We start from the raw sequence: 144,179 nt of genomic DNA on the forward strand, positions 1-144,179 counted from the left end.
GATAATTAAGTCGAATCGCTTCTCCTATATCCTCTAATGAACGCTCATGTTGTCCCATGTGATAAAGTGCTGCCGAACGATTTGCAAGGATAACTGAGAGATCTGAAAAAAAAGGATTATATCGATGTCGAAATCGATTGGAATCGATTTGGATGCAGAATGATAATGGAATCAGCAAGGAGTTTTCAATATGAAGTACACAAAAAAAGAAAGTTGTAATAATGATTAATATCGCGGATTCATATTCATTTAAAAATTGTCTATCGTTGATGAGATCGTTAATGATTATCTATAATGGAATATATTTGAAACGATGAACAATGAAATATATATATGTTGTCTCTGTTAAAGAAAATCAATTTTGATATAGACTTCCCGTTCTTATCTCTTGTCGTGAATTTTTAATTAAAATTTACGAACGATTTCTAACCATTTTCTGGTGCAAAAAGGACAGCGTTCGAGTATGCCTCCAAAGCTTTTGGATATTCTCCTTGTCCAAAGAACTTGTTACCGATGTCCTTAAACTTCAAAGCCTTTTCGTTGTTCTTCATTTCACGATTTTCAACTTCTAAGGACAAACGATGAGCTTCGGGATAACTCAATATAAAAGCGACTCTATCGGCGTTCGATCGAAGACCGTCAAATTTTTTAAAATCCTCTTGGGATATCGCGTTTCTTACAGCCAATAAATTCGATCGAAAATAATTACCGATATCGTGTTCAGAATCGTTCGCCATTTTGAATGTTCCCAGAAGACGGATTTTCATGTAATGTAATTCTTACAAATGACGACACGGTGTCGGTCGACGACACTGAATGCTACTGGCATAGCGAAGCCAAAAAGTTTCTTACAGCGGCACTATTTCCGTACGTGCTATTTTCAGTTGTATAGTGGACGGGGGGATGCTATGTCTCTAGATATTATTCGATAGTAAATATCTAGATACTATTTCGATAGTAATTTCATCCTTAACACGATGACAATTGAAATATAAAGATCAAGAAAAATAATTGAATTATTATAACTATAGATTTTTTTATTTAGACGTAAAAATAAGACTTTCGGTTTTCTTTTAACACGCTTATGTACATGGTTTGTTATTAAAAAACGATTGCATTAGATGTTAGATTCAATAGCGGTGTTATATCGTAGTCTGATAATACTGTACGTAATTAAAATTTATAGATTTAGATAAATTATAAATTTGTTATAGCACGATTTTTTTGACCTAGCTATAATCAGAAGTAAGCTTTTTTTAACTTTTAATATTATTATTATTATTAATTATACTTATGTATTTTATTATAAAAAGTGATTGTATTAAGTACTGCTATCTCGATTAAAAATAAATTTCATCACTTTGGAATTTTGATTTCGATATCGTTGACCTCGTGTAATATCAACACATTCGGTCTTATAATTAACTGTGAGGATTGTCGGTACAGTTATTGTTTGTACTCCGACGAATACACATCGAAGCTCTCTCTTTTTGTAAGCGTGAAAATTTATAAATTAATACTTTCGATAATATTTTAATTATTTAAACAATATTTTATGTATAAGGAGATCACATAGATAGAGTAGATTAATATTTAAATAATAGTATATTTATTTAACATGAAAAAGTTCGCGAGGAACAAAATAATTTCAGTTTAAGATATCAATACTTCAAAATTTTCATCTCGGGATACTCAAATACGTGTGACGTCAATAAAACTAACGTTTGATTGACTTTGACAATTACTTTGACGATTACTAGTCTTCTACAGTACTCCAGCGAGTGAATATCGATTTCCATAGGATGACGAGTAAACAAAGACGCCCAAGGTAATTTTCGTGCTAGGAACAACGTAAGTGTATTTCTATAAACCACATTTCTTGAATAATTTATAGTTTTTTATTCTAAGAATGATACTAACTATTTTGTTCGTATTTCTCTGTTTCAGAACTTCATTGTTATCGTACGCGAAGCAATGATGTAATCGAGTATTTGTAATTCGATGAGGGAACTTAGAAATTTTCGCAGGGTGTCATTCGTGCAAGTATTCACGAAGAATTAATGCAAGTACACTTACATATCACTCATTTCTCCAAAATTCTATAATATTTCTTTTATTTTAGATTTCAATTGTAAAGTGGGGGTATTCGGTTAAGGTAAGTACATAATTTTATCACTCATTCTTCCAATATTCTATATAATTTGTTTTATTTTAGAATTAAATGGTGTAGTGGGGATACTCTGCCACCCGTGAAGCTATATAAGGCGACCGACTTTGACAGTGCGTCCAGTCTCGCTACGAATTTCCACCATTCATATCGCAATACTTCTAGTACGCATGCTCCGTAAATAAAAGAGAAGAGTTAGTGTAAGTACTTTATTTTATTACTCATTCTTTCAATATATTATACGATTTGTTTTGTTGTAGAATTAAATGGTGTAGTGGGGATACTCTGCCACCCGTGAAGCTATATAAGGCGACCGACTTTGACAGTGGGTCCAGTCTCGCTACGAATTTCCATCATTCATATCGCAATACTTCTAGTACGCATGCTCCGCAAATAAAAGAGAAGAGTTAGCGTAAGTACTTTATTTTATTACTCATTCTTTCAATATATTATACGATTTGTTTTGTTGTAGAATTAAATGATGTAGTGGGGATACTCTGCCACCCGTGAAGCTATATAAGGCGACCGACTTTGACAGTGGGTCCAGTCTCGCTACGAATTTCCACCATTCATATCGCAATACTTTTAGTACGCATGCTCCGCAAATAAAAGAGAAAAGTTAGCGTAAGTACTTTATTTTATTACTCATTCTTTCAATATATTATACGATTTGTTTTGTTGTAGAATTAAATGGTGTAGTGGGGATACTCTGCCACCCGTGAAGCTATATAAGGCGACCGACTTTGACAGTGGGTCCAGTCTCGCTACGAATTTCCACCATTCATATCGCAATACTTCTAGTACGCATGCTCCGTAAATAAAAGAGAAGAGTTAGTGTAAGTACTTTATTTTATTACTCATTCTTTCAATATATTATACGATTTGTTTTGTTGTAGAATTAAATGGTGTAGTGGGGATACTCTGCCACCCGTGAAGCTATATAAGGCGACCGACTTTGACAGTGGGTCCAGTCTCGCTACGAATTTCCACCATTCATATCGCAATACTTTTAGTACGCATGCTCCGCAAGTAAAAGAGAAGAGTTAGCGTAAGTACTTTATTTTATTACTCATTCTCTCAATATATTATACGATTTGTTTTGTTGTAGAATTAGATGGTGTAGTGGGGATACTCACGCACTCGTGATGTCCATTAGTTGATCTTAGACCCAAATGCGAAGTGGGGATACTCAGTTTCGAGACACGACAATAAAGTCGGGTCTTTCTCCGACTATTACAGTTACTAGTTTAGTTGTGTTTTGGACTTCGACGAGAGAACTTAGAAATTTTCACGGGATGCCATAGGGGCGAGAATTAACGAAGATTTAACGTAAGTACAATCGTAATAAAATATAAATACGTAATAAAATTATATCACTCATATTTTCAAAATTCTATACTTTCTCTTTTGTTTCAGACTTCGATTTCGCACTTTATGGAGACAATTTATCTTCACGTGTGGTCTTAGAAATTTTCATTGGATTAGTACAAGTTTCAACGAAGAAATTCAAATAGAAATTTAAAGTAAGTATATTTCTCTGTCACATATTTCTTTAATGATTTATACAGTTTTGCATTATAACAGTGATACTTATCATTTCGTTTGTATTTTTGTTTCAGAACCTCATTGCAATCGCGCGCGTAGCAATGAAGTAATCGAGGATTTGTATCGCTAAAATAAAAATATTTCGCGAAGTAGAAGCAGTGTTTGTTCGTTCGCGTTTCGCGATTTAAACCATAAGTGTTTTTGCATAGACTGCGTGCAATGCAGTCTTTAGAGTCAGTGTTTGTTCGTAAAGTATTTTATATTTTTAACAGTCGCACAGACTGTACTTATAAAAGATAGAGTTTCGCGAAATAAATTCAGTGTCCGTTCGTTAATAAATAACTACCGCGAATTAGAGTCAGTGCATCACTGAAGAGGATCTCGACCAACTTCGGTGTCAACCTACCTCATTTTCAACCAACTACAAATCATCCACCCTCAATTTCGACCTAAATCGCGGTCCAGTGTTTTGGAGCCATCGCAGAACTTCTTAAGTAGTAAGTTAATCTTTTAGTCCCTCCGATCACTCAATCATGTCGAGGACGAAAGGTCCGAGTCGGCACGGGTGATCGGTTGTAATTAATTAGTAGAAGAGCATTGAGTGACCACGAATAAATTTCTTTGGAGATTTATTCGTGAATGGTTCGTTATTTTTTGATTTATTTATTAGATCAGGATAGTGTCTTCTTGTTTAAACGCGTTAATTATAATTATTTGAAGTTTTGAATAATTAGATGCATTTTTAAATAATCTTCTCTCGTGAAAATAGTAAAGGATTTCGATATTTGCGAATTTTAATAATGAATAAGCAAGAAGACATTCGCGGTGGACAGTCTCTGGATTACAAGCGAAATTGTATAATTTATTTTCTATTAATTAGAATAATTGCTTGTAAGAAGGAGCGTCCAATGATTTTCCATTACATTGTTAGATAAAGATTAATCAATTTTATTAATAAAAGAAAAGTCTCAATAGAGTCATTGCTTTTGAAAGAATAAAGTAGAGTAGAGTCGTTGATAAAAGATAAAGAGACTTGTAGAATCACAACGCGTAGAACATAGAATAAGTTAATCAATTTTTAGCTTAGGATTTTCAGCAATTAATATATTAATTCTCGTTTCTCTTCCGATGCTTGCTCGATTTTTCGTTTCAGGTTTGATTTGGAGTTACGTTAGATTTATTAGTTTTCTTGCACGTCTTAGAATAAGGGTCGGTTTTAGTTCTTTATTTGTTCTCTATTGACGATAGTTATCAAATTTATTCTGTAGTTGTGGTTAGGGCACGAAGCAAAGAAGAGGCTATATGTCGAAGAGGCCCCCACAAAATGTGGCTCAAGAGGGCAACTATAACACTATTGAGTTATATTCGAAGGTTCCACAGAACTCTTCGAAAATGGCTCTTAGTTATATTTTAATTTTACCATGTTGTCACTCAAAATGCTCTTATATAGTAGTAATGTAGATTTGAGAAACGACGTAACATTCCGTCCTCTATTCTACTTTGCCACGCGTACGCGAATAGAACTTTTACAATATTTTATTCATTTTTATTATTAAAGTCAAGTATCGCGTTTTTCTTTTTCAATTTTTAATTAAAATCATAATTTTATTTTAATAGAATCAAGTCTTTCATTGAAATAGAGTCTAAAATTTTTCGGTCGTCACGTACGTGAGTGTTCGCGATCGCGAGATTAAGTCCTGCCGAGGACTATGTTTTGATTATTGAAATCGAAATATAGACACGACCGGTTGTGTCTCGAGATGTCTGAAGCCGACGGTGTAGACGGTGGAGCTTTCCGTAAGCAGGGTTTCATCCATCTCCATTTTTCTGAAAAGCCTGAAACTCCCGAAGGGGAAAGGCATCTCGAACGCGAATTTTAGAGTAGAGTCCTCGTTAGTCCGTGGGTCTCCAGCTGCAGCAACCTCCAAGCGGTGGGACCCGGGTCGGTAATACTTGCGAAATATTGAAATCTATGTCTAAATTATATTTACAATCTATAACTAAATTATATATGTATATATATATAATTATATAGCGCAAACATTACCGGGCGAATGGCTGCATATTATAGTTTACACAAATTGTGTTAAATTATTGATTAAATTGTTGATTAATTACTCTGTCTTCTTTCGGGCAAATTTTGTTAAATTGTTGATTAGTTACTCTGTCTTCTTTCGGGTGGGACCCTTGGGAGGGGCCCTCGGGTGTGGGCCTTAGGCGGGTTTGGTTCTTTCACTAAGGAAAAATCAAACTCAATTATGGTACTCTGATTTTCCTCGAATAAAACGATCTTCGAGATGCATATCAATGGGTTCAGAATTCTATTTTTCTCACGCGAACATACGCAAATACTCTTTTTCACTTCTTCTCTTCTTCATTTCTTCTTTTCTTTTACTCTTTTCCGTTTATCCTTTTCTAATCATTTTTTAACTCTTTTTCTGTTTCAGGTTAGATCATCGAGGGAGCGATCATCGAGCGAGGGATCATCCAGGGATCGATCATCATGGAATTAAATTTTTACAGAGAAATTTTTGAATTTAATGTCTTTTTGCATATAATTTTTACTCTTATATTTAAATTTTCTAATCTTTTTAATTTTTGCTTTTATATTTAATTTTTGCTTTTATATTTAGTTTATGTTACCTGTTTAATTTTTGCTTTTATATTTAGTTTATATTACCTGTTTAATTTTTGCTTTTATAATTAATTTTTGTTATATTTAATTTTTGCTTTTGTATTTAGTTTATGTTACCTGTTTAATTTTTGCTTTTATATTTAATTTTTGTTATATTTAATTTTTGCTTTTATATTTACTTTATGTTACCTGTTTAATCTTTGCTTTTATATTCATCTCTTGTTTTATTCTTTGTCTGTTTCAGATTAGGTAATCGAGGGACCAATCATCGTGGGATTTTTACACGGAAGTTAATGGAACCTCTCTGCATATAATTTTTGTTATATGCAGGAAGGGTATGTCTCCTTGCTTCCGTACGCGAATGATAGGGAAAACACTCACGCGCGTGACGGCCGGCACGCGCGTGGGTGTTCGCGATCGCGAGATTTAGTCCTACCGAGGACTACGTTTTGATTTTGAAATCGAAATATAGACACGACCGGTCGTGTCTCGAGATGTCTGAAGCCGACGGTGTGGACGGTGGAGCATTCTGTAAGCGGGGTTTTATACATCTCCAGTTTGCTGAGAAGCTCGAAGCTCCCGAAGCGGAAAGGCATCTCGGATCGTGGATTTTAGAGTAGAGTCCCCGTTAGACCGTGGGTCTCCAAGTGCAGCAACCTCCACGTGGTGGGACCTGGGTCGGAATTACTTGTGTTATTTCAGAAACCTATGAAATGCAAGTATCACCGAGCGAATGGCTGCATTTTCGAAGAGTTCTTTTTCCAAAATATTTTCTTTGTAATTTCAAATTAAACATCGAAGTACGTACATTTTGCATCGGTTCTTACATTTTCCGTATATTCGGCAATAAGCACACGGTCATTTCTTTTCATTAAAACGCATAGATACGTAATAATTGAACAATTATTCTCTCGGGAGGGTCCCATGGGTGGGGCTCATGGGCGTGGGCTTCTGTGCGAATCTCCTTCTTTCAGTATCGAAAAATCCAACTCGATTATGGTACTCTGGTTTTGGTTCGGACCATCTTTTCTAATTCAATTTTATCGTTTTCACAGGTGTAGGTGTTTCATTATAACTTCCGGATATCCTTTCTTTCTATTCTTCTGAGTTTTATCGGATTCACGTGCGCGCATGTTCCGGCTCTCTTTCTCTTCTTCTTTTCCTCTTCTTCGCGGATTTCGATACATCGGCGAGGTTCCGATATATCGTTCAAAGGTCCGTTTCATAATCGATTGCTAGACGCGAATACGGGTAAGATAGGAAGAACATTAACGCCTGTGTCGGCGGGCACAGACGTGGTGTTCTCGGGCGCGATTAAAAGTCCTACGGTAATGGACTTCGTTTGATTGCTAAAACGAATAATGACCGGTCGTGTGTCGGTTCGTGTACTGCCGAGTACTATGGTGTTGCTATCCGTAAGCGTGGACTGACCCTCCTCCAGTTAGCCGCCTGGATTCTCGGTTGGTACGTGGACGCCGCGAACGCGAATTTAGAGTAGAGTCACCGTTATTGTAACACTCCCGGGAGTGTCGGGCGCGAATAAAAGTCCTACCGGGGACTTCGTTTTATAGAACGCCGATTATTTGATCACGCCGGTCACGCGAATTTTAGAGTAGAGTCCCCGTTAGCTCGTGGGTCCCCAAATGCAGCAACCTCCACGTGGTGGGACCTGGGTCGGTAGTACTTGCAACATATCGAAATTCGTATTTGATGCAATTTACTACCGGGCGAATTGCTGCATATCTCGGTTAAATTTCAATATTTCTTAACTCTGATTGTGACTAAATGTTAAAGTAATTACATTTTTCATATCTGACAATACTTCAATACGATAGGCGGAGCAAATATAGTTATTATGTATCATTTATCCTGTATAATTTATTTTATAAATCTTCAGATGCAACAATCTCTACGTGATGTAGTTTAGCTCGGTACTATTCGCGATATAGTGAAGTAATTTTCCATCAAAATAATTTGAATCTTTTTGTTTTATTCTGCATTTCGTCCGTCGTCAAATGTGATACATTTAAATAGGAACAAACTGATATCTGATATTGAAAATCGTTTAAAAAGCAAAAGTTTTGTTTCTGCTTAGAAACAAGCAGCTAAATTTAATAGGCATAGTAAATGCGGAAGTATTATTTTGAATTTTTCTTATATATGTATTTGCATACATGCAAATTAATGTGTATATGTATGCACGTATCATGTCGTATGACGTTGTTAGTTAAATTATGTTACACCTTTCACAGATCTTTTTTATTATTTATATTACAAACATATATAATCTTTTCTCTTTCTCTCTCTCTTTCTCTCTCTTTATTTCTCTCTTTTTCCCTTTATCGAATGTTCACTTCTTAATTAAAATTTATTGAATCTGTTAAAGTACAGTGCCGTCATCTTATTATAATTATGATTACAACGAATAAATAGTTTTAATAATAGCAACGCGTAGAGAACGATTAATGCAAGAAGAGTTTGTATTAATTAGATTTTGAATTATGTTTTTAATTTTAATAACTCACAAAAAGGATTCTTATGACGTACGAAAAAAAATTATTGTGTTATATAAAAAAAGAAATGGAATACAATTTAAAAAATATATATATATATATATGGAAATTTTCGAGAATTCTATGATTACGATTGACGTGATTATAAAGACGATGAAAACGTACGATTGATTTGACTAGATGGAAAAGTTATACTGATCGTGTATATGCGAACGCTCTGAAATCGAGGATCGATAATGCCTTTGGTCTTCCATGTTCAGATTCGAACTAACGGGTGTCTGACAATGAGTGGCAGCATGTATGCAATAACATTAATAATGACAAAAAGTTACAATATGATCTTACATTTATCTAAAAACACCTATATGTGTGTGTGTGTGTGTATGTGCGTGTGTCGGAGTACGAAGGTCAGCAAAATTATAAACTAAAGTAAATCCACGCTCGATAATAAAAATTTTTAATTTATAACTTGAAACGCGTTGAAATGATCAAAATGAACGATTTGAAAGATCGCGCAGAATAATGCGTTTCGCAAGCAGAGGAATATTTTTTTTGTTTTATTATTATTATTATTATTATTATTATTATTATTATTATTATTTCTAGTATTATATTTTTTGCTGTTTTTATTTTTCGTTTTTTTTTTTTTTGTAATTTTCTCTTTTCCTCCTTATTCTCGAGTAGTAATAATTCGTTAAAAATCGTAAGAAGCCTCGTCGCTTTCCTTCGTACTCCTAAAGCCCATTTTATAAAGACCACCTGCGACAGCACCTCCGACTATTGGACCAACCCAATAAACCCAGTGATTCGACCAATATGTCAGGATAACGGCAGGACCCAATGATCTTGCTGGATTCATGCTACTACCGGTGAATGGTACAGCGGCCATGTGTGACACGGAAATGGCTAAACCTATGGCTAAAGGTGCCCATCCTTTTGTGTCGCTTCTCTTTGGGTCTGTAACAGCATGTACCACCAGGACCAGAAGAAAAGTGATAATAGCCTCCATAACGATACCTTGACCGGCCTCAACACCTTGAGCCAAATCGGTTGCACCTAATCCTTGATTCACTTGCTGGGCTGGTGTTAACATCTGTAATATCGAAGTATTTATATATTGTATAATAATATATGTAGATATATTATATATATATATATGTAAAGTTCAAGCAATATTTTACTTAAATAGAGATTTTAATCGTTATAATTTCATTTAATAATTATATTTGTATATAATTAATTTTATTTTTATATTATTGATTATATATAATACGAATATAGTAAATTATAATTGATTCAATAATTATCAATTTTATAATTACATATAAATATTAATTGATATGGTAAAACGAATGGAATTTTTTTATCAAAGATAAAAATGTTATAGCTCGTAAGGAATACTTTTTGCATATTAAATAGTAGTAAAGAGAAAAAGAAAAATGATAAAAGTGTGCTTGAAGTATACCTTCAAAACGACGGCACCAGCTATTGCCCCGCAACTTTGACAAACGATATAACAAAGTGTTTTCAGGAAAGAACAATTACCGCTGACGAAAAGACCGACCGTTACCGCAGGATTTACGTGACAACCAGAGATAGGACCTAAAAACTGTGAAAAGGAAGAAACGAATATAATATTAGTACGTAGGAATTTATAACATTTTATAACAATTTAAATTTATATTTCTTTCGATCGCGATTTAAAAGTATTTGAATTTCGTGCGAAATAGGCGAACACGTTGTGCTGCCATCTTGCATCAACTTTGTGAAACGTTGATATCAATAGTTGTAGAAAAACGTCGATAAATGTTAAACGTCACAGATGTCGCTTCTATTTAAAGCTCACAATTCTAATATCTATCGGTAAATGATACATTTATTGTTATTTTGATATTTATTAAACTATAATTCTTGATATCTTCGATATATGCGACGATTTAAACGTAACAAAAGAAAAAGTAGTTTCTAACAAATCACTTAGCAATTTTTTTTTACACATTTTTAATCAGTATTTTAAATAAACGATCAATATGAATAATAAAACATCAGTAATCGATATAAGTGATCAGTATTGCATCGATTTATAAAATCAACAAAATTATTTTAATTAAAGCATTCGTAGATATAACAATCTATCAATACTTTACATAAGAAGTGATCAGCATTTATAATAAAACCAGAGACAATCTTAACATTTAATTATTTACATTAATTATATTACCTACTTATATTTTATTATAATTATTGATCGAAACATTCATACATCGATCATTTATATTACAAAATATATTTCATCATATATTTCATAAAATATTCTAATATATATCATATATATATCATTGATTAATAAAAATATATTGATCGAATGAATAGAAATCATTGATACTTTCGTATCAGCGTATACGCGTACGAATGTTTAAATTAAAAAAAAAAAAAAAAAAACGAGAAACAATGAAAAAAAAAGGAAAGAAAAGAAAAGGAAAAAGATAAAAAAGAAAACCATTCGAGTCGCATTTAAAAGCGCAAGAACACGTGGACGAACTCGTTCGCCGTAGACTCCTCGGCGTCGTTCGAAAGGATAAGAAGGAGGAGTGTATCGGAGGGATACAAAGCGTCTCACCGTAAGTAACCGATTTGGTTTCGGTCGACTCATAAGAGGGTCTGCGACGGCCCAGTTCTCATGTATAACAGCAAGGTCTCGGTTTGCTGCGGGCGATCGAGCGCACGTCCGAGATTTGCCATGATTGCGCAACGAGTCTCTTTTCTGGCTTTGCGTTCGTTTGCGTTTCTCTCTCTTTCTTTCTCTTTGTGTAACTATCTCTAATTTCTCTCTCTCTCTCTGCTTCTATTTTTTCTCTTCTCTCTCTCTCTCTTTTTTCTGTCTTTTCTTTCTCTTTTTTTTACTCTCTTTTTTCTTTCTCTTTTTTCTTTCTCTTTTTTCTTTTTCTTTTTTTTTTCACTTTCTTTTTTATACTTTCCTTTTTTTACTCTCTTTTTTCTCAATCCCCTGAATCGATTTTGGACTCTGTTAACTTTTTGTCGTCTCCATTTTCACGTAACCATTACGCTAATCGTTTTCGAATCTTTCGAGGACGAGATCGTCGTTCGGTTCTCCATGAATTCGACCAGTTTTATACTCAACTCGAATTATGAATGGACGTTTAAAGCACTATCGGGGTCATTCATTAAAAGCGAATACGCGAGCGCGGCTCGAACGAATAATAAACGAATATCTTTTAATACGATAGAAAAAGGTATACATTCGTTTCAATAAATTCATTATTAAGAAGGAATTATGCTTAGATCTAAGATCTCGTACAAAAAACAGCAATTTTTATGTTTAATTATGTTACGATTAATTATATTAATGTATCAATTATATTTCTTGTCTTTTTTCTTTTTTTTTTTTGTATGCAATTCGTTTCGTCTGATATAAAGGATCATCGTACGGTATTTACGAAAAATGAAAAAAATATATTTACCATACGATTTTCAATAAAATGTTTCAGTACTTTTTTCAATGATTTAACAAAAGAAAATTACGGATATAAAAAGTAAAGATCAGACAGTGATATGATATATAATCGTGTCTAATATCATTCAAATCTATTTTTTTTTTTTATCGAGATAACACTGTTTAAAGTTTAAAATGTATTTAAGTTATAACACCGACTTTGAACGATCGTTATTCCGTCAAAATTTTTTCATAATTTCAAGAAAATTTTCTAACGATATCCTTCAAGGATAACATTTAATCGAATAAAGAAAATATTATCGAGAAGTCGAATTGTTTTTCTTAATTATCCCATTACATGTATTTAACAATTTAACGTATACAAATCGATCGATGTTTTTAATCGAAAGAATAAAAAGAAATATAATCGTAATGATCCATAATAGAATTTATTTTATATCATTTGACAAAACGATTTACTTAACGATTGTTATATATTCGATTGATATCGATTAAAATCGTACACCCTGTATATCGTAAACACTGGACTCGATGGGATATCATTTTTTTTTCTTTGTTCAAAGGATTAACAATTATCTCACTTTTTTTCTTACTTCATCCACTCCGGTAGTCTACGTATTACAGATAAGATTTATTAGTGCCGTGCATTCGATAAGATTTTATTTGACATTTTTACGTTTAAAGATTGGAAAGATATTCAAAGAGGAAAAAAAAACGAAATACAAGAAAAAAACAACATATTATCTGTTTTCTTTCTTTTTTTTTTTCCTTTCTTCTTTAAACCTTATTCCACGAAAGTGGAAATAAGTGAAGATAATTATGTACCTATAATAAATTACGTAGTTTCATCAATTTTAATTGATATATAGAAATAATATTACAGTGAAAAACATAACGTTAGATGACTGATATATCAATGAAAATCATCGAGGTGATCGGAAAACTAACAGAATTCGAATATTTCGTTCTTATGTAAGAAGTCAATATTTACATGAATCGAAACGTCATGATAAGAACGTCCTGTTTATGAAGATATTACTAACGTAAAATGATCTCAACGTATGTCTCTGCATATTTATGCTTATATACATAGGTGTGTGTAAGCGCATGCGTGCGTGCAGTTATGCTATCAAAAATTTTATACGAATCGATTCGTATTGGGTTGATTGGCGGCCATCGACCTTAAAAATGTGTGTGTGTGTATATATATATATACATATATGGTGACGCATATCGAATAATAATAAATCGTGTAAGATCTAGAATTACTTAATAGATTCGTAAGCCTCGAGGGCTCGTAACCTATAGCCTCCGGTCATATGGAGACCGATTTATAAGCGACTTTATTTATCTCGAGAATCTCGAGAAACTCATTTCAGATCCTTCGAAGAAGCAAGAAGCGCAAAAAGGATTCGAGATTTGTTCCTTGTTATTCTTTTCTCGTAAAAGTCATCGTAAACGTTTACAAAATGTCATCCACTTATGGTTAGTAGGTACGTTTAAGAACGTTCTCGCGGTATGTAATTCGAGTCGATGTAAAAGAGAGAAAAAAAGAGACAGACCGATGGTACTATCTTTTTCTAATTATCGATCATTAGTTCAATCCATTTAATCCCTTATTTCGTTAACCCGAGATATAAAATAGTTTCATTTTTTAAATAATTTTATGAATGATTAATAATTATAATATACTAGTTAATTGATTATTAGTGTATTTTATTAGTATATTTGATTAGAATATATTAATAGATATATTATAATCAAATATTAATCTGTAGTGTTTAAATGTTAGACAATATTTTAAAAAGAGACTTTGAGAAGAAATAGTAAAAGTAAAGAAAAAAAAAAAAACAAAACAAAAAAAATAGGGCAGAATATGTAACGCCTGCGTAAGTCGAAGACAACTGACATTAGAGTGACGTTTCTCCATCTTTCAACGTGTATATATATATATCTATACAAATATATAGACCTATATGTACGTAGATAAATAGTAGTAGAGAAGTATCATACCGTATGTTTCGTCTCTAGTATTCTTACGTAATTATACGAAACCTTCTGAAAGGTTGAGAGAGCCTGCATAGTATTATCGCGAAGTGCCATTTGTCACCTTTTAGATTGGACGTGCATCGACGATATGATATTTGTCTTATGAACACGTGTACGTTTTATTAGTTTTTTTCGACTGGTCTTTGCACGTGCCGAACTCTTTCATCTCCACAATACACGAAGGTCTCTCTCTCTTTCTCTCTTTTTCTTTCTCTCTATAACTCTATCTCTCTCTCTATCTGGCTCTGTGTCTCTTTTACGTACATCTTTTTTACCTCGAGGTCGAATAGTAAAAGGGTAAAACAATTAGAAAATGTGATCGTACTAAGTAATTGGTTTTTATCGATTTACTTTAATAATTAATACTGATAGAAATCTTTTCCGATCTTGGGATCATTTTTGAGATTAATTAATAATTACGAATGATATATATATATATATACAAATTTTTTTTCTTTTTTTTTTCAAGAAATTCATTAATTAATCCAATAAATTACGATCGATATACGTTGATAAGGATTTTGAATAAATTAATTATTAATCGAAAGGATACTTCACGTTTTACAATTTACAATTTACAACGTATGACTGTCAATTATATATATTTCAATTCTACAATTTCACAATTATATCGGAATATGGTCGATGGTTCTTCCGTTCGTTCGTTACTCTGATCACACGTGTAGGAATCGGTTCTCTCGAATAAGAAAAAAAAAAAGAAAAAAAAAAACGAAAAAAGAAAGAAAGAGAGAAAAGAAAGAAAAGAGAGAGACAGCAAGAAACGTCGTCGATATACATACATACATACATACTTATATTTCATTGGTTAAGAGAGAAGTACGGGGGAGAGGAAAGTTTGCGTTTTGTTGAGACTCGTGCGCGTTCCGCGAGTTAAAAAGGCCGAGAGCAGAACTCTGCGTAAGGTATAAAGGGAGATGGTAGGGGGATAAGTGGGGTGAGAGGGAGATGGAGGGGGTAGGCATAAGGCAAATAAGGCCGCTTATTCGCCCCAGGGGGGGTCTAACCGGCAAGAATATGGTGCAATTTTGCCCTGGAGCATCTGACAACCTACTCAAGTAGCCACCAACACCAACATCAATACCATCGACTTTACCATCACCATGAAACGCAATCTGACGAACATCTCGGACCTCTCGCGAGCACGCACGATCTCTGACACTCTTCTTTTTCTCTCCCTTTTGATATTGTGAACAGAGGTTTCCGAACAACCCGCAGGACCTACTGTTCCGGAGGTTCCTACAGATGGTATTGTTTAAACGTTCACGGTTAGGACATTAAACATTTCTAACTTAATAGTTAAGGAGAGTTTTATACGATCGATTATAATAATATGTTATAATAATGTAATACTGTAGGGATTTATGTACCTGGTTATTACACGTATGTAGTTATTACATATATGATAGTTTAGAATTTTTTTTCTATGGTAATAAATAATGTTAACGATGTTTCAATTAAATCGTTACGTAATATTGCGAACATATGGTTTCTGTGTGTTTTTTATAGTAATTGATTATTCTTAGGTTAGTTAATATATATATGTAGGTATGTATGTATGTATATAGTATGGTGTCTATATATAAGAAAAGAAAAAAGAAAACTAATATTTCATATGAATATTATACAACATTGTGAACAAATGACTTAACAAATTGAACAAATTGCATAAATGTTTGTATTTCATACATTAATTATTACTCTTCGGTTACTCATATATATATATACAGATATGTTTTAGAAAGAAAAGAAACTAATATTTCATATGAATGTTATACAACATTGTGAAGAAATAACTCTTACATATTTCATAAATTTCATAAATTTATTATTGCTGTTAGATTATTCAGATATGTATGTTTTGCGTTTAGAAAAACGAAAATGCTTTGAAAATTTCGTACATTAAATTTGAGTCGTAGTGTTGAAGAATTGAAGAGTGAAAAAGATCCAGATGAACGAATAACAAACGTAGAAAATAGATAGATGCATAATTATTTTCAACGATCCATTTTCACGTTCTCATACTTCAGACGATGTTCAATATGTACACACACACACACATATATATATATATATATATATACACAACTACGTGTATACAATTTCAAGTATCCAGAAGGGTCGATCGTTACGTACACGATAAGTGTAGAGTACTCTTTCTTTTTCTCTTTCTCTCTCTCTCTTTTAAATTTGGCGCACGAGTGATCGATAATACGTCAATGATGCAATTGGTAATTCTCTCAGTTCACGTGCATGCTATTGAGAATTAACGAGATATTAAATACGTTTTAGAATGTTATATATATATATATATATATATATATATATATATATATATATATATATATTTGAGTAATTTAATAGTAATATTAAATTTATAGAACACATATAGAATTATATAGGATATTTATTAATATATATATATATGAGTGATCTAAAAATAATAATAAATTTATGGAATACGTATATAGAAGTTTATATATATATACACACATACACACACACACACATATATATATATGAGTAATCTAAGAGTAATTCCAAAATCATGGAATAAGTATATAGAAATGTATATATACACTTTTACGTATGTTTATTGTGACGTCTAAAAGTCCAAGAGAAGGATATCTCTCGAAAAACGTTTACGTGGTACGAAATGGTAAGTCAAAAACGTAGAAATAGGAAGAAATAGTCGATGTGGATTGTGTGTTAAGTAACTTTTCATCTCTTTTACTTTCAAATAAAGCTATAGGTCGAGGTCGATGTTATATCGTCGGAAGTGCCGTTGGTCGTCTTATGCGAATGATGTTTCTTTTTTTTTTCTTATTTCTTTTTTTTTTCCTTCATTTTTTTCCCAGAGAAATTGCGCGTCCCAATGTGCCTACGCACCTATCTACAAAACGTAAACCGTGGTGTCTAGCTATTTATATTTTTTTTCTTTATTTTTAAGGATCGTTGATCGTTAAATTTTATTACGAAAATGTCTCCTTGTTGTTAATTGGCCCTGTTATTTTTTTTCTTTAGGAACAGCCGAATTCTGTATCGTTCCTTTATGATATCGCGTTTGATAATTTTATTTCTGTTTTTATAAATGTAATGTTTTATATCTGTAGAAAAGAAGATTAGAATGGATTAAAATCATTTCTTTTTTCTTCTTCAAAATTGCCAGTCGATCCTATAATCTCTATTTTTATTAATCTAAATGTTACACATACATATATATATATATATATATCTTTTTTTAAAGAAAGAATATATTCTTATAAAAAAATATATATATATTCTTTTTTAATATTATCAAAAATTAAAACGCATTCATTTCACTTTTTATATTGATAATTAAGAATAATAAAAACCTCGATAGCAATTTCTAGATATAAATCCTTCTAATATGTATATATATAAACGTGTATATTTATATGCATATTTATATACATATATAAGTATGAATCATTGAATAATAAACGCGTTAAAGTACGATAAAATGAAGAGACTCGCCTGTGCTAAAGCCGCGACTGCAAGGCCAAAGGTAAATGCTATGTGAAGTACAGTAGGTGATTGCCCTTCGACCCATGTTATACACGAGGCGCAACCAATCAGGACCAAGAGGAACGTTCCAAGAGCCTCGGCAAAAAGTGGCAGCAAAAATTCGATTTTTGCTACTTCTTCCAGACCGACTATGTCTTTAACACCTGAGAACAAAAAAAAAGAGAGAAAAGAGAAATAAAAAAAGAAAAAGAAAAACAGGAAAAAACCAGAAACAGAAATTACGTTTTCGAACGATGGACGTTGTTTAGTTAGCTCATTCGATTAGCTCGTGAACATTCATACATTCGAATTATCGAAACGAACGAGTGCATAGGAAATGAGCGTGTGCATGCATAGGAAATGAGACAATTAAAAAAAATTATAAATGATAAGGTAACCACAATGATATCAAATCTTTTGGAAATAGATGATAAAGCAATTCAACTTATTAGTTAACTGATAAATATACAACCAACGATATAAAATAAATAAATATATATATATATATATGTATATTTTATATAAAAAATATTATTATATTAATTACAAAATATTAATTCGTATATATATATATGAGTTTTGAAATATCATTAAAAAACAAATACATTATCACATTAAAAAGAATTATTTAAATGGAATAGAGTTTTCAGGATAAAAAATTATAAAAGAAAAAAAAATACGAGAGAAAAGAAAAAAAAGAATTATATGAAGAAGAAGAAGAAGAAGAAGAAGAATCGAAAAAAGAAAAATCAAAAATAATTTGTATAAAAAATTATTTTTTTATACAATTTGTATAAAGAGAAAACACATCTTGTTCTTAACAATTGTTTTTTTCTCATCGTGCAACACGAATGGTCCCTCGTTTGGAATTATTCTATCATTGTTAATCGGATTATCGTGTTACTCCTGTTTGCTTACACACGACGGAAAATCTTCCGCAAAGGTCACTTGGAATTTATTCGAAATATCTTTCGACTATCAAAGTGTAGCTTTCGTTTGAGTATATTATAGTTATTCGTTGGCTTAACATTTTATTCGAGAAAAAGACTAACAAAAATAAATACTGAGAAGGAGATATAAAAACAGAGATAGAGACAGATATTGAAAGAAAAAGAGAGAGAGAGAGAGAAAGAGAGATATGATATCTTAATCCATCGGCAAAGTACCTCGATTATAGTCGCATCGTTTGAGTTTACGTTGGACCATACCTAACAGCAATAAAACTAATGAAAACTATGGCATAATATCCAAGATAAAAATCGTGAAAGCGGTAGTATGGTTACATTAACAAACTGGAAACACCGATAACAACTCTCCTTATCTCTATATTTGCATCTCAAGACTTACTTACTTACTTACTTACTTACTTACTTACTTACTTACTTACTTACTTACTTACTTACTTACTTACTTACTTACTTACATACATACACACATACACTCACAGATACACACAGAGACACACGACACGGATACAGGGCATACACAAAAATTCTCATAGTTTGCTTCGATGAAAAGAAAAACAAAGGAATAAATCGATCGAGAAGAAAAAGAAATTTACCTTTCCATGTTTTGCTCATGATTCCGCGATGACAAATTTACAAGAAGAAGAAAATATAGAAGAAGACACTGTCCAATCAAAACTCTTATGATCTTTTTTTTCTTGTACGTTCTCACCCTTAACGTTCTTTAATCGATTTATCGATTAAAAAAAAAAGGTACACGACCGATCAATCAGATTCAAACGTCGAGACGGTTCACTTGTTCCTTCACAGATTGTACATACATATATATACATATATACATATATATGTACATATGTATATATCGAGTGGTACTCTATATTGACAACTTGCACAAAAATATATATTATATAAATATATATATATATACACACACGTTTTATATTATATATATATAATTTTGTGATACATATATATATATATATATATATATATATATATTTGCTGTGATATTGGAGTACGTTCGCACGTGAGTTTCTGGACTATTGAATCGACGGAGTCCGAGTTTCGCCTTCATATATCGTTCTTCTCTACCACGGTCTGCCCCTCCACTATTTCTCTCTCTCTCTCATACACACACACACATTCTCTCTCTCTCTCTTTCTCTCTCTCTGCTTCTCTCTCTCAGTCTGTCTGTTCGTCGTCATCAGCGTCAGTTCCCTCGTCTTGCCACCACCACCAACATCACCACCACCATCACCATCACCATACCATCATAACCACGCGTTTGATTGAACTCGAAAAATCTCAATGAGTTTCCATTTTATTCATATTAACTGAAATAACAGAGTGAATCAATCGACGTGATTTCAAATGAGATATGTGAAAGTAAAAGGAAAGGAATGATATTGAAAAAAGAAAAAAGAAATTTCAATCGAACGCCATTTTAATGGAACATCCCTTTACGGTGTCACGATACCTTCCTTGTGAATTTCTCGTATAACTAAACGTGATACCAACGTTTACTGACGACGAAGCTACCGAAGACGATCTAATGTGTAAGATGATATCGATAAGAAACAAGTGTTAAGTTTAATGAAAACGACGACAATACAATAGTATGAATATGGTATATATATATATATATATATATATATATATATATATATATATATATATATATATCGTATAAGGTGATACGAAAGGTACAAGAAAATTATAATATACGATGAACATTCATGTACATAATAGATAAAACGTTATGCATGTGCTAATAAACTCTTAAGATAGAACGTACAACGCAATATGAACGAATAGAAGAATAACAGCATGATATTGTACATAAATGTAATTAATTAATTACGTGTAATATGTACAATTTACACGTAACCGTAAAAATAATTAATCCTTTGTGATCGGTAGACACGCTTAGTAATAAATGTATCGTTTCCGTCGCTAATTATTTCTATTTTCGGATTTACCTTCAGTTCATTTTTGTTAGGGAAAAGAAAAGAAAAACAATATATAAAATCAAAAGAAAATTCTTTATGCCGAATTAGATTAATGATTCGCAGTTTATTTTCGCTCTAGAAAAAAAAAGGAAAAAACAACAGATAAAAAATAAAAAATAATCAACAATAAAAATTCTTATAAATTGACGAATTATTTTAACATCTATATTTTAATTGCTGAAGAAAAATCGTAACGCTAGACTCTACTTGAATAGAAATATAAAACGTCATTCATAGACACGAGAAGAGAACGTTTATAGAGTTATCACGAATTTGTTACGTAAGATTGAACGAGAATAATGTAAATGAATTATTGTTATTAGTACAAATAGATATCCAAAGTATCACACGTTATCAGTCGTTATCAGAGACAAGACTTTTCCATCGGCATAAAAAATTATATTCAGTTTATGGTAAAATTTCTGATTAAGTTGTATTAATTTTCGAATGAAACCTCGATAAACTTTGAAAATTAACTTTCTTAAAGATCGATTTTCGATCGAACGATCAGTATACGATGTAACTACTAGTCGTTATAAATATAGAAATTTCGATAATAAATCTGTCTTGAAAAATTATCTCGTTCTCATTTCTAATGAAGTTTACGTCTAAAACGATCGATCAAGGTGAAAACATCAGCGAGAGAGACAGAGATAAAAAGGAAGAAGTAGAAGAGAGAAATGACGTAGCATGAAAGAGGATATGACGTAGCGAATCCAAACGTTTATAAGACATTATTTTTCCCTCTCTCCAGCAGTTTTACGATCATTCGCATTAGTTTTACGTAATATTTTTAAAACTAATGCGAAACTAGTCGAGCACGTTACTTTCCATGGGAATCTTATGAGATACGTATCATTCGAGTATTATGTACATCTATATGTGTATGTATGTATGTATGTATCTATGTATGTATGTATGTATGTACTTACACACGTGTTTTTATAAGAGATGATATCTTCTTTTTTTCTCTTCTTATTCTTCTTATTTTTCTTCAACTTCCTTTTGTATCTTATGTTTTAGAGATAGATAGATAGATAGTAATAACAAATATCGAGATCGACTTAGTTTTTTTTTGCGGGACTTTAAATAGAAATAAAAAACTTGTCGATAATCTCTTTCTCTCGTAAGAATGAGAACGTTAAACTATCTTTCATATACACTTTTATATATATATATATTGTACAGTTTACGTATTTTTACGAAAGATGATATCTTCATTTTCTTCTTATTCCTATTCTTCTTATACTTCTTCTTTTTCTATCTTACGCTTTCGACAAAGAGATAGATAGATATAACGAATACGTGTTCGACTTAGATTCTTTGAGAAACATTAGATAGAAGTAAAAAATTTGACGATTATCTGCTTCTTTTGTACGAATGATAACGTTGACATATCCTTTATATACATACATACATATATACATACATACATAGATATGTATGTATGTATGTACACATAAGTTTTAAGTTATGAATTTAGTTTCGAAGCACGTACACTTTTTCTTGGCTATCGTTTTATGTTTCTTTCGTGTCATATGGTAGTTCGAGTGATCTCTGTGAGAAAAAAAAAAGAGAGAAAGAGAGAATAAAAATAAGAGTTTTACTATCTGAACAGTAACAGACAGTAAATCTTATTATTTTTTCTCTCTATCTCTCTCTTACTCTTTTCCTGTTTCTCTTTCCTGCTCGTTATTCTATAAAAATATTTTTGAGCAAATATTTTTTAAGCAAATTTGGCTATACTGTTAGCAGATACGTACGATGTATTTTTAGTTCGAACTTATTTGATCAATACTCTATAATACAATCATCTGTTGTACAACGAATTGAATATAGTCGTCTGAAAAAAAAAATATTGATGAAGATATTTTCTTTTGTTTTTTTTTTTTGTAAATCGTACAGACTTTTACGATAGAATAGAAATTAGTATTAGTATTGCAAAGTGAGTTAGTTAATAAAGTTCTTTGAAATTGACGCTAAGCGTGAACACTGCGTATCTCCCCGATGGTAATTAAGAGCCATTAATTAGGTCACTACGTTGGCAATGTTGTCTTCCGTAAATAGTTCTCTCTCTCGTACACCTGCTCTTTTATTATGATAACATTAACGATGACGTATATGAAAAGCAACGAATAACACGATAGTTACGAGCATCTCTTCGTTTAATTAAATATTAAAATACTCAGTATTATGTAAAATTAGTAAGATGTATATATTATATGTTAATATTAAATTTAAATTTAAATATATTTCAAAATAAATTTTTAATATATTACCAAATAAAAAATATTCTATTTAAAAATCTTTACGAATATCTCTTAATAATCTGTCGAAACATAATAATAAAAATAATAAAGTTTAATCCACACACGGTTTGCTCTAGTTCTTAAAATAATATATGTTAAAATATAAACATAATTTATATTATAAAATAAAAAGAAATATTGAATGAAAACATCGCTACGAATATCTCTTAACAATCTGATAATTTATATTAAAAAAAAATACACACACACACACACACACACACATATATATATATATATATATATATTTGAAAATAAAAACTCATTATTTTTATTCAAATAATTTGTTCCGGTTGTTATCACTTGAGGTTAAGGTTTTTCCAACAGCAAACACAACGCGACCGATCATGAAATATCACGTGTCATTTTTATATGTAATTTAAACGATATTCACGGGTGCCATTAAAACCTTTATCTTAGATATTTCACTTGTCGTTATATCTATATCGTTTTGATCCGTTAATGCCTTTTATCTATTTTAGTTTTACCACAAAAATCATTTAACTATTGCTCGTATGACAAAATACATTACGTACCTTGTATATAATATACTCTTAATTGCATTATCTTATCTGATAATAATGAGGAATGTCCGTAGTATATTATATTGACAATCGATATCGATCCGAGTAATTTCTTTCATTCCAATATAATGCGAAGCCGATGTAAATGATTCATTTTTATAATATCGGCATCGCGACAAATAAAAATATCTAAGGTCGTCACTAGAAATCTTATATATTTTACATTGATTTTGTGCGATAACAGAGTATTTTTCTTTTTTTTTTTCTTTTTTTTTCACGCCTAACAAAATATTTATCTCCTCCGCTTCCTCCTCTCACCTCATTTTTTCCTTTATTCGTCATAAAAAAATGACGGGCCATATTTACGAAACGGTTTCTTTCTTAAAAAAAAAAAGAAAAAGAAAAAGAATGAAACAAAGAAAGAAAGAAAGAAAGAAAAAACAGCAAAAGAATTATTATATTAGAATTTTTGTTAATTAGTTAGTTTTTAATTAGTTTTTTAATTTATTATATTAGAAAATTATTATATTATATTAGGATTAAAAAAAAAAATGAAGAAAAAAGAACACATTAAATATTTTTATCGATCCGCGGTGTCAGATAGATATATATGTACTTACGTGTAACACGGGATTGCACGTATCGATAAACATTAAAAGTCGAGATACATTTAATCAATGATTCCTTGTCTCCTCTTCGTGTTTTATCAGTCCGTTTAACGAATAAGACGAATAAAAAGTTAACTAATTGAATGTCAATCTCGTTCAAACAGATTTTAAAAGGATCGATGGATCTTTCGCATTTCGTATTACGGTAAGATCGAGACGGGAAGTAAATATGTCGTCGTATATGCTCTCATCGATTCGTTTACCAAACATAATAATATATGATTTATCGTCCCCGTTATTATACTCTTGTGTTAATGACAAAAATGACAAACATATTCTTACTCGTACACGCATTTATCGTTTTCATTCGGTCATTCATTTAATATTTGCGAAAACAATAGAAAGAAGAATAGAAAAAGAAAAGAAAAGAAAAAAAAAATGGGAAAAAGAAAAAAGAAAATTTTCTACGAATCGATCGAATATAATAAATAATCTACTATCTCATAGTTCATTCATTAACTTCGATACTATAATAAAAATGAGTCTTTTAACTTAATGATCCGTTTTATCTTTTTACGATACTCAAGAGAATTGTTCGTTTCAATTTCTTCTCTCTTTCTCTCTCTCTCTCTCTCTCTCTCTCTTTTCCTTTATCTCTCTCTTTCTCTCTCTCTCTCTCTCATTCTTTTTCTCTACATTACTTTCAAAAAAAGTCATAATACAACAAGCGTATAAGATACGCTCGTATTAATTATCTTTTACCTTCCAGTACTCTTGTGTCGTAATTGTTATTTCTTTTCTTTTTTTTCTTTTTATTAGACGTAATCACTATTGGTGTGAAGATCATAATGGATCAGAAATATTACGTGACGATTATTACGGATACTTTATCATACTCACACCATGTATATATATATATATATATATATATATATATATATATATATATATATATAGATAGATAGTTGAGAGTTAGGAGATATTTAAAAGAAAAAAGAAAAAGAAAAAAATTCCAAATCGCAGGAAGTTGAAATTATCATAGCCGTACCGTTTCGTTACATCGTCGTACTAATCAGAGAAACAAATTTGGTTCCACATTAACGTGATGACGTGAAGATATAAAGAAAAATAAAAAGAAAAAAAAAACGCAATAGACAGCAATCATCGTCTTTACTCTTCAACATAGCTGACGAATTTTCTTAAAAGGAAAAAAAAAAGATAAAAAGAAAAAATTCTCATTCGTTTACTCAATTGTTTTACACGTTGATCCGATAAGTAATTAAAAGTATCTTGGCTCGTAATTGCAATCAAAGTCATTACTGTTTTATTTAGTTAATGATCTACCAATGAAATATATCAAATATCGTTCGTTGATCAGAGGAAATCATTTTTTTTTCTTTCTCTTCTTTTTTCTTTCTTTTTCTTTTTGATTTTTTTTTTTTTCCTTTCGGTTTCTAAGTTGTAAGAAAGCAGTTCTTTTTGCGACTGCGTACTAAACACGTGCAGCAACTTCTCCGAGAATGTTCGTAACGTCAAGGTTATAGAGCTCGTTAAATGAAATTCTACGTCAAATGGATTATTCGGTAAAATGGAACGACGATTTAGTAACATATCCGTTTGAAAGTACTACAAATTTATAACATCGATAAATTTGTACGATTGATAAAGGAAAAATGAAAGATATCAGATTGGACGAATAAGCAATGTCGGAATTTTCGATATCGAAGGATACTGGTATTGTTTGTTCAGATATGAAATGCTTAAAAATTTCCATGAAAAAGAGAAAGAATAATTAATACAGTGTTATTTCTTTCGATATGAAATTTATTTTTATTTCAATATTTAGATATGAGATTTTTAGATATCTTCAGATATAAGAAATATAAATTTCTTTTTTCAATTAAACAATGTCAACGATGGAATATAAAAAGAGACAACAAATTTTCCATTAACGTAACTAATGTAAAGAAGAGAGAGATAGAAATAAAGATAGAGATAGAGATAGAAATAGAGAGAGAGAGAGAGAGAGAGAGAGATTTCTTTTTTCAATTCTTTAGTTGTAGACAATACCGATCGCGGAATCATTGATTCTGATCATTATTTAATCGTTAGCATTTAAATTAGTATTCGCGGATGGGTGAACACCGTACGAGGAAAACATTCAAACGAATGGAAAACTTCATTCTCGATACTTTTTCTACGTAATACATACATACACATATAAATACGTACATACTAACATTTTACAGAATGCGTCAGCTAATTTTATGGTAATTGTATGGTACATACGTGTAAATATTCGTTAGCTAGCCGATTTCAGCGAATTCACGAACGATAGGATAGATAATTATTGTGTACCTGTCAGCGATTATGATACAATTTTTTTTTGGTTTCTTTTTTCTTTTTTTCGTACGGAAACGTCCACGTAGTTTTCGATAGGATCGATAACAATCGGTCGGATAAAATCGGTCGATACGCGGAAACTTGTTTCATTTTATTTACGTGTATTAAATAAGTCTCGATTCCTTTCGAACGTGCGTTGATTCTACTTGTTGTTTAATAAAGGAAAAAATACCGTACGCGTATCATGTGAAAACCACAGAATAGTATATTCAAATGTTACGATATGAATGAGAAAATAGAATGGCCGTGAAAATAAATACTATATATATATTATATATTATATATATGATACCTATACACACACGATTATAATAATTAATATCATGTATATGTATGTGTATGTGATATTAATATATCTAATTAATATGGAATATGTTAATAAAGAAATTAAAGTTACATTAACATTACGTTAAAGGTCATACTATGAATAAATACTATGAGATATTTGATCTAATTAATGTCTGTTACTAGAATGCAAACATTGACAATAATTAGACCGATGGAGGTTCAATTGAATCGACAAACAGACGGTATGTAACACCGTTTATGTAGATACATACATGAATGTAAGTAGTGAATACGTTGATATAATAACAGTGAACTCACGACAGCATAATTCCCTCGTCTGATCTTCATCTTCTTTCGAAGTGTAGGAGTTTTTACGACGTGTTTCCTGTCCATTCCCAGTGTGTCCCTCGGGAAATACCGTTGATACGTTCATAGTAACATTCGGCTTCTGTATAAACGAACGAATGTCATTAATTAATAAATCTTGATTAATATCTCTTTTGGAATCGTGTAAAATGATATAATCAATATTAAGAAAATTAATACTAGATGTAATACAAATTGTTTAAGTAATATTATCATCAAGAAATTGTCTCTGTACGATTAATAATAATAATATTATCATTTAAAAAATTGTCTCGGTAAAATTATAACGATCATACATAAGGCATACATAAGCCATTTAAATCATTTTTTCGTTTCAACAAATTTCTCTTTATTATCAATTATTATCTTTGGTTCTCGATTTTTATATCAAATCTGACGATGCTAAGAGAAAAATAATATTACTAAATATTATTATTATTATTATTAAAATTATCATTGTCAAACATTATTATACTAAATTATCGTTATACCAGTTATTGATCAATTTTATATACATTAATGTATATTACATATTTATAGGAAATATCGTATTGTCATTGAGATATACGATTTCCCGTCATTTTGAATAATTCAAGGTATATCCGGCAAGACCTTGGCAAAGATCTTGAAAAACGATCGGATACGTTTGTTCCAACGAGACTTATGATTTCATGGAGAACGATAGTTCCATTGGACGGCGCATTAAGCGTAACTCGTTGACGGATTCATTAGATTCTAGCGTTGCCAAGACTCCGCGAAAATAATAGCTGTGATCCATAGACAAAGAGAAAAGAAGATAAAGAGAGAAAGACAGACAGAGAGATAGAGAAAAAACAGAGAGATAGAGAGAGAGACAGAGATAGATAGATAGATAGATAGATAGAGAGAGAGAGAGAGAGAGAGAGAGAGAGATTGAGGGAGGGAGAGAGAGAGAGAGACAGACAGAAAGAGAAAGAAGGAGAGGGAAAAATGAACGGAAGAAATACACAAAGGACCGAAGAGAAACGATGATCGCGTGGTATGGTGCACGCTCGATCACGTAACTGCCGCGTTAAGGTTTGTCTTTGCGTCATTTACGAGTCACGTCAAACGACACACATCGATAATCCGGTAAAAATAAAAAATAATAATAAAAAAATAAAAAAAAAATAAAAATAAAAATCTTTACTTTGATACGAACGAACGATGAAATGTATTAAACAAAAATATGTTTTATATGTTCATATGAAATTAGATCAATGATCTATCATCTCTCTATATTAAATAATAATAATAATAATAATAATAATAATAATCATGTGATACAAGTATAAATATAATAATAGCACTAATAGTATCAGTTACAGGAATCATCCCAACATCCACATTCACACACAGAGACATATACACAAGCACACGTACGTACGTATATAATTCAGAAGGTAGTTATATTAAAAGCACACGCCATAGTACGTAGCGTTTTTAAATAGAAAAAAAAAGATTAGATTTGGTATAGGCCGGTTTAATTAACCTAATAACTCGATAAATGACACAGGGAAAGAAAAGTAATAATAATAATAATAATAATAATAATAATAATAATAATAATAATAATAATAATAATAAAATATATAATAATGTAGTATATAAGGTTTTATATCGATAATCTTGAATGAAAATGAATACAAAAATATAAAAATGTATGTTAATTGTAATCATCGATCGAATTTAGATGACCTTAATTCGATTGCGAATTCAAGAATAATTCGATAACAATTAATTTTTAATAAAAGGAAACGATTGTAGAGTGGTCCCACAAAACGAAACGAAACAAAAGAAAAAAAGAAAAAAAAAAGAGAGAACAGAAAAAGCTAAAGTTCCTCGTGAATATTATTCCACCTTTCTTTTTTACAAACGACGAACATTTTGACACGACGAACACAACGAAGATGCTAATCGTTGTTATTAACAAAGAATGAATAAAAAGAAAAGACAGACAAAGATGGAGAAAGAAAGAAAAAGAAAAAAGAAAAGAGAAAGAAAGAAAAAAGATCAACGTGAAACTCACTTGGCCTCTGGCCAGGGCCAACCTCTTAGCCGTCTTGTTGACGCTCGAATGGAAGACCAAAAACTCCCTCCAAAGATTAACGTAGGTGTCGCGTTTCGTTTCTGAACGATGCACCACTCTTCGATTAGCTTTTCTTCGTACTACCACCATAGTATTCACCAGGGAAATACTCGCCCCTCTTTCTTTTCTCACCCCTCCCAACCACTCTCAGACACTATCAACAACCGCAAGTAGTCTTCTTTAACCGGACATGTTTTCGTAGTATATATAATATCTTAAAACTTGTGAAATATATGTTGAAATTTGATGTAACCTGTGTCGATCACCTGTTTCTATTCGTTTGACGAGAAGCCAGTAAACTCAAAGTGCAACAATGCTTGCTTGTTTGCTTGCTTGCTTGCTTGATTGGTTAGATTGTTCGCTGCACGAACGATATCACGATACGAAGGGATAAGAAAGAGAGAGACAGAGAGAGAAAGAGAGAGAGAAGAATGATTAGAGAGATAGAGTGCGACAATCGACCTTGACATCGACTATGCCGTTCTCGCGTGACGATGATGGGGGATGGTCAGAGAGTTTGCCGGTGGTAACATACTGTCTTTACGATCAATCAACCAACGACAATGAGAGAGACCTCACTTTTATGCTTTAACCAAAATAAAAATAATTTATATATGCAGTTTATAAACGCATATGAAGGTTGATCATAAATTAAGGATATTCATTTGAATGAATAACTCGTTTGTTAGGGATTGTAAAGACAGAAAAATAATAAAGAAAATTTGCGAACATTGAATATTCGATGTATAGTATTTGTTTTATAAAAATTAAAATATACGTCGAGGTTGATTATAAATTATTTTTAATCCGGTTGAATATCTATTTATTTCATGAAACTTCAATCGTTAATGTCAGATTAATTATGAAATCAATTTTATGATGTAAAACATCTTTGAGATGTACAATGCTTTGCTAATAAGATTTAAACAATAATCACGTTTATAATAGAATAAATGATTATTAATAAAAGTTAATAATTTGGACAAACGTTGATTAAAACTTTCTCTATAAAAGACAATTAAATCTTTTATGAATGAAACTTTATTTATGATTTATGATTTATAATAAAATAACAAGATAAACAAATCGACGTACATACAGGTTTTTTATTTCACGAAAATCCTAATACAGTGATATCTTAGATATGTGTAAGATCTTCTTGCAGTGACCTCGACCTTTTCCGAACTCCTTTAAATCCAAAATGAATAACATCAGGTACGAAGGACGATGAGATAAGAGCTCTGTCGAGGTGGATAATCGTTCCGCTACCCTCAACTTCCGGTCATACCTTATAACAAACGATCTACGTACATATGTACGTACCATATGTGTATATATATATATATATATATATATATATATATATGCACACACACATATACATACGTATATATTTATTTACACACGTACGTACATATGTATTGTTACTTCGTTATATAAGAGGTCACTTGGTATAGTCGTTTGTAAATTCGGTGTAATGGTTGATGGTGTTGGTGTTGGTGTAGATTAGGTCGATCGACGTTTTTTTTTCTTTTTTATTTTTTTTTTCTTTCTTTTCACGATGCACTTGAAAAATATAACGAACGAGTATTACAGTTTTATTTTAACATATCTATGTATGTATATCAGATTTATGCTAATGATCTCGTTTGTGATATTAATGTTTATTCGTAGATCGAAGTTCGTTAATAACGTTACGCTAGTACTTACGCGTTAACATCGTTCAAAACATGGACTGCGGCCAGCGGCTCGCGTGTTAAAATATCACGATAATTAGCATACGTCGGGTCACTCGATAGATAGAACCAATGGGAACGCGTAACAACGTTTCTAACTTCTAAACGTATAACTAGGTTCTTCTATTGACGGTACGGTCCAAAGTATTATCGATAAATCGATTTATTTATTAGAAATTTTTTTTGTCCTTTTTTTTTCTTTTTTTTTCTAAATGTTCGGATTACAATTAAAAATTATTCAAACGATTTGATCGAATAAAGTTGATAACATTGAGCTAGTTATTTATTCGGAAAAAAATAAGAGAAAAAAAAAAGAAAGAAAAATAACAATCATGTGCAAGGCCGTATTTGTAATTTTGAAGGTCCTAAACGCAACATCGTTATGACGCGTCTAAAGAACGAGTTTATTTCGGTTAATCGAATTCATTCGGCTTTTTCTTCGTTCTTCTTTCTCCTTTTTTTTCTATTTTTATTTCTTTTTAATTTATCGAAAATAAAATATCCACATTTTCTCCCACGATGATAATGTAACGATTTATTTTAATGAATATAAAAATAATACAACGTCGCGTGTGGTATACGTATATTCACATTAAAAAGAAATAAGAAAAGGAAAAAGAAAATAAAAAAAAATTATTAAATACTTATATTAAAATTATTATAATATTAATATTACAATATTTTTTTTTACTTTATTTTTAGCAAATATATATATATATATATATATATATATATATATATATATACATACATACATACTAGAGTGGTTTTCTTATATTGTCGTTTGCAAGTAGTAAAGTTTTAATACGTGATTCCATAGAGACTGAATCCCCTGAGCTAACTACGCCTAATTCAATTTATGGTAAATTCGATCCTAAGTATATGACTTGTATAACTTTTCTAATTATCTAGAAATACTATAAATTATACTGATGTATAATAAATTACACTAAATAATAATTTTTATTTTCTTTTTCTCTCTCTCACTCTTATTCGCACTCTCACTTATAAATAGAAAGGCGTTATACTCGATTTTATCAGTCTAATAATTCTAGCATATTTTAAAAAATTGATTTTAACCGAACTGTTTCTATTGCATACATTTCAAATAAACATCGATGTTCTTCAGATAAAATGGTTGACTTTAAAAAGGCAAACCTAACATTTGAGTATTTACACATACCCATTGCGTTATGTTATTTCTACCTACAAATGAATATTTTAAAGGACTTGACCATTCGTGCATTCCGCAAATGGATAACTGTACCAATACGGACATGCGATTATTTCATTCGATATTTTTCCTCGATTTGCACGACATCAAGTTTTTCTACGATTAGCTGCCATTGAAGTAACGTGTTATAATCAAATGAATAAATAAAATTATCATGTGAAGAAAAAAGTACAATTATTATTATATTATACTATTATGATGAAATGAAGTAATAATTGCTATTTAGTTTTAAACATTTTCAGTTACATCAGTATTTTTTCAAACTTTTAATCGATATTTTAATAAAATAATGATCAGTGTCTCAAATAAAATATATCAATATGTAATATCAATGGTAAATATCATATTGATTAATAAAAAAAAAGAAAAACAATTTTATTTAAAACATTTGTAAATATAATAATTTGTAAATACTTTAAATACTTAATGATTAATATTTATTATAAACCCAGGTGTAACCCAAATGCAATCCAAATGCAATTCGAATGCATTTCAGATGCAAACCAAATTCGATCCAGACACTATCGTAACACGTATTATTTATTGTCAAATATATATATATATTTATTTATTTATTTTATAAAAAATATTATCCTTAACTTTTAATCAATAAAAATACCAATCAAATGAATAAAAACAAGCAAAACAAATAATTGTTGATACGAAAGATCTCTCTTTCTCTCTCTCTCTCTCGTCGTTTGTTAATGGACGCGTGCCTGTGGTTAGAATAAAACCTAGCCAAGTGATAAAGTAGTTTAACGTTTCAGGTTTAATTATAGTGATCGTGACGTTTCTTCCTAGATGCAGGTATGTACGTAATAAATCTCAATATAGAAACGTACGGGATGCAATAATCAATGTTAGCCGTCTGGTTATCCTCGTCTATTGGCTTTGCAATCATTCGTAGCTTCTTGATAGAAAACAGCTATCTACTATAAAATTTAACCATCGATTTATCGTGGTTAAACGCAATACCCTTCTTATCCCTCCATTTTTCTATTTTTCAATTTGTTTTTCTTTTCTTCCTTTTTTATTTTTCCTAGTACGATTAAAATCACCGACAAACCTCAAAGTACTTTTTGGAAAATAATAAACGTAATAAACGTTATTTATTATCTCTGCAAGAACACAATTTTTTATCGAACGTGATAGATCAATATTCCCATAATCATTACGTTCGTTTCTAATTTGTTTTGTCTTCCTTTCTGTTCCTTCCTTTTTTTTTCTTTTATTTTTTTTTACTTCCTTTCTTTGGCCGATTCCGCGTGTGATTTTATTCGTATGTACGTTAGTAGTGTTTACACGTATATGGATTGAAGAGAACACTGGTTCGACCGGTGTATCTTATGTATTTACATACATATATGTATATATATGTGTATATATATATATATAAAGAGAGAGAAAGAGAAAGAAAAAAAGATGGTCACGTCGAAAGAGTAATGCAGCCGGAATTATAGCTAGGTCATGATCCTTAAACGACTGTTTCTGGGAAAAAAAAGAAAAAGAAAAAAAATATACATTAAAAGCCATGTGGTTAACTCGTAAAGATGCCATATACGAAATGTCAGGTTTTACAGGACTAACTGGATTCAGGTCGATTCGAGACGCCAACGTCGATGGTCATCGTTCATCGTTCACCTCGATTAATACGTTAGAAAAAGATGAAATTACGATTGTTAAGTATATATATGTATGTACAAGGTTTCTCTTTCTCTATCTCTCTCTGTCTCTCTCTCTTTTTCTCTATCTATCTATCTATCTATATCTCACGCGTTCTATATCTCATCGTATTGTTACGAACCAATAAAAGGTTTAAACCATCGATATTTATAAAATCATTATCCATAAAATTTGTACTTATTTTATATTTTTTACAAACATTTTTTATGTATATAATCAAGATAGTATATACCTTCTTGCGGGGCCCAAGTGAAATATTATTATGAAAATTTTAAATAACAAGTTTCTTCTGTTTATCAAATTAATAAAAGAAAAAATTAAATAAACATCTTTTTTATAATTTTAATCTCAACAAATATATATATATATATATATATATATATATTTGTTAAGATATACTTTTCTAATCAAACGAATATATATCTCAAGAACAAAAAAACTAATGCAACTCTATATAATTCTTGCATTAAAAAGTCGATAATACATTAGCGATGTTTACTGCCGACGTAAATATATATACACACATACAAATATACATGCGCACACAATGCAAACGTATCTATCGGCCTACATTCAATATGGATACATACTTACATATCTATGTACGTACGTACTTACGTATCTACGCACGTACATAAATGGATATTTACAATTGTGCACACGATCGTACACTTAAGAATGTAAAATAGTCAATTCGATCAATTTGTAACCTGACACGTTTCATCCCACTTATTTGACAATTATTTCTTCCTACACTGTACGGTGTAAATCACTATGCTCGTGTGAACACCGACGAAATATTAATAATAAAGATTTTTAATTGAACAAAAGAACATTAAACGAATATATTTTTCGGACATTGTTTAAGAATGAAATAAATATTTTTTCTTTTAGACCTTTTATTTCCTTTTTTCCTGTAAATTAATTTTAAACGAATCGGTTTGAAATTTACGAAGAAATTATTTTAGTTTGTTTGTAGACGATCGAAGAAAAAAAAATAAAATAAAAATAATAAAAGAATATATATATATAAAGTGTTTCATTGCACTATTTATATTTGTTTACATGAAAATATATTATACGATCCATCTTACCGATGCAAACAGAAAATTTTCTTTCTCTCTCTCTCTCTCTCTCTCTCTCTTTTCCTCTCGCATTCACTGAAATATTTAGATCTTATATAAATTCATTGTATAATCTGTAGGTTGTCCAAAAATTGCAGCCAAGATCAACAGTAAATATAACAATATAAATAAAATAAAATAACCTTTGTCTGTCTAATATCGTAAATTATTGAAATTTTTGGCGTCGAGTCCATCATCATTGCGTGTTATCCAAGGATAAACTAAACGACTTTTTGTCCATTCGCATGACTCCAAACGTCGTAAGTATTGTACATATGCACATACGTGCTTTAACGATGAGCGCGTCAAAAGAATATGATCTCAGTTTATTCAAAAGCTAGAAAAAGAAAGATAGCAGTAAAGATAAGGAGAGAAAGAGAGAAAGAGTAAAACGAAATAAAAACGGGAAGGACTGTTATATATTTATTCGGTCAGTATTTTTAAACATGTTTAATTAACGTTTTAAATAATAAATCAGTATTTATAATAAAATATTAATAGAGTAATATATCAATATTATACAGACTTAATAGAAAAATTATGAGTATATTAATTAAAATATTTTATCAGGATATTTTCGAGTGAAAATATTTAACTCGTAAGTATCTTTGAACGAAAATATGACAATTCATAATAATGTTAAATAAGCGATCGATACCTATAAAAAACCGAAATGCAATTAAGATAATACCCATGATTCCCATTTAATTATTTTTACCTTTCATTGATATTACAAAATATATACATACAACATATATATTTCAAACTTATATTAAAAAACACATACATATACACGTATACTCTAAACTTAAAATACATACTATAAAATATTTCACTATATATTATAAACTATATACATACACACATATATATATATATTATTTAAAAATACTAACAAATATATATATCCGTACACACACACACGCACACACTCATGCGATCTCTTACTCTAAGTACTACAATTGTTAACTTATTTGTTAACTAATTAAATCGATCGAAAAATAAATACAAATGGACGAAAGTCAGGACATTAACTGTTAGATCTAGGATAGTTTTAACATCGTGAACGTATATATCCCCCTACTCTTCGTCAATAGACGCAGAGAGACGAGAACGGCGCTTAGAGATATACTCTCACACGTCACTCGGGAACGGTATCTCTATGGTCGAAAGAGAACCGACAGTCGTCTCTTGGAAACTCCTACGGTCTGCACGCGACTCCTCCGCGATCATCATCCTCTCTGTGATCCCTTCCCTCGATCGTATTTTTTCCTCTTATCTATCGTTCTACCGTATTCTATCGGACTGATAGAGGATCTTAGTCACGTGTTGTTATTCAGTTCGTTCAAAGGATCGAAGGATCTCTCTGTCTCCGTCTCTCTTTTTTCTTTCTCTATCTCTCTCTTGTCTCTTTTTCTTTTTCTTTTTCTCTGTCACTCAGTTATAACAGTTACTCGAGGTACGTATGTAAATTATCTTATCTTACATTACGCGATAAGATCTTTCCCAAATAATATTTAATGTTCGATTGTTTGCTAAAATATAATAATAATAATAATAATAATAATAATAATAATAAGGGTGATGACGAGGATTGCAATTTTTTCTTATTTTTTTCTTTTCTCTCTTTTCTGTTTTTTTTTTTCGTCTTTTTTCCTTAAATTAATAATGTCGCTTATGATTAATTAATTTACAATTTTGTTGTATTACTGATATTTTTATAATATATTTTACTTAATAACTATGTTATAAAATCTTTTTTTCGTGACAATAATTATTGACACAATGGATATTTATAATATAATATATATATATATATATCATATTTATTATATATATTCGTAAATCTATGTATGTAACTTTTTGTTTCATATTAATCGTTCTCTCCCTCTCTCTTTCTCTCTCTCTTTGTTTCTGTTTTACTTTCTATCATGTATTAATACATTTTTATCGCACGTGTATCACAGTTATTAAATCAGAACAAAGTTCTATTTCTGTATTATTAATAACGCATAGTGCAGTCTTATCGTTAAAAAAATATAAAGGGGAGTTGTACAAAACCGAACGGGACATCCAACGGAAAAAAAAGGAAAAAAGGAAGAAGAAGAAGAAGAAAAAAAAATGAAAAAGAATTAAACGCGAGTCAAGACAATCGCGAGAAAACGAAAGAAGCGCGGTTGGATTGTTTACATTTATGTGGTAGACGACGCACATGCGTCATACATAAGTAGTGCCAATGCATTTCACATGCACACGACGCGTTAAACACATTTCAAGACGTTTCTTCTTATCTTCTCTTTCTTTCTCTTTCTCTCTTGCTCTCTCTCTTTCTTTCTCTCTTTCTCTTTCACGAATTGTATCGTTCAGTAAAAAAAAATATTCGAATAATCTGTACATTCGCATAAATATTTGCATATGCAAATATTTTCTTTTTTTTTTCTTTTTTTAAATAGTCTCACGTCTTCTATTTTTTTCTTTCGCTTTTTTATTTTTCCATTATCGTCGATTTCCAATTTGAAAGAATATTATTTATATCTTTGATTAAAAACAGAAAAAGAATAAGTAAGATAGGAAGAAAGAAATAACGTGAAAGAAGAATTCTCGTTTCTTTTTCAAAGTTTACTTTTGTTCGATCATAGTATTTGTTATTAATTAACGATAAGTAATTTTGCAAAATAAATAATCAATTTTTTGTTCAATATTTATAATAAAACAATGATACGTGTTATAAACGATCAGTATGATTAATTAACTGTCAGGATTTATTGAAAACACTGATCATTCGTTTATAAAATACTGACAAATTATTTTATTTACAAAACATCTTAATCAGCTGACAATTTTTTTTTATATCAATCGATGTAACACTAATCGCGTATCGATTCGTTCGAAGTATCGATCAAAAATGTTTTGAAGTATTGATAGCCAATAGAGTAGAAAGATCATAGAAAGAGGTAGGGAAAAAAGATATAGGAATAAAAAAAAAATATGTAGAAAAAAAAAGAAAAACGAGAAAAAAAGAGAGAGGAAAAGAGAGATAGATAGAACAAGAACGAGAGTCAGAAGTAACCATAGAAGGACAACGACCGTATAAGAACAAAGCGGTACCATATATACTCGATAAATCTACGAGGACGTAACCCGGGTAATTTGTGTCAAATCAACCGGTTTATTTCTGCTTTCACGTAGAAATCAACCGGTTAAGATTCAAAATCTGAGTAAGAGAACCCTTTTGGGTTTTTACATCAAAGAATCATCGTCTCATCGAATCAACGTAGAAGCACGGGAATCGATAGAAATAGTTTCCACGTGTTCCACGAACGAATTAATATGCGTGTCACCTATGTTCTGTAGAAAAACCCACCCATTCGAGAATTACGATATATTTCTAGTGATTCTATTAGATATCCAAGTATTTCTCAATCTTTTTTTTTTTTTTATATTTTTTATATCCGTATAACGCACCGAAAAGTTATCGATAGGGTAATACGTTTTTATCTGTAAAAACTTAAAGAAAAAGAAAGAAAAAAATAAATGTAGAATTTTTTAAAAATATTTCCAATTCATATATATCTGTATATTATACATATATATATATTATAAATACACACACATATATATATATATATCATATATAACATCAAATATTATTTATATTACATATAAACACACACGCAGAGATTTCTTTTAAATAACATTATAGAATTAAATAATGTTATTAAATTAATGTAATTATTATTATCATTATCATTATTTTCTTTTTCTTTTTTAATTAACGCATCAAAGACGTAATAATATCTCCAAATAAAAAGATTAAGATGATCGTTTGTGTTATACGTTTTTATTCCTTAAGAATTACTAACTATAAAGACTTTGAATATTAAACGAGCACAGCTTCCCAACTCGGTCCACTGTAAAATGGCTGGTATCGCGTTCACGAGATTTCGTAATGATTAGCGCACGGCGAATTGACTCTGTAAACCGTACATATGAGTTTATGGTAACACAACGAACGTATCGTTACCGTGAATTACTTACGGTGGAAGTAACGATCTCATAACATCGACATATAAGTACATATATATATGTATGTATATATATATATATGGTTATGTGTATATGTATGTGACATCATCGTGAAATCAAGCAACCACCTCCACGATATTCGTTAAGACACGATTTAGAGACACATCTCGGTGATGATATTATCCGTTTGCGTAATCATACCTAAACGAATGATCACCGAATCGAATGAAGAAGGAAAAGAGAGAGAGAGAGAGAGAGAGAGAGAGAGAGAAAGAGAAAAAGAATTCGAATCGATCCGTTTAAATATGATTATATTAATGGAATTATATATCTGGGTCCAGATCCAGGTTAATTCTATTCGAGCTTTAGATAAGATTAATCTTTCTATTTGCACGATAAGAATCTTTAATTTATATTGTTTGTACATATATACCTACTTACGTTAAAAGGATTAACCAGTTTTCAGAACGCACTGTTTGATCATCGATCATTTGTGGTTAATTAACGAAGAAAGAAAGATGAAAAAAAAATATATATATATGTGCGTGTCTGCATATTAAATCATATTTACGAGGTTCGTTGTTCGAGTTGTTAAAAGGAATAAAAAGCAAAATAAAATAAAACAAAGTAAAAAATTAATACGACTGTTTGTTAATAACACGAGTGACCGATTAATTATTAGCTTCAGTTATTATTGTGGTTAATTACAAAAGGAAAATGTATATATATATAATGTATATACACATATAATTCATTGTCTTTCGAAGAATCCTTGTTCAAATTGTCGAAAGAAGAAAAGAAAAAGAAAAAGGAAATAACACGTTGGTTTGTTAATAATTCGAGTGACCAGTTAATCAACTTCAATTACCATTGCGATTAATTAAAAAAAAGAAGAAAAAGAAATATATATATATATACACACATACTTTCTCGAAGTTCAAATTGTTGTTCAAATTGAAAGAAAAAAAAACATGAAAAGATAAAAAAAAAAGGTTAAAATAACACGTCGGTTTGTTAATAATAAAACGAGTGTTAATAACGCGAGTGACCGATTAATCGACTTCACTTGCCAGAAACGATTAACTAATTCGAGTCTATCGAAAATTGCCAAGTTGCCAACACCGGTAGATTCTTGTCAACCCTGGAGGATGTGCCGATCTGCATGCGTAATGTTAACCTGGATATCTGATGACTCGTTAAAATCGTAAAATAAGCTTTCGTATCGTTTCTATCGACGAACGTTTTTTCCCCTCTTACTGTCTAACCGTCCTCGATCTAAATTCGTAGAACGAGTCGATGGTGAATCGGTGAATATATTCGAAACGTCACACTATCGCTATCTATCATCCCATCTCATTTGTATTTTTTATTATCTTTACTATTTTTTTACATCTTATACGTATTTCATTAAATTTCATACGTCGCAGCATCGTTACAATTTTTTAATTGTATTTTTGACGATTTCATTGTTCAGTCGATTAACACTATTTGCATTTATCATTGCAATATCTTTAATTTGTACATTTTTATTGTCTGACATCGTACGTATGTATTTATTAAATTTCATATGTCGCAGCATCGTTACAATTTTTTATTCTATTTTTGACGATTTTATTGTTCAGTCGATCTTACAATGCTTAACACTATTTGCATCTATCATTGGAATATCTTTAACTTGCGCTCTTTATTGTCTGACTTTTTTAATGTATGTTCATTCATTAAACTTCATTATAATATTATTTCTATTCGATCGACTGTTATCTCTTATTACATTTATGTATGTATATTTGTGAGATCGACTTTGAACAATTTTTTTATTATTTCATTTTTGATTATTTTGTTGTTCTTGGTCGATCTTGCATTTAACACTATTTACATTTGTCATTGGAATATCTTTAACTCGCATACTTATGATATTGTAATACAGATAAGTCTCTCTCTCTCTCTCTCTCTCTCTCTCTCTCTCTCTCTCTCTCTCTCTCTATTTCTTTTTGTCTTTTTCTAAAAAAAAAGTTAATACTTTTCATCGATCATACTATTATTCTCTACCTGCATATTTTACCACATATTACTACGGTCGATGAACAAAGTAGAAAAGTGAACGACACTTTAGAAATATATTCAATCTTTTTTGTGATTAACGGTAAAAGAAACGGTACCATTGAATGAGAGAGATAGAAATAGAGATAGAAATAGAGATAGAAATAGAGATCGAGAGAGAAAGAGGAGAAGAGGGGAGGAGAAAGAGTTCAGGAGATAAAAACTTTCATACGTTGCCCTTTGTACGATATTAAGTTGGAAAAATTTATCGATCATGACTCAGGGATTGTGTCAGATTCAGAATCCAGGAAAGTCGTAACCAATGCCACAAAGCCGATAGAGAAAAAACACCCGTTGCTTTTAATACCTGTTTATGCGTCATTATCGTGTCTCGATCGCTGTTACGTTTTATCTGGAACAACAGTGCAATATGAGAGAGATTAAACGATGTTTTTTTCTTTTTCTTCTAAACAGTAAGACAGAGAGAGAAAGAGGAAAAAAACAACTGTGGAGTTATTTCCACAGTTTCGTTTAAAACATGATTACATCGAAAGTATTATGATTTTTAATTTATCTCTTAGGACACACCTAACTTCTATGTTTTTAATTAATTGTATTAAAAAAATATATATATATTATTATATATATATATTTTTTACTCTTCCTACAAGAAACAAAATATTCGATTGAATTCAAATCAGTTTATAATCAACTTTTAGATATATAATACATTTCTATATATAAAACATACAATTTTATTTTTTATTTTTATGAAATAAATTTGAATGAATAAATGCGATACAATATTACGTTGATGTTTGCAGATGGTGAATTTAAAAGGAGCGATCGGGGCGAACGAGTTAACCGACAAACAGTCCGGTCTTTACCGAGCTTTACTTGCAGAATTTCTTGGTACAATGCTGTTAAATTTCTTCGGTTGTGGATCGGTCGTAACGAAAAATGTTGTGGCGATAAGTCTTGCATTTGGTTTGACCGTGGCTGCAGCAATACAATCGATAGGGCACGTTTCCGGTGGTCACGTCAATCCTGCTGTTACGTTTGGTTTAATGATCATCGGAAAGGTATAAATCTATTATTTATATCAATAAATATATTAATTTTCCTAATTTATACAAATTTATCGAATACTTTTTCCTTTTCTTTTTTGTGTAATTTTTATTTCTTTTTTTTTCTTTTTTTTTTGGAAAATAAATTAATTAAAACTTTTCACTGTCTGTCTCTATCATCTTCGACATTCAATATTAAACATGATAATCATTCATCATTGATTAGTCATTTACAATTATCCAAAAATGTATCCTAACGGCTTGTGGCATGATTTATCACGTTTACTCAAACGTTATTATCAATTAATGAAGTAAGAGAAATCCAATGATATATCACGATTGAATAAATTATCACATACTTTGCGGCGTAATGGTTAACACGTAATAGCTCGTTGATAGATATATAATTACGTGTAACTATATAAAGACAACGGATTAAGCTAGCATAAGCAAAACATATTCCTTTACGTTCTTCCGATATACCTATCTATTTATCAGATTTATTTTTATACTTTCTCTATATATCTCGAATAATTAAAACGATTAATCGGTAATGATCTTATGTGACAGAAAAGAAAAATAAAACTAAAGAGAAAATGCAGAAAAGAAAATAAGACAGGATTTTTTAAGTGTCATTTTCCTTCTTTTTTCCAAAGAAATATTTCAAATTAAAAAAAAATTATTTTACACACACACACACACACACACACACACACTTAGAGATGATATAGATTTTAATTTTAATTTCGTCGTTTCATTTTAATCGCGTATGTAAATGTTATAAATAAATACGTCATACATCGTTACTAATATTTTTCTTTTTTTAGGTACCGATAGTTCGTGGAATCCTTTACGTTTTAGCTCAAAGTGCAGGTGCTATTGCTGGCTCAGCCGTATTAAGGGCACTTTCAGCTGAAAGTATGGAAGTCAGTCTCGGCGTGGTATCCCTTGCAGATGGGGTTACACCAGTTCAAGGTCTGGGAATTGAATTTTTTCTGGCATTGATACTGGTTATGGTAGTCTGCGGTGCTTGCGACGGTGCGAAACCTGACAGTAAAGGAATAGCACCATTGCTGATTGGACTTTCTGTTACCGTCGGACATTTAGTTGGTGTAAGAGATAGTTCTAATTTTCCTTTTCTTTTTTTGTCTTTTTATTTTTATAGAAATAGTACAATAATATGATAAGTAATAGAATGTAATAATCGGTATTTGGTATTTGATGGTAATGATATTTGATAATTTCTTCTCTCTCTTTTCTTTAATTTTCTTTAATATTAAAAAGTGACAAATATGCAGCTGAAAAATCATTGCATTAGCAAAATGTCTAATAAAAATCTCAATTTTTAGAGATAAATTCGAATAGAGTTGAATGAAAAAATTAAATCTAATAAATATTCAATATCATTATTATATAAAACAGAAAAAATAATATGACTAATCATTATATTTTTTTACCAGATGTAAATGCAATCATCATCATCATCATCATCATCATCACTGCGTTTACAAAAATTTCATAAAAATAAAAAATAAATCAATGACAACACCAATTTATACATTCGAATAGAATCAAATGAATGCAAATGATAAAAAATAAAATGTAATATATTCTGTAGTATCATTACTATCTTGAGAAAAGAAGAAATAATTTAACTAATAACTAGTTTATCCCATTTAATGTATGTTGTGAAATATATTACGTGGAAAAATATTAAACAAAATTAAAATAGAAAAACTATCGAAATATTAATCATGTCTGACGATGTTTTAGGTTCCACGAACAGGTGCTGGAATGAATCCAGCTCGATCATTAGGAAGTTCTGTTGTTATGGGTGCATTCGATGATCATTGGTTATATTGGGTTGGTCCTATTCTGGGTGGACTTGCTGGGGGTTTGATTTATACTCATGCTGTTGGTCCAGCAAAGAAAGAAGATATATCTACGAGGCAATATGCGACCGTAGCCATGGAAGAGAAAGAGGTATGATATTAAGAAAGATTTATACAATAATACCGTAATAAAGTACACGTTAATATTATATATCCCACTTTAAACATATACAGTGTTTTTTTTAAAATATATCCGAACATATTTTTAAACCGAATAACTTTATCGATTGATTAATCTGGATGATTAAGTAATCAATTAAAAAAAAAAAAATTAATTAGACAAATTAAACAAATTAATTAGAGATACAGCAACGATGAAGAAAGAAAAAAGACAAATAAAACAAAATAAATGAATAAAATTCGAATCGATGTTTTAAAATAAATTATCATAGATAAATAATAATCAAAATTATTCATATATATTGAACATTTAATTTTCATGAAAACTAACATGATTAATTAATTAAATATCGATCGAGTGAAACATCCAATGTTAAAAAAAAAAAAAACGATAATAAAATGATAGATAATAATTCCATTACATACGATACTTTCTTTTAATCGACTTAGTTCAGTCGAGTTAATTAGTCGATTAAAAAGTTAAGTTATTCAGTTTAAAAGATGCTTCGACGATTTGTAAAATGGGTAGGATGCATTGATCTGATCCATATTTAAAAACGCATACACGTTGATAAGAGAAAATCGATTATGTATCATCGTTCGGCGTTAAATAATTTTTATATAGTTTTTATCATCGTCTCTATCTCGCAGAGGTTCGAGTACATAGACAGCGGAAGAGGAGGACTCTAAACAACAAATCGAGAGAGAACAGAAAAAAAGAAACAGAAAAAAAAAATAGAAAAAAGCGATACGTCAAAAAAGAAAAAAAAATATACACAAAAGATAATGAATATAACAAAAAATAAATAAATAAATAAATAAACAAATGAATAATGATAAGAAAAAAAGAAATGAAAACAAAAAAAGAAGATAATCGAGATCAATGATAAAAATACGAAAAACATTGTTTTACAGCTCCAGAATCTTACCGGAAGGAAGAACGTCCATCCCGCTTGAGCATCACTAATTTAATCAACTACTCTCATGCCAATTTACTAAACTCTTCCTTCTTTTTGTTTTTTTATTATTTAATTTTTTTTTTTTTTATACTCGCTGCCTTGAAAAACTATCGACACGAACAAATGAAGATATTGGGTTAACTGGTTAACTGCATGTAATAATAATCGTACGGAATGACTCATTGTGTATGTGTATGTATATATATATATATATATATATATATATATATATATATATATATATATATATATTATACATATATATAATCCTTCGAAACTTACGAATTAATCGTATCTATTTCTTATCTGACATTTTGGGAAAATTGATAACAATCGAGAGTTTACTAATATAATAATTTTGTAGGAAAAGAAGAAATAAAAAATCTAAAAAAAAGAGAACACTTAGACAGGCCAAAGACGATTAACTATATAATTATGAAATGCATATTGACACACTTGCGACAATTTAGTTTTCACGAATTATAATTTCGTTAATTGTTAATTAATAATCTCGAATTATCGTATTACGGTTCTGTCCGCACACTCAACGCATATCCCATGCCACGACTTATCTAACGGCATTGACGACAATCAAAGAAAAACGAAAATTAAAAAAAAAGAATAAAAAAATTAAAAAAAAAAAGAAAAATAAGAAAAAGAAAAGAGAGAAAAAAAAAACGATTTCGCCAAACCATCTAACACAATTATATTGTTTATCCGCTTATCTTTTTTTACATTATTAAAGTAACGTCTCGTATTTGATCGCTTACATTAGGGGAAAATAAAAAAATCAAATACAATAAAAAATGATCAAAATCCTGATACGTCGATTATTGAAGAAAAAGGAAAAAAAGAAAAAAAGAAAAGAGATATATTTATAAAGTATATATAATTCCACATAGTTATGGTAACAACTAATTAATTTCTCATTATGTTTTTCGTTATTATTCACAATAAATGAAAAGATTTGTTTTCATAATATAATATTATATATATATATATATTATTTAATCTATCGACCATACACGTTTTTCTTTCTTCTTCATTATTAATATTATTATTATTATTATTATTATCATTATTATCATTATCATTATTACTTTTCCTTTCTTTTTTTTTCGTAAATTCAGATGTCGAAATATTTTTTGAAAATATTTATATAAACCGAGATGATGTATACATGATTAATGTTAATACGACGACAATTAAAATGTACATTTTAATATATGCAAGCTACCATCTGCCATAGAAAATAAAGTATATATATGTATATATACATATATATATATATGTATATATATATATATATATTGTATAAAACTGTACAATCGATGTTTATCTTATTTTCCAGGGTGGGATGTCTGAAAAAAAAAACGAAACTATAAAAAAAAAGAAAAAAAAAACAAACAAAATTGAATAATAAGACCAATGACATTTAGCATATACAACATGTTTACTAATACGTATATGTCATAATATATATATTTTTTCTTTTTTTTTATCTGATAGAGATAATTTCAAATACTCTTAAAACAATTCGTAATATGTATATATGCACCACCATTCCTTAATTTCGCATAATTCTTAACTGCACACTAGAAGTTACGTATGTATACATACATACATACATATACATATATATATATATATACACATATATATATATATATATATATATATATATATACATATATATATAACTTCACATCTTATTAAAATGACGTATCCCTTGGACACTCAAAACTAATTAATTATAATTTTGCATTCGGCGCATATATTTAAACATGTTTGACGAAACATGTTTAATAAATCGCTAAAATGTGTATTACTACTAAAAAAAAAAGATGAATTACTTTCAAATGAATCCTTACTTCTTTTTTCTTCTTTCTTTCTTTCTTTTTGTCCCCCCGTCCTATCTTTTTTCTTTTCTTTTATTTCTTTCCTTCCCTTTTCTTTTCCTTTTTCCCTGATCGAAATAGACTGTTTAAAATAATAACGCATACGTAATAAAAGAAAATGTGAATATCATCATCTAATCCGTACGACGATCGTTAAACAATTGTTTCATCAAAGAAAAAAGTGCACGTATGTGTATGTGTATGTGTGATTATAGTTGTAAAGAACGAATGCACATATGGATAAAATGTACATGTATATGTATATGTATATGTGACAATGCAATAACGTTTATTCGGGAATATTAATTTTGAAAAGTCGGTCGTGGGTCTTACTGTCCTTGAAAAAAAAGAGAAAAAAAAAAAAAGAAATTTATACCTAAAAAAAAAAAGAAGTAGAAGAAGAAATAGATCGTTTAAAGATGTTTTAAAAAGTTTAGTAGTCGCAGTAGTAATAGTAGTGATAGTAGTAGTAATAGTAGTAGTAATAGTAGTAGTATCGTGGATCCATTTTGGGAGACACTTTAATATAATAAAATAGTTCTGTTCAACCCTCCATTTGGGAGAGCTTATCCTCGAGACTGTCTTGACTGTCATTGGTGTCGTTCAAATTAATCGTATCGTTCTCGTGATGCAACTCGATGACCGAATCCTCCAAAGTATTATCGTTTTTCTGTACATCGAGAACATTGTCCGATGGTTCGAAGATATCAGTGGATTCCGATAGATCTTGAGTGTCCAAGGTCAAAGTCGATTCTTGATTATCGTCCTGTTCGACGATCTGTTCGGTGGCCTGTTCTAACTCGGGCTTGAATTCGATAACTTGGGTGTTCAATACGTCCATTGTTACGACCCTTTGAAGCTTCAAATTCTCTTCTTGTTCCTTATCGTTGATAGTTTCTTGCTCAGCGATCGTTGTCTCTTCGATCTCCATTGGAGTAGTAGATGCCGTGGTCGTTACGTGCGACGAGGTACCTTTTAACTTATCACTCGCGTAAGACTTTTGCGAGTTATCAGCGACCGCCGAAATTTGAGTTAGATTGGTCAATACCGTTTCTTGAATCTTAGCAACGGTGTCGGCCGAATCGAGGATGCTGCTAAGTTCTCGATTCATTTCGTCGACCTCCGACGTTTCTTCGGATTTAACGACGATGATCTTTTTGTTGGCGTATACCTTTGAGCTTGTCAAGGTCGTTTGTCTGGGTTCTTTTCTCGAGGTAGAAATAGGAGTGGCTAATACCAAGGCTGTCGTAGTAGGCGGTGGTACGGTCGTCAATGTAGCGACCGTTGTCGATAACGAAGGAACTTCGATTTGTACGGAATCCGTCGTTATCGTTGGCATCGTTGTCGTCGTAGTCGCCGTAGTCGTTACAATAGGTAATTTTGGAACATTATCCTGATTATCGTCTTTAGTCTCTTGCTGCTCGTGATCCTCTTTCTCGGACGTGCCGCTATATGCGACAGGCTTAACGTCATCGTTATATTCCTGTTCCTCGTCGTAAATACTTTGCTTCCTCTTTACGAATACCCTCTTCAATGGTAATTGTTGTTCGTCCTCGGACTCGTCGTGTCTCTCTGGCAACATCTCGTCTATCGGCTCGTATTCCTGTTGCTTCCTAGCTTGAAGCTCTTCGATCTTAAGACGTTGCTGTTCGACGCGTTTCTCCAATTGTTCCAATTTCTCTTTAGTTTCTTGATCGCCCTTGGTAAGACTCACTTTTTGCGCTACCGTGGTCTTCGACGTCGACGATGACATGTTCGAAGATTGCGAGGTCTTTAACTCGAACTTCGGCGAATCCGTTGACATGGACTCGTTCGTTTTTAACGTGGTTGTGGTTGGTCGGGTATCCGGGGAGGATTGAAGGACTGCCTGTACCAACCCCGAACTTTTATCCAATGGCTTCTTAACGATAACTCTTTTAACGACATTACCAGTAGGCAACTTAGCCAATTCGGCCGGATCTATTATCGTACCGTCGGGATTCATGATCACCTCTCTCGTGGTATCACCCTGTCGAATGATTCTACGTACTATCACTCTTTTCGTGACCTTGTGTCCACTCGATGACGTAGCTTGGGTCACGAGATTGGACGATTCACCGCTCTCTTTGCTGGTCGACGTTGTTACGGTCGAGGTTTCTCCACTTGTACCTGGCTTCCTCACCACGATTCTCTTGATAACCTTAACCGTGTTCACCGATTTCGGGGTACCACTGATCGTAGATATGTCGACTTTCTCCTCCTTGCAAGATACCTGTCCCTGTGAGCTTTGCGACGACGTTTGAGATTTGACGCTTTGACCGCTGCTAGAGGACGGTGTACCGTCCTTCGCGAGTTCCTGACCAACAACGTTCTGATGTTTCAAAGGGATTTTATGTTCCTTAAAGACAGACGCTACGATCTTTTGTACCTGTGCCTCGGTATCGTCTACGCGAGTAGACTTTTGACTCTCGTCCTTCAATTGCGTTGTCTTGACGTTGGACGGAGCGTTGCTAGGATTAGCTTTAGTTTTCGTATCCTGTACCTCTCTGCGTTGCACCGGCATCAAGGTTTTGATCGTCTTTTTCACCATGTTACCGTCCTTACCCCTGACATACACCACGTGTTCCTTACGATCCTCTTTGTCGACTCTATCGACCTCTTCCTCGCTCTCGGTGGGCTTACTCTTCGGAAGTTTTTTGATTATGTAAGCCGGCGGCTCGTAATCGTCGTCCCCATCGGAATATTGTTCCTCCTCTTCCTCTTCCTCTTCCGAATCCAGTTCAACTTTATTCTTATTGTCCGGCTGTAAACCATCCGGTCCCATTTTTTCGCCTGCCTCGATGTGCTGCTTTATATGGGTAACATAATCCGCCCTGTTGCGACACGATTCTTGACAAACGTCGCAGGTCAAGCCCATACCGGTGCGTTTGGTGTGCGTCAAGAGATGTACCTCGAGACTCTCCTTACGTTTGAACGCCTTACCGCAATCCTCGCAAACGTGACGCTTCTCGACGGAATGTGTGCGCATGTGTCTCGTTAGATGATGAGATAGAAGGAAGGTACGCGGGCATAATTTGCAAAGATACGGCCTATGCCCGGCATGGGTCGTCAAATGTCGCGCTAATTTCGTACTGGTACGAAAGGCTTCCTTGCAATATTCGCAAACGAACGTCTTGTCTTCGTTGTGCATCATCTCGTGACGTTCCAAGCCTTGTTTGTACGAGAACCGTTTGTTACAGATATTACATTGATAGGGCTTGTCCTTCTTGTGTACCGTATCTTCGTGCTTTTGCAATTCCTCGTTGGTAAAAAATTCGAGCTCGCAGTGTTGACAAGCGAAACGTAATTCGTCGCGATGTAACTTCTCGTGTCGCTGCAGCAAACTCGTTCGTGAGAATTGCTTGTGACATACCTGGCACGAGAATGGCTTTTCTTCGGAATGAGTGGCCATGTGCTTGCTCAAATCGTATTTCGAGAAAAACATACGGTCGCATTCGGTGCACTTGTAATTTCTATCGCGATGGGCACGCTGAATGTGCAGGGCGAGTGCCTGCCTAAGTGGGAATGTACGTTCGCATTGGTCGCACGCGTGAACCCTTATCTCACCGGGTTCTAACTTAGCTCGTTCCTCTTTCGTATCGTTAGACTCTTGTTCGCCCTCGCTACCTGCATCTTGATCCTCCTCGTAAAAATCATGACGCGACTCGCTCTTCTCCCGTGCTTTTTCCGATTGTCTTTCTCTCTCCCTTTCCCTTTCCCTTTCTCTGTCCCTGTCTCGTTCTCTGTTATCGCGTCTATCTCTGTCCCCGTTGTCAACGCGTGGCTTTTTCACATTCTCGTTTTGCGTTCTCTGTTCGGCCAATCTCTTTGTACCACTTTCCGGTGGATCGTTCGGTATCGGCGGAAAGGGACGTGGCAAAACACCCGACAAAGGGTAAGCTCTTAAAGCTTCGTCCGCTTTCTTACATTGCGACTTGAATTTGTAAGAACGATCCAAGTTCCATCTACACATGTTGCATATCATCTGCGGCATCCCGTCCGCTGCGTAAACCTGAAATCGATTAATATTTTAGCGTTTGTGTTATACCGATTGTTCTATTATTCAAGGGAACACGCGTTTTTCGTATTTGAAATATTGCACGTAATTGTACGTGCATATTTACGTATATATGTGTATATATATATGTATGAATATAATAAAATTAAATAATACGTAAATAAACAAGAATGATATATATATCAAATACTTCGGATTTATTAACATTTGTAGCAATATTTTTAAAAAACTAACCTAACTTAACCTTGCCTATTGTGTTTAATAAATGCACTCTATATATTACATTTTCAAATCGTCAACATCGTAATATATCATCTCTCAACGAAAAGTTGACGTATATCGATGATAATTAAGAAAACACGAAAGATTTCCATAACTTCCAATTAAAAAATAAAATCATTACAAATAAAAAGTACTACTCCTCTCTGGTCTCGTTATTCGAGAGCGAGCGTCAACAGAGAAGTTCAGCGACATCTACCAACCGACACCCGCAACAACAACAACAACAACAATAACGAGGAGGGAAAAAAGCTTTACCGCGGGATCTCGATCGGCAAGTAAGCGTACGTACTTACGCGCGTACATATATATACGTATGTGCGTGCCATCTGCCTTCGGCAACGCTCTCGATCGGCAATCACGTTTATTCCATCATATTACTAACGATGGTTACGCCACTCGTGAATGAAAATTCACAGTTTGCTCTCCTTTTCCTCTCTTCTCTGTCTCTCTCTCTTTGTCTCTTTTTCTCTCGTTGATACTGACGGGAACGGAAATCTATCTTCGCGTTTCGACTACTAGCAGAGAATTCTCAAACACTAAGAGAGAGAGAGAGAGAGAGAGAGAGAGAGAGACTTAACGAAGGAGGAGGGATAGAAACGAGAAATAAAAAGAAAACAAACAAAAAAAAACAAAATTGACAAATAACAAAACCAGACTGATAGGACGAAGTTTGGTAAAGAGATAATCAGAAGAGAGAGTGAGAGAGAGAGAGAGAGAGAGAGAGAGAAGGAAAGAGAAATGGAGTGGGAAGGAGAAAGTAAGAGAGAAGGAAAAAAAGGAGAAAAATAAAAAGAAAATGAAAAGAGAGAAGCCGTACAGAAATCGTATGATCAGTACAACGATATCGAGGTTGATGTCGATCGGTCGGTCGGTCGGTCGATGCCGACCGGGTATGATAAAATAAAATGTAATAAAATTACCTCGATGGCAACGCACGACATGATCTGCAGGGTTAGCGGCACTTGGAAAGGCTTGTTGTGATCCCTCTCGTATATGAAACTCAAAGGTTCGCTCTCGGTTAAGCAGAATCTGCATACTCGCCTCGAACGTAGTGGCGTCGGTCTATTCTCCATTATTATTATTATTATTATTATTATTATTATTATTATTATTATTATTATTATTATTATTATTGTTATTATAATTATTATTATAATTATTATATACGTGTGTATGTATCTCTATATTCGTGTATATATTTCGTTCTCTCTCTCTCTCTCTCTCTCTCTGCAGGTTTTCGTTCTAATTGCAAGTATCGAGGGATATCTCGGATAGTTCGCGTCGTGGCGCGTCGTGGCGCGTCCTACCTCATACACGCGTTGCTCTCTCTCTCTCTCTCTCTCTTTTTCTTTCTCTCTTTCTTTTTCTATACGCTATACACTCCCGACGTCATTTACTTAGAGAGAGAGAGATACATCCAACGTTCGCCGAACGATATCGGCGAGAAGTACCGAAAAACACGCACACACACCACGTTCGTGTCACCGGTCACCGTCCACCTTCTTCACACTACTACTATTACTAGTACTGCTGCTATACTACTATATTACTACTACACTATTACTAATACCACCACCTCATCCAACACCGATAGCACCGCCACCGAACACCACCTCCGATACAATCCCTGTTCTCTCCTTTTCTTTCTTTCTTTTTTTCTCCTCGTTCGTTCGTTCGTTCGTTCGTTCGTTCGTTCGTTCGTTCTTTCTTTCTTTTTTTTTCTCTTTATTTCTTTCTTTCTTTCCCTTCTTCTTTCTTCCTTCCTTCCTTCTTCTTCTCTTCTTCTTCTTCTTCCTTCTTCTTCTTCCTTACTTTTTCGTTCCTCCGCCTTTCCCGTCTATCACCAATTATTTATCTAAGAATATTTTTTCTCTGGTATTCTCTCTCGTGTCGTCGCCGAGGGGACAACCACGAACCGAAGGAATGACGCCGAGCGTCGGTAATAAGAAGCGGGAAAAAGCGTCGCGCGTCTATCGCGTTCGCACGAAACGAAATGTACAATACCGCTCCCTCTCTAAATGGCGCTATTATGGCGCCTCCGTGAAACACTCTTTCTATCCTTTCGTTTGCGTGGCGTCACTCGACTAGCGTTTCGCTCTAAGCTTCCTCTGGTATTTCCACGACAGCGCCCCCTTTTTCCTACTCCTTCTGCTAGCTCGTTCGATAAGCTTCCGGACGCACTATCGCCATCTAACGTTCGAAAGGTCGTATTACACCTTTCTCTTCGTTCCTATTTGATTCGTTTATATTTTATAACGTAACCTTTATTTCTTTCTTCTCTCGTTATCTTTATTAATTCTGATCGATTTAATCTACAGTATCTACGTACGTATTTTTGTCTCGTTCCTTTCATTTCATATTACACGTATTATCGATTTAGTCGCACCATCTATCATTCGATCGTCCAACTATATTTTTTCGTTCCAATTCGATACGATCTGATATCTATTTTTCTTTCGTATCTTTTTTCACTTCCTCTCTCTGAAACTTTCAAACGCGTATATATCTTTTTCTAGTTTTATCCTATTTCGTGCAACACCCGTCTTTTTGTTTCTCCTTTTATCGTTTTATTTGATTTTTATTTTTATTTTTATTTTTATTTTTATTACGAAATGGATCATGAGCTTATTTAAAGATTCGTTGTACTTCCTGTAACACGTATTGACGAACTAATCGCGACATCTACCTTCCAATCATTGAACTATATTTTTCCGTTCTAATTTAATACTATATAATCACTGTTCTTTTGACGTTACCTTTGCCACTTCTCCTCGCTTAAATATATAAAACCATGTGCACATTATTATCTCGTTCCTCTTATTTGGTCTGACACGTCTTTTTTTACTTTTTTTTTCTACATTGAAAAATAGATCACGAGTTTACTTGATCACTTATTGGACTTCGTGCAATTCTTATTCGCAAATTGATCGCGTCATCTACCGTTCGACCAGAGAATTACATTTCTTCATTGAAATTTAATGGTACGTGATCTTTATATTTTTATTTTCGTTATTTTTATCACTTCTCGCTTAAATATATAACCGTATATTTTTATCTTGATAATCTTATTTCATGTAAGACGTATCGACGATTTAATCGCGCCATCTAGTCTTCGATCATCGAACTACATTCCTATGTTCTAACTTGATCCGACGTAATATATATCTTTCTCTCGTACCTTTTATCAATTCTTATCGCTTAAATGTAAAACTTTGTATTTTTATCACGTTTGTTTTATTTCGTGTAACACCTATGGGCGATCTAATTACATGGTTAGGGAAAGTTTCCGTAGGTGGCAGCAACGTCGTCAACATGTCGCCATCTTTTTACGAATGCCATCTACATTCGATATACGCAATGAAAATTAGTATTTTATATATATATATATATATAGACATCACACAAGCAATATACGATTTATGATCCTATGAAGAAAGTAATACATAATATCAATAATTATTTACGTATGTATCCTTTAATTAGATACTTCGACTAGATAGAATTTTATTAGGTTATAAAGAACGAAACGAATTGTAATATCGACGAAAATATTGTGTTAAATTGAACAAAATTGAAACGTTATATTTTCTTTTTTCTTTCTTTTTTTAATCGCATTAAACCAGGAAATTTATTATCAAACATTTCTTAAAAAATACGAACGAAGACAATTTTAAGATATCGCAGTTAAGTAAGTAGTACGTGTATCTGTTGTACGGGACCTCGTCGTCTTAGTCCTTTCAGGATAACTGGTGAACCTTTTGACATTTTAGGATATTGGAATTTCAAGGTGGATTCGTAACGTTCCCTAACGCGTCGTGCCATCATTTTTTTATTTTCTTTGCGAACCGTCCGTTCATATATACAAATATATATTAAACGATATATATAGAACTTAAAGAAAAGAATGTAACCCTAACATTTGTTCAACACGATCCGGTTAAGCTTCGTCAATTAATCAAATTTTAATTAGATTCTCTATGAGAATTCAACGCAGCGTACGAGAATACAATGAAGTACATTTATTAAATAGGATCGTCAACAAACAAAGGATTAAATCTTTTCCACCATAGGGAAAGTTTATAATCCTTCGACGGGAAGTTCTAAAAAAAAAAAAAAAAAAAATAACAATTCAATGAAAATCAAATTGGTTTCTTCTTATCTCTCTCTCTCTCTCTCTCTCTCTCTCTCTCTCTCTCTCTATTTTTTTTTCTTTTTTTCTCGTGAAACAACAATGGAAGAATCTCAAAGGAGATGCAACTTTTCGATAAATCAAATGTACGAGATGCAAGTGAGCATGCAGAAGAGGTTAACGGTTCTCCTTAGACTGTACGCGATCTTGGTAGTGTTGTAACCTCATCATCGTCAGCGCGTGGTTATAGTGGGGGATACATATAAAGACCAGGTTTCGCATCGACGCGGCCCAGTAGTCTCTAGTCATCAATTTCATCGGGTTTAAAGAACCGTAATTGAATTCGCGATTTCGAGGAGACGCGCGGTTCATAATCAAACGTCTAACGGCACACCTACTCCTCTCCTCTATTAAGATGAAGAAGGCGTGTTTTCTGTGCCTACTCGTCTGTTTAAGTAAGTTCGTAGAACACAGCAACAGCAATAGGAAAACAAAAACAGTAGCGACAACAGCGATAGTAGCGACAGTATTAGCGTTCTTACGAACTTAGCAGATATTTTTTTCTTTTCTTTTTTTTTTTATTTATTTACTTTTCTTTTTTTCTCTTTTTTATTCTATCCTATTATTAGCAAGACACTTTCGTAAATTACGACACGTTCCCTAATTACAATCGATCTGCTTAGACGTGAACATTTCTATTTGACGTGTCTATTCAAATTAGATGAGTTCAATGAAACGAACCCTTTTTCACATACCATATGCGCTTAGATTTTCATTCTTATCGTCTTAAGGATTCTCATTAATCGTTTTATATTCTAATTCTCTCGATCCACCGGACGTATCCACAAGAAAACGTTTTTCAAATCCAAAGACTCTTTGTTTTCACATGGAAAGTGTTTCTTTTTTTAGAGATTCGTGATACGTTCCTGCAAGTAATTGCATTGGATAGGTATAAATAGATTTTTGAGGATTTATTAATCGGTAATTTTTGTCTTATTCTTTTTTTTTTTCTTGATAAAATATCTTTCAGTAGAAGTTACTCCAATTAGCAATTTAATTAATTAGATTAATTACGGAGGCGAAATTGTACGATCAATTAGAAGAATCACTGATCTGTGTCTATATACATATATATAGATAAAACGTCTAAAATACGCAGGAAAGTTGCTAACTTTCTCGCTTTCTTCATTCGTTACCGAGGTCGACCGGCACGTTTCTTCAGGGACGTAGACGTCGTATCACCTTGAAAATATTTGAACCAGTTGACCCTTCTTGTCATCTCAGATCGATTAATTCTCTCATCTTTTATTGTATTATTCTTACATATATCCTCGATATATGCCTGCATTCTTTATCTCCCCTCATCCCCCATTCCTCCTCCCCTTACATAAACGTCCTTGTCGCTTAACAATTGATCTATACTTTCTCTTATATAAAATAACAAGGATTCTTTAGAGGATGCATTTACATAAATACCTTTACGGTTAGATACTACTTTCAAATCTGCTCGATAACAGCGTAGGTTAATTGGACAATTGTTTAAAATCACTATAATAAGTTGATGGTACTAATTATCGTTGAACTCTCTCTCTCTCTCTCTCTCTCTCTCTCTCTCTTTCTCTCTGCAGTAAATAACATATTTTTTTCTTTGTAATTTTTCTCCTTTTTTTTTTCTTAAAACAGCTACTGCAACTGCCTTAACGAGAAAACAGGAGGCGGCCGAGCAAAGTCGTCGTAAGGCATCATTGCCATCGTTGAAAAGAAAGGAAGAAGGAGTCACGAGGACGGTCGATGAGGAGCAAGAAAAATACGAGGACGAGGACGAACTATCGGATCAATGTCCTGAACCAAATGGTTACTTTCCCGACGGTGAACAATGCGACAAATACTACGATTGTCGGGACGGGAAATTTACGGTGAAACTTTGTCCGGATGGTTTGGTCTTCAATGATTTCAGTCCGCAACATGAGAAGTGTGATTTACCGTTTGGCATTGATTGTACCAAGAGACCAGAACTACGTACGTTATCATCATCATTATCATCATCGTCGTTGTCGTCGTCATTGTCACATCTTTCTTTCTTTCTTTGTTCATTCTTAAACCTTTTTTTTTTCTTCTGCTCATTCTCAAAACATCCCTTGCATCTTTCGTATTTTTTCAAATCGTCGAATACAAATCATCGCCATTTTCTTTTTCGAAATGCAACTCGATGATGAGGACGACGACGACTCTATTTTCTCTTTTCTCATACTCAAGGTTACGTTCGAGAGAAGAACGTGACAAGGGAATCAAACGACACGGAGAAAGGTCGACACGAAACTCGTTTTCAAAGACTGTAAAAAGAAAAAAAGAAAAAAGAGGAAAAGGAAAGGAAAGGAGACGAAAGGAAAAAAGAAACAAAAGTAGAAGTAAATTCTTCAAACATACTTGAGTATAAATTTTTCAAATGTAAATGTCGTAAATATATTATTTGCTTGGGATTTATTTTCCTTTGTCATTTAAGGATTAAAAGGTTCGAATCGATCGATCTTTTTGTTAAAGGGATCATTGCGATGTCGAGAGATTATTATTTTGGGTATTTTTTTATTTTTGTTTGTTTCTTTTCTTTTTTTGATTTTTCCGAAAAAGGATTAAAAACTCTTTGTTTCTTTTCATTGTAACTTTTTTTTTCCTATAAAGAAAAAGTTAGAACGTTGCCTGTGAAGTTTCGTGCAGTTTGCTTGTAACGAAATCGAGAAGAAAGAATAAATATTTTCCCATAGTACGAATGAAAACAAAGTAACAACGGAAGAATGCGGAATTATTCAGTGATTCTTTTCAATTGCATTCCTTTCAATTCGATCGAATTTCTCTTCGGAAAAAAAGAAAAATAAAAAAATAAAATGTCAATGCCCTTTGGAAGCTAGGAAAAAGGTTTAATTCACTTAATTCACTTAACACGATATCCATATATATATTTTTTCTTTCTTTTTCTTTTTATATAAATATTAGAAAAACCTCAACCATCGCCGCACTGTCCACGTATGCACGGATATTTTGCACACGAGGATTCAAGGAACTGCGACACTTTCTATTACTGCGTCGAAGGGAAATACAACATGATTACGTGTCCAGACGGACTTGTATTTTCCGAGAAGACTGGCATATGCAATTGGCCTGACGAGGCACAAAAAAAGGGCTGCGGATCCAGAGAATTATTTAATTTTACCTGTCCGAAGGTCGACGATTCGGTTGCGGCAACTCATCCAAGATATCCCGACACCGAGGATTGTCAATATTTTTACGTATGCGTAAATGGTGAGATACCAAGGAGAAGTGGATGTAAACTTGGACAAGCATTTGACGAACGCACAGGAAAGTGCGATTGGGCTAGAAAAATTCCAGAATGGTATGATATACACAGAATTATTTATCCTAATTTGTTTTTTTTTCTTTTTGAAATGATACGAACGATTTAATTTTAACGATCTTAATAAACAATGAATTTACGTAAATTATTAACAAAAATTAGGCAATTAATTTTTCTTTTCGAAGGTTCGATTTCTTCTCTTTTCTTTTTTTTACGGACACTTGGCTCAATATTTTTTTTTGATCGTGTTCGTTTCTTTGACAATTTCAGTAAGGACTGGTACAAGGATCAATTGACCGACGAGGAATTAGATGCATTAGAAAATCCACCGCCAAAGCCTAAGCCTGCCGGCGGTGGTCAAAATAGAAGAAAAGGATCACGGCCAACTTAAAATAATAAACTTTCGTAGATTCTACCTTGAGATATTTTACAATTGAAATTTGTCATCTATAATAAAACAAATGTCACTTTTCTTAGTTATTTATTTATATTCATTTTTTTCTTTTTTTATGCCAATGTCATACACATTGCCACCATATTGTGCGAGTCAATATCGAAATTATTTTTCTTTTTCTTATCTTTTTTTTTCTTCATCAATGATAATTATCGACGAATCCATTTTTTCTTTTACGATCAATCCTCATATCGATTAATTATAAAATCATTATTAGAAATATAATATATATAGTTAAATAAAAAACACACATAGACAGAGCCATTAAGCGAAACACTTTACCGTCGACGCATATAAATTATTTATATACGATCTACATAATATCTCGCACCGATCTAGTCTAATTAATCGTTATAAATGATACAAGAACAATCGTTATCGGAATGATTAAATGAAAAATTTGTTTAGCGCGAAGTTTATAAATAGTTAAATGTTATAATTATAAATCATAATTATGAATCGATAAATGATATATTAATGATTTATATCAAACGGATATTACTTTCATCCGATGATTAACTTTTCATAAGATCTCATTTTTATGACACTTTGTACACATACACATACACACACATGTATCTATTTTATATATATATAAATAGTAGAGAAAGAGAGAGAGATAGAGAGTATTAGTTTTGTAAAAGAAGAAGGTTAAATGCAGTTATAATTATAAAAGTTAGGGAAACAATGCGTTACGCAGAAAGAAGAATTTGCTCGTAAACCAACGTAAAATAATAATTAGGTGGATGGTGGGAATGAACTCCGGTGAAAGTACATCCTATCTCTACTATGTCGAAATTATCGGGTGCTGCGACGTTGTATAAAGCAGAAACCTTCGTTTTATGACAGATCGACGGATTAGAAATCCTTAAGAAGATCCCATTACCATTATTCGATTTAAAAAACGCAAATTCTATTAAATAACCCGATTCTTCTCTTTTCTTTCTCCTCTCTTTCTTCTTTTCTTTTTTTTTAAGTTTATTTCTCTATTTCTTAATTTTAATTTTTTCTTTTTAATATAATTTTTTTTATTCTTTCACTTCTATTTTTTCATATAAATATCATGGATAAAAATTCTTTAATAATTTTTTATGAAACATGTTTCTTCGTTTAGTCACTATGAGGTATGTTTATTAATTCGTTACTAAATATGAGTTGGAATAAAAAAAAAAAAAGGAGAAAGAAAAATACAATAATAATAATTTTGATACTTCCGTAATAATAATTAATATAGATCGACCTGTGAGTTACAGATAAACAGTGAAAGTTTAATAGTTAACTAACCAGCTAAACGTAAGTTTTTCAATGCAATTCCCGTATAAATACTTGAAAAATCGAATAACAGAAATATCGTGAACGTCGTTGAAATTTAAAACGTCTAATGGAGTATGACGAGTAGTAAATAAAGAAAATGTCATATAAAGGAATTTTCACATTAGAAGGATTTCGTGTCGGAGACGAAAGATGGAGAATAATTCTTACTTGCAAGATTAAAAATTAAACTTTGTCGATTGGAAATTAATTATTTCTCTCCTTTTTTTTTCAAATAAATGACATATTTATATCAGAAAAAATATATTTAATTCGTATACTTTCTTACATCCGCTTTTTTCATGTTTCTACTTTTATTTTTTGATTCATTTTCTACTTTTATTATTAAAAGTATACTGCAATATATATTCAATAACGAAATATATATATATATATATATATTAATAATTTAGTATATATTTATATATATATACATATTAATAATATAATTACATATATATATCATTATTAAATATATATAATTGAATAAATATACTTCAATTAATAATATAATAATATATATATATATAAAATCATATTAATAATTAGAACAAAATTATAAAACAAAACAGATTGATATTTCCTCAGAATATCGTCTTTTCGGGAGAAAATAAATTCTATTTTGAAGGAACAAAGTGAGAGTAACAAAGTCGCGCGTGCATGGAAAGAAGAAAGGGAATGGTAAAAGCATGCGGTATTCGATTAATCTTAATTCTCGACGGTATTCCAGCGAAGAAAACGAATCGTGAAAGTGGGAGGTGGGAGGCGGAGTGGGGAGTGGGGAGTAAGAGGTAGTGGTGGTGGTGGTGGGGGGCGGGGACTGGGAGGTTAAGAAACGACGAACATAGTGGGGATTGACAGGGTATACCCCCGCGACGAGTAACCGAAGAGCTGCAGTACTTCGCGAAGGAGACGCCATTCTCTAAAGAGCGTTCAAAAAATATTCTTTTCTTGTATATATATTTCTAAAAAATATATCGTTGAAGATATATCTAATATATCACATACTTATATATTTTTTTTTTATTTTATAAGTCGTTTACATTCGATTCGTTATTTAAATTATTTTCTTTTTTCGATCGACAGCGTCGGAATCGAGGCATCAAGAAAAAAAAAAAGAAAAAAGTAAAGAATAAAGAAAAAAAAATATGATTCGAGAATGTCTTGCGACGATCCTGGCCGTAGCTGCGGTTGCCCGTGAGTATTTTTCTTCTTTTCTTTCTTTTCGTTCTTCTTCTTCTTCTTCTTCTTCTTGTTCTTCTTCTTTTTTAATTTCTTATTCCATCGAAACGTATTTTTTTTTTTTAATAAAGTAAAAATAGACAACAAAAAAGATAATATTTCACGTTAAAATACGCCAAGTATTTATGTAATAATTTAAGTATTTACAAGCAACAATCGAACATATGGGTATCCTCTTAATTTTTTATTTGAATTTATTTAAAGATAACATTTTTATTAATCCCGATTAAATTGATTGACAGGATTATTGATAATTATAGATTTTGAGAATACTTTATTCTTACTTGTTGACGATCGACTTTGAGAAAAAAAAAAGAAAAGAGAAATAGACAGAAAAAAGATAAGATAATAGAAGATAAATATATCATTTTGTCTGAGGTAAAATAAAATTTCGTTCGTTCATCCGTAAAACGTGAAATAGTTGTAATGGCGCTCGTAACAAAAAGTCAATTGATTTTAATGAAACATTGACTGACTTTCTTCTTGGTAAGTAAGTACTTACCAACTTACAAGTATCTAATTCTTTGTGAAATTTAGATATAAAAAAAGAAAAAGAGAGAAAATATAAAAATTCATTACGAACAGAGTAGGCATTTATATACATATACATGTACATATACATATACATATACATATATATGTATCGGAAGAAAAGAAGTATAGTTTGTGCGTAGAATTACGGAGACAGTCTCGTATTAAACTTTCTAAATTGTAAATGTCAGAATATCTCTATCGGCTCAGATGTTGCATAAGTAATATGCCATGGTTTTATCGTACGTCCTTTATAAACTAGTAAATCGTACAATTACATAATAAAACTAAAATATTATCGCTATCCGTCGATATATTATAAACTTCCTGAAGAAATTCACGTTTGCGAACCGGCAAGGAAATAGTACAGGGTTCGTCAACCTCAAGAATCGAATGTAACTGTTCGCCAAACCGCTTTTGATACCGGTAGCCAAGCGTTTTGTACTTACTTTACTCTCGCTTTCGCGACGACTCTTATAGAACAATCGTTAGAAATATCCTTTTTATGAAACGAATTTTGAACGTTCTAAAAAATAAACTTTATTGTAACATTAAGAGTATAATATTCGTATTAGATTGATAATTCGAATTGTTCGTCATAATAATTATATATCGCCAATTATTAATTTCTAATGTTTTTCATAAAATTATAAAAAAAAAGGATTATCGAACGAGGAGTAGATTGACAAATAGATTGATAAATATTTTCAGATGGTGCTTTCAATTGTCCGAACAAAGATGGCCAATACGAGGATGTGAAACAATGTGACAAATATTACGACTGCTTGGACGGCGTACCTACGGAAAAATTATGCCCCGACGGGCTAGTTTTCGATCCCTTAAACCGCAAAGTCAACAAGTGCGATCATGTTTTCAACGTCGATTGCGGCGATCGTCTTGAGTTGCGTAAGTTCTTCTATCAGCTACTTGCTTATGGATTATTGATAAAAAAAAAAAGAAAAAAAAAGGTTACACTATAAATAATTAATTGATCGATCGATTAATCGGTACAGATTTTTTTCTTTGATCGAACAATCGTTCCAATTACGAGGATAAATGAAAATGAGGAAAAGTGATTGTTGGATTAATGAAAAAAAATTAAATGGTAGTTCATGTCGTTTTTATATCCAGTGATTTTTGAAATATTGAAATACGATATCGTGTGCCTGTGAAGTCAAACGAGACGAGAACTTTCGCGAGTGGAAAGGAGTTAACAGTGTCTTTCGCTTCCGCGGTTAAACGTCCTTGACATACAGGATACAGTGTCAGTCAATAATTAATAAGCTAAGGCATTAATGACGTTGAATTTAATATATTCTTATAATTTTTACTCTTTTAATCATTTTTTCTCTCTCTTTCTCTCTCTCCCTCCTCACTTCAACAGAACCACCACAACCAACGAAAAAATGTCCACGTAGAAATGGTTTCTTCGCTCATCCAGAACCGTCGGTTTGCAATGTATTTTACAATTGCATCGACGGCGAAGCCATTGAAATAACATGCACTACAGGTTTGCATTTCGATGAATATAGCGGAACTTGCGTTTGGCCGGACAGTGCTGGACGTGAGGTAAAATATTAATTTTCCTTTTAATACCTTGTTTATGTTACCTTAAAACAAATTATTATTATCGTCGGATCTACGATCCGGTAAATTGATAATGATACGAATAATTCATAAAATCTATTATTACGATAAAAGTAAAAAAGAAAGCGAACATTACCTGATGTTACGTGTATATATATATAAAATATTCGTACTCGTTTTTATTGTTTTAATTTCGATTACTTTTATAAACGAGATACATGTGTTAATTATCATCTTTTCTCTTTCTCTCTGTTTCTTTTTCTCTTTTTTTATAGGGATGCGGAGTGGTGGATAAGAAATTGAAGGATGGTTTCGAGTGTCCGAAGGAGAGTCAATTAGATAGCCGAGGTATGGCTATCGATCATCCTAAATTTGCACATCCGGACGATTGTCAAAAGTTTTACGTATGTTTGAATGGAGTGACACCACGTGAACAGGGTTGTAGCGACGGTACTGTGTACAACGAAGAGCAACAGAGGTGTGACGCACCTGAAAACGTTCCCGGATGGTACGTATTTGAAAAAAGAAAAAAAAAAACAAATAAACAAATACACGTATTAAGAACAAATTGCTTTGGAGAGATCCAATTCATATTGACTTTTCTTTGTCATTGATAAATATATATATTCTTTCCTTTCTTTTTCTTCTCTCTCTTTCTCTTTCTTATTCTATCTTTATCTATTTCTATCTATCTCTCTCTCTCTATTTTACAGCGAGGACTGGTACAAGGATGATGACAAAAAACCATAAAGGATCATTCGAAACTCATATGTCCCGCATCGGGACGCCGCTCGTACTGCCTTTTATTTTTAATCGCGATTAGTTTGTAATAATAATCATTTACGTGAGAAACTAGGCGTATTATTGTTTCGAAATAAATTTTAATTTTTACCTTAGATAACGTTTTATTCTCTCTCTCTCTTTCTCTCTCTTCTCTCTCTTCATCTTTATCTATGAATTTTTTTTTCCTTTTCTATAACTTAATATTATTTTCATGATCGTTGATTACCCGACCTAAATGAATTTTGCTACGTTTTAATAAACGTTATTCTCTCTCACTCCCCATCCCTCTCTACTTCCTTCCATCGTTATTCTTCGTTTATCAAAAACATTATCTCGTGTAATCGTTAGAAAGTTAAACAGCCGATTGACGAGCATAACTTGACTTATACTTATTTAAGTAAGTAGGTATACGTGATTCGTGACAGTTAAACTATTCGTTATTGAAATCTCGACTTCGAACGAATTCGAAAGGCCTTGGAATCGTTTTCTACGGTACAATCGTATTTACTCACACAGATAGACGCCGAAAACTTTCTCCGTCGTTTGGTTATTTTCTATTTTTCCATTACTCCGACTCTGACGGGCTCAACATGTTCGATCCCACTTTCTTCTTCTTTCTATCTCGTAGCTGATGATTGAAAAAAGGAAAAAAAAGCAAAAAAACGATCTATAGATATTTGCATAAAATTGGTTACAAATTTTTTACGAAATTGTCTTTTTTCCTTCTTCTTTCTATCTCGCAGTCGATGATTGAAAAAAGAAAAAAAAAAAGGGAAGAACGATCTATGGATATTTGCATAAAATTGGTTTCAAGATTTTTACGAAATGGTCTTTTTCTTTTTTTCCTTTTTTGCTTCTTCTTCTTTCTATCTTATAGTCGATCATTAAGAAAAGAAAAAAAAGGAAAAAAAGAAACAATCTATAAATATTTATATAAATTTGGTTTTAACTGTTTTACCAAATGTCTTATAGCTGATTCTTAATAATAAAAAAAAAAAGTAATAATAATAAAGAGTTACGAATCATAAGAAAATCAATAGATATCTATATAAACTCGTTTTCAATCTTTTTTTACGAAATGCTTACGTTTCTTTTTTTTTTTTGATAGACCTCTGTAAAATCAAAGGGTAAAAAAAGAATTTGTCAGATTTATTTTTGTAATATAATAAAGTAATAATGCAAAGTAATTTCTCTGTAATAACGATTTCTCTTATGCAAACAGAGAGACATTTTTATCCATACCATATGGATACACTTGTCCTCGATGGACTTTCTCTCGATCAGAGCCTGACTCGTTATATTTTTCCAATTATAAAATATCTAACCTTAACGTTGATAAACCGAATAAACTGAAAATAATCTGAAACGTTTCGTTCATTCGAAAATGATGATATTATTTCGTCATTCCAGTTATAATGTTCCTATTATAAAGTATCTAAGCGTGGAGAAATAAATTAAATTGATAAGTCTAAAAATAATGGAGGTTTGAGGGGAGAAGTAAGAAGTGTGAGTATGAAGGGGTGGGTGAGGAGGGCAAGATTTACAATCGTTGTTATTTATTCGCGATTAGAGAGAATCCCTAAGTATGAAAACGAAGATATTAATGTCACAACGGTTAGCAAGAAAGTTACTTGGGAAATGTCAAAGAGATTGTATAGGATGAATAGATATGAATGTTAAAGGAGAAAGGAAAAGGGTGGGTGAGAATAAGGACTATCTTCGAAATGTCAGAAAATCAAATCGTCTCGGCCAGTCGAGGTCAAATCGGTCGAACGTGAAACGAATAAGAGTAGGATGCAATTTGGACATATACGTGTATATATGTAGCTGTTCTATCGATGGTAGAAATAAAAGGAGATCCGATAAGATATTATGACAATGATAACAATAAAATGATAACGAAATCGGTGCTGATGGTAGGAGTAAGAGATGGGTATGGAAATAAATGATAGAAAATAAAAATAAAAAAGTAAAATTTTCTTTTAAACGATATCGTAACGTTCGAAATGATCCTGTAATTGTAACTTCGTGCAATTTCTCAAGTTGTAAGCAGGGAGAAAGGTTATACGTGTGCGTGTTTATGCGAAAGAGAAGCATGCGAATAAAACAGAGAGGAAAATAGAGAGAGAAAGAGAGAGAGAGAAGAGTTTCGGCGAAAGAGGGTGGGGGTATCGTGAAATGCAAGGTAAGAAACCAACGGTGGAGAATGTTGGGCCCGTGCCAATCAGGATCAGTTGTTATCGAATCTGCAGCGGGAGTATATACTGACACGCATTCGCTCCGCAAATAATCTGTTTGTGTGAAATCTGTTCGTTGTATTTAGCAGGAAATAGAGAAAAAAGGAAATAAATAGATAGAACACGAGTGTCACGTATCACGTAGTTCGAGCAAGTGATTAGTAAAAGCGTTGAAATCAATATAATAAGGATAAATACGGGAGGGGGTGAAAAAAAAGGAGTCATGTCGTACGAGTATATCCGTCGTCGTGTACCATTAATCTTTATGTTATTATTTCTGACATTGAACAAGATCGAAGGACAATTTCGTTGTCCCGAGTCTAAAGGTTTTTTTCCAGATTTGGAACAGTGTGACCTTTATTATTCCTGTGTGGACGGTAAGCCCGAGGAAAAACTTTGTAAAGATGGTCTCGTATTCAGAGACGATAATCCGAAAAAGGAACTTTGCGATATACCGGCTAATGTTCCATGCGGCGACAGGACTTTATTACGTATGTTGACTTATATATACATATATACATAGATATATATATTTAATTATTAGAAATATAATATATTTATATATATATAATAAATATAAATATATATATTTCTACTCTTATAAATCGATTCGAAATTAATATAAAATAATCATTAAATAATTAAATATCTGTACCATTTAATATTTAATACTGACAAATACGTGTATATTATAAAACATTTCTTTTATTTTATTATTACACTTTTTTATATAAGTATATATATATATGTATTTACACACATCTATATATATGTATATACAGAGGAACCACAATCAAGTAAAGGATGTCCACGAGCAAACGGATATTTCAAGCACGAGGATCCAACAGCCTGCGATAGATTCGTTAATTGCATAGACGGTATACCACAAATAATGCCGTGTCCACCTGGTTTGATTTACGAGGATAAAATGTCGAGTTGCGTTTGGCCGGCCGACGCCAGTAGATTATGCGAGAACGTTAAACGCGACGTCCTTGACGATGGTTTCGTTTGTCCGGACGGTGACGTGGCTGGTCCATTGGGACGTGTTTTACCTCATCCGACCTATCCGCATCCTGAGGATTGTGCCAAATTTTACATATGTAAGAACGGTGTTGTACCGCAAAAGGGACAATGTGATAGTGGCACAGTATACAACGAGGAAAGTTTTAGGTGTACCGAACCCGAAAATGTACCGGGATGGTAATTTCTAATTTTTCTTTTTTACTTTTTATATTTCTTTTTTTATTTTTTATTTTTTATTTTTTTTTTTTTTGGAAAGATAAAGATCCTTCGAAATATCACTCGACTTGTTTTTCTTTCTTTCTTTTTCTGTTACAGCGAGGATTATTACAAACGGAAGAACTAAGTCAGAAGATATACACGGTGCCAATTTATTACCATACGTTACTGTACGTTTATAGCGCATAACTTTTTACCTGTAGAAATAATAATAATAATAATTATTATAATAATATACGTAATATAAATGTCTAGACCTGCGTGATACATCTCGGACGATCTTTTTCCATCTACCTTGAGAAGAAGAAAAAAAAAGGAAAAAAAAAAGAAAGAAAAAAAAGACAGAGAAAAACTTGAGCGTTAACCTCTCCGATTAGATCGATTAGATCGTGTCTAGCATAAATAATTATGTCGTGTGTCATTTAATATCAACGTATATCATTCGAAGAACTACGTATCGATTACCATAGTTAAGATTAACTATAGTTGATTGTCGAAGTAGAATAGCTATCGGATGACTCGTCTATGATTTAATGAACGTCCTACGATAATTATATAGATCGACGATCGATGATCGACGATTCAGATATCTTTTATAAAATCGTTCGAGTAATTTCTCTCTCTCTCTCTCTCTCTCTCTCTCTCTCTCTCTCTCTCTCTCTCTCTCTCTCTCTCTCTCTCTATCTCTTTTTTCCTCTTTACTCACGCGATTGCAACCTTTCTCTTTACGTAATAAACGATGCGCTTGCTTCCATCGATTCTACGGACAAATTATTAACATTTCTTTGATATTCGAAGTAAGTTGGAAAAAGAGTGAAAGTATGATCGCTATTTACTCGCGGTTTGTTTATTATAAAGGATATATTTATATCTTAAACGAATATAAAATTGTTATTAGTTTTATCCATTTAATCGTGATATATTTATTAAAAAAAATATATATATCATAATAAGAAATACTTTCACGTAGATTTCCTATCAAAACTTTTTACATTAGAAGAATTTTTTCTTTTTTTTTTTTTTTTTTCATTAAAATCACATTGACAAAAGGTAATATACAATCGGATTGTTAATTGAATAGATTTATAGATTAGAATTGAAAGTGATGTATTTAGATAATTAGATCGTTAGATATTAGATTGGAAATTAGATAGATTAGAATCTTAAACGTAAGATGTGAATTTCTTCGAAAAATCTTTCTATCTTTATAGAAAGTAACAATGCAATAATGACGAAAATGATACGTTTGTTTGACATAAAAAAGAAACTACTTCTATCTTATCGAAAAAAAATTTTGATATTTCTATTACATGAGCTAATATTATAGGAGAAACTTCGTATTGCATCGAGAAAAAAATTTGCAGTAAATCTCAAATAATAGTTACAAAAAAAAAAAAAAAACAAAAAAGAAAGAAACTTTATCTGCAATAAAATTAGATAGATTAGATCCTAAACGTACAATCTACGAAATTCTTCTAATATCATCCGAGAAACTGCGCCTTGCGTTAAAAAAATTTTTTTCGATAAATCTCAGATAATAATTAAAAAAAAAAAAAAAAGAAAAAGAAAAGAAACTTTATCTGCAATAAAATTAATTAGATTAAATCTAAAATACAACGAAACTCTTCTAATCTAACATTATTCGTGAAACTGCATGTTATATTAGAAAAAAAATTTGCGATAAATCCCAGATAATGATTTAAAAAAGAAAAAAAAAGAAAAAAAGAAAGAAACTTTATCCGTGTAATAAAATTAGATAGATTACATCCTAAACATAGAGCCTACGAAATTCTTCGAAAAATTTGTCTGCCTTTATAGGTGCCAACAATGCCGAGTTATCGAAATCGGGTAAGAATAATCGTCGTCATAGTCGTCGTCGTCATCGTCGGCTTTCACCACATTCACATCTACAACCAATCACTTGCCGGTCTTCGAACCGAATGGTATGGTGGAATCTTACGTAAGATCGTTAAAGGTCCGGGGTAGAAGAGAAAGAGAAAGAGAAAGAAAAAGAGAAAGAGAAAATATAAAAAGAGATAGACCGTATATATATAAACATATAGTAGATTGCAAGTACATATATAACAGTACTTACATATACACGAACATACACATATACCAGAAAAAGACCTGTATGCGTGATCAACGCCAGCCGTAATCGTTAGTTACGTTATGCGAACGTTGCGATTATGCTAACGTCTATCTCTTCTTCTTACCGTTCGTTCGTATGCAAGATCGGTAGTCGTATAAATACGAGTCGATTTTTTTTCGATTTATCGAATAGGTAAGTCACTACATAGTTATACCAAAAATGGTCGTGAACAGCTCATCGTCGTTTAGGATGTCCGTCATGTCACTGTTGACCAAAACGTATCTCACGAATTAATTATTATAGTTAGTTATTATACGAATTAATTCGAAGAAGCTCGATTTTTATAATTTTTATATTCTTTTCTTTTCTTATTTACTTTTTGTTCTTTCGTTTTCTTTTTCTTCCTTTCTTTTTTTTGTTTTACAAAGAAATTTTGTGGAATGCGGAAATGAAAAAAAAAAGGAAAAGAAAGATTGCTCGACAACGTAGAAAATATTAACAAGTACATGCTATCGTTCTTAATTGATCGCTTCAATAAGCAAGCACGCATATAGATGGATATATAAAAAGAGTGGTGAGGAAAAAAGGGAGAAGAGAGTAGAAGGAAGGAATAATTACGAACAGCTAAAAGAGAGAAATTATTAAATGCAAAGAAAAACTATTAGAAAGGTGAGCTTTTTTAGAAAATTTTTCTTTATCCCTAATATATCCAAAAACTGTATTAAATGTTTAATGCCTATCCATGAGAACGCTTTAATAATTAATAAAAATAGGATCAAAATTTTAATGAAAAAGAAGAAAAAAAAGAACAAAGAAATACGACCAAAGAATATTGAAAAACACAAAAGAAAAGAAAAATAGAGAAAAAATCGTACGTAAAACGAGTACGCGTTTTTAACGTAACTATCCAATCCCGTTGTTTTTGCTCATGATGTTTAACTCATGATCCTTTCTTCGGGTGCGTTCGGTCGAACGACGAAAGCGTACGAACGAACTGCGGTCGGTTAAGAAATCGCTAAAAAGAAAGACAGGCGAGTGAGTGAGCAAGTGTGAGTGAGTGAGGAGTGAGTAGAGAAGTAAGGAAGAAGGGTGGGGTCGTGAGACATGCTTTTCACGAATCCGAGTGAAGGGAGAGAAGTCCTGGTGTTCTCTCGAGGCCAATAACTGTTCGAGCCAATCGTCGAGGAAGCATTGAGATATAGTCATAGTTGAAAATACAGACAAAACAGTAGAGAACAATTTAAATCTAACAATATTATTCGGACTATGAGCCGTTCGAGAAGCACGATCCGATTGGCCCTCTTGTTGGCCGTATTGTCATCGTCGGGTGAGTTTTCATTATTTTTTTTTTATTTTTATTTCTATTTCTTTTTTTTTTTATTTCTTTATCTTTTCGTGAGCACGCGAATACGCGCATGTGCGTGTGAGATTTTTTTTTAACACATTTGTCGCATATACATATATATATATACAAAACACAAGTATGCGCGAGTTATGGAGTTTATTACGTCGTTATTAAATTTTCGCCACGTTCAGGAGGATCGTAGTCCTTATCGATCAACGTACGCGAGTGCATTGACGCATCGCATCACAATGATGCAAACAGACGACGCGTAAGATACGTCCGGACGTTACATCCCACACGCACCATCTTTATTTACCATCGGAATTAACTTTCCATCTCGGATACTCGAATCGAAATGACGACAACGAGGCGTCGTCCACAGTTCCGCGTTCACCTCGTTCGCCACGATCGATCGTTTCTTACCAGCTATGCTTTTTTCTTCTTACCATATGGACGGCTAGTTATCGTTCTGATTCGTAGATAAACGTCTATTATGACATAACGCCGATCTTCCTTTCGTCTGTAGATTCTTTTTTTTTCTATTTTTTCTTTGATTTTCGTTTTCGCTTTCTTATTCATTTTTTTTCTTTTACATTATTTTTTCATATTCGTCGTAAGCGTAAACCTTTTTTTATTTCTTTTTGATCTGAAGAACAATTTCTTATTCCTTTTCTTTTTTTTTTTTGATAGTAATGATAATGATAATGATAATAATAATAAAATAATAATTATTATTATTGTATTATATCTATTTTTATTATTCTATATTATTATTCCTTATTTTTTATGTTCTAAATATTTTATATTAATTATTATTGTACATTAACTATTTTTATTATTGTTATAAAAAAATAATAATAAAATAATAATTATCATATTCATTATTCGAAGCTTAAAGAACATTCGATCTTTATGATCAGAAAGTCTACAATCTATTTTATCCTTGAGACCCATAAACATATACGTATAGATGAAATAAAAATGTTACCAACGATATTTATAGATTCTCTCTATCTTTTTCACTTTCCTTCAATATATATCATATATATATATATATATATATATATATATATATATATATTTCTATCGATATTCGATTGAATTCATATTGATAATATATATACATTATTTTTTAGTTAAAGCTACTACGCTTTTCGGTGCACCGCCATGCCCCGATCCGTATGGAGTCCACGCATATGCTCATCCAGAGGATTGCAATAGTTTCTTTTTATGTACGAACGGCACGTTGACACTCGAACATTGTGAAAATGGTTTATTATTTGACGGACACGGTGCTGTACATAATCATTGCAATTATTATTGGGCCGTTAATTGTGGACACCGCAAACATGATCGTAATTATACCTTAACAAATATTATTTATACCAATTGATACACTATCAAAACATTATATACAAATGTATTCATTTTTCTTTCATCATATTTTAACAAATTAATTTACATTTTAAAATAATTAATTTACAGTTACACCTTTGAGCTCGCCCGGTTGCGAATTTCAATTTGGACTTTATCCCGACAGTGATACCTGTAGCACTACTTACATCAAATGTGTTCATGGACAACCACTTCAAGAACATTGTGACGCTGGTTTAGCATACGATCCAAAAACTCACACTTGCGTTTGGCCTGATCAACTTTTGCCATATTGTAATCCGGAAGCCATTGTTGGTTTCAAATGTCCCCACAAAGTACCAGCACGTAGTGCTGCAGCAAAGTTCTGGCCTTTCCCAAGGTACGATATAAATTCAATTACACTGATTGTAATTTTATATTTATTATCAATTCAAAAATTTATTATTAAATTAAAAAATTTATTCTTAGATTCCCGGTGCCTGGTGACTGTGGTAGATTGATAACTTGCGTCGAAGGACATCCGCGTCTTTTGACATGCGGTGACGGTAAATTATTTGATTCCGTTAGTTTGAGCTGTCTCGAACCCGAAGAACTACCACATTGGTATGTATAAAACAAATAAACAAAAAAGCACAAATCACAAAATTAAAATTTTTTCCTATCGATAATATAATAATAAATAATATTTTATTTTCAGTGCCAATAGCCTGTAATAGTTCGATCGGTTTTACTTCATACACACGTGTAATGGGATCCTTTTTCTTCGTTTCTTTTTTTTTCTTTTTTTTTTCATAAAAACTGACATAATACACCGAAGAAGAATGTGAACGTCTTACGTCGTAAATACAACGGATGAAAAATAATATCTATCTTTGATGGGGGAAAAAACATATAGATGAAAGGCCATTCATCGTGTTGGGCAAAAAGATATATCAATATTCGTCTCGAATATCTGTAATATTCTATTTAATGATCGACAAATTGAAATAAATCTATTAAAGGTTATTACATTAACGTGCGACACAATAATTGTCATAATCGTCATAATTGTCATAAAACCAATACAATCACAATTTCTCATGTCCTTTACGTGTTAAAATATAAAATATAAAAGTAATAATAATAATTATTATTATTATAATTATGATATATATATATACTCCGAAAAAAATTTCTCGATTTCATACTTCAAGGTCTGTAATCGAGAACATGCATACATATGTGCGATAAATACGTACTTACGTATTGTTGGTACGAGCAGTATTAAAAAAAAGAAAAGAAAAGAAAAAAAAATGAAAGGCCGTAACATTTACCTTGACAATTGTTCGTAACATTTGATACTTTTAATGGAACTTCCGTATATATCTTTGAAAGAAGAAAAATATATATATCTTAGGTACTGGGAAAAAGTAGAATAAAACGTTTAGCAGCGTCTAAAAAAAATATATAATATACAGTTTATTTCATGTATTTCTACATCGACCAGGTGTAATTGCGTTTGAATATTTCTAATATAAGATTAAGAAAACCAGGGCGGGGGTGGGGGATAGGAGGGGTGGAGGAAGATAATAATAGTAGTGAGTAATGGCTAAAGAAAAAATATTTACACATCTTCACCGAGGATGAAAAAGAGTGCGGATGATGAACAGGGAGGATTTCTTGTAAAAAAAAGGGAAAAAAAAGAAAAGAAAGAAAAAAACAAAGGAAAAAAAAAACAAGAAAAGAATTAAAAAAAAAAACAAAGACAGATAGAAAAAAAACTTAACGATCTAACGCGAATCACGCTTACGCGCTATTATCGATGCTAAAAATTGCTTGCTTGTTTACTTGCGGATTAAGAATAATATTAGGATTAAAAAAAAGAAAAAGAAAAGAACAACAAAAAAAAAATATAAAACAGAAACCGGGACGGGATAGGTCGTACGGGGAAAGAGATAAACTTACTCTCAATGAGTTCAACCCTAATCTCGATTATGCTTCGCGACACCGTAATGGAAGAAAAGAGAAGACATAGTAAGTATACGAAAAAAAAAAAAAATAAAATAAAAAGAAGAAAAAATTACAATCTGAAAACTCACCCTCGAAAAACGAGTAACTACTTTCGTCGTCTACACACGTAAGAGCGTATGTGTCTATGTGTTTTTTCTTTTTTTTCTTTTTTATAATTTTTTTTTTTTTCTTTCAAACCATACAAACGGAACGACTTAAAATTAATTTCTAGGACGTGCCCGAAGTGGAATGGGTAGGGCACCGGCCGGAAGTGGCGGTACACCAGGCGGTAAATTTTCTTCTTCGGGTTCTTGTTCTTGGATTCTACCATCTTGTAAATCCCCATCCAAACTAGGTTGCGTCGTTGGTACGTCGCAATCTTCGGTAGGTGGTACAACGCATCTCAATGATCGTCTGTCGAAGACCAACATGGCTGGGCATCTTTGCAAACGTGGATAACCACCTTGACATTGCCAGTAACGATTGCAAGACTTTCCTAATGGTACGTTGCCGTTCGCGTCGTCATTACAAAGTGCTGTAATATGTACATATACATATCGTTAATTAGTTATTTCATAAACATATACATTTATATATATATATTTTTTTTTACCCACGCATTTACGTACTTGTCATTGTTTTATTACATTAGGTACACGTGTACGTATAATAATTTTTAACGGGAAGATTATATTCATTTTAATTTGATAAAACAACGTGTAACGTGAAGTAAGTAGTTATATACTTACTTGCTTATTCGAATATTAATCAATCTATTCTCTCTCTCTCTCTCTCTCTCTCTCTTTCTCTCTCTCATTCACTCACTCGCTCTTTTTTTATCGAGATCTCGTTTTCGATGGTGGAGCAAGAAAACAAAAAAAGAAAAAAGAAAAAAAGAAAAAAAAAGAAAAGCCAAGAAAAAGAAACTGGAAGAATCACGCGAAGGTTAAAGAAGAAAAAAGAAAAGAAAAAAAAGAGAGAGAAGAGATATCGAAGAGAAAGGCATAACGAGTCGAGATTACTTTCTTTTCTTTTCTTGTTTTTTTCCTCTTTCTCTCCCTCTCTCTCGATCAACGAGATTTTTAAGGAGATAATATGTAAAAAAATTTCGATACTCACGATGTTTTTGACAACCCTCGACGTTTTCGGGCCAATCGCAGGATCGTGCCCTTTCGTTGTAAAGCAGACCACCGATGCATAATTGTTCAGTGGCAGTGCCGTTCCAACAGGTCCAATATCTCGTGCAGGATGTTTCATGGCCAAATATACCATAAAGCCAATCACAGTGTTCAGCTGATATTGGTGGATTTGCTTGGCGTTTACCATCGCAGTAATTAGCTCTCCATGGATAATCGCAACCCTCTGTTACGCCTCTGTGTTTCCCAGCAAATACAAGGCCATTAGGACAATCGAATAATTCTGGTCTACCATTAACGCATTCCCAATAACGATCGCAATATTCTATATCGCCGACCACTCTCGATTTCGTCTGACAAGGATCTTCCTGATGTTGCTTCTGACCGTAACATTCTGAAATTTCATTCTTTTATTTATCTGTTTTCTTTTTATTATTTTTTTTAAAAGACAACATTTGCGAAAGCTTAGATCACGTCGTCGTGATACCATCGTTAAGGATTCTCAAGGACGAAATGCGTAAAAGAAATGGCACGCATTTGCAACGTGTCATCATCATCATCATTATCATCATCATCATGATCATCAAGGAAAACGTGTGTTCGTATATGTGTATATGTGTGTATGTGTATTTGCGTGTGTTTCTTTTACGAATTAAGAATTTTCACACGTCTTCCTTCTTTTATTTCCATGGTCTTCTTTTTGTTTTCTTTTTATTTTTTGATTTTACAACAAGTTCGAAGGTCGCACGTTGAGCGCATGAATTGATTGATTAAACATGTCGTCGTCTTCGTCGTCGACGTCGATGTCCATGACATTATGAATATCGAATTATATTCTTTAGTGTATATTTTTTATAGCTTATTTTAAATTCACCGATTTATGTCTATCTTTGAGAAAAATTTTCTAAAAATAGATGATATTTAAATTATTTCGTTATTTTCTTTATTCAAGTTTACGATCGTTTAAATTATCAATAATTATTAAAGATCATGATGGAAATACGCGTTGATCGCAATTAGATGTTACATATTCTATAGATTCATAAGTTTTTTCTTTCATATTTATTCTATAATGATTAATAATGAGGTGATGAAATTAGTAAAAAGTGTAAGATAGCTTTATAAATGTCTTCTGTTGGCATTTTCACGCGTATTATAATTAAAAGTTTTGTAAATCATTAAACAAACAAAGTTTCTCAAATATATACATATATATATTTAATTCGGACAAATAAATAAACAATTTCTTTTCCTGATTGATTCTGAGCAAACGTTGAAAATAATTCTCACATCGTTGTTCTCTCTTTGATCAAGTATGTACATACTTACTTACGTATTTATGTAACGCATTTCTCTCTTAGATAATGTAATACAAATTAAATCGAACCAGGTATTCACTACCGTTTTACAACTAAATATGTACGCGCGATTAGAAAAATAAGGTAATCGAAAAAAGAAAAAGAATAAGAAAAATGAAAAGGAAAAAAAAAAAAGATACTAGTATGGCCAGAGTGGTGAAAGTGTAACGAGTTTTGTCGCGAAATGTTAACTGGAAATCGTTGAAAAAAAAAAAGAAAAAGAAAAAGAAAAAAGAAAAAAGTTAGCGTAAAGCGTACATAAATGCATAAAGAGAAAGAGAGAGAGAAAATAGTTGTTATACGATGTTCGATCAACGAGACTTGCCATTTTCGTCTGATATACAGTAAATACTACACGTATTTAATAATGTCATTAACTTTTACAATCTCACATTGCGGTAATAAGAGTACGAACGCTTTCACCGAACGTGCTCGTTTCCTTCCGACGTTAACGTATTTAAAAATTACGTTAATAAACCTAAATGAAAGTCGGATAAGCTTATTTAAAAAAAAAAAAAAAATGAAAAGAAACATAATAATTATCTTAAAGATTTCTCAATAGAAGAAGACGTATCTATAATCGATACATATATATCTATATATATGAACAAAGCATGGAGATAACATTTGTTTAAAAACATTCACTAATAAAATTTCTACGACAAAACGTAAAAACGTTCCGCTTTAAACGAACGATTTTTAATAAAAAAAGACAAAAAAATAATAATAATAAAAAGGAAAAGAAAAATAAAATCGTTCGATTAGATCTGTGCTATGTGAAATCTGTGTAAATTTACGAGTTAAATATGGCCGATACGAAAGATATTTAAGAAAAATACGTAATTACGATATCATTGCGATATTATTAGCAACGAAATATTTGAACAAATGTATACGGAATATTATTTTCCTTTAATAGTACTAAGATATGTAAATATTTAATTGTTTAATTAATACGAAGGAAAATATCGTTTAATATAATTTATCAATTAATAACACGGTACATAATAAACAAGTTAATGGATGCAAGATGATAATTATGTAAATAATCATGGTAAGGAAGTCGTCGAGAGAATGTTCCAAAAGAATTAATATAATTCGATCGACATTTTGCTTTGACTTATATACAAGAGCAAAAGTATGTAAATAGTAGTATAAGTTTAAGGTGGGAAGTCGGCCAGTATCTCGCTCCCAAGAGAGCGCTCTCTCGTGGATTATACGAGTGAAAGTTCCTAGCCTTGACTCGCAACCTTCGTGTAAAACCTCGCCTTGTGTCTCGCCTCTCCCATCATCGAACTCTCCAGAGTATTCCCAGTATTAATATCAAAATTTAATGCTATTGGTATACGATGTTATATATATATAAATAGTTAAATAGATTTAGTTTTATATATGTGTTTATATGTGTGTTTATGTGTGATTAAAAACTTCTAGTATTACGACCTAGATTGATTAACGAGGATTTGTTTAACAAAAAGAAGACTGCATCGATTTACGGAATTGTTTTTATCACGAAATAATTACTTTAAGAAGGTTGAGATTAATTTAATAAATAAGAGAAAGAAAAAGAAATTAAGAAGGAGTTAAAATAAATTCATTAGAGTAAAAATATTTGTTTTTTTGATTGTTGATATAATATATTTTTTAAATAGATTATATATATTATTATTATATATAATATATCTAAGGGATATATAATCTCTTCATTATGTTTTACTTTGTTTATAAACAACAATAACAAAAAACTACAAATAAAAGAAACGAAAAGTACAATAAAAAAGATAGAGATAGAGAAAGAACATCAATAAAATCAAAGATACATTTCATTTGAATAAAGTTCATTGCACTTGAATATTATGTACCTATGTATATAAGTACGTGTATATGTATTCATATCGGTGATATCAAAGGTGTTAAGGTCTCCTCGCTTAGGCGCACGAACTATTACGGTCAATGACGACTTCTATGTATGTAACTTGAAGATTACCTTCTTCTTCATGATACTTTTGCAAGAAGAGTGACAGAAAAAAGAGAGAAAGAGAAAGAGAGAGTGATAAAACACATAAAAGGTATTTTACATCATGCTGTTTTAGAAAAAGAACTGTTCTAATTAATACAGGTGAATGTGTGTATACACATATATACATATATGTATAATAAAATCATTCATGAATGAAAAATTACAATTCATAGATATATACGAAATGCATTTAAAAAATAATCGAATAATTTTAATGAAACTTTTAATTCAATGATACATTTTTCTCTTTCTTTTTTGTTACTATTTCATCGGTAAAAAAAAAATTAATAATATTTTGTCAATAAGAAAATTGTTGTCATTCTTCCTTTCTTTTTTTATGGTCGATCGATGATCGAAAGAAAAGAGAAAAAAATGTTTTTACGAATGATTTATTAATTATCGGCGAGATAGAACGTCAACGACAAGTAGGAGGAGACATATCATTGAACGAGCAACAAGTTTCTTATGTAAGGGACGCAACACAGAAACGGTGTACAGAAAACGGTGCCGACGTTCTTTAAAGCGAACGCTTACTTTCCCTTCTTTTACGACTCCTTCTAAAGAGTATGAGAATCTGTGGTATGTGTTAGATGGCTCCACCGAAGCTATTTTATTTATGCGATCCACGTTATTATTACGAATTGTAAGTTATCTACAATATTAATAATAAATAATATTCGAAAGATATCTTTTTTTTATCATAGCATGAATTTTATAAGAAATAAAAAAGAACGGTAAAAAAAAGGGAAAGAAATTAAGATGACCGATCTTTTCAAGAATGATCGTAATTTTCTTTTCTTTCTTCTTTTTTTTTTATGCAATTTAATTCATAATAATTTGCGATTCAATTTTTATAAAGAGTGTTAATCAAATTAGTAAGGACCGATTTAAAAGAATGATTACTTCGTTTTTTGTCATTTATTTATTGAATCTATGATTTAATCACTTTAGAAACGTTTGATTCATCTCTTTTCTTTTGCCCTATTTTTTCTGCTTATTCAATTTTTATTTAACGATCTAACGATTTAATTGCTTCAATAAAAACGCTGATTGATTCGAGGGAACAATAATTTTTTTCTTTTCTACTTTTATATAATTTTTAACAATTTACGATGTATTTCTTCGCCATTAAAAAGGAAAAAAAGAAAGAAAGAAAGAAATGAAAATCAAATATTAAACGGTAGACATCCCTTGTCAAGATGAATTAAATCTATCACGAAGTCAAATGTTAAATCGATTCTTTAAATACATCCTGAACATATATTTGAAAAAATTTGTGTAGAAAATATCTTTGACTATGAAAATCCGAACAATTGAACAATATAAAAGAGAACTACGAGAAAATTTTCTAATTCAATCTTTTATAAAAATTTAAATCGCATAAATAAATATGTACTTTGATTTCCTATATCTTCAAGTAACATCTAACGGATCAAATTGCTATATACATAGATAAAATTACGTTCTAACACTGCGACTACATAACATGGCTGTTTGCTTCCGCGAAAAATATTTTCCATGTATATATATATATATATATATATATATATATATATATATATATATATATATATATATATATATATATGTATAAGGAAAACGTAGAAGAAAGTAGTTGACTTTTACAATCGCTATATAGTTAATCTTTATTTAATTATTTGCAATTGACTATGTAACTCGAGTTAACGGTGCAGTAAAATTTCCAACATCCAGATGGAGAGGGGTAGAAGGAGGGGAGGGGAGGAAGAGTGGGGTGGAGAAAAGAATAATGACCGGTTTCGATTGAACTAGATAGAAATTACTTAATGCTACGGCATTCTAGTTTCCGGACTAGACTTGCGTATACTTGCGAGCCTAGACTAGAATTTTAATGACAGATTACGTTAATACGTATTTATTTATACGTATACTATGATAGCCTATTGATCGTTCGTTTGTTGGTATTCGTATTAAAAAACAAAAAAAAAAGAAATAGTAATGATAATAATAATAAAGTATACCCGTATTACTTTTAACTTGAACTTTGTATCGGTGCGTATAAACGTTTTTTCATGACAATTATAAAAAAATTGATATGATTTTTTATGTATATATATATATATATATATATAATCTTTTTATATTTAAATAGTGAAATGTTATAAAGACAAGTGAAAGAGAGAGATAGAAACAGAGAGAGAGTATGTGAACATGTTTATATCGTTTAATCATTTTTTTTTATTGCTTTTTCTTTTTCCTTTTTTTTTTTCTTCGATTGAGAAATGATCCTAAAGATAAACACGACAATCGACTAATAAATATAATATTAATTTATATCTAACTTTTCTGATAATGAATAATTATTTACATTTAATATCATTTATCGGAATGTAAGAGTAAAATGTCGGTGGATTTAAATATGTATACGTTCAAAGAGAATTTTCATCGAACGTTTATACACTCGGTAGAATCTTGCTAACGATTAAGCAATCCTAACGCCTCTCTATTGCAAATTATACGACCTACTTGCGTTCCCTCTATGAAACGTGAAATTCCGTTGTGACGCTTGGTTTCATTAAAAAAAAAAAAAAAAAAAAAAAAAAAAAAGAAGAAGAAGAAAGAATCGAATTTTAATTTATCGTAATTTAATGAATGATTTCAATTTGATATATTTTTCAGTTGCTATTAATCTGTTTATAATATTTTTAAGATGATATTGATACGCGTGCAAAATTTGGATTAATATTTCTAAATTATTATAATACTTTTTAATATGTATATATATCGAAACCATATATATAATATCTTTAACATATCGATATAATTTATAATGATTTAAAAATGAACTCGATACTAATATAATATTTTTAATCGATACCGCTTATAATATTTTTAATATATAATTTAATATGTTGAGTATATATATATTTATACCATTTATAATATCATTAATGTATCCATTTATAACACATTTTTAAGATGATATCGGTACCACTGCGTATATTTTCAAATAGTATGTAACATTCGCGGAAGTATAGGAAACGATTACGGAAATGATGGAAATAATTTTCCCATAGTACTTCTAGTATGTATCTACATAAAACAGGAAGAAGTAACGCGTAGACTAAACTAATTTTTGTAAGGAAAAAAAGAAAAGAAAAGAAAGAAAAAAGAAAAAAGGAAGAAAAAGGACAGACTACTTGACGGTATAGAAAGTAGAATCTCTTACGTAACGTCGCGGTGCAAAATCGAAACGTGCGACAAATCGCCTAGAGGGCTAAACAAGAATCTTAAAACATTCGTTTCTCTCTCTCTCTCTTTCTCTCTCTCTCTCTCTCTCTCTCTCTCTCTCTCTCTCTATCTGTTTGTCCTCCTTTCATTAACAAGAACGAATTACATATTAAAGAAGGACGAAGAAACCAAAATAAAAAAAAGAGACGAAAAGGAATTAGTAAGAGACGAATAATATTTAACGGAAGAGAATTAAAAAAAAAAATAAAATAAAAAACAAACGGAACGAAGATGTAGAAAATGATGAAAGAAAAATTGAGGAAGTTGAAAGAGAAAGGAGTTATAAAAAAAAGTAGAAAGAGAGAAAGAGAAAGAGAGGAAGAGAGAGAGAGAGAGAGAGAGAGAGAGAGAGAGAGAGAAATAAAGAGAAAGAGGTGGGGATAAAACAGTCGATGAGCTACTTTCATATTTTCACTCACAAGACCCAGAGAAAGTTCTTGAGATGTGTGAAATCTGTTGAACGGAGTTCATCATTGTTTAACGATGACGCATGAGAAATGAAAAATCTAAGTACGTCCGATCTTACTTACATCGTCTTAACAATCTTTCCAATCACGATTCGGATTAAAAAATTTGGAGGAATAAAAAAGGATCGACGTGAATGATCGATTCAAAAAAAAAGAAAAATAATGAATTACAAAAAAAAAAGTAAGCAAATCGACAGAGCTCGTAATAATTTCCCGACGACTTTTTAATAATAAAAAACGATAATAATATCTATCGTTAATAATAAATATCACGAATTCGAATTAAATTTGAATTTCATACTATTTTATATAAAATTTTTAACGCACTTGATCTTAAAGAATATTATCGTATGACAGACAAACAACAACAACGATAACAACGACAAAAAAAAATTGATTATTGACTTAAGAAAAATAAAAAAGAAAATGGAGAAAAAGCCACAAGAGAAGAAAGAGTGTAAAAGTAACGGGCGTAAAAGAAAAATACAGCATAAGAAAAAAAAAAGAAAAAAAAGAAAGGAAAAAAGAAAATGGCTCGAGAAAAAGAGGAGAACGAGAGTAGAAGAAAAAACTGACGTGTCTGCTTGCATGCGTGAGTGTTGCGTGTGCGTGTAAGTACGTGTAATATATGAGAATGACACAGAAGTACACAGAAACAATACAATATAATAAAATAAATAAATAAATAAATAAATAAATAAAATAAAATAAAATAAAATAAAATATAATATAATATAATAAACAAAGAGGACGGAGGACGTGTGAACAAACTCACCGTGCGCTATGAGGGCGAAGATCAGAAGAAGAAGAAGATAAACAACTCGTTGACCGGCCATTTTTGTCGTGATGTTCGATTTCAAAAAAAAAAAAAATTATTTACTGTTGTCAACTAACGATTGACGATTTCGATTAACTATTTTGATCTCTTTATACGAATATATATCTCTTCTTTTTATCTATGTCTATATATGTATATATTTATATATATATATGTATTACTATTTATCGGAGTTGTTATTACAACTAACTTTGTTACTACGATCAACGTTGGGATAAATAGTAGTAATAGTAATAGTTATATAGTAATAGGACGTGAATTGTTCCTTCCTTTTTTTTTTCTTTTTTCTTTTTCTTTTTTAAAAAAATTTCGTTTAAACACCGAGAAGAATTTATCTCTCTCTCCTCGGCCGATGAGTTTTCGTGTCGAGTCTGTGGTCACTGGCAGAGGCGTTTGCCTTCGTGTCTTATATGAACTCCCCACTCTTTTCCCTGCACTCGGGCGCGCATAGGAAGGCTTAACTACTGGAGAGAATACACGTATATATATATATATATACACACACACACGTACATACATCCAACATACATACATACATACAAATACACAGAAACGTGCGCGCCGCTGGTTTTCTTCTATTCGAGACCTCCTTGCTACGGCCTCTTATGATCGTGATATCTAACGATTCGAATCCGCATCCCTGACTTTAGCGACTAATTATTAACTAGTTACTCTAATTACAATATTAACTATCAAGATCGATGTTTTCTCGTGTCTTAATTTCATTCGTCGAGATTTTCATACGTAAAAATTTTTCTTCTTTCTTTGTCCTTTGTTTTTAAACTTTATAATGAAAAAAGAAAAGAAAATATAGCGTGTATGGGTTTGAGGGTATTTAATTATGTATTTTTTCATATTCTACATTCTTCTTAATACTTTTTAATAAGAACGTTGTGATGTATGTAAATTAAAATTGATTAATATTCTTTTGTTTTTCTTTTCTTCCTCGATTTTTTGTATTCGAACTTTGGAAGAGAAGAATATTTATATATGTACTTCATATTCAATATTTTTCTAACGTCTTACTATTTTTAATAAGAACGTTATGATATGAATTAAAATTAATTAATGTTATTACCAATTTTCTGCTTTTGTGTTTCGACAAAAAAATTCTCTAAGATTCTATTTCTTTCTTAATTGTCAATAAAAACATAATGATACAAATTAAAATTAATTAATGTAATTATCCGAAAAAAGAAAGAAAGAAAAATTGTATTACAATGTATGAAATTACCAGGGAATCTCTTTAGTAATTATATGTACGATGCTAAATGCTCGCAAGCTAATGTTAAACTAATGATATACGAATGTATATATACATAAATATACATACGTATATTTATTTACTTATTTGCTACGGTACGTTTGGTTTTATACTTGCTTACGTACGTTCATACGTAAGTAAATAAATAAATAAATAAGTAAGTGAATGAGTGAGTGAATACGTATATGTCTACGACAGGTCTAAAGATTTTTTGCACGTGCGCATAACGGATCAAACGACGATAACTGACAAATCATTTCCTTTAGGACCTTTCACAGAATTCGGCGGCAACCTTGCCATTTATATTTCAAAGTAAAGACACATGTAAATGTTGACACTAACTTTCTCACACAGTTATATATATATATATATATATATATATATATATATATATATATATAATTTACTTAGAACCTGGACTTTCAAACATAAGAAAGTTTCAAATATTTTAACATACGTAATAATCAATTAGAAATTGCAAATGATCGATCGAACGTTGAAAAAAATATTAATGATTATGTAAAATATATATCATATATATATATATATATATATATATATATATATATATATATATAAAACTACACCTGTTCTTTTTATCGTTTTTAAACGACTATTTAAATGATACGAATTATTTCCTTCATGTTTGTCTATCCCATACCCCTTCTTTTTTATATGTACTTCATTCGATTTTTTTAATTTCATTGTCCACACAAACACACACATAGATATATATATGTATATATATATGTATATATATATATATATATATATATATATATATATATATATTGGCCTTCTAAACTCTAAGAAGTTCTCTTTCTCTCTGAGAGCTGCGTGTCACTAGGCGAGTGAGCGAATGCGCGCGCGCTCACGCTCGCAATAGGTCGGTGAAAACAACGGTGAAACATTCTCAAGTAGTTGGATGAGATTTCCCGCGAGACAGCTTCTCTTATTCGATATATAGTACATATAACTACGTATACATTATAATATATATATATATATAAAATTTTTATATAGTAAAAATATTATATTATTAGTTACGAATAATATCTCACGATGGAAGCAAATGCTAATTTACTTAGGTAGTACTTTTCAAATATTAATTTAAATTATATAACGATTAATGAAAATTATATAACGATTAATTAATCTCAGATAGTAACTGACTAAATAAAAAATTAATGATTGCGTAAATATAAATGACAAAGGAAAAAAAATTTATTTAATGATGCAAACTTTTATTAAATGGTACCGTATATATTATTTTCTTTTTTTTTCTTTAGAAAATTTACTTTCCGCGTGAAATCATTACTTTTTTCCTTTCTTTACTTTTTTGCGAGAAAATCGAAAGGATAGGTATAAAACGGAGGACTCGGAGAATAATAAAAATAATATTTAAATTTAATAATGAATATGTGCGTATAGAAAACTAGGTAATTAACGGAACGATAGAAACTAACTGAAAAGATCGACGAACTTCCGTGACTCTAGGCGAAATCCGTTCAAAAGATCTTAGCTTTATTTTCTTATGCAAGCCAGCAAGAATGAGACAGTGGCTCGTTACTCGAAAAGATTATCTCAGTGATGCTCGGTGAGAATGGTCACAAGAGAAAAGGTAGAATATATATCTATATATATATTTAGATATTTACTATATATATATATATATATATATATATATATATATATATAAGAATGAAACAATGGTTCATGGTTACGAAACTCTCTCGTCATAACTATGGCCGATTTTCATCCAATCCCATCCCTCGTAACTACAAGTTATTCGCTTCTAATCTTCTAATCTCTAAGATCGGTATTGCGAGTCTGAATGATCACACTGGTACATTCATTACACGTAAAACTTTCTCATCTCGATTTAAAATATTTATATTCTTTAAAGAATTATGAAGAAATAACGATATACGTTTTAATTATTAAACAAATATCATTAATGTATTATATCAAATGAATATATCAAACATGAATTGTGGATTATTAAATATATGAATATTTAAATAATTCTCAATGATACTCATTCATACTGATATTCATATTCATTTATTTTGTAGAACTGTTTAAATAAACGTGCGTGTATTTCTGGATATATATGTAAACTCGCCTGACAACAGACAACCCGTTATACACCCGATGTAAAACGGTTGTGTTACCTAAGAGAAAATACCGACAGGACAGATGAAATCCATGTTAATAATTATTTCGAACTAAAGTAAATCTTATCGATTGAATTATTTTTATTTTTATTAATTTCTTTGTTTCATTAGTGTTTCGTTTATTATTTGATTATTTAATTAAACGTCCTACAAAAGTTTTCGATTTTACACGTTCACTTTTTTTCGAGAAATAAAACTCGCTTTATTAAAACGCGTATGTAATAATTGTATAAAAGAGAGAAAAGAAAGCAAAAAAAAATGAAAAGGAAAAAAATGATTGATTATAAAATATACTGGTAATCGATTTAAACGGGAAATCCTTTTTTAATTCTCATCTTAATCTTCAAATAAAAATCCTCGTCGTATCTTTCGAACCCTTTCGAATTAACGACTCATGATAATCGAGGTACAAATGAAAGGGGAATTCGTAACAAACGTTCTTGAAATCTTACAAACTCGGAGTAAAAAAATATCATTAAAAAAGTTCCCTCGTTCGGGAGGGAAGATTAAATTTATTAAGAGAGATATAGCGATGTAAATTAAGTGCCGTATTATATGTACCCTTCTTATCGTTGCTTGCTTACGTATTTGAAATCTAACGACGAGCGTTCTCATTTTTAGCTTTTTCAAATTCATTCGTCGAAGATTAAAGCCTTAATTTTAATATTAAAGACTAACAAAAGAAACACAAAAATTAAATAATAATATCCCGTTTCTTTCATTGCGATTTACATTTTAATTTAAAAACGAACGAACGAAATAGAAATATCATAGGTAAATTATACGAGTGCGTAGCAAATGAAAAAATGAAAAAAAAAAGAAAAAAGAAAGAAAAAAAATGTCGAAGGAGCGTATCGAATTATCAATAATTAGACAATACATACATATATATATATAAAAAAAAATATATTGATTCGTTTAAGGGCTCGATTAACGCTATGGACCGAGTTATCGTATACAAACGATTAATGATACTAAATTATAATTTTAATTAGAGACAAACGTAGAAAATAAATTTGAGAGCCTCTGAGAGACTCGTGGATGAAGAAAGTGTTGCCAGTCGGTGTGCTGCTATGACCCGGAGAGCAAGGACCTCTGGTCCTTGACGCGCTTAACTTCTTTTATTTCCTTTTCTTTTCGTTTTCTCCCCCCTTTTTTTCTTCCTCTTCTTATTTTCTTTATTTTTTTTATTTCATTTTATTTTTTCCCTTTTTTTTCCTTATATTTCGTTTGATTTCTTTTTCTTCTTACATGTAGACTGCTTGACCTTCCCAGCAGTAAGAATCCCCCAATCCTATTCGTCCTTTGGCACCTTTTTTAATTGTTTTATCTTTTTCTTTCTCTCTCTCTCTCTCTCTCTCTTTCTGTCTGTCTTTTCTTTCTTTCTTTCTTTCTTTCTTCTTTCTCTTCTTTTTTCTATTCTTCCTTTTCTTCAATCCCGAACCTTCTTCGGAGAAATGGATACGCTTCATTAGAGCGCACAACCATAACCACAATCGAAAAACCTATCTCTTCTGGAGAGAGATATAGAAGAGAGAGAGAGAGAGAGAGAGAGAGAGAGAGAAGAAAAGAGAGAAAAAGAAAAACACAACGTCAATAATTTATCATTATTTTATTTCGCGTGAAATTTGAATTTATCATACTACTGGACAAACCCGAGATATCGGGATGGAGTTCAAGAAGGGAGAAGGGAAAGAAAAAAGAAAATTATATAGGAAGAAAAGAGATAAAAATAATATGGAATATATTACAGATATCGGTCATACGACATAATACAAGTCGAAGTGAACATTTTACAAGAAAAAAAAAAAAAAAATAAAAATAAACGGAATAGATCGATTTTTATATACATTGACGTACGATTGAATCTGATTGGTTACAAAAAAATCAAAACGCATAAGTACATATACAGTAGTAAATACTCTGATAGTCTATTAAAATAAAAAATCTTAGATTACTAAAGATTTTTAATTTTATATTAAAAAGAAAAAAGAAACGAAGAAGAAAAAGATTCTTTTAAATATTTTGGACACGAGAGATAAAAAGAATGAAAAATTAAGATATTACGAGAAGCGAAAAGAAAGAAAAAGAAATAATAAAAAAAAAATGAAAAAGAAAGAAGGAATCCCTGATATATTAAACGTCAAAGATTAGATATGTTACAGTTATTAGAAACGTCGAATTTTGTTAAAGTTCTTTCGTTCTCTCTCTCATTTCTTTTAACATACGTATAAGAAAAAATCGAAAGAAGAGATAATATTCGATCAATGACGTTGATATTGATATTAAATAATAAATTACAATAAGTTTATACATGGAATATAATTTATTACGTCGACTGAAACAAGTCGGTATATCAAACGAGAAAATTGAAACGTTTGCCTTAGGTGCTTCGTTTAAATGCTCGGATGATCGGCCAGTTGAATATAAATATGTCGGTGCTAAAGTAAATCGTTGTTAACGGAGTCAGAAAGTGGTCACAATTGCCCGCTAAAGATATCCTTCATCGTATTTGATCCTAAACGGCGTGCAGGATAAACCGAAAATTAATTTTATTTTGTAAGACGAGATAGGAGACACACGAGTACGCACACACACACACATACACGTATGTACGTATATATACGTCAAGTAATTTATCTTATCACCAACTCCTCCTCACTCCCTCTCCCACCCTCCTACCGTCCGTACTCTCACTCTACTTCTCCATCGGATTACAAACGGAGAGAAAGAACGATACTCGAAAAAAAAAGTAATAATAATAAACTAATAAAAAAGTTACAACGACCATCGAAAAAAATAATAATAATAAAAGTAATTAATTAAAAAAAAAAAAAGGAATAATAAAATTAATTTTGTACTCTACCTGAGTGAACGTGCATTTATTAAAGTAACAAGAAAAAAAGTTACAAGGACAATCGAAAAAAATAATAATAATAAAAGTAATTAATTAAAAAAAAAAAAAGGAATAATACAATTAATTTTATACTCTACCTGAATGAACGTGCATTTATTAATTATTTTTTCTTTATTTTTTCTCTTCTTTTTTTCCTCAGCCCCTTCCATCCCCTCCTATTCATCGTTCATTTTGTCTTATTTGCTTACTTCTTTTCGCTCTCATTTCTTTTTTTTTCATTTTTACATCTATTTGCAATATCTTCCTCGATATATGTCTCTCTCTCTTTTTTTCTCTCTCTCTCTTTCTACGAATTCTACTTAATCTATTAAATCGATTTTTAAAAACGAACTTGAAATGTAAAAAGTTGGAAAGTAATCAGTACATATCTCTTTCTCTTTCTCTCTCTCTTTGTTTCTCTTTCTTTGTCATTGTCTAATCGAATAAATTAAATAATAACATTCAATTATAATAATGCATTTCTATTCTGTCGTAAGATATCCAATATATAAAGATTTTGCGTTCGTTCTTTGTCGCATTCCATCCTAGATTCCATGGTTGTTCTGCTTTAAACGAAGAGACCGGGATATCTAGACAACAACAGCACTCTCCGGCCACATCGCGACCAGTGGCGAACTACAGGGCTCGGAGAAAAAAGGAAAAAGAAAAAAAAAGGAAGAAGAAAAAAAAAGGGGAGCAAGAGTTACGGGGCGTGGCTTAAGACGAAAGCAAAAAAGGACGTCGTAGAAGACGGTTAAGGATGACAAAGACGAAGATCGTGCGATCTCCGAAATAAGAGGGGGTTATGGTGGTAGAAAAGGGGTGTTGGAAATAACTTCTCTCTTTTGCCCCCTCGAAAGAAAAGAAAAAAAAGAAAAAAAAGAGAAGAAGTCTACGATATATTAATACGAATAAATTTGTAAGAGATTAAAAGCTTCAGGGATTAAATGATACGTAGAATATATTTAGAATTCTTTAATTCAGTTTCTTCTCTTTTTTACTTTTTTTTTTTTCTTTTTTGTTCTTTTATTTTTTTTCTTTTCTTTTTCTTTTTTTTTTTTTTTAACGTAGGTATAAAATGTTCAACTCGATTTTTATAATATTAGTTCTTTTTTAATTTTTTGTTAGAATATTAATTTTATTCTTTATAGTATATATATATATTTATTTAAAAAAAGAAATATATATGCGTATATGTGTGTGTGTATATATATCGGGTCGGTAACGGTAATGTATGGAATTTTCGTGAATTCTTGGCACAGCCTTAGTCTTAAATATTTATCATTGAATAAGTCTACGCATTGTTCCGGATTACTTTTAATCTCGCTCACGTATAAATCCTGTCAGGATAATTTACGTACTTTTTTCTTTTTTTCTTCAAAAGATATGTATATATGTACGTATTATATTATTTCAAAGTTACATTATAAAATAATTAGTTGTAACAAATCTCCTTATTATTTGATCATTTAATAAACGATTAGCTTTGGATACTATAAAACGTTCAAACGTATGAAAGAAACAAATATGTCTTCCTCTAATCAAGCGAGAGCATTACGAATGGATATAAATTACCGATGACTCAAAACGACCGTATTCACCTTGAATTTTCTTCTTCGTTGAAGACAATGACCGTTCTTTGAAAACAGTTCAACCACGTCTTCAACGATGTTACTCTTACGTGCACTACGTAATCGCGCTACGACGTCAAGGAGACATTTTCAAGATTTTAAACGTGACTGGAATAATTGCGCTCCGTTTTAAATGATGCAAAGATTCCGATGATATCCTCGTTATTCTTTATTTATTTAATATATATATATATAATATACTACTAATATTATATATATAAAAGAAAAAAAAGAGAGAGATTACGTAAAACTAATATTTCCTTTTAACAATCCCAATCGTTTCAACTAGCGAACGACTTCTTTCCGGTTCTTCTTACGTCTGAGAAAATACGAAAAATCGAATGACCAGATAATAAATAGGACGATGAGCCTCGGTCGGCTGGTTCCACTGTTTCCTTTTAGCAAAAATGAGAAAGAGAGAGAAAGAGCAGAGGAAGAGCAGAGAAAAGAAAAGAAAAGAAAAAAGAAAAAAAAATGTTGTAACTTCCCTTATTGAAGAGGAACTTGGTCTCCTGGTTCGTTGACATCGAGAGATATGCATTTCGAAAACGAGTCTTCTTCGTAAGAAACCATACTCTTGTGAGTGCATTTACCTTTTCCATGCCTCTGCATTTTTTTCAATTCTAACAGGTGATACCGGTCTACCAAATTCTCTCTCTTTCTCTCTCTTTCTCTCTCTTCGTTTCGATTACTCTACCTGGAATTTCTAAATGTTTTAACCCACGCTCATACAGTGTAGGCGGTTTGCAGCATCTCGAACAAAAGTTCGGACATTGCTATTTATATCAATTTCGATGATGTCTGCAAAAAAAGAAAAGAAAAAGTATCGAAAAAAAGTCATATTATTTTTACTTTAAAAATCTTATTACATCGCTGATGCTGATGGTAATCGTTTAAAAAATTAAAAATAAACTGAATTAATATAACATTATAATACACATAATATAGACATTTTACATAACAAATTATTAATTAATATTTAATTCCATTAACAAGTAATGAATATTGCAATAAGTAATAAAATAAAAAAAGAAATTGCAAAGTGATTATTTCCCTGTAGAAAAAAAAAAAGAAAATTTTATAAAACGTAAGTACAATTTCGTATTGATCATTGATGTGAACGAAATTGTTTTCTTATCTTTTTTTTTCTTTTTCTTTTCTTTTCTTTTCCTTCTTCTTCTCCTTAAAGAAGAGCTACGGAAGAGCAACGACAGGATAGAGGCGGAGTATGCCTCCTTCGCGCGAACTTGTGGGGTCCTACGGCCATGTAATTGGGATCCTGTGGCTCCTGGCAAAACTCGATAGTGGGGGAGGCCCTATGTAAGCCCTCGAACGGCCGAGGTCCAGCCCATCCAGCATCAGGACATCGTACCAAGGTCGTCCTGGACAGTACGATTTGCAAAAGGAATTTACGATCATCGAGTTTATCATATTGGAGTTTTATAAAAATTTTTATCGTTGTCACTGTTGTTGCTAAATTCATAAAAATCAGTTGAGGATTTTGAAAAAAAATTCTTTTGTTCTTTTTTTCATTTCTTTTCTTTTCTGGTGGTTGCAGGGAAAGATATAACGACGATTGTTGTTCGTACTTCGTAATAAAAAATAAGAAAAAATATATATATATATACGTACGAAATGAAGTTAGGCTACTTGCTCGTTTTATTTTACCTTGGGGTTAGTATGGCCACGAGAAGAAGCAGATCAACAACGTCTGCGACTGGAGTAACGTCTACGACATTGAAGAATGACGATGAACTGAGCTATCCAGAATCAAGTGAAGGTAAGTGATAATATATTTTATTTTTCTTCGGTTTTGTCTGATTAATTTGAAAAATTTCCTTTTCTTTTTTTTTTGTTTTAAATTTCACGTTATCACGTTGCGTTATATGTACTGTTAAAGATCAACGAGTACGATATTTTCGTATGCTTTCTGTCAATTTCTCTCGGTTTCTTTTCTTTCTTTCTTTCTTTCTTTTTTTCCCTCTTCTTTCTGTTAATTATAACTTCTAAATACAGTTGAATTTAATTGAGACAAATCGAAGAGTCCGAGATTATTCGTTCGTGTTTGTAAATTTTCTAATAATTCAGTTCCTTTTTCATAATTACGTTTGTTAATGATTGATTAGAAAAATAAGTCGTTCGACGAGTTGCTGAATTAATTAATAATTGATAATTGTTTTAAATAATATTTTATACGTTATAAATATATATATATATTTATAAAAAAAAAGATAGCATTACAAAAAATAGAATTATTCGTAAGAAAATTTCGAAAGAAATTAATCACTTGCGAATATTCATATTTTTTCTTATTAATCGTTCGATATTATATTTACTACGATTGTGAAATATATTAATTCAATTGATTTTAATTTTTCATTGAATTATTTGATACCATGCAAAAAAGAAAGGAAGAAAAAAAGAGAAGAGAAACATTTCGTAATCGTTACAGAATTGGAACATCCATGGGACAGTATAAAGTTACAGAAATTAGATGGTCGATCGAATGTTTGGTCGAACGATCATAATACTACCGTCGATAATACCGTCATTATTAGCCGCGATAATGGTGGAATAATCGAGGGAAAACAATATGGAGAAATACCGAATCCAATTTCCATACCAAATCCAATTTCGCCTACTTACGCGCCGTCCTCTCGTCCACCTTTGCCGTCCGGTTGTTTGGCCTCTAGAGGACAATTTTCAAGTGAGAAAAATTGTGCTAATTATTTGAATTGTTGGGACGACGTTGTCATTGAACAAACATGTCCGAATGGATTGTTATTCAATGACTTTACCAATTTCTGCGATTTCGATTACAACGTAAATTGCGGCAAAAGACCACTCCCAACTCCGAGTAAGTACGAAATTGAATTAAAAGAAAAAAAAAGTCATTAAAAACAAATAAAATAAAATTCTATACGACGTAATCTAATCTCTTGTTGTTCTTTTCGTTTTTTTTTTCTTTTGCTTTTTTTTTTTTTTTTATTTTTTCTCACGCACGTACAGAACCGCCATTACCGCCGGGGTCAAAGTTATGCCCGGATACATACGGACGTTACCGTAGCTCGTTGAACTGCTCGGAATTCTACGTTTGTCTTGCCAATAAACCCATCAAGTTTGGTTGTCCTCGAGGATTGGTCTACAATGACGTAAGCATTTCGATCTTATGACATTACCTTTCTCGAACGTAAAATTACTTAGGTAATACGAAAAAAATAGGTTTATATCGACAAGTATACAATTTTATTGCGATCGTAATTCATGATTTTCAAATAATTAGACACGTATCTTCCGTTTATCTCGAGAAAAATGTCAATGAATTATGAAAGAAAAAAAATATATATCCATATATAGTTCCATTAAAGAAAAAAAAATAAATTAATTAATTAAACATTGAAACTTCCTCCACCAGTTGACCTGCAAAAAAAAAAGAAAGAAAAGTATATCTCTTCGTATCGAACATAAATCTCCGAACGAATTTATTTGTTTTCTTTTTTTATAAATTCGATATCAACAATTTTTCATAGATAGACACACAATAGATAGACATGAAAAAGATTGATTATCAATCATACCTGAAGGTAGATATCGTTTCGATTATTTCTAATTGCATATAAACATTTTTTCTTAGGAATTGGGCGTATGCGATTATCTACGTAACGTCGACTGTAAAGGTAGTGCCACACCAAAACCTCAACAATCAACGACTCAATCTTGGTCACAATCGTCCGTTTCTATTCAGTATCCTCCTTCGTATCCCTCGCAATCTCCTTACCCGACGCAACAACCATCTTACATTCCGCAGCAACCAACAAGACCAAGTTCCCCTTATCTCGGTAGTTCATGGGTTAGTAACGTCAACGGTGAATTATGGCAGCAACGTTCCGGCAACAAGGAACAGGAATTAGAAAAGGAGGATAAAGAAAAGGATACGGAGTCGAAGAAACCGGAAATAATCGAGGAATTAACAGAATCTTCGAGTATAACGAATCCATGGACTATTCTTCATACGATACCGGCGTCCATGAGTAAAATTCCTTGTACCGATGGTGATTTCCATAAACTCGATGAAACGTGTACAAGTGTACTCGTCTGTAGATCTGGTCGACCACAGTTAGTACGGTGCACAACGGGGATGATCTACGATAGATCTACGGATTCTTGCAAACCGTTTACGATTGCTAAATGGTATGTATAATTTTTGATTTAATTATAAAATTATTATACGATGTTATATGATGGCAATATTTATTACAAAAAAAAAGGTATGAGATATATCGATCGTAATATTATTACATTAGGAACGACGCGATGTTTCGTTCGTTGTAATGTTATTTTATTTTAATTCGTCATAAGATGGATCATTTGTAAATCATATTTATTTAGATTTTGATTTTCTTTTTCTTTCTTTTTTTTCAGCTAACTTAAGAAACAAACTCGAAACTAAACGTTCGTCAAAGGATTCTCGAAACCAGTGATGGAACCATATCTTTTTTTTGCAATTTAACGATCTCGTCAAAAGAATTTTTAATGATTCGTAATGCGCATATACATGTCAAATAAATCGAACGATTGATTTATTACGAAATAATAAATTAACATTGTAAACTAAGAAAGGATTTGATACAAATTTCTTTGTTATTTCTTTAACGTTAAACACTGATAGATCCCTTCCTTTCTTTTTGGTCAATCTATTGACTGAAGCTTCTATTAAAAAAAGAAAAAAGAAAGAAAGAAAGTAGCTCCTAATTATTTATTTGAAATTTACATTTTTTTATTTTTGATAATTCGTTCCAACTTTTTAAAATTAATGAAAGAATCATACTACTGTCGTTTTCTTTCTTTTCATAGATTTAATTTTCGATGAATTAACGCTTCGTTAAAAATAATTAATTTCCCCTATAAAATAATAATTCGTCGATCTAACAGAAATAATGATATAATTACGTATACGTATAAGGTATGAAAGAAATAAGCCGTAATGATTATTTTATATGAAGCTTGACGTTACTACATAAAATTTTACGAAACATCCGGCTAACATATTACCTCGTTAAATACTGCCAATGATCAATTTATAAGAAGATAAGTACGTCTTAAACACGTGTTAAACGCGTCGGTATTGTTCTTAAATGGTAACATCGAAAACGTGAGAAGATGTTCGCGTTCAATAGTTTCCGATTTATTCCGCCAGAGTGCGCACCCATAAGTTTTCCTTGCAGTGTAACCGGAAGTCAGTTTTTACGTACGCGTATTTTTATTAAAATATGATATATTTTTACAATAAATTTTTTCAATTGGCAGTAATAAAACGAATAGAAAATATCACGGGCGAAAGGCGTAAGTAAAATATTTTAACTTGTTACTTTATATATAGATATACATGTATATATATATATATATATATTACGATATAATTACGAATAATCGTCGATAACTATGCAAGTAAGATAACCTAAATTACTAGTTAATATTTTATCCTATACGTTATCTCGTAACGTTAATAATTTTAATTCAAATATAATGTTTCCTTTGCGAACGAGTTCGAAGCGTTTCTTTTTTTTTGTAATCTTTTTTCTTTTTATTTATTTATTTTTTTCTTTTTCAGGAATCTAAATCTGAATCTATATCCAGATCCAAACGAGTAGAATATTGTTTAGACATCGTTCAACTTTTTTTGCTGTTTATGATCATCCGACTACATTTCAAACGACGATTTCAAGTAAGTAACTCTCTCTTTAAAAAATAATTTTATTCTATTCTTCAAACTAATTGGGAAATATCGTAAATATATAAGGTGGGATATTTAAGTCTGAACGCTTAAAAATTTCTCGTTACTTATCTTACTTTTCAAGGTTATTTTTCTTTTCTTGTTCTTTTTTTTTTTGTTCTTTTATTTTCTAACATCATATATTTTTTTTATTACCTTGATCAATCCACCTCATCAATTAATTAATTAACTAATTAATCAATTAATTAAAAAAAGTAATATTAACCTATTCATATCGAAAAACTATTTCAATGTCGATATTGCTAGAAAAACACTGTACATGTTTGATAAAATTTTAGTAAGAGTATTAATAAATAGATTAATAATAATAATGGTTTCTCAGCGATATTTAATATTAAATAAATTTTATCATCGATTTATGATCGAGAATTACGAATTGTATCGATTAACCTATTAAAAAACCATATATAATACCATTTAAAGAAATAACGATTGCTTCGAAAAAAAAAAAGAAAAGAAACGACTTGGAAAAACCAAAAAAGTAATCATCATTGTTACATTTAACTCATAATACATAAACAGTGTAACTTCTTTCTAAGGACTTATCTCATAAAAAGTCACAAATAACAAAGATACTCGATGCGTTCCAATTGAAATGTTCCACTCTGTATATCGTAGAAATTGCAAAAGATTGATCGGGTGAAAGTAAAATATGAAAAGGATTAGAAAAAAGAAAGAAAAAAGAAAAAATTAGAGAAAATATATCGAGAAGAGCAAGATCGATTTTAAACATACACGATGTTAGTATACACGTTCCATAAATCACTAGAAGTATATAAATCCCATAAATCATTTGACGAGGATTCATTATTTTTCTAAATAGATTTAATTTATAAACGTTAAACTATATATGTATATAAATAACATTATATATATATAATGTTTAATAAAAAAATATTGCAATAAACATGTTACACTAACCCACATTAGATGTTGAAAGTGCCCTACTTCATTTTCAATGCAAAAATAAATGATATCTATTAAAGCTGTGCCCGTTAATTATGATAATGCTCTAACAATAATTAGTCAGATAATTTTCTATGTTTCGAAAAAAATTTTTACATCTTATTGAATTTAAATTATCCTAGAGTAGTAAAAAATATTTCTTCTTTCTTTCTTTCTTTTTTTTACAACGATAATACATTTTAATCAACCGACTTATATATGATCACCCTGTACAATACATAGAAAAAAAAATGAGAGAAGAATCCTTTCGATTTCTTTATTCCGTTTCTTCGGTCTTTTTCTTAGTCTCGTTTTGACATCTAAACGATAAGGTCAAAATGAATATAAAGAGAAAAGGAAGAGAATGAAAAAATAATATAAAAATGCCGAACGAGAAATTTCTATTTCTAGTTAAAGAAATGACGTCACTATCAGGTAGTGCGAATTCTTGAATCGGCTGAATAACTTGAACGTTAAAAACAGGGATCGAAAACTGGTTTTTTCATTGAAAAATTCGTAAAATACATAACCATTAAACAAAATGGCGAACGGTGAAAGAAATCTCGTTAGAATAGAAACGAAAATGAGATCAAGTGAAATAACAATTTCGAATAGCATTAGATTAGGTTATATATATTATCTATTATCTTGAAAAAATAATGAAGACTCTAAAGGAATGATATTAATTATGAGAGAAAACAAAGCTGATGAGTTAAGCAAAAAGAAAGAAAAATGAAAGAAAAGAAAAAGTAAGTAATACGTAATTCATGTTCAAGATATATACATAGATACATTCAATATTAATATAATGAATAAACATTGATAATAAATATTAATAATGAAAAAAACAAATTTAATGGAACAATAAAACATTCAAAATATTTCTTTGAATGAATATCTTAATTAATAATATTAATAATTCATATATCGAACGATAAAGCATTTCATTATTTCATTATTTCATTTCAATTGTTTATATCGATTTCGATCTAATATCACGAACGGTCTACGATCGTAAATGCGATTACACTTCACCATTACGTTATTGGAAATTTCTCATGATTATTATTGTCGTAAAGTATTCTCGATGAGTACAGTAACTTCGTGAAATCTAACATCTAATCTTTATGCTAGGTACATCACTGTAAATCGCGAAACGACGATACAAGACATTGAGAAATATTAAGTGTACGTTCGCTTACTTCGATACGAGGATACATACATACATATATACATACATACATATATATACGCTTACATGTATATATAATACATATATAAATATATGGATACGATGCGTGTAGTAAAAGTACTATCACTCTACGCTTATATCACAGAAAGTAACTTACATTTCACGAGTAGAGTACTATCTTTGATCAGGGCCGCATATATAAATTTGATGACCCTAAGAACAAAGCCATACGTCGAAAGAACAAATTTATTTTGTTCAAATTTATACTCTCTTTTTTCTTTCTTTATCTTATCTTTCTTCTTTCTTTTTTTTTTGAATTCATCGAAAATAAGTAATCAATAAAATTTTCAAATTGATATCAATTCTGGAGAGATAAAATTTTGAAAACGTGATTCCTATACAGAGTTGGGTCCCAAGTTTCTGTTGAAGTTTCTATCACTTTACGATAAATGCGTCCCTGTTCTTGATCTTGCATTATATCTAAAACGCTTTCTCTTATTCGCTGGATCATTTTAAACACGATTTGCGATTTCGATTGATCGCGATCCTTATAAAAAAAAGGGGTAAAAAGGAAATAAAAAAAATAATAATAATACGTCTATACTACAATACGGATAATTGTAACGTTAGAAAATAAAAAAAAAAGAATTTTTTTTTCCAAAAAAAAAAAACATTTATGAATCTTAAATCGCGTTTAATATCTTGTAGTAACTATATTATCGAAGCCGATTAAGAGGTCGTAAAAGTTAAATCGTTAAACGTTAGAAGATATTAAGAAAGATAAACCTGAAAAGGATCTAACGATTTAAAGGGATCTACGTGAATGCGAAAATAAGTATGTAAGTAAATAAGTAAGTACGTATAGTTATATACTTGAAAAAGATTAGTCGAATTAACTCTCATATAAAGGAGTCTACGATATACGGTAAGTACATGAGTAGCGTGAAACCACGAACGGCCTCGACCTTTCAAAGGAAATCTTTGCTTTAACTTAGAACGTTCGATTCTAGGATTAGCTTTTATAGATAAAATCAATCGATCGATCGATCGTTAATACGAGGGCACGCAAGCGAGAATTATTGATATAATGAATTGATTACGTGGAATAAATCAGTTCGATTTGGTTAAACGAATATTTAATGAGGAGATTATTTTTAATTAAAGAAACATATATATATATATATATATATATATATATATAACGAGAGAGAAAGAGAGAGAGAGAGAAATCACTACTGTCGTTGAAATAAGAAGCGATTACGAAATTCTTCGAGACGTAGTTTACGGTGAAGAATCGCCTTTCTCTCTTCCTAATCACCGTCAAAGGACAACGTCCTTTTGACGAAGATGTTGCGTCGCCAAATGTTGCATCTGAAAGTGAAGATTAATCTCTTGCGTTGCGTTGTTCGTTTGTAACCATTTAACCGATGACATTCGCGTTACGTCAGAAAGAAAGAGAGAAAGAAAAAAAGAAAGAAAGAGATATGTATCTACTATTAGTTCCTTTTCAATTTTTTATATCTCAAAAATTTCCTTTTTAAAAATCGATTCAATCGAATTCATAAAAAGAGAGAGAGAAAGAAAAATAGAGAAAAGATATATTATATATAAATATTATATTTCTCGAGGATCACTTTTTCACATTGACATTATATATCAATATTAAACGTCTATCTATTTAAATATCGTTGATAACGTTTGATTAGAATTTTTATTGACGAAATATCGACAAAACAGTCCTGTCAAATGAAAGCTACCAAGTAGTGTCTTAAATAATGTACTACGAGTCGGTTTTATAATATATGAGGGACCCCCTTAACACCACGTGGGCCTTTCGTCTATGCCTTTGTGCATTAGACAGGCCCGTGTAAACTTAGAATAGCACAAGGAGAAATAGAGCGAGCCGTACGAACGCATTCCTTAAGTTTTATTCGCCGTGACCGACGTGTATGCGTGTTAAAGTTGAAACTCGACTGTTCGTCGAAGCATCCAGACACACACACACATATTATTCTTAATAATACACATAGTACGTTATACTGAATGTTAAAAAAAGAAGAAGAAAGAAAAATAAGAAAAGAAAAGAGAAAGAAACATGGTCCGTTTGAAACGCTTGCAATTAAAAAAAAAGAAAAGAAAAAAATATATATATAAAATACAATAAAAACAAAAATAAAAAAAGAAACAGAAATAATAATAAAAATATAATAAAATAAAATGATATAAGATATGAATATAAAAAATTGTATAAAAATATTACAAACGTTTACTATTACAAGATATCCATATTAACCATTTTTTATCTTAATTCGTTATGTTAATTTTGCGAAATAAAAAAAGAAAAAAAATGAAATAATAACAAAAGAAATAAAAAGAAAAGGATTGTTTCATTAACACGTCGATCGTAATAATAACGCTCGATTCAATTTCGATTGTTAACGTTGTTTTCTTCTACATGTTGCCGTTATAGCGATTTCATAAATTCACCGATATGTCTTTGATAAAATATAGACAACGGATACAAGGCTGACTTTACGATTGGCCACGTGGGCCGTATGACCACTTGCATTTCTTATGGGTGACACATCGAAGACCGCATGCGTAGGGCCCCTACGTAAGGGGCCAACTAAAGCACGATTATATATGAATAAATAATATATAGATAATACCTAAGTACGTGTAACTATGTAAATATAATACATATCAACTTGTATAACAAAGTAATATTGGATATGATTATGTTCAAATGATAATGAATTGAAAACACATTGATAGTAGTGATAATAGATAATAGTAGGTGATTCATAACGAGTTACTTTTATTTGACGTTATTTGGTGTAAGTAAGTAGAAATATCACGATGATAAAATATCATTTGAAAAGTGAAAAAATAAAAAAGAAAGAAGAAGAAGAAGAAAGGAAGGAAGAAAAAGAGAAAAAAAGAAAAAGGACGTATAGAAGATCTCGTTGATTCTAGCCCACGTTTTCAGCCGACGTTATTTGCGATTCTTTATCTGAAGAGGGAAGGTCTTCGTCGTTGTTTCTGGGTGTGACTCGAATTCTTAGGCTTCTTTCCTTTCCTTTCTCTATCTCCACCTTTCTAGACTGCATAAAACGTACAACACTCTTCGCATATATATATATATATATATATATATATATATATATATACTATTATATATATTATATATATTATACTATTATTTATATATAGATTACTATTAAATTAATATTATTTTTATACGAAACGATTTTATATAAATATATATATATATATCACATATAAATTGTTTTTGAATTCTATTAAAAATGAAATATAGACAAACAGCAATATTTTTTTATAAATTTTTTAGATAATTCTAAGAATTTTTTTTCGTATTTTACCAAGATTCGAATTTCTCGATTATTTTTTTCTTCGTCTTTTCTCTTTCGATAATTTACAAAACTTTGATAAAAACCTTCTAAAAAACTTACAACGATTAACTCAAACTTTCATTTTTCCGTTTGCTTTTTGGTTGAGGAGTGTCGCCAACTTAAATATGGAATATCAAATTAATACGGTCGAAAGATTTTTGAACTTTCTTTTTGTTTGAACTTTCCGAACAACTCAATCTAATCGTTCGATGTTACGTTACTATTACGTATCGCAAGTCGCTTAGGAACATGTTTATCGCTTAACTTACTGCATTTACAGGCGTTTAGAGAGTGTCTCCTCGTTAATAAATATTTGAATTTTCTATCAGCTTTCACTTTATGGATATTCGATTCCTTTAAATAATTCCTCCGTTGGCGTATCACTGTTTAATAAAAATTTCTTCGAAAGTGACGATAGAACTCTATTATTAAATCCATACTTTCGATTTCTCGCACCCATAAACTTTGAACTTTGAAAGGATATTTCAAAACAAAAAAAAATTTAGAACGTATGTAAAGACAATTTCATATTTCCAAAAAAATTATCGAAGTAATTCATTAAATCAAAACAATATTACAGAAAAAAAAGATTGCGATTAATTCGTATTATTAAATTCTTCTTTATTAATTTTTCTTTTTTTTTTTAAGCGATTCAATATTCATTGCTTCGATCTACAATGAATATACTTCGACTGTTAATTTTATAATAATAATAATAATAATAATAATAATTGTGAATGTGTATCCTCCATTTGTAAAAAGGAAAAGGATATAGATAATTAATGGTGGACACAGTACGTATTACAACGAATCTTGAAAATCCGGTTTTAGGAAAATAATGAAACGAAAGACCGGCTCGTGTTTCGCACAAAGGATCTTAGATTTTGTCGAAGGACTTGACGCTACAACGAATCGACTTTCGGACTTCTTGGAAGACATTAAGCGTCCGTTCAAACACCATCCCAACTGGAAGGATAATTTTAGAATCGAAAAAAGAATAAATGAAAAAATTAATATAGGCGATTTTTGATCAGATTTCTTATTTTTTCATTTTTAATAACAAACGATCCACCCAACGAAACTCTTCATGACCGTACTTATAAGTCGCGAATAAATTGAAAAATTTATTTACTTATAAAAAATATAACGAGGACGTTGAAGAGAACGAAAAAAGAAAAAAAGAAAGAAAAAGAAATTTTTTTGTTCCTCCTACAGACATATAAGTGAGCTATATAATAAATAGGAATAACTATTATGTTCTCAATAAGTGATACTCTTACCGATCGTTTAATTTATAATCAACCTGTAGATCAACGTATTATATTTTAACTTTGATGCATCCTAGAAGTTCCAGAATGTGAATTACGCAAGAACAGGATATATTGAATCTATGTATTTACTTACACGCTCATAAGAAAGCTCTCTTTGGCACGCCTAAGGTATTGGCCTATGGCAGAGGTTCTCAAAATGCGACCCGTACTCTAATTACGGCATGCAAACCCTAGAAATGCTATCGGCAATCTTGAATTTATAGAGACGATGAATCGATCGAATTAAAGAAAAATGTCGAAGCAAAAATTCTTATTAAACAATTCTTATTAAACAAAAAAAAATATGATGTTATATATTTACTTTTAACGTAATTAATGTTATTAATATATCATGAATATCATATAATTTTCTATATTCATTCCGTCTAACTTTTTATCTAACCATTTGAACGTAATTTTACAATTTAATGCCATCTTTTTCTTTTCTTTGGTACACCAAATATTTGGAAATTTACAATTTTGGGAATCTCTGCCGTATGAGAATATTACATGCTACTCTCATATGCGAACATATATACAAATATACATACATATATACACATATATATTTACCATTCGTAAGGTTAAACTCCAGTGACATTTTGGACGACTTTCACCGATCAGCCGGTCTGCTTTCTTCTTCTCCTTTTCGTCTGTTAAAAGACGATCGTCCAGGTGCGGTCGAATAAAGCGATATTCTACGACGCCGGTAGAAATCGTGAAGGTTATTCATGATCTATATGTATATTGTGTTAACTATGTATCCTATTGAAGTACTGGATGGACTATTGGCCATGTCGAAGAAACAAGGACGAGGATAAATATGTATAGTACAATAAGTAGTATTTATTTACTATAATCTCGTATTTCATTTTCAATAGAGCTGGCACGATGTTTAACAACTTTCTATTCATTGTCACAATGTTATCTATTTCTCTCTCTCTCTCTCTCTCTCTCTCTCTCTCTCTCTCTCTCTCTCTCTTCTCTCTTCTCTCATACATAAACATACACACAAGCTTGGAGTTCTTTCAACTGAATTAAATAATTTTGATATTAACATATATCTACCAATAATTATGTACTATACGATAATAATTATCATACGTATGAAGGAATATAATTAATTTTACCAACGACGAATTAAAATCTTGACGTTAGCTGTGAAATCTGTGGTTTTAGAAATTTTTTTAGTCAAAAAATTAATCCCATCTATGGCCCATTAAGATAAATCAATTATATGCAATATACGTTTTCTACGATTCGAGTGTTCACGTGAATGATGGATAATATATTAATTAAATTAATCGATCGCCAATTTTTATCCACATACGCTATTTCTATATATTAATAATTGAAACATGCTGCGAGGAAGTTGACTTTATAAGGTGATACCGTCCTTACAGTTCGACCAAATATAAATTTATATTGCGTCGTGTGTACGGGATGGAGAGAGGTGGAGAGGGATGGAGAAGGGATGGAGAGAGATGGAGAGGGATGGAGAGAGATGGAGAGGGATGGAGAAGGGAGGGGGGAGTGACTCCCTGTTTTATACAAGAAGCCCGAGGCGATCGCCTTTAGCGTCTATAGATAAATCCCAGTACTATCGATGAAACAAATTTGCCATATTTTTTAATCGATATTATAATATATAATTTTTAATTAAGATCATTTTATCGATATTAAAAATAATTAAAAGATTATATATGTGTGTGTGTGTGTGTGTATATATATATATATATATACAATATGATATTTTTTCTTTCTTATCTTTTTTTTTATATATATATTAAGAGAAAAATATTTCATGATCGCATGATGAAAAATATAAAATATCATAGGATACGATTGGCTAAGATTGTAAATATTCGTAAAGTCGGAAAAATTGCTCGAAGGCATAATCGAATTATCAGTCATGTTGGAAAATATGCAAGGTGAAGGGCAAGGATAATTCGCGTTATTTAGTCAGTAGTATCACGTTTTAACGTTTATTACGATAGAGTACGAGGTCGAGTACCTTTCATTCTCATATACATATATAGACATATATTACATAACTAAATTTATATTTATTATCAAGCTACGTATCTATGTATGCATCTTGTACATATATATATATCTATATAAAACGTATACGTACAAAATGAATATACATATATATGTATATGTGTGTGCGTGTATATACATAAATATAAGCGAAACTTTAAAAGCACACGTAATAATGATTCGCGTCATCAATTTAAAGTACTTTTAGGCGCCATGACGAAAGGCAACGTAGTAAAGAGAAAGCGAGAGTGCGACAGTGAGCCTAGAAAAGACAATAATGTCCTTTCTAATTGAAGCAAATTTCTTATTGATTTTTTTTTTTTTATTCGTACGTTCATTATTTTATAATAATCATTGATAACAAGAGATATTTATATATAGAAACAGAGAGAGAGAGAGAGGGGAAGAGATATACAGAAAGATTTATAATGGAATAAAATATTAATTATTATATACATTATTTATAATATTATTTATTATATGTATTATATAATTATTATATATTAATATATATATTTTTTTCTTTTTTATCTAGATATATTTTTTTCATTTTTAAATATAAGATTCTACATTACATATACACACGTATACACACACACACATATATATATATATATATTACTTTTTTATCTAATTCTATCTTCGAAATAGATATCGTTTACAATAGAGTTTCTCATAGGAGAAGAAAGTGTTCCAGAAAATACTTGTATCGAACTTCGTTTCGAGTCTTTCTAATAACGTATCATGATCATGCATCGTCATGCTACATGTAGAAAGCAGAAAGCCAAAACGTCCGACTTATTTTATAGACGTAGGCATTCTAAAAGATTCACGTATAAATTTCTTTCTAAAGGTTTTATAGTTTTATCCAAAATCATTTATAAATTGAAAAGATCGATTATTCGAATCTATCGAAATACAAATTATCGATATTAATCGTATTAATCATTTGTTACACGGAACATACGATGTAAAATAATATTGAATCGGCCAGTAACTAAACAAACTCGACAAGACTACGATACTTTTTTTTTATTTACGATTACTTTATTTCACTTACAAATTCATATATCACTCGTTCGTCGAAATTTATCGTAGATGATAATAATGGAAAAAAAAAGAACCAAACCAGACAAAAAATATTCGAAAGTACGATCGAACAAAAAGTAAAATAAATTACAGAAGATTTAACTGACGTTTACGTGCAATACCAATTTACTTAATTAATTTAATTTAATTTAACATCGAAAATGCAATTCCACCACGTTAATAAATGCAATGGACGACGTACGACGATCTCTCTATGCTAAAAGTGTTTCTTCCCGGCGAAGAGGTCGTAGTTGTATATGGACTATACAGGGTGCAGCACAAAGTGGTTCTCCTTGGAACGATGATACCGCATTCCAGTTCATGAATCTCATACTTACATAGTCCGATCTTTTCTTTTCCCCTTCTTTATCTTTATCTTAGATTTTTTGTATTTGCTTCACCTTTTACACATATTAAATACACACACACACATATACATACGTATAAAATTAGTAATAAATAATTTATTCAAATATTTAAATAAAAGAACATATTCGTTTCAAATTCAGTTTGGGACAAATACTTATGACTATATAGCTTATTACTATATTTAGACTACAATACATATATATATATATATATATATATATATATATATATATATATAGATATAGATATAGATATTCTATCTCATATTATCAATGACCAAACTATAAACGATCGAATCGATCGTAACCTTATAATATCGTTTCCGTATTTTATCGTATCGGTCAACGACGTATCGTAACGAATCATTCGTGGAAAAAGTTATAACGTTGTACTGTTACTTTTACCTCCCCTCCTCCTCCCCCCTCACCCCCACCCCATCTCTTCTACCTGGCAAAGCCAGTAGAGAGGCTTCATTGAAATGTCTCGACAAAAACAATTTCTCGTCGTGATTACATAATATCACTTTACATAACCGTAAACCATTGCTACGAGAAGCATTCATTAGTGGGCTTTCGATATATATATAATAAGTAGAAGAAGCGTCCAAATTCAATATGGCAAGGTGTTAAGTCAAAATTTTATTTATCGAATTAAATCGTGACAATCGGAGAGATTGGATTTAAATGTGGAAAAGAAAAGGAAATAAAAGAAAAGAAAAGAAAAAAAAAAGGAAGAAACAGAGCAGAAAATACTAGTAGAGAAAGTCAATTGGAACGTACGATGAAGTATATTGCGAAAAGTATAAATCGGTTGGTATATTATAATTTTGATTGTTATAATAATGATGTGAAATCGTTTCTACTCTCTCAACCCCTTTTCAAAGCGTTCATTTTCGATAGATCAACGTTTGTCGAAACTTTTCCACCGACGGATGAATTTTGAAATCGTTAACATTTGTTTTATTCGAAAGGGATGACAAGTAGAGTAGGATAGAGAGTAGCTAGACGAATAACAAAGTTTCATTCGAACGAAACGCACGAAATTCAAACGAGCTAACTTTAATACACCTTTCTTTTCGTGCCAAGATTCTTACGATTCTTACATTTTTTACAAATTTTCTTTTCTTCTTTTTTTAACATAATCACTCATTTTCATAACTTTCATTCACATTTTCTATGATATATCTCTTTTTTTTTCCTTTTTTCTTTTTTTTTACGATACAACATTTGAGATCTATCGTGATAGGTTTGAGTTGGATCGTCGACTCTTTGTAATTATTCGAGCGTTTTAAATTTGCACGAAAGGTTAGACGATAAAAGGAATCCAATTGTTGGATCCGTGATCTTTTATCAGAGACCGGATTCGTCTGATCAAGATGGAAAGATATAATAAAAATGCAAGCCGCGTAGTTAAAGGAACTTCCCTGATTGTCATTCGGTGTACATACTATGTATATGTACATAGGTACGCGTCGGTCGGTGCCGACAACGACGGGTGGCGGTGAGCACCCAATAGGCACAAGCACAAGCACAAGCACAATCACAGACACAGGTACTACGTGAACAGGCAACGTGAAGAAGAAATGTATGCGCGAAGGTGTCGATGACCTTTCGTCGAGACCCCTCCTCCTCCTCCTTACACCCCCGCCAACGACCATCGCATTACGATTGTCTTAGCTCTTACATAGATTTGCACGTGCGACCTATAGTCTGTCTCATCCTCGGTTAAAATCTAAAACTTCAACGTCTTCCAACGAAATCATGACTTTTATCTTTTAAAAGATATCGTCTTCGTTATCGAGAATTATTTCATCGATTTTATTTCATCGACAATTTATTTATCAATTTTATACGTATTTACGTCGATGAGATTTGTTTCGATCATATTAATTTCTTTTTTAATAATGCGTATATATAGTGCGTAAATAATATTTTTCTTTTATGAAATTTACACGTGCTTAAAATAATTTATATTATCGATGATATTTGATTGAAGATTTATTTATAAATTGATAAAGCAGATATGAACAACTTAATTGGTCGATTTAATTTAATTTTTGATAGCGCATAATTAGTGCATATACTATATAAATAACTATAAATACGGTAGAAATAATACATATATTTTTTGTTTGGTTTCTTTCCTTGTTATTTTTTTCTTTTCTTTTTTTTTCGTTTTAATTATGAAATCTATACGCGCGACCTATAATCTCATCCTCAACAGAGATCTACGTAACCTATAGTGAAAGCTCGGCTGTGTTAAATATCTTTTATGATGTATCTTTTAACACACATGTCTGAATTATCATTTAATGTAGATAGAAACTTTTCAAAATTTATTTAAATTATTGATAGCAATCGAACGTTATAAATTGAATAAATTTATATAATAAATAAAAAGAACTTAATCGATCGATTTCAATATATTTTCAAACGGTATATAATTATTACATTTTAACTTCTTATTTGCAAATGAAATTTACAAGTGCTATCTATAAATAAATCTACAGTGAAAAATCATGTGTTTAGAATTATCCGTTTAACATATCTTCCATCCAAACTATTGTGCGATAAGAAAAAAAAATTAAATCGTATTTGAAAAAAAACGTGAAATAAATAAATAAAAGAAAAGAAGTTTAATCCGTTCGTTCAGAGTTACAATCGCTCGAACGATATAATAACGATTAAATACAGATTAAAATAATAATTGTTTAAATTAAGTAAAAAAATTTAATTGCCACGTATTTATATTTAAACGATAATGTATAATAATTATTTCTAGTATATTCGTCCTTCTCTTTTTTTCTTACTTCTTTTTAATCTTTTATCTCTATTTTATCACTATCCTTTTATTTCATTTTCTTATCTCTATTTCTCTTTTTTCTTTTCAACATTTTTTCTTACATTCTAATTACGAAACATATATCTATCTCCTCGATGATGCTACAATCCTAAAGAGTAAAGCATCCGAGCGTCGAAATGGATCACCGATTCGAGAGGCCTCTTGGCTTTCACCTGCTGCGAACGAACGAACGAACGAACGAACGAACGAACGAACGAACGAATCAAAGAACGAACGAACGAACGAACGAACGGATGTTCTTGTACCGGATAAATGTATCTAATGTAGTACCTTCATTCGTAAGTGTCGGGTACATCGATCTTCCTTGATCTCCAACTCGTTTTCAGTTATTCTTCTATCGCTTATTTACGCAATTCGCGGCTTATTCTGATTGTTAGATATTCTGATTGTTTTTCCGTTCTCCGTTACTTTCAAAATAGGTACCCAAAATAATCAAGGATTGTAGTGCCACTGACTGGCATGTAACAATCACCGTCCTCACCATTGTAATAGCGATAATAATATGATAGAGAAAGAGAAAGAGAGAGAGAGAAAGGAAAGATAGAAAGATAGAAAGACAGATAGAAAGATAGAAAGAAAGAAGAGAGAAAAAAAGAAGAGACAACAACGACGAAATAACAGAGAAAGAGTAAGGAAAATGATGATGATGATGATGATGATGATGATGATGATGATGACAAAAAAAAAAGAGGAAAAAAGAATAAGTATCCCACTAACGTCTGTTGTTTTTTACGAATTCTACGTTCACTATCCCTTTTCGTTACTATTGCATTATCAAATTCATATTCTATATTTAAACGCGTTTGTCTTAAGATAGATTTGAGACATAAATGGAACGGTATTACGAAATCCGGATCTTGACGCAAAAACCTGAACGCAATATTGAGAAATATAGTCGTTATGGAAACAAGAGACAGAGTGAACTATTCTGAAATAGAAGGAAAAAAAAGAAAGAAAAAAAGAAAAAAGATATGGAAGATAGTACTCATAGATCGCTTTCAATTCCCTATTAGAACTTTCTTCTCTTTTTCATCTTCTTTTCTTTCTTCTTTAAAAAAATAAATAAATAAATAAATAAATAAATAAAGAGATCGATGGAATCAGTTTAAGAATCTATTTTGTATCATTAGAATATGTACTATATATATCTATTATATTATATATAATTATATATATAAATATATTATATATTAATATATATAATCAATTGATTAATTAATTAATATAATTATAATGAATTAAGTATATATTATATATTAATTATATATATAATTAAATATATATTATAATAATAAGTATATATATATATTATAATTTAATGTTAGTTGTCTGCATGCTTATAGATCGGATTTACGAGGCGAGGCACCACGAGGTAGAAGGATAACGGGATCAGGATGCATAATCGGCTAGCGAGGCCGAATATTAATAGCGGATGGGGGACAGGGAGGCAGGATATCGGAACCGCATTACTTCCAATGCCGACATCGGGATCGGGATCGGGAGCTAACACCTGCATCCTTGACGTACGGTGGTATGTAACACCCACACTATCATATCACGATACACTGCCCGTTTGCCGTATCTTGCTTGCAATTTTACCGTTATCCGGAAGGCATTTCTTTCTTTGCCAACCGGCAATGCACTTCCTCTATTATATCAAAATCTTCGTCACACGTGGGCTATTTGCCTGGACGAACGAGTGAACTTGAGTTTAAGAAACAAAAAAATAATTAGGAAAGAAAATATTTTTTTAACGGAATAAAAAAATAAACGGGGAAAGGAAACGATCTATCTAATAAATAAAGGATAGTGATAACGATTCTGTGTTTCGAAGTTATTACGAAAAAAAAAAATAAGAAAGAAATAAGTTAATGAAGAAATAGATATACAAATTAAACTAGATCTCTCTCTCTCTCTCTCTCTCTCTCTCTCTCTCTCTCTCTCTCTCTCTCTCTCTCTCTCTCTCTCTCTCTCTCTCTCTCTCTCTCTCTCTCTCTCTTTTTCTTTAGGACTTATTAAAATCAATTTTGTATTACCCACTCTGTTTTATATATATATATATATATATATATATATATATATATATAAAAATACAAAAAAAAAAATTAAACGATTCCACTCTCGAACTTTTTACACCTAATTCAATAGGTTGCGAGTCTGTTAGAGAAAAAAGAAAAATAAATAAATAAAAAGAAGAAAGAAAAAAGGGAAAAAAGTTTCATGCAGCTCGTTGTCGTACTTCGATGTCGCGGTCATTCCAAGGTCAACATCAAAGTCTCCTTCCGCATAGATTCTTTCTCGTACGTACGAGCTCCAAGTGTGGTCTCCCTTCTCTCACTCTCTCTCTTTCTCTCTCTCCTTCTCTCTCTCCCTGGTGTGTCTTTACCGACTGACGGGAGCTCGCTTAAAACGATTTATTCGAGAAACTGGATTAAACGGAGCGAGAAAGTTCCGTTGTCGTCGAAAGCGTCTGGGGCATTAACATGCGTGACCACCTTGTTCGAAATCGTCCTTGGTCTTTCCAAGAACGCACTTAACGCTCGTCTCTCTCTCTCTCTCTCTCTCTCTCTCTCTCTCTCTCTCTCTCTTTCTCTTTCTCTCTTTCTTTCTCTCTCTCTCTTTCTCGACCAATCGGTATTCCGTCTGTTCGCCATGAGAAAATCTTTCAACTTACATTTTTATCGATCTTGCTCATCGTCCCACATTTTGGTACACCTCGGCAACGATCGATACGTGATCTTAATATAACCGATTTATCTATCTGTGTATCCAACTTCTCTCGTCATTGACTTATGCGAATTTTTTTTTTCTTTTTTTGTTTACGAATAGTTTACGATTATTTCTATCGAAATCTTTATTTTCCCAATGTTTTTACGAATTTTACGTTTTATGCGTATACATACGTGCTACACTGTACAATACTTTTTATTTGCTTCTTTTTTTTCTATTTTGTTGTTGTTGTTGGTGGTGTTGTTGTTGTTGTTGTAGTGCAATCAATCGTTGAATCTACTTGTACGAGTTTTTTTTTTAATAATTTTACACTTCATTGCGAGTAAAACGAAAGATTCGTAAGATCTCAGTCGATTAATGCAGGCATTAACTCTTATGGTTTATTTCATATCGGCCTAGATCGATCAGCGAAGGCTATTGTTATCTTAATTATACGACATTATGATAAATGTACGCGCCTACATAGAATATATAGTATGTTATGTACATATGTATATACATATTTATGTATATATTTACATCAATGCATGGGAATATTCGTTGCTGCATCAAATATATATATATACGTATATATATCTTGTTTTGTCGAAGTGATTTTCTTTTTTCTTGTTTCTTTTTCTTCTTTTAAATATCATCAACTCTCCTAATCGATCAAAGAGAATTATATCTTGCGAAATAACGACTTAGTCAATTAGGATAGGAAAAAAAAAAAATACGAACCAGCATTCCTATTTAAAGTTTCATCCATTAATCGCTTCCTATATCAATTTTTTTTGTTTAAACATTAACGTTCATCTATTTATTACATTTTACAATATGTCGTAATATACGTATTTGCAATAAATAATAACTATATTATCACGATCGGTATTCACCCATTTTGTTTTTTTATCATTGAGAAAGTACGTGATCCAATGAGAAAAAATAATGAATGAATAGATCGTTTAAAGGAGAAACTAAAAAAGAAAAAGAAAATAAGAAAAGTAAACTCGTATATGATAAAATATATTATAACAAAGAATGTGTGAAATTAGAAGCATGTTGTATTGTCGATAGTATTAGTTTAGTATGCATACATACGTAGATACAAATACAAAAAGATCTTCCTTGTTCGTAATCACTGATCCGCAAATACCGAGTTATAGCGTTACGTATGTAAGTACTTACGCATACATATATACATATAATTTAAGAGGGTAAAACAACGACGAGAACGAAGAAAAAAAAGAAAAAGAAAAAAAGAGATCGCTCCGACAAACCATATATCGTGCGATGACTTTGGTCGAGAAAAGAAAAAAGACAAAAAAAAAAGAAAGAAAAAAAAGTTATGGAGAAAAAATGAACGAACGAATCTTACATACATTTTCAATTTTCTCTTTTTTGTTTTTAATCTTTTTCCCCTTTTTTCCTTCATTCGATCAAATAGGATGGAGGGGGGAGTTACGAAAAACAAAAACGAAAAAAAAGAAAAATAAGAAGAAAAATGGCGAAGGGGAAAAAAGGAGCATCGTGTCGCGTCATGACGTGCCGCTGCACTACCGCACCGCAGCGTCGTTAAGAGCCTACGGATGGCATTTTCTGCGGAGGCCGAAAAAAAGAAAATGGATGGGAAAAGGTACATCGCGAAGGAGAAAAGAGAAAGAGAAGGAGAAAGATTATATATATATATCAACACACACACACACACACACACGCGCACACTCACATACAGAGAACAGTATATACAGCAAACATACAGCATGTACACAGCAAATATACATCATACACATACCACACATACATTAATACACAGTACACACATAGACACACATAGATAAATACACACATACCTTATATAAAGAAAGAGGGGTCTGTGAGGTACGTGGATACGTATTTTCTCAAAGTAACGTCGCGAAAAAGCGAAGAAGAGACGACAAACGATGAGGAGTGAAGAGAGGATTCTAAGAGTAAGAAGGGGTGGGAGGGAGGGAGGGAGATGCAGAAGGAGGAGAAAGAGAAGGAGGAGAAAAAGGAGAAGAAGGAGGTGGTGATGGTGGTAGTGGAGGTGCTGATCGGAAAGAGGTAAGAGGAAAAGGTGCAACGAAGAGAAAGAACAGAGGGGACTGCGATGGTGGCAACGACGATGGCGACGGGGGGAGGAGGAGGAGGAGGAGATAAGAGTAAGGAAGGGCACAACACGTGACCGATGCCTTATATAAAGTTCGAGATCCCGTAGACCCCGAACACAGAGAGATCTCTTTCTCCTTTCGAACGGAGTTTAAGAACGTGGTGAAGTAATATTAAGTGTCATCCTTCTGTTTTTGTTAAATATTTCGATTAACACGAGGAAGAAAATATATATTTGATATATATATATATATTAAGATTTTTTAATTAATTAACGTCAAAGTAATCACGTTGATATATACACGTAATAAATAATTAACGGGAAGGGAGACAAAGACAGCAAGACAAGGAATCATCAGGAACATTTTTTTGAATCAACATGAGGACGTACTACGTGATAGCCACCATTCTGATCGCCGGTATGTAATTGATAAAAGAAGTAAATCGTGCGTGAATGGAATACCCAGAAAAAGAAAAGCGAAAAGTAAGAAATAAGGAAAAGAAAGAGATTCGAAAAAAATGGGGGTTAAAAATGCGCGAAGGGTGGTATGAAAGGAAACGTGGGGGTGAGGATGCATTCTCTCTAAAATTGTAGATGGGATTGCGTGAGAGAAAAAAAAACGTATCGTTGGATGGTTAACGAAAAACAAACGCGAGTTTTGTATATATCTTTAAGTTTCTGATCCGATCCGATCCGATCCGATCTGGTCCGGTCTGATCCGTGTCGCGTCGCGTCCCGTTTTCGTATACACGGAAAGTGAATTTCAAAATGACGACGACGATAAACAAAAGTGTGTGAAATAATGCATGTGAATAATCGCGAATTATCATCTCGTCGAATTATCTACTCGTCGCATCTTTATCTCGAAAGATTTTTTTTCTTTATACGAAGTGAAGATTTATATGTATGTATGTATTTATAAAACGCATAAGCGGATGTCCATTAAGTAGTTGTAATCTCGTTTGACTGACTATCAATGTTTTTTTCTACTTCAAACTATAATTTTAATAAACAATAAACTTCGCACGCGCAAGATGTAAAACGTAAAACGTAAGACGTACAAAAAAAAATTTACTAATCAAAACCGATGTTAAATATTTTTCAACTGCAAAAAGTAAGCCTTAAAAGTGAATAATTTTTTTTAATGTTTGAAGTCTTAATTCTTAAGTATTACGTTCTATCTTACGTTCTAACATCGATTAACGCTTAGAAGAAACCCTGCTTAACGTAATGAAAAAGTTACTGATTCAATTTTTTTTCTTTTCTTCTTTCTTGTTTTTTTTTTTCGTAGAATAAATAAATGAATGAATAAATAAATGAATGAATGAATGAATTAATTAATTAATCAATTAGTTTGACGAACCTTAAACGAAATCCTATGAACTCATTAAATCGCGTTAAAACATGTGCTAGCTATTTATTTATTTGTATTTCGTTTTTCTCCTTATATTTTTTCTTTATTTCATTTTTTTTTTATTCTTCTTTTTTATCCTTTATTTTTCTTATGAATATCTTTCAAGTTCCACTTACCGATTTATCGTCGTGCTGTTAATAATAATTAATACAGTTAGAAATTAATTACATTAGAAATATCGTTCGGAAGATCTTGAAACTTTCTAAGCTTATCGACGTTTCACTACGATTTTACCTCTGTATTATATATATATATATATATATAGGAAATAACACGTGGGCATATTCGTTCGTAATACATATCATTAACCGTGATACTATTAATCCCACGTCAAACGAAAAAACGGAAGATAGAAGATAGAAAAACGAAGAACGCACCGAACAGAAAAAAAAAGAAAAGAATAAAGAGAGAGAAAGAAAAAAATCTGTATCGAATCAACAAAAATGGCGATTGAGTTCTAAAACGTGAAGGAGAAAGAACGAACGACAAAATAAAAATGGAGGAAACGGAAACGAAAATAAATCAAATGAAGGAAGTAATGAATGAACATGAACGACGAAGGAAGGAAGGAAGGAAGGAAGGAAGGAAGAAAGGACGAAAAGAAGAAGAATGATAACGATGAGACGAAAAACTGTTGATAAACGCGTATAAAGAATTTTATTACTTGAAATTTTATATCGTAACGTGCTTCGAAACGGACGGAGAAAGTTTTTCGTTCGTTCGTCCCCGTGTAAAGACCACACCTTCGAAGTTTTTAAATCGAAGCCATTGAAGGCATTAACAACGACGAAAAAAAAAATAAAATGTGGGAGGTGGGACGGTGTGGAGTGAGTTGGAAGTTGGAGGGTGAATAAGGGTGGGGATGGGGGTGGGAGAAAGGGAGAGAGACTCCGACATAAGTTTGCGACATAAGAACGGTGTAATTCGTGCGAGAGTCGAACTCCTTCCCCTTTCGTTTGACATACGAGGATAACCTTGGCCCGGATTTTAACTCATCTCTCTCTCTCCTTTTCTTTTTTGTCTCTCTCACTCGATCACTCTCACTCTCTGTTCTATCTTTCTCTTTCCCTCTCGTTCTTTTTATAATCGCCGAACCGTGCGAAAAGAAGATCAAAGTATTCAAGGATAATATTACTTAAGAATGAAATGTAATATTCGTTAAGACGATTTATTTGAAATTAATATTTAAGATTTGGTATAACGTGATAAGTATCTCCTCCTCCTTCTTCTCCTACCCCGATCTCCATTCCGAACGCGGAAGTGTCGTTTACGTTAATTCGAGCGTGACGATATTAATCGACGAATTCAAGGAACTGGTATTCCGTTAGATCTATTAGACTTAGGAAAAGGATAATTTAGAAAAGAGTTAGAAATGAACATTAGGAATGTATAAATCGTATCTATAAGTTAATCTATACGTGTAGGATTAATATGTAAGATCAATACGAGTATCTCTTTCTATCTATTTATTTAACTATCTTTATCTATATATCTATCTTTCTCTATTTCTCTCTCTCTCTCTCTCTCTCTCTCTCTCTCTCTCTCTCTCAAACTCTATAAATTCGTTCTCGTTGATATGAGCTACGTGGCATATGAACGTTGCACACATAGACAAGATTTTATATTTCTATGAGTCGCTACCTAAGCGATAGTCGAGCAAACGTAGAACAGAAACGAAACGAGTGAACGGGATGAAGAAAGGGCTACCACCACCATCACCACCACTACCACCATGACAATTACCATTACCTCCAAACACCTCCAAGCATCTCCACCACCACCAGTTGGAAACAACCACTCCAGCAACAACTCTGTTATTGCTGCACCAGCTGCTGCTCCTATCCTGCTGGCTCTGGGCCCAAAGTGAAAGCGTCTGGCGAAAGTCAGCTCCGTATCCTTACATAACGCATTCGCTTATACCAACGGCCATCTTACTTACATACATACATACGTATGTACGTACGTATATACGTATATTTACGTTCGTACATATTTATGTATTTATTTATTTATTTATTTATTTATGTATATATGTCGCGAGAAAAAAAAGAGAATTTATTCGGATACAGAAATCGCAGTAACGTAACTACTTCGATGTATTACAACTTTACAAGCGCAAAATTATTAACGCCGATTAATTAAGCTCGCTTTTTTTTTTGTTACGTTTATCCTCGGTCTAATCTTCCTTTTCTATGTTATTATTATTATTTCTTGTTTCTTTCTTTCTTTCTTTTTTTTGTTTTTATTTTGAATAATTTTTCTAATCGTAATCGTAATTTCTCGAGATAAGAAAATACGAATAGAAGTATTACGTTATTATCGTTAATGTTTCAAAAGATAATATTAGAATTGTTTTACAATAGATATCTTCTTTGTTTTTGTCCGAAGTTTGTTCGATCGAATTTAACAGAAATCTGTGTTGAAAAATCTTGATTTGTTCGTTTTCTAATAATCGGTCGTTTTAATGTCGAAGAAAAATGAAGATACTTCCTCGATGAATTTCTTCCGGTAGTTTCGTGGATTTGTTTACGGTTGATCGTAACGTACAATTATTGGCTATTTTTTTTTTATTGTTGTTTTTCCTTTCGACTCGTATCATTTAAACGAACGAGTTATTTGACGAGCGATAGAGAAATAAAACCCTGGTATTAGACACGATCTCCGGTGTCTGTCGACAGAGAACATTATTAACCATAATTTAGAATTCTTCTGTTTAACCGCAATGAATGCTCTTTTTCTTTTTTTTTTTTCTTTTTTCTTTTACCGTTTCTTCTTGCGAAGAAAATTCCGCTATCCAACTAAAATACGAAGGATTAAAAATCATCCGAGTTCCGAAGAATAATAATTTTAAAAGGAAGAGATAATAAATGGAAGGTAGAAAGAGAAACACGATTCCATGTTAGCCTACGTAACATCAGGATGGTTAAACGAAACCAGTTCTTGAGTTGAGAGCGAAAGTAATTTTCGAGTGGAAGAAAAAGTGTCCCTGGATCTTCCCGAATTTTTTAATATAATATGTTTTGATATATATATATATATATATATATATATAATTAATATTTTGATTATATATTTATTTATAATATAATAATAATATAATTAATTAATATATATACTTCTTATTGAATAACATTATTTTCGTAATAATATTATTATATATTCTTTAATATATTAATATAATATTTTTAATATACATATTATTTATCAAATGATTTCATCGAAGTTAATCAGGAACATTCCAAAAAAAAAAATATTCAAATTACTTTTTTTTATTCTTCTTTTTTTTCGAAGATAGAGAAGCGAGAACAATTTTTGTTTCTTTTCTTCACATTTAATTTGTATGTTTATTCTTATCTTTATTTATATATATATATTTTTTTTTCTTCTTCGTTACAGGCATTACCAACGCTCAAGAAAATTTCAAATGTCCGGACGACTTTGGTTTTTATCCCCATCACATATCGTGCGACAAATATTGGAAGTGTGAGAACAATTTGGCGGAATTGAAAACGTGCGGTAATGGTTTGGCGTTCGACGCGTCCGATAGTAAATTCCTAACCGAGAATTGTGATTATCTTCACAACGTTGATTGCGGCGAGAGAACACAATTAGAACCGCCAATTAGTACGCCGCATTGTGCTCGTCTTTACGGTATATTCCCAGACGAAAAGAAATGCGACGTATTTTGGAATTGTTGGAACGGCGAAGCATCGAGATATCAATGCAGTCCTGGACTTGCTTACGATCGTGAAGCGAGAGTATGCATGTGGGCCGATCAAGTCCCCGAATGTAGAAACGAAGGTAAGTATTACGAAATATTAATACATAAGATATAGCATTTCTAATATTAATATTACAAATTATTTATCTTACGTATTTAAATCATATATGTATATACATTTGAAATTATATATTAATATTAATACATACAATATTAATACGAATAAAACAATAAAACATTAATATTAATACGTAAGATATATGATTAATATTAATACATATAATATGAATATAAAGAAAAAAGTAAAACATTAATACGAATATATGATGCAGTACACAATACTTTGAAAGAAAGAAAGAAACAGATTCTTTTATTCATAACAAACAATTTTTCTTTCGTTACTAACTTATACACGTAACGATCGACGATACTACAATCGTCACAAACAATAAATAATAGAAATCTCATAGATAATTCTAACCTATGAAAGATATTTTCATGGACCATCGATGATATTCCCTTATTTGATCGAATTTTTTACGATAAATAAGTAAACGTGAATATATCATCCATTATGATTAATTATTACTATTACTACTACTACTACTACTACTACTTCAGAAATTATTTACTATATACGTAGTTCCTTTCTTATTAAGGAGACCTAGATTATTACAAGGATGTTTGTATAGATAAAGAAGGACAAAAGTATACATACATACGTAGATATATACTTATTATGTTGCACAGAGGTCGCAGGAGGTTTCACGTGTCCGGCCGCAGGCGAAGTGAGCGGTGCATCCGGCAGCTTCAGTAGACACGCCCATCCTGAGGACTGCAGAAAGTACTACATATGTCTCGAAGGTATAGCTAGAGAATATGGCTGCCCAATCGGAACTGTCTTCAAAATTGGTGACGCCGACGGCAGCGGTGCTTGTGAGGATCCTGAGGATGTTCCAGGATGGTAAGTATAATAATAACAACGACAACAATAATAATAATAATAATAAGGATATGAACAACCTTTGAAGTTCATCCAAAAAGAAAAAAAAGAAAACAGAGAAAAATATTTGTATATATATCTCTGTCTCTGTTTCTCTTTAAATACGTAAATCGTAATCACACCTCGAGATCTCTACCTCGGTTCGTGATAACTTTTACCTTCGAGAAGTGTATCACGAAAGTGAACCACATTATATGTGTGTATGTATATATATAGAGAGTTTTATCGTTTACTTTTCGTTCCCAACTCTCCCCACGCCCCTCAAGTCCCCCACCACACCCCTCGAAGCCATACTTTCACTGTATTAACTTGATCTAATTCGCGAGATGTCGTACACTTTGTGCACACAATGTAAGTTAGTAGTTTGTCCTGGGTATACATGGAGTAATATCCACCATAACAAATGTTAATCCTATTGTTGCATATATATATATATATATATATATATATATATATATCCTTATAACGCTTATATAATACTTTAATAATAGAATTCTCTCGTGTAAAGTTTAAAAATTATTAAATATTAAACCATTAATTAATAATCTTCATCATTGACATCATTGATTTTTTTTTCTCTCTTTTTTTTCTTTTTCTTCCTTTACGTATCTCGTACCTATATGTTTTGAAAATAATTATCTTATTTATTCTTGCACGCAGACGTTGTAAAATCTACACGCATATTATCTATGTAGGTGTATCATCAAAACAATCGCACGCAAACAAATATACAAGTACGAACGAACGAACAAATATACGTACACGTACATACATAAACACGCATACTGACGCAGAAACAATTAAATTAAATAATGAATCAAATTGCACGCGCATGTTTTCTTTAACATATATTTGGATATTATTTCCATTTTGCTTTCACAGCGAGGATTACTATGGTGACTTGGACCTAAAAAGCATCAGGAAGAGCGAGTTGCTCGCTGGAATTCAAAGTTCTGGCGAACCGAGGAAGCCATCACAAGGCAAACCTAGACCCGCACCGATACCCGCGAGGCCATCCGCACCTCTCCAGGAATAATCTACTCTATCAATTATTTCTTTATCTTTTCTTTTTTTTTTCTTCTTCTTCTTCTTTTTTCTTTTCGTTTATCATTTCCTCCTCCTTCTCCTTTTTCTTATTTTTTTCTTCTTTCTTCTCTGTATTCAATTTTTCTTATTATACTACTTTTTCTCAACTCATTCGCTCCTTTTCTCTCTCTCTCTCTCTCTCTCTCTCTCTACATACACATATACATGCACATACACGTACGCATGCACGTACAAACATACAAACACTCGATTTATCATAATACTATTTGTCCTATTTCTTCGTTATCTCATTTGATCCTTCATTTATTTCAAAACTCAATCGCAAGTTCCTTCTTATGATATATTCTTTATCTTGTTTTTCTTATTTTCTCTCTCTCTCTCTCTCTCTCTCTCTCTCTCTCTCTCTCTCTCTCTCTCTCTCTCTCGCATTTTTTTGGAGAAGAGTAACCGGTTCCAATTCGTTAAAATCGATCGCCTTTAAACGAGACCCTGCCACCCCCTGACCCCTCCCCCTCCCCCGATTAAACGTCGAAGTAAAATCGTTAACACGTGTTCCTTGGAATCGCGTTTCTCTTTGAACACGATCGAAATCGTTACTAATAATGTATTATAAAATACATTTGGGAAGGTCCGAAATTAAAATCGCGAGGATCTCTCTCTCTCTCTCTCTCTCTCTCTCTGTCTCTCTCTCTCTTTGTTCTTTCTTTCAAAGAATAAAAAACGATCAACGTTTTTACAAAATCGATATGGACGATATAACGCGATAAAAAAAAAAGAAAAGAAAGAAAAAAATAACAACAGCAACTACAACAACAACAACAACGATAACAACGACAACAAAAACAAAAATTATAATAATAGTAATAATAATAATATTAATATTAATAATAATATTAATAATAACAATAACGATCTTGGAAATTTGTGTTATGTAAATGGATATACGTATCTAATTATTATCGTCCCGATTATATTATCGATATATTTTTTAATAGCTTCAATGATTGATGTCCGCTAATTACGAGTCTGAATGTAAATTATAATATTGGCTGATTGTTAATCAGTTTGTTAACGAACGATTCATTGATCTATTGAATTTAGTGCAAAGTCATATATACATATATATATGTGTATATATATATATATATATATGTATGTATGTATGTATGTATGTATGTATATATATATACACAATCATTGTTCGGAAGTGCCGATCGGTTTGATATCGAATGTCGATATTAATAAAATAATTAAAATAAATAACGTGTCTGATTTCTCTTTATTTATACACGCAATAAACATAATCGATAACAAACTAATTCGCACTTCCAATAATAATATCTCTGAATGGATTTAAAGAAAGAAAGAAAGAAAAGAAAAGAAAAGAAAAGAAAAGAAAAGAAAAAAAAAGAAAAGAAAAAGAAGAAGAAACGTTTTCATTTTATCCCGCATCGTTCCAAGGATATAAAATTTATTAATCATTAATTTTAATTAACCTAAGAGAGTTCGCTGACACCGCGACTGCCGAAAAAAAAGAAACGAAAGAAAAAAAACGTTGAAAAAAAAAAAAGAAAAAAAAACAAAAAAAGAAGAAGTAACGAAAAAGAGTTATCTTTTTGATCTACGACTTCGATCGATTGAGCTCCTTTCCGTCAAACTTGAAATCGCCGACTTGTATATGTTTTATAGTAAAAAAAAAAAAGTGGAAAACGTGTAAATAAAAAAACAGAAAAAAAAAGAAAAGACAAGAAAGATTATACTTTCAATGTTTAACCTTTTGCGGTCCGTTTTTTTTTTCTTTTTTGTTTTTAAACTATTACTATCATATCATCATTCGAAGAAATATTTTTATCTAATAAATATGAGATAAAAATATGGACCGTAAATTGTTAACTATCTCTTTCTCTCTCTCTCTCTCTCTCTCTCTCTCTCTCTCTCTCTCTCTCTCTCTCTCTCTCTCTCTCTCTCTCTCTCTCTATCTATCTATCTATCTATCTATCTATCTATCTATCTATCTATCTATCTATCTATCTATCTATCTATCTATCTATCTCTTTATCTCTCCTTCTTTTTCTCTCTTTTTCTCTCTCTCTCTCTCGACCTCGTGTCTTTATGTTGAGTGCTAATATCAATTAATATAGCTTAAATTTTCATTTCAATTAGTTTTCCTCTCCCCTTCCTCGCGTTCTCCTATGTTTGCACGCACGTGAACATTTTTGTAATTTAATATCGATCAAATAACGATGCCATGTGTATATGTTGTATTGTCTTAAAACTTCATAACGTAATCTATCAATGCATGTTTACTTTGTTTATATATATATATATATATATATATATATATATATATATATGTATGTATGTATGTATGTATGTATAAGTAACAATCCTCTTGAATAGAATCTGAGGAACGATTAAAATTCCTGTAAGCGCGACAAGTAAATATCACTTATTCCTATCGATTACAATTTGTAAAAATATTTACAAATCCCCTTTTAATAGGAAATAATAATAATTATTATAATGATAATAATGATAATAATCATATCAACATCAATCATAACGATGAATTTCTCAGTGAAGACTACTACGGAGGCGTGGACTTAAAGGCTCTACGTAAATTAGGATTCAAGAAATAAAAGAAAAGCGGAACATTGATACGTTCAGAGAAAAACAAGAAGACCGGACGTACGTACATATATCTGGAGGGACGGTCCAATTTTTAAAAAGAAAAAAAAAAGAAAAACACAACTAAAATACCACCGAATTTGCAGCAATATCCCTGAATTTCATTTTCTTTCTAATTTTTTTTTTTTTTGTTTTTTTTTGTTTTCCTTTTTTTTGTACATAAGCTTCGTATATCGCGAATTGGAAAACGTGTGTGTATATATATACGTATATGTATATGTATATAGATATATACATATATATAGAAAGTATATGTATATTAAAATTTGTGAAGTATTAAATCATTACGTTGTAACATAATTTCTATCGTATTTCGTATGCTCCTGTTAGAAAATCTTCTATCTAAAAGAATGCAAATTTGCATTTATAATTTGTTGAAATGATTTATTAAATAAAAAGATAAGGTGTAGATAGAGAATATAATAATATAATGGCTGTTATTGACTAAATACATTCCCTTCCTCTATCGAGATTACATTCATTTTAATTCTATCCAAAAATAATTAAATACGATAAAAATTATGGAACAATTTAATATTAACTATCGAATTATTTTTAATCGGTGCCTATCTTGATTATACTTAGATAACTATTGAAATTTATTATATATGTGTATATATATATATATATATATATATATATATATATATATATATAAAAATAAACGAATATATGTAGGAGTGAAATCTAATAATTGATTGCGTTTATTTACTTCATTTTTTTTTTCTTTTTTTTTTTCAATGATTATATATCATAATCTATTAATAATCATACGTGTATATAAATTATAATCTATAATACATAATACTACTGTAATATATATTTGTTTAAATATTATTGACTTATATCAATCAAATGTCATTCTAATTCAACTACCGTGAGAATATTCTTAATGACGTTATTTAAACATAGCGGTTATATGAAAACAAGATAAAAATAATAACAGATACGTATTTGTTAACATATATGAAACAATAGTGAATTCGATCGAATTTTTGGGAGCTAACATATTTGTTCGTTTCTTATTTTCACAGCCGTCTATGTGTAAGTAAATGTGCACGTATTGCACCATTAGTACGCTTTGCATGTGAACCATAGTGCATCAAATGATCAACAAACATATAGGATTCTGCATAAATGTTAATATTCGATCTTCACAATATATGCCAAAATTTTTATAAATAAAGTAACAGTGTCTATCTTAAAAATAACTTTCTTTTTCTTCTTTTTCTTTTTTTCTTTTTTTTCTTTGTTCGAAGTAAACGTCGTTGTCATGATTTTCGAAATTGTTGATAAATACGTAAATCGAAAAGTGCTCGTTTAATACAATATTTAAAAATAAAAAAAAGAAATAATTGATTAATAAATTATGCCCACAAAACTGCTATTTTATTTTAATAATAAATATAAATTATTCTGATTCAGACGTAAGCAAAGGAAATCTATATAAAGTCAAATGTAATGATATTACACGTTAATTTGAATTGTAAGACATTTTAATTTATATAGCAGATTTGTAAACTTCATTCGGATAACAAAATACAACGTATATGAGTTTGTTGTATTTATTTATCACAATTAAATATCAATCAGATTATTTTACAATTATCGTAAGATAGCAGAATAAATAATTATATATCCCTATTACTCATTTATCATTTCTCGATTTACCTTTGTACTATTCTATGGGAAACCAGAGAAGAATATTAATTTGATTTTAACTATCGCTCCCGTATTAAAGTTATCTATGACCAAGCGATAGAGATATATGTGTGTGTATGTGTGTGTATATATATATGTATGTATGTATGTATGTATGTATGTATGTATGCATGCATGTATGTTGTATGTATATACGTATACATCATAAGTTAACAGAACGTATACAAATTATGAAAAATTTTTCATTTTCACACACTTTGCTCAGTCTAAATCAATTTGTAAATCCACGAATTTTTACATATCTCCATTTTTAAAAAAATTTTTCCTTTATAATTGGTAATATTAAACGCAAGAAAATTCGTAAAAGACATTATTAAAATAACATAGAAAATAACAAAAAAATTTACTTCCACGCAAATCTTATCATTTCTATACAATTAAAATATATGCATATAGGATTAATTTTTACGCAAAGCAATTTGAATATTTGGCTATGATAATTTTATAAATATAATTAATAGATTATTACACGATGAAAGTATCGATAGCCTTTTAACAAATTGCTCGCAATACGATTATTACTTTTCCAGACAGATTGTCTTTATGGATTGTCATGAAAAAAATAGATTGATAAAATAATAAAAACATATAATTATACAATTCTATTTTTTTTTTTTTTCGTATGTTGAGCAATTAAAAATGGTTCTTGTGCACAAATTAGACTTACATAAGCTTATTATTAAATTATAATATACATATATATTGCGTGGACATAGACTTATTTCTATATTTCATATAGTTGGAAAAATTATGTTGGAATGGCGCATACTTTCTTATCCATCACATAATGATGATTGCATTTACACTGATTCTTCATAAAATATGTTCAGTGTGTTTTCCTTATTAGATGTATATAATATTCATGCGGAATCTTGATGTTATGTTTCTCATATCCACTCCGGAATGATCACAATGGTTACAGTGAATAATGATATACTAATTTTATGTGAAACAGCATTATTATCTACAAATACTGCTGCATAAGATTCAATAAACCTCTTCATTCTTGGACTTCTTGGCTCATTGTAGAAGTACATTTGCTTTCAATTTTAAAAGTACTCCTTACAAACTTTCAAAGTTTGTATTGTAAATTTTCTTTTCTTTTACAAATGTTATGTTTGTAAAGTATTTGAATTTTTAAGCGGTTTGTATCCCTAAAAATAAAAATTCATCAAACAAAATTTTTATATAAAATCATTTCTTTTTTTGTTTTTCTTTCTTTGCAATTATTATATTTACATATTTACATGCATTATCGGGTGGAATATTGCTTGCATTAAAAAATTACTAGGATAAAGTTATTATAAAGTGATCATATTACGAAATATCTGAATGAATAATTATAAATCTTTATATTACTTTTTTCAATAAAATTTTCTCAAATATTTCATAAGATAATCAATTTACGGAATTGTTTATATAGTATACTTTTATTGTTAATAGTGGTTGCATTAAATGATGCATTTTATATGTTTCTGTAGTTCATGCTGCCATAATGAGGCGCTCGTACACTTATATGTTTGCTTTCTGGTCTTACAGCATTGTTAAATGAATCCCGTAATCGTTCTGTAAACGTTTTATACTCCATCTCAGGATTATTCTGGCCAAAGTCAAAATCTGCAACTTCAACTGTGAATCTTGATCTACTTTGGATGTAATATGCCACACCAAAAACTATTAAAACAACAGCTACAAGAGTACAAGAAACAGGGACAACGATAACAGACAACTGTGGCTTTGGTGTTACTGAAAAATAATGAATAATAAATATATAATTGTTTCATTCGATCTTAAATGTAGAATAGATCCGTCTACCAAAAAATGCATACATACCTTTGTAGACAGTTATGGTTTTAGAATAAATTTGTTTACTGACATCATTGCTTAATATAACCAAAATTGTATATTCAGTAGGTTCAAAGAAATAACGAACAATAGAAAAATTACATGATTTTAGATGGTCTGCGTATTCGCATGTCTCATTACCAGTTACATTATATTTGCCTTGGTGAAATTCCAAACATTTATAAAATGGTCCTGAGCCATTACAAGTTGCGTTAAGAGACAACATGTCCCAAGGTTGAATCCAATCTGTACCCTTGATCGTGATATTTGTTATTGGTGCTATAAAATAATCCCGATATAAAACTTCTCTCAATGCATAACTCGTATTTTAAAACATTTGTTTTAATTATTATTATTATTATTATTATTATTATTATTATTATTATTATTATACAATAAAATTATTATGTAGTTTATTTACCTCGAACAGAAATTTGTTTTGTGAAATAACCATACGTTTTATTTGGATCTGGTAAAATAGATGTATTTAGGCAAACGTATGGAAATGAAATATTCCCAGTATTTACTGTATTCCCAGTTGAATTAAGTGCAGGCGTAATTGTCATCAATGTTGCTATCGTTGTATTTATATGTGGTATAGTTGTAGGCGATATGGTAGTGGTTGATAGGACAGTACTTGCAGTGCTATTTATTAAAGAAGTATTCGAAGTAGTGTTTGATGGTAGTATAGTTGCAGCTGTGGTTGTAATGGGTGGTTCTATAGGTTCATACGATGCAATCACCAAAGCTGCGACGTCACGAGACATATCAGCATTTGTAAAATTATAAGAAAAATTTAAATCATTAGTTTCTCCATAGTATTGACAATCAATGAACCAATAAGTTGATATAGATGTTGCTTTTTCTATTATAAAGTTATAATCTCCTTTACGTATATCAATACCGAATTGTGTTTCTAATGCAGTTGAAACAAACTTATCATTCAATGTTTTATTTGATTGTGACATTGTGATATTACCATTAAGAAGTGCTGTAAGATATTAAAAATTACATATAAATTAATATGATTATATATTATCTATAAATCAATAATTCAAGATATAAATTTATCTGCGAACATTATAATACTTACAAGTTACTTCGAAACTTATACGACTACTAGTTACATTACTCCAATGAAGAATGAAATATCTTTGGACTAACACTTCAACTTTATAAGTTCCTACAGAATATTTCTCTCGAGGATAGGTCAGATTCCAATATACTGTTGTATTCTTCGTTGACTCTGTCTAAAAATATTTTTTTAAAAATAGTAATAAATAAAAAAATATATATTGTATATATGTGCATGTGTGTGTGTATAAGTATATAGAATTATAATATAGTTTGAATACTGACTACATTTTCATGAGGTATGAGAGCATCGTCGGTCAATATATATCTGAAAGAGCCTGATGGTCGGTAGCCACCCGTAGTATACAAATCTGCTTTGATCGTAATCGTACCACCAGATACAACGGGTCCATTGTGTGACAAAATGACATGGAATGTCAATGAATGAACTGTAATGTCAAAGAAAAAAAAAAAAAGAGAGAGAAAGGAATAAATATTTTTTACAGTGTGTTGCATCAAATGAAAATAAAATATTATTACAATTGATGTGAAGATATGATAAGAGAGCAAGAAAAAGAAAAAGAAAAAGAAAAACGAAAAGAAAGAAAAGAAGAAAAAAGAAATAGAGAAAAAAAAACGCACAAATAACTATAAGATATATCGAGTCAATGACAAATTAAAATCATTATTACTATTTAGAAAATAAAGATCTATTACATGACATTCTCTATGATGCAAAAATGATTACCTTGCAAAAAACAATAAATAGTCCAGACGATAATGCAGCAAGAATATGAAGCTAGCATTCCGCACATCACTAAATTGTCACATTTATATAGAATTTCTTTTTATCGCCCTTAGACCATAGTCGTCGTAACACTGACAGATCACTTATCCGTTTAACACTATATGGTGGCCATTTATAACGATGTTTCTTACGGATTGGTTTCGTCTTCTAAGAAACGCCAATTGCATTGAATGTTTAGCTTTTAGCTGAACAAGCAGCACAGCAATGCTGATTCATATATGTATATGTATATGTATATATTATATATGTATTATATTATATGCCCTTGTAATATTCTTGAAAATGTATGCGTGAGAAGCTTTTAGATGCACCAATGTGAAAAAATATATATACATACATATATATGTGTATACGTATGTATAACACTTAACACTAACTGGTACTGATCAACTACTTCTATATACGAACTCTGATTGGTACATTCGCCAAATTACATGTCTTACTTATTTAGTCCGAAAATTTTAGGTTTGGACTCGGAACTTCCTTCAGTTTGTACGTTGATAAAGAAGGTTTTTATAATTACGAAATGTATGAAATATTAGGAATTATTTCATATATTTTATAATCATCGTACGAACTTGATAATATTATAATAATTGGTACGTATGCGTATTCCTTTTCTCTTCAGAATTAATATACATAGATGATATATCATATATCGGTTTATTAGGTTAGGTTAGATTTTGCCTATCGATATATTGCCACACGTTTATCGCATCAATTGCGCACATTTGATTATAAATAACTATCGTAACATGTCATACGATCAAAGACATCAAATGTTATATTTATTTAACAATTCTGAGTTACCTTTTTTTTCTCATTTTTTATTATTTTAACTAATCTCATGTATATATGTACGTGATTGATATATGTATAAATATTATATGAATTAAAAAACAAAAAAACAAAATGGCAATGTTTTAGTGTATTCGGAGATTTTGTTATAACAAACGATTATTACTACGAGGGATACTCCAATGACCAAAAATAAAAAGGTTTTTATATTATATCAATGATGTTATATTTCATCATCCTTGTACATATGTTTTTTTTAGAATTCAACCGTGCCATATTCATATATTCTATAGATTATGTATTATAATACATATATATATATTTAGGTTCCATAAATTTTGTTTAAGTTGTTAATTAATTGATATTTTGCTTTATACTTTAACATTTCATTTTGTTAGAAAATAGTGAGTTATATGCCTATGCTTTTGTAGAATCATATATTAGTTATCTTATTTATATGAATTATTGTTTTTATATCAACAAAAAAATTGCCTCTATGTATATATATATATGTTACGTATTAACCCTTAACGGTTAAATGCATTGCTGCAGAGTCGTATATATATAAATATCGTGTCCTCACAGTAGAGTCTTTTAACCATTAATAATTAAGTATCAACGCTAGAAAAATTTAAACACGTTTCGAGACCATCAACTTTCACTGTTATATACAAGTTATTTCAATAAGAATTGTAGCTTTCACGTTGTAAATGTTTTTTTTTTTTATGTTATAAACACTAGTAGAAAATATTTACTTATTGCTTCTTTTATGATTTCAGTTGTTCCTGCATGCAGTGCACTGTGTCTGCAATCTTCCTGATAATATTGCACAATATTTTTTATTACTTTGCTGTATTGTATAAAGCGTAAGACATAAATGGCTGCTTATATCAATCGTACAATATCTTTAATTGGGGGAGAGAGTCAACTTCGATCTACAGATATTAGAAGTGATCATTCTCCTCTACAGATCTTTGTTAAAGCGAAGAAGAAAATAAACGATATATTTATTGAAATAGATGACTATGTTCAGGATACAGTGGCATTTATGAAATGTTAGTAACTTATATCTAAAAGACATGCATCGTATTTATATAATACTAACTACGATCTTATATTTGTAGCACTGCAGAATGATCGCAAGATCATTACTGTGGAAGAAGTGTCACGAGTCCAAAACTATGTAGACAAAGTTCATGCCATACGAGATGTCCTTAAAAGAGATCACATGAAAGTTGCATTTTTTGGAAGGTATGTATATTGAATTTTATGAGATCATATAATAAAAATAACATAAAATCTATACAAATTGTAGAACGAGTAATGGGAAAAGTACAGTTATAAATGCTATGCTACGAGATAAGATTTTACCAAGTGGAATAGGACACACAACAAATTGCTTCTTACAAGTAGAAGGATCAGAGAATGGAGAAGCTTATCTTATTACTGAAGGTTCTACAGAAAAACAACCAGTTCAATCTGTTGGGCAATTAGGTCATGCTCTTTGCAAAGAAAAATTATGTGAAAGTCATTTAGTCAGAATATTTTGGCCAAAAGAGAAATGTCTTTTATTAAGAGATGACGTAGTTTTTGTTGATAGTCCTGGAGTTGATGTTACACCTAATTTAGATGAATGGATTGATAAACATTGTTTAGATGCAGATGTATTCGTTTTGGTTGCAAATGCTGAGTCTACTTTGATGGTCACCGTAAGTATAATAAATATTTATTCTCTTTTCTTTTAAAAAATATTAATAACAAATGAAATCTATTTTTTTTAGGAGAAAAACTTTTTCCATAAAGTATCTACTAAGTTATCAAAACCAAATATATTTATTTTGAACAATAGATGGGATGCATCTGCTTCTGAACCAGAATTCTTTGATCAGGTATTTATTATATTAATGATATTAGTATCTAATGAAGAATCTATATTATTTATAGTTTATTTAATAATTCAGTAGTAGTAGTAGTTAGTCCATTAATTAACAATCTGAACATATTGTATAGCCAGATTTTAGTTTATGTAATACTACCAATTTATCCCTTAGCTGGTCAAAGAACAGAAAGAGGTAAGTTGGTTTGTTATACGAATTTGTTCAGAACAAAATGATGATATGTATTTATGTTTTTAATAATTTCTTACAGTATCTTACAGTCGCCAATCAATTTGATCATTATTCATGTAGTGTAAATAGCTTTTGCTATATAAAAAGGAACACGAACTGCAACAAAAATTTTGCTATCTATTTATTTCTATTTTTGATAATTTTATATATATTTTATTAATGTTTAAACATTAAATTAAATGTTTTAATTATTAATCTACACATATCATTTGCGTAGGTAAGAGCTCAACATCAAGAACGTGCTGTGGACTTTTTATCAAAAGAATTAAAGGTTTATTCTCCAAAAGATGCAGAGGAACGTGTATTTTTTATTTCTGCCAAAGAAACTCTTCAAGCCCGTATGCAAGAGCAACGTGGTCAACCAGCTCATAGTATGAAACAAAATTATATTTATATATGTATGATTAACAATGTTTCTATGGATTATTATCGTTTCATTCAAATTTGTTACAGATGGTGCATTGGCAGAAGGTTTTCAGAATCGTTATTTCGAGTTCCAAGATTTTGAAAGAAAATTCGAGGAATGTATTTCTAAATCAGCTGTGAAAACCAAATTCGAACAACATTCTCAACGTGGTAAACACATAGCCACGTAAGTTCAATTAACGTCATTCTCTATTAAAATTTATATGACATAATAAAATATATGAATAATTATTTTTTTTTGTTTTTGTTTTTAGAGAAATTCGTCAAACTTTGGATGAAATATTGGAGAAAACACAAGCAATGCGTAGTGAACAATTAAATGTTAAGAAGGAAGTTCATGACAGATTAAATTTTACGGAACAGCAATTAATATTATTAACTCAAGAAATGAAAGATAAAATTCATCATATGGTAGAAGACGTTGAACAAAGAGTTGCCAAAGCATTGAATGAAGAGATTCGTCGATTAGCTGTTCTCGTTGATGAATTTAGCGTTCCATTTCATACCGAACCATTAGTATTGAACGTATATAAACGTGAATTACATACACATGTGGAAAATGGTTTAGGTAATAAAATATTATATTTTACGTATAGACATCTACATTGCGATAACAAAATAAATATGACGTATTCAAATTAAAATATTAATCAATTTTAAAGGTTCCAATTTACGAGCACGTTTGAGCACGGCTTTGGCATTAAATATGGAAAATTCACAACGTGAAATGACAGAGAGAATGGCAGGTTTATTGGCAGATAATAAGAAACAAATGTCTTTAAATATTTTACCTAGACGAGAACCATTTGAGATATTATATAGATTGAATTGTGATAATCTTTGTGCGGATTTTCATGAAGATTTAGAATTTCGATTTTCATGGGGTTTAACGTCTATTATTAATAGATTTGCTGGGAAACAAAGTCATAAATTAACTATTGCTAATTATCCACAAGAGGTATGATGTATGATACATGGATATATTTGTTACATTAATACGTTGACTGCCATGTTAGATTTACTGTCAGAGAGAATTTTTATTATTCTAATTAATCTAATAAAAACAAATAAAAAATATTTAGAATTGACTAGTCATTATGGTCTCGTCGATAAAAATTATCTCTGATCACGAACTATCGATATGACGGTCAAAGTCTGATATAATGAATAAAAATATTTTTGAAAAATATAACAAACAAAATATAATAAAATCTTTGCAGATTCCACCGTCTATAACATCGCCGACAGATAGTATCGATTCTATCAAATTTGTATCAAATACACCAAATTTTTCGACAAATTCCGACGATTGGTCATTAGCAACAAGAATTGCTATTGCATCAATAACATCGCAGGGCACGATGGGTGGCCTAATTATTGCTGGTTTTGTAAGTAACGATAAACTAATATCGAACGTTGATCTTCAATTGACAAATAATTTTGTTCTTTTTATTGTTAGATGCTGAAAACAATTGGTTGGAGGCTTATAGCTGTAACAGGTGCAATTTATGGTGCTTTATATCTCTACGAGCGATTAACATGGACTAATAAAGCAAAAGAATCCGAATTTAAACGGCAATACGTTGCACATGCAACTAAGAAATTAAGATTGATTGTAGATCTTACATCTGCGAATTGTAGCCATCAAGTTCAACAGTAAGTTCATTGTTATAAGTGCAAACTCATTCTTTCAATACTTCATTACTTTTTCTTCTTTATTTTTTAAGAGGAACAATATATGAATTCATAAAAATCTTGTTTGTCACATTTAGGGAGTTATCTAGCACATTCGCACGTCTGTGCCATTTAGTCGACGAAACAACATCTGAAATGGATGCTGAACTCAAAACTATTGCCACTATGGTCCGAGTTTTAGAAGAAGCTGCATCTAATGCTAAAGTTTTACGAAATAAGGCGAATTATTTAGCCAACGAGTTAGATTTGTTCGATGCAGCTTATTTAAAATCCTTAAATTAGAATAATACGGGGAGAAACAAAAAAAAAGAAAAGGAAATTTATTTTAAAGTAGAGTACAACGTAGAGGTATTGTGTTATCTGAACATTCATATATATTATGTGTATATATATATATAAATTTTTATGTTGCTTTCTAAATTCGAATGATTTCAAAGAAAAGTTTCTTTATAAAAGGGGAAACACTTATGGAAATAATTTAATCTACGATACGATCTACGATAAGATCCTTATCTCATAACTCTAACAAACAATTATTAATATTTTCCCCACGTACAAATGAAACGCTTCTTATCTGTAAAAACTCTAGTCTAAGCATTCATAATTTTTTGCAGAAAGAATATTAGATTTGTTTTTAAGGAAATACAAATGATTATACGTACGGATAGGTGTTCATGTTAAAGATTTATTTTTAATCCAATGAATTTTTTGTTTATATACGTTAAAAGTTTTATCTCTGGTCGATATATATATATTATATATTATACATTATATATTATATATTATATTATATATATTATATAATATATATTATATATATTATATATATATTATGTATGGTATATAGAATATTGGTGCAAGCATTATATAATGTTCTATATACATTGTGATTTAATTTGAAAGATCTATTATACAGATTTATATTGTCATAAGTAATAACGCTTAAGAGAAGATAAATTATATATATATATATATATATATATATATATGTGTGTGTATATATATATATATTTCTCTCTCTCTCATAAAAATGTACTCATATTTATAACATGAATAAAGATTTCATTGTTGATCGTATATTCTTTTTAAAAATAAGAAAAGAAACAAGTAATAAATAAAGTTTCTTTGCAATATGTAATAAAATAAACAATGCTAGAAAAGATAACGAAACTTACAGATTTATATGAATTATTTTAATGATACATTGAAAATTTATTTATTACCGCGATAAATTAACCAACTAATCAAATTCTGAACGTCACGATATCTAACTCTTTTAAATACATAGATTGTCTAAACACGTCATATAAAGAAGCGTGAGAAGAATTCGATATATCATTATTTGAATTACTTTTACATATCGTATCATAAATAATTTAAATCACAATAAATTACAATATCATTCTCTAGAAATGAATTGCAAATCTTATTATGAATTCTCATTAATTAATTACACGTACTATCTATTCATGTATTTTTTTGTACAATTTTATCGTTACGTAAAATTATTATCATTGTTCTATTGTGAAAATATGCATAGGAATTGATAACACAGTATAATAAAATATCAAACGAGAAGTACATATTCTTTTCAAAATTTATGAATTAATATTTTGTTTGTTGCTTATAACAAAAAATTTAAGAAAAAAAACTTCTTTCTTTCCTTTCTTGTTCTATTTGAAATAAATTCGAAATAAATTTGATAATTGTCTTATATCATCTATTTATCATAAATTTCATTCAATCGGTGAAATATACGAAGAATAAATTTTTAACTTTAGAATGAGCGCATGATTTTTCACGTACTTGCATACATATCATTTGTATCTTTACTTTTGCTTGCAATATCTCGAATAATTTCATCGAAGTAAATTTATATTTCTTCCTTCTCTCTTTTTTTTTTTTCAATCATCATTCATAAAAGATTTGAAGATTTCAACTTCTTACAAATTTGTAATATTTACTTTCGCTCTTATCTGTGCTCTCACGAATCCAACAAATTTCGAAGAACGAAAAAAGTAAGATTATCGAGAGGTGAAATAGAATTTAAAAATAATAAAAAAAAAAAGAACAAGATCAAATTTTCATCAACGAACAAATAACTTTTTATCAGAATATTACGAGCAACTTATTATCGTAACATTACGATAGAAAACTGACGATTATTGGCATAATCGAATGAATCACATGTGAATCGAATGACATCATTAAATGTTACATTCGATCGTTTTCTACAAAAAATATTGTCTATAATAACAACAACAACATTTATTATTTGCATTTAACTTAAGTTTCGATATAAAATCCAATGTGATTAGAAATTAAAAAATGAATTAATAATCTGATCTCGATCATCTCTTTCGAATTCAACAACCTTCATATAATTTTTAAACACATATAATTCTTCTCTTATATGTATATATATAATATATATATTTTTTTTCATTTTAATAATTTTATTTGATAAAAATTTTATTGTCACTCGTAAAACCCTTCTTAATCGATATTTGTAATAAATACTAAACTTTGAACGTTCATCATTCAACACATTTTTTTTTCTTTTTTTATTCTGTTAATAAAAAAATAAGATAATCATATATACAATAAAATAATGTATCACATATTGAGTTCAGTATTGATAAATATGATTTGAAATGATCTTATTACTCATCTTAATAAATCGTACATACATACATATACAAATACATTCGTTTCCTTCAATAATCTTGAAATGAAATACAAATGACGAATACTTCTCGTATCGTACGATTTTACAATATGATCTTATTATAACATTGAAACATTGGTAAGTTCATTCCTTCGAAAAAATATTTATTGTATTGTTAATAATAGAAGCCTTTTTCTTCTTCTTCTTTTTTCTCTTTTCTTCCTTTTTCGCAGTAAACACAATCAATATAGTTTTATCGTCTTTGCGTGCATATTTTCCTTGCAAAAGCAACAAAGATTTATCCATTTCGCTCGTTTCTCACTCGTTACTATTTTATAAATAAACATAACTCCTATTGAAACTCCATTATGCCATATTTTAACATCGCGATATTGAAACGAATGTCGATTTGAAAAAAAAAAAAGGAAAAAAAATGCATTTCATTTAGATGACAACAACAAAAAATTCCTCGTTAATATCAAACTTAACAGAGAATGTTATTTGTTGAACTAAATTATCATTTAAATCATTTTCAATAGATCGATTTGAAACTTGTGTTTTTGCAATTTTACACGCAAACACATACACACATATATAAATACAAATCTACGTTCGGGAGAATAAAGAAGAAGAAAAAAGAAAAATGAAAAAAAACATTACCATGTCGTCTTTTGAAATCAAAACTATAAAACAAAATTGAAAAATTCCATTTCTATCATAAATAATAACGATTCGTTGATGATTGTAGAAGTTAGTGACTGTGGTCTTGCCTCAAAAGCGAAACATTATGCAAAGTATAAACACTGTTTCTTAATCGAGAAACTGATTGCATACTTATTTGCAAACAATGTTATATGACAAGATTTAAGAATTCATATTCTTATCTCAAATAACATTATAAATGGATCGAGACGTAGCAACCATCGATCGTTAATTTTTTTTCCTTTTCTTCTTTGTACATTCGAACCGAGTAGTTTCGTTTTTGTAAGACTTCATAATGCGTTGTATATGTAGATACAGATACAAGGTTAGTATAAAATTGTTAGACAAGAAAAATATAAATGATTCGAATGATATCGTGCATTAGAAACTGCATGATTATGTTTATTTATTTATTTATTTATTTATTTTTATATAATTCTAAGTCTTTCTCTTTCTCTCTCTCTCTCTCTCTCTCTCTCTCTCTCTCTCTCTGCTTCTTTCTCAATACGATCTCCATTTTAAATGAAATTTACGTCACATTATAGAAGCTATTTTCCAGTTAATAAATCAAATATTTAAGGAGATAAATCATTATTTAAATTATTACCGAAGATGATAATCTCTTTGCTTAATAATATATTGGCATAATTTATAATAAGGTCATGTTATGCGTTATCGTTCTAAAAAAAAAAAAAAAAAGAAAAAGAAAAAGAAAAAGAGAGAGAGAGAAGGAAAAAAGAGAAAAACAAGAAAACAGCTGATAAAACAGAACTTTTTAACATTTTCTCGATCGTACTAGATATGTACGAGGAATACATTAATATTTTTTAGATTATAAAAAATTGCCTATTCGTCGATTATTATAATTTTTTCGTACACGCACACACACACACACAGACAACACACATATCATATCATATTATTATAACATATATTATATTATCTTATCATGATCACGAATGACGAAAAGAGATAATATATTTTCTTTCGTAAAAATCATTTATAGAAAAAGAAACAAGAAAAATAGAAAAGAAAAAAAAAAGAAAAAAAATACGAAAAGACAAAATAATCGCGTATACAATTTAATCAATTTTCTTTGAAAATTCACAATCTTAGCATCAATGTTTCTTAAATTATGTTATTTCTTATCTGTTATCCCTTTCTTCCTCCTCCCCCCTCTTTCTCTCGTAATTCTATCGGCAAATACTGTGCAAAGAAAATATGCGATAATTGCAAAATACGTTTAATTATAGCGCCGTGTCGTTGTTACTCCAAACGACGTATCTTATTTAAAGCTTACAAAACGGTCCCTGGATAGATATCATCGTGAAGTGAAGGCGCAAATCGTACAGTATAGTACAGTACAGCTCGCACGCATCACCATTCAGTCTATCGGCGACCGTAGTGAGGAGAAGACGTTAGCTCCTTTTTCTTTTTTTTTTTTCTCTCTCTCTCTCTCTCTCTGTTTCTCTTTCTGTCTTTTTCTGTCTCTTTCTGTGTGTCTCTCTCTCTCTCTCTTTCTCTCTCTCTCTCTCTCGAAGAGATAGAAAATATTTATCGCGTTCGAGATTGATACATATATGTACACTCCCATACACGTGTACACACACACACACACACACACAGACACCCATCATCTTTTTCTTCTCTAATACCAGAGACGATTTATTTATACGAAGAAAAACGAACACGATCAACTATCTCTTCGTTCGACCATTGATCTCTCGACCTAAGTAAGTAAGTAAGTAAGTACTTGATTCTCGATCGTTGCAAGAAATGTTACTTTCTTACGAACGCGTGTGTCTATATGAACGCCTATGTGGGTGTATAAGTGTTTTTTATTTTTATTTCATCCTCCTCTACTCTCCCACCTCTCCCCTCATCTATTTTCTCCATCCACGATCTTCTCTCCCTAACGCGTTGATGTCACTCGTAAGCTAGTTGTTGGTAACTAAGTCAATTGCAACAATCGACCTTTGAATCTCGTAAATGGATTGTTGGGAAACTCTCGCAAAATAACCATTTTTTTTTTCTCTTCGCAAAATATGATTTCACGCGCGTAAACCTTTCCGAAAGAAAACTTTAACGCATTTTAAACAATTTTGCTTGATCAACGAGTAATATTATATTATAAGTATTCGTAATGTTATCGTATAATATTCGTAATAGAAAGTTAAAAGAAAATGAAAATGAAAAAAAAAAAAAAAAAAGAATTACGTGAGCTTGATACACTTATCAAAAGGGGCACAAGGTAGGCTTCAGTGAATATAACAACTTCGAGAGGAGAAAGAAATAACATGGTACAAAGTATAACTTTAATCTGAATATAATTACTATACTGATGATTATTATTAAAACACTTTTTACATAAATTATTATTTTTATATCAATACGATTATATTGTTTGTTTGCTTCGTCTAAGGTTCAACTCAAGTTCTTCCGTTTTCTTTCTTTTCCTTTTTTTTTTTTTTCTTATCTATTTTCTTACAAATAGTTATTTTCATTCGAGGTTTATTATCTTTTAATGAAACCGTTTGTTTTCCATGAAAAGAGAAAAATAAAAAAGGAAAAAGATAAAAGTTAGATGTTAATGATGCTCTGCTCGTCACCGCCAGACGAAATAAACGCATAGTGAAAGTCAATCGTTTCTTAGAAAGACCGACCAGTGTTATAATGCCGTTCGCTTGCAAACCGAGCGTCCCCAATTTATTGTAGAAAAATGTGCTTTATATTATATATATATGTATATCTTTTTTTTAAATAGAGATCGATATATATATGTATAATTAAAAACCTTTTATATATATATATATATGTACGTATGTATGTATGTATATATGTACAGTCGAACATTAATTTTCTACAAAACTCTCAACTGTTTGTCGAGGAAAAAAAATGTCGTAGATAAAATTTTATATATATATATATATGTTCACACGTGCTGCTCTATCAGTATAAATTTTAATGGAATATAAAAAAGAAGAAAGAAAAGAAAAAAGGAAGAACAAAAAATTTATATAGGATGTTATTTTGGTGTTAAATATTTTCTTTTTCTTTTTTTATTATTATTATTATACAACAGATTATTCGCGTGCCTTTAAATCATCGGCCTTCTTATTTAATTTTCCTTTTATGAAACCAAATACGAACACGTATATTTATAGGGTGTCTCATTTGTATATGATCAAATATTTTTAATCTTATTGGTTTTATAAAACAATTATTCAAATGAACGTTTCTAGATTTAATGAGAAAAAAATAATATATATTAGAAATGTTTCGCAATGAAAATTATTTTCGTAATATGGAGATCTTTTTCTTTTTTCTTTTTTTGAATGGAATCCGATATTTTTTAAATCTGATAAAAATTATACAGAATGTCGAATCCAATAAGTAAATATGGTTTATCTTTTAATCGATATTTAATCGTGTTATCATATTAACCATGTAATAGCAATAATATTTTCTTTTGATCGTCGCGCTTCAAATTATTATAACTTTCAAAAATGTATTAACAAAAATAGAGAAGTAAATTATAAATCAATATATAAATGCGTAAATTAGTAAGTAATTTAAAAAAGAAACAAACAAATCTATTAATGAATTTATTAATAATTCTTTTATAAAAAAAATCCAATAACTTTTATTAGAGTAAAAATATCAAACACCGTTAAAAAAAAAAAATACTCATGATTTTCGTATTATGTATTTATATTTTTATTATACTTTCTATCATAAATATTATATTTTTAACATCTAATAATTTTTGTTATGAGATATTTGTTAAGAGAAATAAAAAATGAAATCGATAGGATCGAGAATATATTTGATCATGTCGTATAATACGAGACAACTTGTACAAGTCGATCTAAAAATATTTTTTTATCTCTCCTTTTTTTTTTTTTTTTGTTAAATCTACGCAATTAAAGTCTAATCTTTTTTCGAAGTATTATTAATTATCATTATTATAGTTATTCGACTACATTGATTAGTATATGATAGATAATTGTCAGAACAAAACATTGTCAGTATAAATGTACAGTCTTAACAGAAATTAATGTTCGTCTCTATGAATAAATATTATTATTATATCAGGAAATAATAATAAATAAAAGTAAAAATTATTACATCAGGAAGTTTTATTTACGATTAATTAGACACGAGACTTTCTCGAAAAAAATACATGCACGTGTACATAAACAATTTCATTGCACTGATTCATATTTAAAGAAAAAACAAATTATTCTCAGAGCAAAAAAT

General features: G+C 30.8%; 16 protein-coding genes and 1 long non-coding RNA gene across 42 annotated transcripts in view; 10 read left to right on the forward strand and 7 right to left on the reverse strand.

Annotated features, from left to right (window-relative positions):
• Positions 1-885, reverse strand: part of LOC127071452 (SET and MYND domain-containing protein 4-like) — a 5,225-nt gene extending 4,340 nt beyond the window's left edge. Inside the window, exons 1-2 of the mRNA XM_051010735.1 lie at positions 431-885; positions 1-102 (exon numbers count right to left, since the gene is read on the reverse strand). The exon at positions 1-102 is cut by the window's left edge and continues 433 nt beyond it. Coding sequence (XP_050866692.1) covers positions 1-102; positions 431-767 — 439 coding nt within the window. The 5' untranslated portion in view covers positions 768-885. The remainder of the gene's footprint in view (positions 103-430) is intronic.
• Positions 886-1,373: 488 nt separating this feature from the next.
• LOC127071353 (uncharacterized) lies at positions 1,374-6,973 on the forward strand. 10 transcript variants are annotated; one of them, XR_007784970.1, is made up of 10 exons: positions 1,374-1,851; positions 1,948-2,155; positions 2,216-2,361; positions 2,428-2,579; positions 2,640-2,791; positions 2,852-3,003; positions 3,064-3,215; positions 3,276-3,496; positions 3,584-3,690; positions 3,787-6,973. It is a non-coding gene; the product is annotated as an uncharacterized LOC127071353 (long non-coding RNA). The 10 variants fall into 10 exon arrangements; XR_007784972.1 differs by lacking the exon at positions 2,640-2,791 and having other exon boundaries at positions 2,428-2,573; positions 3,787-4,209; positions 6,160-6,973; XR_007784973.1 differs by lacking the exon at positions 2,640-2,791 and having other exon boundaries at positions 2,216-2,367; positions 2,428-2,573.
• A 1,344-nt stretch (positions 6,974-8,317) lies between these two features.
• LOC127071346 (aquaporin AQPAn.G) lies at positions 8,318-19,938 on the reverse strand. Its single transcript, XM_051010515.1, has 4 exons — positions 19,492-19,938; positions 17,901-18,094; positions 10,326-10,469; positions 8,318-9,953 (listed from the first exon to the last, which is right to left on the reverse strand). Exons 1-4 carry the CDS (start codon positions 19,508-19,510, stop codon positions 9,555-9,557), a joined length of 756 nt encoding a protein of 251 aa, XP_050866472.1. The 5' UTR covers positions 19,511-19,938; the 3' UTR covers positions 8,318-9,554.
• A 7,354-nt stretch (positions 19,939-27,292) lies between these two features.
• Positions 27,293-29,863, reverse strand: LOC127071472 (uncharacterized). Its single transcript, XM_051010773.1, has 2 exons — positions 29,450-29,863; positions 27,293-27,484 (listed from the first exon to the last, which is right to left on the reverse strand). The coding sequence occupies exons 1-2, from the start codon at positions 29,597-29,599 to the stop codon at positions 27,293-27,295; spliced, it is 342 nt and encodes a 113-aa protein (XP_050866730.1). The 5' UTR covers positions 29,600-29,863.
• Positions 29,864-36,409: 6,546 nt separating this feature from the next.
• LOC127071343 (aquaporin AQPAn.G) lies at positions 36,410-46,082 on the forward strand. 3 transcript variants are annotated; one of them, XM_051010511.1, is made up of 5 exons: positions 36,410-36,745; positions 42,177-42,434; positions 43,247-43,531; positions 44,193-44,402; positions 45,347-46,082. In XM_051010511.1, exons 2-5 carry the CDS (start codon positions 42,177-42,179, stop codon positions 45,386-45,388), a joined length of 795 nt encoding a protein of 264 aa, XP_050866468.1. In that variant the 5' UTR covers positions 36,410-36,745; the 3' UTR covers positions 45,389-46,082. The 3 variants fall into 3 exon arrangements, with proteins under 3 accessions (XP_050866468.1, XP_050866467.1, XP_050866466.1); XM_051010510.1 differs by lacking the exon at positions 36,410-36,745 and adding an exon at positions 40,286-40,478 and having other exon boundaries at positions 45,083-46,082; XM_051010509.1 differs by lacking the exon at positions 36,410-36,745 and adding an exon at positions 40,290-40,478.
• On the reverse strand, positions 45,775-54,553 carry LOC127071336 (uncharacterized). 2 transcript variants are annotated; one of them, XM_051010487.1, is made up of 2 exons: positions 52,527-54,553; positions 45,775-51,318 (listed from the first exon to the last, which is right to left on the reverse strand). In XM_051010487.1, exons 1-2 carry the CDS (start codon positions 52,677-52,679, stop codon positions 47,833-47,835), a joined length of 3,639 nt encoding a protein of 1,212 aa, XP_050866444.1. In that variant the 5' UTR covers positions 52,680-54,553; the 3' UTR covers positions 45,775-47,832. The 2 variants fall into 2 exon arrangements, with proteins under 2 accessions (XP_050866444.1, XP_050866445.1); XM_051010488.1 differs by lacking the exon at positions 52,527-54,553 and adding an exon at positions 51,559-52,153.
• Positions 54,554-56,022: 1,469 nt separating this feature from the next.
• LOC127071341 (protein obstructor-E-like) lies at positions 56,023-59,564 on the forward strand. Its single transcript, XM_051010507.1, has 4 exons — positions 56,023-56,190; positions 57,419-57,754; positions 58,727-59,123; positions 59,355-59,564. The coding sequence occupies exons 1-4, from the start codon at positions 56,151-56,153 to the stop codon at positions 59,473-59,475; spliced, it is 894 nt and encodes a 297-aa protein (XP_050866464.1). The 5' UTR covers positions 56,023-56,150; the 3' UTR covers positions 59,476-59,564.
• Positions 59,565-61,746: 2,182 nt separating this feature from the next.
• On the forward strand, positions 61,747-65,128 carry LOC127071350 (protein obstructor-E-like). Of its 2 annotated transcripts, XM_051010526.1 has the most exons (6): positions 61,747-61,802; positions 61,936-62,046; positions 63,334-63,528; positions 64,007-64,191; positions 64,485-64,717; positions 64,923-65,128. In XM_051010526.1, exons 2-6 carry the CDS (start codon positions 61,998-62,000, stop codon positions 64,957-64,959), a joined length of 699 nt encoding a protein of 232 aa, XP_050866483.1. In that variant the 5' UTR covers positions 61,747-61,802; positions 61,936-61,997; the 3' UTR covers positions 64,960-65,128. The 2 variants fall into 2 exon arrangements, with proteins under 2 accessions (XP_050866483.1, XP_050866482.1); XM_051010525.1 differs by having other exon boundaries at positions 61,748-62,046.
• Positions 65,129-67,207: 2,079 nt separating this feature from the next.
• On the forward strand, positions 67,208-68,894 carry LOC127071347 (protein obstructor-E-like). Of its 2 annotated transcripts, XM_051010517.1 has the most exons (4): positions 67,208-67,720; positions 68,012-68,429; positions 68,568-68,638; positions 68,724-68,894. In XM_051010517.1, the coding sequence occupies exons 1-3, from the start codon at positions 67,453-67,455 to the stop codon at positions 68,593-68,595; spliced, it is 714 nt and encodes a 237-aa protein (XP_050866474.1). In that variant the 5' UTR covers positions 67,208-67,452; the 3' UTR covers positions 68,596-68,638; positions 68,724-68,894. The 2 variants fall into 2 exon arrangements, with proteins under 2 accessions (XP_050866474.1, XP_050866473.1); XM_051010516.1 differs by lacking the exon at positions 68,724-68,894 and having other exon boundaries at positions 67,210-67,720; positions 68,568-68,722.
• Positions 68,895-71,394: 2,500 nt separating this feature from the next.
• LOC127071349 (protein obstructor-E-like) lies at positions 71,395-74,293 on the forward strand. Its single transcript, XM_051010524.1, has 5 exons — positions 71,395-71,887; positions 73,042-73,260; positions 73,391-73,658; positions 73,748-73,882; positions 73,977-74,293. Exons 1-5 carry the CDS (start codon positions 71,827-71,829, stop codon positions 73,990-73,992), a joined length of 699 nt encoding a protein of 232 aa, XP_050866481.1. The 5' UTR covers positions 71,395-71,826; the 3' UTR covers positions 73,993-74,293.
• Positions 74,294-74,711: 418 nt separating this feature from the next.
• LOC127071345 (protein obstructor-E-like) lies at positions 74,712-84,725 on the reverse strand. The gene is made up of 3 exons (XM_051010513.1): positions 84,295-84,725; positions 76,388-76,798; positions 74,712-75,803 (listed from the first exon to the last, which is right to left on the reverse strand). Exons 1-3 carry the CDS (start codon positions 84,353-84,355, stop codon positions 75,490-75,492), a joined length of 786 nt encoding a protein of 261 aa, XP_050866470.1. The 5' UTR covers positions 84,356-84,725; the 3' UTR covers positions 74,712-75,489.
• An 8,964-nt stretch (positions 84,726-93,689) lies between these two features.
• LOC127071339 (uncharacterized) lies at positions 93,690-96,945 on the forward strand. Its single transcript, XM_051010499.1, has 5 exons — positions 93,690-94,105; positions 94,778-95,182; positions 95,335-95,477; positions 95,960-96,516; positions 96,748-96,945. Exons 1-5 carry the CDS (start codon positions 93,961-93,963, stop codon positions 96,749-96,751), a joined length of 1,254 nt encoding a protein of 417 aa, XP_050866456.1. The 5' UTR covers positions 93,690-93,960; the 3' UTR covers positions 96,752-96,945.
• Positions 96,946-116,275: 19,330 nt separating this feature from the next.
• Positions 116,276-124,955, forward strand: LOC127071344 (protein obstructor-E-like). Its single transcript, XM_051010512.1, has 4 exons — positions 116,276-116,597; positions 120,990-121,394; positions 122,065-122,278; positions 123,200-124,955. Exons 1-4 carry the CDS (start codon positions 116,558-116,560, stop codon positions 123,351-123,353), a joined length of 813 nt encoding a protein of 270 aa, XP_050866469.1. The 5' UTR covers positions 116,276-116,557; the 3' UTR covers positions 123,354-124,955.
• A 2,648-nt stretch (positions 124,956-127,603) lies between these two features.
• On the reverse strand, positions 127,604-131,417 carry LOC127071473 (uncharacterized). The gene is made up of 7 exons (XM_051010774.1): positions 131,411-131,417; positions 130,979-131,142; positions 130,713-130,869; positions 130,041-130,610; positions 129,608-129,898; positions 129,285-129,520; positions 127,604-128,928 (listed from the first exon to the last, which is right to left on the reverse strand). The coding sequence occupies exons 1-7, from the start codon at positions 131,415-131,417 to the stop codon at positions 128,887-128,889; spliced, it is 1,467 nt and encodes a 488-aa protein (XP_050866731.1). The 3' UTR covers positions 127,604-128,886.
• Positions 130,993-144,179, reverse strand: part of LOC127071351 (uncharacterized) — a 38,908-nt gene continuing 25,721 nt past the window's right edge. Inside the window, exons 4-5 of the mRNA XM_051010527.1 lie at positions 131,442-131,648; positions 130,993-131,142 (exon numbers count right to left, since the gene is read on the reverse strand). Coding sequence (XP_050866484.1) covers positions 131,511-131,648 — 138 coding nt within the window. The 3' untranslated portion in view covers positions 130,993-131,142; positions 131,442-131,510. The remainder of the gene's footprint in view (positions 131,143-131,441; positions 131,649-144,179) is intronic.
• Positions 131,934-138,623, forward strand: LOC127071338 (transmembrane GTPase Marf). Of its 7 annotated transcripts, none has more exons than XM_051010497.1 (14): positions 131,947-132,100; positions 132,429-132,499; positions 133,270-133,354; positions 133,424-133,550; positions 133,615-134,008; positions 134,081-134,188; positions 134,351-134,371; positions 134,646-134,799; positions 134,882-135,020; positions 135,109-135,422; positions 135,517-135,812; positions 136,075-136,242; positions 136,314-136,510; positions 136,627-138,623. In XM_051010497.1, the coding sequence occupies exons 2-14, from the start codon at positions 132,482-132,484 to the stop codon at positions 136,829-136,831; spliced, it is 2,226 nt and encodes a 741-aa protein (XP_050866454.1). In that variant the 5' UTR covers positions 131,947-132,100; positions 132,429-132,481; the 3' UTR covers positions 136,832-138,623. The 7 variants fall into 7 exon arrangements, with proteins under 7 accessions (XP_050866449.1, XP_050866454.1, XP_050866455.1 ...); XM_051010493.1 differs by having other exon boundaries at positions 131,958-132,100; positions 133,079-133,354; XM_051010492.1 differs by lacking the exon at positions 132,429-132,499 and having other exon boundaries at positions 131,934-132,100; positions 133,079-133,354.
• Positions 141,219-144,179, forward strand: part of LOC127071340 (short-chain dehydrogenase/reductase family 16C member 6) — an 18,390-nt gene continuing 15,429 nt past the window's right edge. For 2 of the 6 annotated variants that reach the window (XM_051010504.1, XM_051010505.1), the window contains exon 1: positions 141,353-141,652. The gene's annotated coding sequence lies outside the window, so the exon portion shown is untranslated. The other 4 variants (XM_051010501.1, XM_051010502.1, XM_051010503.1 and 1 more) reach the window with 4 other exon arrangements.

Source organism: Vespula vulgaris, chromosome 21, assembly GCF_905475345.1.
Source record: "Vespula vulgaris chromosome 21, iyVesVulg1.1, whole genome shotgun sequence".
In the NCBI taxonomy this organism is placed as follows: Eukaryota; Metazoa; Arthropoda; class Insecta; order Hymenoptera; family Vespidae; genus Vespula; species Vespula vulgaris.

Excerpts from the sequence above, each read along its gene's own strand:
- LOC127071346 (XM_051010515.1), bottom strand. Across the intron at positions 10,470-17,900 it reads CAGTCGCGGCTTTAGCACAG|TTTTTAGGTCCTATCTCTGG; the intron begins GCGAGTCTCTTC and ends TCCTTTTCACAG. Across the intron at positions 9,954-10,325 it reads CTGGTGCCGTCGTTTTGAAG|ATGTTAACACCAGCCCAGCA; the intron begins GTATACTTCAAG and ends TCGATATTACAG.
- LOC127071339 (XM_051010499.1), top strand. The coding sequence starts at position 93,961 with ATGAAGTTAGGCTACTTGCTCGTTTTATTTTACCTTGGGGTTAGTATG. Across the intron at positions 94,106-94,777 it reads CTATCCAGAATCAAGTGAAG|AATTGGAACATCCATGGGAC; the intron begins GTAAGTGATAAT and ends TAATCGTTACAG. Across the intron at positions 95,478-95,959 it reads GAGGATTGGTCTACAATGAC|GAATTGGGCGTATGCGATTA; the intron begins GTAAGCATTTCG and ends ATTTTTTCTTAG.
- LOC127071338 (XM_051010492.1), top strand. The coding sequence starts at position 133,177 with ATGGCTGCTTATATCAATCGTACAATATCTTTAATTGGGGGAGAGAGT. Across the intron at positions 134,189-134,350 it reads AACCAGAATTCTTTGATCAG|CTGGTCAAAGAACAGAAAGA; the intron begins GTATTTATTATA and ends TTTATCCCTTAG. Across the intron at positions 134,800-134,881 it reads ACGTGGTCAACCAGCTCATA|ATGGTGCATTGGCAGAAGGT; the intron begins GTATGAAACAAA and ends AATTTGTTACAG.
- LOC127071343 (XM_051010509.1), top strand. Across the intron at positions 43,532-44,192 it reads CCGTCGGACATTTAGTTGGT|GTTCCACGAACAGGTGCTGG; the intron begins GTAAGAGATAGT and ends ACGATGTTTTAG. Across the intron at positions 44,403-45,346 it reads TAGCCATGGAAGAGAAAGAG|CTCCAGAATCTTACCGGAAG; the intron begins GTATGATATTAA and ends ATTGTTTTACAG.
- LOC127071344 (XM_051010512.1), top strand. The coding sequence starts at position 116,558 with ATGAGGACGTACTACGTGATAGCCACCATTCTGATCGCCG. Across the intron at positions 121,395-122,064 it reads CCCCGAATGTAGAAACGAAG|AGGTCGCAGGAGGTTTCACG; the intron begins GTAAGTATTACG and ends TATGTTGCACAG. Across the intron at positions 122,279-123,199 it reads CCTGAGGATGTTCCAGGATG|CGAGGATTACTATGGTGACT; the intron begins GTAAGTATAATA and ends TTGCTTTCACAG.
- LOC127071472 (XM_051010773.1), bottom strand. The coding sequence starts at position 29,599 with ATGGTGGTAGTACGAAGAAAAGCTAATCGAAGAGTGGTGCATCGTTCA. Across the intron at positions 27,485-29,449 it reads TGGCCCTGGCCAGAGGCCAA|AAGCCGAATGTTACTATGAA; the intron begins GTGAGTTTCACG and ends TCGTTTATACAG.
- LOC127071347 (XM_051010517.1), top strand. The coding sequence starts at position 67,453 with ATGTCGTACGAGTATATCCGTCGTCGTGTACCATTAATCTTTATGTTA. Across the intron at positions 67,721-68,011 it reads CGGCGACAGGACTTTATTAC|AGGAACCACAATCAAGTAAA; the intron begins GTATGTTGACTT and ends ATGTATATACAG. Across the intron at positions 68,430-68,567 it reads CCCGAAAATGTACCGGGATG|CGAGGATTATTACAAACGGA; the intron begins GTAATTTCTAAT and ends TTTCTGTTACAG.
- LOC127071336 (XM_051010487.1), bottom strand. The coding sequence starts at position 52,679 with ATGGAGAATAGACCGACGCCACTACGTTCGAGGCGAGTATGCAGATTC. Across the intron at positions 51,319-52,526 it reads TGTCGTGCGTTGCCATCGAG|GTTTACGCAGCGGACGGGAT; the intron begins GTAATTTTATTA and ends AATCGATTTCAG.
- LOC127071350 (XM_051010526.1), top strand. The coding sequence starts at position 61,998 with ATGATTCGAGAATGTCTTGCGACGATCCTGGCCGTAGCTGCGGTTGCC. Across the intron at positions 63,529-64,006 it reads CGGCGATCGTCTTGAGTTGC|AACCACCACAACCAACGAAA; the intron begins GTAAGTTCTTCT and ends TCACTTCAACAG. Across the intron at positions 64,718-64,922 it reads CCTGAAAACGTTCCCGGATG|CGAGGACTGGTACAAGGATG; the intron begins GTACGTATTTGA and ends TCTATTTTACAG.
- LOC127071341 (XM_051010507.1), top strand. The coding sequence starts at position 56,151 with ATGAAGAAGGCGTGTTTTCTGTGCCTACTCGTCTGTTTAA. Across the intron at positions 56,191-57,418 it reads GTGCCTACTCGTCTGTTTAA|CTACTGCAACTGCCTTAACG; the intron begins GTAAGTTCGTAG and ends TTCTTAAAACAG. Across the intron at positions 57,755-58,726 it reads TACCAAGAGACCAGAACTAC|AAAAACCTCAACCATCGCCG; the intron begins GTACGTTATCAT and ends TATAAATATTAG.
- LOC127071349 (XM_051010524.1), top strand. The coding sequence starts at position 71,827 with ATGAGCCGTTCGAGAAGCACGATCCGATTGGCCCTCTTGTTGGCCGTA. Across the intron at positions 71,888-73,041 it reads GGCCGTATTGTCATCGTCGG|TTAAAGCTACTACGCTTTTC; the intron begins GTGAGTTTTCAT and ends ATTATTTTTTAG. Across the intron at positions 73,659-73,747 it reads AAGTTCTGGCCTTTCCCAAG|ATTCCCGGTGCCTGGTGACT; the intron begins GTACGATATAAA and ends ATTTATTCTTAG.
- LOC127071473 (XM_051010774.1), bottom strand. Across the intron at positions 130,611-130,712 it reads TATAAGTTTCGAAGTAACTT|CACTTCTTAATGGTAATATC; the intron begins GTAAGTATTATA and ends AATATCTTACAG. Across the intron at positions 129,899-130,040 it reads AAAACAAATTTCTGTTCGAG|CACCAATAACAAATATCACG; the intron begins GTAAATAAACTA and ends ATTATTTTATAG.
- LOC127071345 (XM_051010513.1), bottom strand. The coding sequence starts at position 84,355 with ATGGCCGGTCAACGAGTTGTTTATCTTCTTCTTCTTCTGATCTTCGCC. Across the intron at positions 76,799-84,294 it reads CTTCGCCCTCATAGCGCACG|AATGTTACGGTCAGAAGCAA; the intron begins GTGAGTTTGTTC and ends ATGAAATTTCAG. Across the intron at positions 75,804-76,387 it reads CGAGGGTTGTCAAAAACATC|CACTTTGTAATGACGACGCG; the intron begins GTGAGTATCGAA and ends TACATATTACAG.